The sequence below is a fragment of the Thamnophis sirtalis genome, unplaced genomic scaffold (assembly GCF_051295495.1).
Source record: "Thamnophis sirtalis isolate CommonGarterSnake01/CBP01778 unplaced genomic scaffold, rThaSir2_p1.2 scaffold_5, whole genome shotgun sequence".
NCBI classification, from domain to species: domain Eukaryota; kingdom Metazoa; phylum Chordata; class Lepidosauria; order Squamata; family Natricidae; genus Thamnophis; species Thamnophis sirtalis.
The window spans coordinates 48,474,739-48,618,917 of record NW_028261385.1 but is presented as its reverse complement, the minus strand read 5'-3'; positions in this window follow the sequence as shown (position 1 = coordinate 48,618,917).

Sequence of the window (144,179 nt, the reverse complement as noted above, 5' to 3'; positions counted from 1 at the left end):
ATTTTTCCCTTCCAGTTTCATTCAAAGTCTCTAGAAAAGTAGATTTTTGCAAATCTATCTAGTTTAGCTTTGATAAATGGACTGCTTTAGATCACCAATTGAGTTGTTTGATTATTTTAGTCTATATCATGTATGTATGTATGTATGTATGTATGTATGTATGTATGTATGTATGTATGTATGTATTTATTTATTCCTTGCTCTTCTGTTTCTGCTTCTGGTACACCTCTTTAAGTGATTCTACTCCTGAAATCTGCTGACAAGGCAAGGACTCAAAACTTTATGTTTTTGGGGGAAAAAGAAGGCTTATTTACATTCTTGTAGCTTACCCTTTATTTTTATGTCTTCCATCATAGATCTTTCAAAATGTCGTTTGCAATTTCCAAGTGGACAAATCAACACTGAAAATCAGTGAGCTGGATATTTACTGGTTAGCAATGGGTGGCATCCTAACAGACCAACAGAGTGGAAAGGGACATTGGAGGTCTTCTAGTCCTACCCCCTGCTCGAGCAGGAGACCATATATCATTTCAGACAAGTGGCTGCCCAGTCTCTTCTTAAAAGACTCTAGTGATGAAGTACCCACAACTTCTGAAGGCAAGTCATTCCTGAACAAGTTATGCACAGCAGGGCTCTTTGAGTGAACGGCTTTCACAACAGACCCTGTTCTTTTTTTGTGATAATTGAACAGAACATATATTTAGTAGTTTTAATTGAAACACATATAAAAATAGTACTTGGACAGACATTTATTGGTTTCCTAGGAAATTAACACAACAATTTTTCTGATACTTTCTGTTGAGGCAAACAACTTCTTTCTCCTCTACTAAATTAAAATATTAAATATTAAAATATTAAATCTGGCACCTAAACATGACTGCTTTCAGGGGAAGAGGGAAGAAAATGGAAGTAAACATTTTAAGCATATTTTTCTCACTTCCTTGGAATATTTTTCCAAGTTGCAATCTTTGTATCAAACATTTGGTCAATGTTGATATTAAACTAATGAGTCGCTTGCACATAAGAGACCTTGAAACAGCATAAGGATTTATACAACTTCAATCTTGGTTAAGGTGTCAGTAGTAGCAAACTAGCAAATTGTGATATGAAGTATTCCATATGCCAGATTTATTAAATAATTATAATTGAAAGCTTTAGATAAGTGGAGTTATTTTGTCTGGGCTTGACTGATGATGCTTAATATTCAATTAAGCATCGTGTACTTGGGCTCAGATGCTAATGTGGACCTGAATTGAAGCTTAATGTGTTTGACCCTAGTAACCCAGTGACTTTGATTTTATATGAGACAGATACCTAATGCATTTTATAGAACCAAGGGACTCACAACATCTCTTCATTACTGGGATGAAATGTCCAGTTCATTCTCTAAAAGCTTACTTAAGTGTCCCTAGTCTATTGATTTTTTTAAAAAAGCAAAAGAATCAAGCTTCAAGAACCTTTAACCTACATTAATTCTTTTTTATTTGCTAATCTAAACAGGAACTAATCACTGGTGCAAAGGATTAACAGACACCAGAGACCAGATGGTATAATTTAAGTTTTATTTTAGAGTCCTAGGGGAATCCTATGATGTGGAATTGGATTAACCTTTTTGACACTCTTTCTAATAACCCAAAGCTACAGTATAAGGCTTAATCTCTTGACACCTTGCATGAATCATCTTCAGAGTACATAGATTCTGAAAACGTGCATGGAAAGACATATACTTTATCAAAACAATATGATTAAATATTTTCTTGTACTATTACCACCAACTTGTAGCGCAGCATGATAATAAGTTATCTTAGTGATTTCCATCCAGTCTGATTATCTCTATGCTTCTTTCCTTTATGTAGAGTTGAATGTATAACAATTCTAAGAAACAATTCCCAGAATATGTGAAAACAACGTATTGTGTCAAACAACATTTTGAAAGATTTAGTTCAACAGATACATTATACCAGTTGAAGAGTTTACACACAAAAGGGTGATCCTGATCTCAATTATTTATAGATATCTCTCACTGACAAATGAGATTTATGTATGAGAAACCAGTGGTAAGATTGAAGCTGAAAGTCAATAGTTATTGATCTTGGTGCATAGTTTGCCAAATGATCTTTTAAAGATGACATTTATAATTGCATATATTATTTTTAAAGCATCTAATTGTGATAAGAAAAGGAAACCTAATTCCTCATTTATTATGATGCCTTTATTCTTTCCTGCTCCAATGTTGTAATTCCATGTAATGTTTAAGTAACCTTATTGCCATGGACAAAATATAACTAGGAGAATGTTTATTTCTCCTAAATTGAGGGTATGTGTTGTGGCCCAGCAGGAGCCATTGGAGCTGCCACAAGATTCCGACAGTGAGGGGCCCTATGAGTTGACCCTGGAGGATGTGGAGGACCCTGGACAGGGTTCTGACTCCAAGCAGGGCGCAGAGAGACTGGTTGGCCACAAGGTGGCGCCTGAGCCTTGGACCAGTGGGGAGGAGACAAGGGAGAGTGTTCCAGAAACCAGCAGTGAGTTGTTCCTGGATGCACGCCATCAAAGAGCTACTCGGTGTCAGGAACAATTACACAATTACAGGAGGTAATTGCGCTCAGCTGATGGTCATTAGGATCCTCTCCAGACTATAAAAAAGACTGCTTGTGACATGCCCTTCTTGCAGAAGTCAACGCTTTGACTAAAGAGAAACTAATTTGGCAGGCTGGCTTGCTGCCAAGGTTTGTCTGAGTTGCTGCCAAGGTCCTTATCTGTTTGTTTGTTTGTTTGGCTTTCAGCCACCGAAAATTCTGGTCTTGTTATTAAAGGACATTCCATTTAAGCTTGTCTCGGCTTTCGTTACTGGACAGAGGAGGTGGTCAGAACAGTATGCTTCTTAGGTTTTCAATTTTTTCATTTTCATCCAACTTAGTATAGTACACTTTTTCAATACATCTACACGTATCTTTAAATTAAAAACACAATTAATGTTGTATTACTACTGTAGCACATATAACTAATAGTGTTCCTTCTAGACTACTTTAAATTATCTCTAATATTAATAAACACAAAATTAAGGAGAAACAAGAAGTAAAAGGCTCGATTTATCAGTTGTAATTAGCAAAGTATAGTTTGCATGGCATATAAACTTTTTCAGATGTCTGATTTCAAACAACAGATAAATGACAGTGACTTTACTTTGCTAATTCAGTTAGATCATTTTATGGACCACTTCAAAATACTCTAATTTAAGTTAACTAGGAATAAAGAATTGTATCACATAACGGTGGTATAAGTTGAAGAATGATGAGTTTTACACATATACAGAAATGTAAATGCACAAGAGAGAGGACATTAAAAAACTGATTTGGATAGTTTAAGGATTGTGCTTCTGAGTGCAACTAAATGATACCAATTTTCTACATCCTGGAGCCATGCAGCTGTCACCAAGAGACAAGAGTAAGCAGCAGAAGAGAGGTCTGAATGTTTTCATTAACCAGATGGCTACAGAAAATGTGTCTGGTAGGTTGCAATAAAAATAGAATCTAATTTGTTGGAATTGAACTGATGCAACTGATACAAAAGAAATGGCATAGTATGGATGTTGCAAGTCATGGTTTAACCACAAATATTGCTAGTGATTGCTCAATAGGAGTAGGGGGGCTAAATTATTGCCACTTGTGATTAAAATAACCAGAGAGGGAACAGGTTGACATGACATGGTGGCTAGAAAATAGACTGCAGAAACTTCCTTCTTCTGACCTGCATTCTTAAGAGAAATTTCTATTGCTATTGTTTTGGGTACTTTATCTGAAGTTGAACAAAACATAATGTATGTATATTGCTTTGCTTCCCCTAGTACCTGCCTCCATGTTATAAGCATTTGATTATCAATTACTATTATTAAATAAATAACGTATTATTAAGATCTCTCATAAATGGGTATACCTAATTTTGTGCTCTCTTGACAATTCCTATGGGATTGCCTTGATCTCTTTCCTAATAGCATTTAATTTTTTGTGCTCTATTCACGAATATTTAGGAAGAAAGACATCAATTAAAGAATGAATACAACCCTTATCATCCTTCTTATCAGACCTTATTAGGTATCTTTCCACTTTGAGAAGTATCGTTAATTGGGACACAAGGTAGACACATTTCTTCTGTAGGCCCATATAATGTAATTTCTTTCCGTATGAAACCAAGATGCAATTGTCTTTCTCTTTTATAAAGAGGCAACAAGGACCCCGTGTTCTCAATCTGCCTTAATGTGTTATTACTCTATTTTAAAAGTAATTTTAAAATAAATGTTTATTGTCTTCTACATGTATTTTATAATGATCATATTGTTTTATAAAAGTATTTATTAGGTAATCACATAAGCTATTAGAATTTAATTTTCAAGAAATATTGAAGAATTGTGTCTAAAACAACATTTAAAATATTATTTTTAATTGGGTATTTAATACCTTTAGTTTGTTAACATCTCTAATATGTTTATTAGAGGTTAATTACACATAAGAATAAATTGCTGTAATTTTCATTTTAATTCCACGTAAGAATAAATTGTAATCTTCATATTTTTTCAATCGGCTACAGCATACCACATAACATTTATTTCTAGAACCACGACAGGAATATCACAAGGAATTTTAAGCCTCAAACAAAGCTGCTTTTAATGTCTATGGAGATTCTCACTTATCCAGGTCATGTTTGTTCCAAAGGTGCTTTTTCCAAAGGGCAACTGGACTTTGTTTTTCCTTGAACACATTTCGCTTCTCATCCAAGAAGCTTCTTCAGTTCTGAAGGAAAAACAAAGTCCAGTTGCCATATGAAAAAGCATCTTTGGGACAGAAGGAGATCTAATTTGGGGCCAAAATAAAGTACTTTAGTATAATACCAGACTTCCTTTTGAACCTTGCAGCTTCGTAATAGAGAGTGCTGAATAATTTTACAGATATTGAACATCCTAAACAATCTATTTATTGTAAAATATAATTTTGATCTCAGAACTGAAAAATGGCCAAAACAATAGTCCCTGATCATGATGATAATATATCAGTTGAACACATTTAATATTTTTATTTTTCTAAAATAAAGATGATTTGGGAATGATGTTGGGATAATTTGGATTCACACATATAGACTTTTGTTATTTGTTTTTACCTTTGTGCTATTACATTAATCAGTAATTTTAATTCAAATGAAGGTAAATATATGTGTCCCAGGACAATATTGCAGGATTCGATCCGAATGATCACTAGGACCAAAGGTTTATTCTTCTAAGGTTTTGGGTTCATGCTGGATTCCACCATCAGAAAACTATCAGGTAGTTAGAAGCCAAAAGTGCAGTGGCACAAGGAAACAACGATTAATGATTTAATAGCCATCAATATCATAATTAACAACTAAAAGCTACACACAACCAGTATTCATATAAATATAATGTGAGAAACAGCCCAGTGGACATATTCTGGAGAGAGAGAAATTGATGATAGGTTTCAGCATGATCCCAAAAGCTTAGAAGAATAAATCTTTGTTCCCAGTTACCTAATCAGATTGGATCCTGCTTTAGTTTTAATGCATTTAGTTTTTAATACATGTTTGGTGTTCTTTTTATTGAAGAGAGTACAAATAAAGTCAAACAGAATATACATATATATGCGCACACACACAATACACACAATACACACAATACACAAAACACACACACACACACACACACACACACATATAAATGCAACAGTAAAAAAATATTGGGTTTCTGTCTGGATGGTCTCTTGTGATGAGCCGAAGGACAGAGAATGGAAGTAGTGATCTTCCTCCCATATTTGGGCATACTAGGGGTTGTGACTTTATATATATATATCAGGGGTGGGTTTCTCGCCCCGTTCCAACCGGTTCGGTTGGAACGGGGCCGGCGGCATCCTCGTGCATGCGCGCCGTGCACGCATGCGTACTAGCGTCTGTGCGATGCTCCAGCTGCTCCTGGAGGATCGCGCAGGCGCTGTATGCGTCCTGCACATGCGTGAAAGTGCAGAACTCGTCAAAACCGGGTAAGGAGCACGGGCGTGCGGGTGGGCCCTTTGCCGTTCCCGGAAGTTACTTACTTCCGGGTTCGCCGATCAACTGGTTTGCGGGGACCACCGCGAACCGGTTGAAACCCACCCCTGATATATGTATGTATGTATGTATGTATGTATGTATGTATGTATGTATATCTTGTTGTGGATTGGTTTCCAAATGTTTTGTTACCAGGCTGGGTAACATCTTTTTTTTTTTTTTTAAAATACATTTTATTCATTTTCACATTCCATTTGCAATCACTTATATACAGGGTATTTACTATAAAAAAGAAAAAAAAAGAAATAAAACAAACAAAATAAAAAGGAACACAACTCATCATTCACAACCCCACCTAACACTTCCATCCTCCATACACCCCATCTACCTCCTCCAACTTTCCTTTCTCCCTCTAACACTCCCCTCCTACTTCCCTTTCCCCTCAAACCTTCCTTCTCCCCTTACTCCCCACACGCCCTCCTTACATTCCCCTTACTCCTTCCTTACTCCTCCCTCTTCTTTCCCTCTATCTCCCTCCTTGGTGTATGCCTTTATTCGAGTGTTGTTTAATCTGATAAAAGTAAAATAAACCAAGGGAAAAATATATATATATATAAAGAAAGAAAAAAGAGAGAAAGGAAAAAAGAAAAAAACCACCGTATATAAATACATTCTTGTTCTTATTGAGACTATTTTAACGCCCCCCCACCCCCCCCACAAATCCCCATCCCTAATCCTCCCGACTTCCCAGGGCCCACACCTGGCACTACCTTCTGTCTAAAATATCTTGTATACATATGGATTAAAAATAAAAGTAATATGTCAAAAGAAAGAAAAACAAGAAAAAAAAGAAAGAAAAGAAAAGAGAAAAGAAAGTAAAGAAAAAAAAAAGAAACCACTCTTTGTGTTGATCTCAGCCACCCATCTTTATCTATGCTTAAATAGTATAAGTCATTCTATCTATATTTTATTCTCGTCTCTTACTTCTTTGTTATTTACCCCAACCTTCTGTAGACTCTCCCGTTCCTCTTCCTAAACCTTATATTCAGGTAAACATTTATACAAATTTGTGTAGGCATCAATATACAGTCTAACCAAAATTGATCCCTTCCGATAAAATTTAAGCAACGTGGTTCATGCCACATATTCAAATATTACTTTACAGAAGAATAATCAAACTTTCCCTTCTAATAAAATTTAAACAGCGTAAATAATCTTTCTTAACCTCCTTTTCAAACAATAATTCAAAATAATGTAACCAAGCTTCCCCTTCTTAGTAAAGTTTAAGCAGCGTAGATCAAGTATTACTTTACACAAAAATCAGTTTCTATCTTAAGATAATCCCAACCGACTTTCTCTTCTAATAGGATTTAAATAACGTAAATCATTCCACATGCATTTTACCCTCATCCCTTGCTTGTCTGATATTTACCACTATCAAATTTATACAGACATTTGTTTAAGATCTAGCTCAAAGTAATTTCAACCAACTTTCCCTTCTAATAAGAATTAAATAGCATGGATCATTCCACATATTCAAATAATACTTTCAACAAAAGTCAGTTAACCTTCTGTTTTAAAGTAGTCCCTTCTAACAAAATTTAAACAACATAATTCATTCCGCATTCATTTTACATCTATCTTAAGATAATCCCAACCGGCTTTTCCTCTTCTAATAAGCTTTAAACAACGTAAATCATTCCGCATATATTTTACCCTCATCCCTTGCTTGTCTGATGTTTACCACTATCAAATTTATGCTGACATTAGTTTAAGATCTAGCTCAAAGTAATTTCACCCAACTTTCCCTTCTAATAAGAATTAATCCGCTTTTTCTACCGGAGAGAGGTCGCAAACCCCCATTCGGTCCACAACTTTGGCAAATATTTTAAAATGTCTAAATTCTCGATCTCCGTTTTTCTGCTTCTCCGAGGGAGGAAAGGCTACCCCCTCCATCTTGCAGCCACGCGGCCTGCCGCTTGCCTTCTCCTTCCGCTTGTCTCTCCTCTCTTCCAAGTGAGTCAGGAAGTCCCGCCTTCAAAGTCCTACGATAGAAATCTCGGGCCTCCGAAACAGAGTTAAGACGAAATCTTTGATTCTCAAATGTGACCGTAATGCCGGCAGGGGCCTCCCATCTGTATCGAATCTGTTGACTCCTAAGCTCTTTAGTTAAAAAGGCGTAGTCCCTTCTTGCTCTCAACATCTGGAAAGGAATATCTTTGAAGACAATCAGGTCCTGGTCATCAACTCGGAGACTGTTATTATGAAACTTTTGCACAATCGCATTTCTGGATTCTTTTGTGGAGAAATATATAATTATGTCCCTCGGGAGCTGTCGCTGTTCCGCTACCAATGAGTTCTGGCAATAGATTTTCCGAATCTGCCAATCAAAGTTAAGTCCCGGGCTTCCCACCGCATGGCTGATGGCTTCAGCAAAGGTCTGTTTCAGATTCTCTTGCTCCTTTTCACGGAATCCTCTAACTCTTATTGCAAATGCCTTCCTATTAAAATTTATCATCATGAGCTGTTCTTCAGTGTCTCTAATTTTTTGTTGTAATATTTGAATATTAGTAGTCAAATTAAAATTAGCCTTCTCCAAGCTTTCCAATTTATTCTCTATTTCAGTAGAATAATCTGACAGGGCAGACACGGCTGCGAACGTATTTGCCTTCATTTGGTTAATTTTAGACTTTAAATCATCATATAGTTCCAATACAAATTCCTTAATTTCTTGTTTAAAACCATTAAACATTTTAAAGAAATATTCCTGTGTTAAAAATTCTCCAGTAGAGGGCATAGGAGACAAAGGCTGTGGTTCCAATATAAATTCTTTAGATTCTTTAGGCACATTTGTAGCAAGACGCTTCTTTGATCTGGGTGCCATAATAAATAAACAGATAAGCAGCACTTTTGCTCCCCTCTGTTTCCAAAGAAAAAGAGTTTATTTTGTTAAGGAGCGGTCTGCAGGAAGGTAAAACCGGCTAAGTACATCCGCTATCAATCACCAACGGGGAGAAATCGCCATTTTGAAGTCCATTTAGACAAAGAAGTCTCTAAGACGAATGGTGCTGGTATTTAAGATAGTAATAAAAGCATAAATCTCACAGGAGTGGGACCCGCCCGTATTAACCTAGCTTGAAAAAAACTTTGCTTTGTCCTGGGGGGGGGGCTAGCCTGTCTGGGGCTGCCAAAAAAGGCAGCTGAGAAGAACTGGCTGGAGATAAAAGCTCCGCTCCCGCTGGATCTAATCTCTGTCCACAGCCAAAAAAAAGAAAAGGCTGTGGATTACGAATAGACCCTAGCATACAGAGCTACTCCCTGCCCCTTTCTTAGCCAAAAAGGGGTGATATCTATGATCTTATTTAGATATACAGACCAGATCCCTGAGAGGAGCTCGGTTGAGCCCTCCTCGGCAACAGGCCACGCCCCCAGGAAGTCCCGCTGGGTAACATCTTCAGTGCAATTTAAACAAACCCTACACCACCTATTCTCTAATACAATACTCACAAAGTTGACTCCGCCACAGAACACTATATGAAATCATCATGAAATTTCTGGATCTATGGATCCACACATACTTCAAGTTCAAAAGGAAAATCTACCCTACATTCCACTGTAGATGTTACCTATCTCAATCACAAAACATTTGGAAAGCAACTCACAAGCTCAGAGAATGAATAACCACTCTCATCTTACAACTGAGCTACAGATATTCGCCACCATATATGTTTATCTTAATTTTAAAAAACAACCTATACTCATTAGCACATCATTTCTGTAAGTTAGAGTCAATGCCTTTCTTATATATGGTTCTAAAGGTAAGGAATAATACAATTCTTTTAGAAGACCAACCTGTCCCTGCTTGAAAAAGACAGCTAAATAAATTTCCAATACCCTCTCATGCTGTCCTTTGAACTATCTGTAGTGATATTACTACGAACTACAACTCTAAACGACCTTGATACTTGCTCACCTAGTCAGGCTAAGTCAAGAGACTGAGATTCTCATGCTAGTGGATAAATCTACTGTACAACAATAATCTGATGGTAAAATCTGATCAATAATCAGGCTAAAGCCTGCTCAACAGCACCTACCACAAAGAGACACACACCAAATTTTATGGAACTGTTTAACTTGGGATTTAGCTTTGATTCTTGTTGATTTTCATTTTGATTGTTAAGTATCTAATGTTTTATTCTGTGATACCTTTTCTGCTTTCATTTATTTCAAACTGCTGTATACTGTTTTCAATCTCATACTGTAAATACGTATTTATGTACATATTTAAATAAAATATGTATAAGGTTTTTTTTAAAAAATGTGAATGAATTCCTTCTCAATCTTAAAGCTCAGTCAGCTCATTGACGTTTTCTGATCATCTTCTTGATGTAGATTGTTTCTTTTTTACAATTTGTCATATGAGAGCCCCCCTATTTTCTTTTCAGTAGAGAGTTTCAGTGGGAATTTTTGATATGCCCTGAGAGCAGCCAGATCTTTTTTAGTTCACTTTCCAGGCCAAAAGCAACTCTTTAAAGCCAAGATCTGAACTCCAGCTAAAAAAGCACAAACTGTTGGTCTCTGACAACACAGCTGACCTTCTATTGGTTCAGCACATCTGAATTCCTGTATAGATAGCTGAGACCAAAGATGATCCATGACCTTGTAGCTCCCAGATTTGCTGAGATGACCTTTAATTCTCAGATGAACCTGTAATATCTAATAATTTTTGACAGAAGCTACCTTTCAGGGAGTTTTCCTTCCATTGCTAGTGTGTTCTTTTCTCTTCACACCCACTATTTCCTTTTCAAGGGAAATACATTGGGTATATTAGTTGCTTGTTTGTACATTACATACATACATACATACATACATACATACATACATACATACATACAGTCATTTCTTCAGTGTTATTAAATACTATACATTTAATAAACCACTAGAGCAATACAATAAAATTTTAAATTTGGAACATCATTAAAACAACAGACATAAATTACTGTACTTTTGCACTGTAGCACATTTGCAGGAAATTTCAGGTAGTCCTTGTTTAATGGCCATTCATTCAGCAACTGTTCAAAATGATGATGGTCCCAAATGAAGGGACTTAAGATTTATGCGCTAAATTATAGCCATTGTAGTGCCCATGCAATTACATGATCAAAATTCAGGCACTTGGCAGTCCACCTGCACTTATGATCAACCATAGGAGTGGTGCAACTCTTTTGCCAACTTATCCCCCCTCCATCTATGCTCTTAAATGACCAGGAAGCTCCAATAGTGCAGCATAAGCCATCCACCACCCCATAAAGGGTTGAACACCTGAGAAGCCTCAAAGCAGATGCATCACGGAATACAAACACTCCAGAGCAGGGGTGTCCAACTTAATTTCATTGAGGGCCACATCAGGGCTGTGTTTGAGCTTGGAGAGTCAGGTGTGTGTGTGTGTGTCTGTCTGTCTGTCTGTCTGTCTGTCTGTCTGTCTGTCTGAGTTGGGTGTAATCATGGTGGCTATGGCCAGAGTGGACGTTTGACAGAGGCTCAAGATGCATTTTTCTCTTCTCTTCTTTCTTTTCAAGTTCTTTACTATAACCATTTTCCTACCTGTTCTACCAGGTATTACTGGCAAACATTTATTACTTATTCTTCATACTCCACTAAACTTTTTTTTTATTTCTAAATGTATACCCCATTGTTTAATAGTAAATTGCCTTCAAACTATTCCACTGGTTAATTATCCTCACTGTTAGGAAGTTTCTCCTTCATGCCAGGTTGCTGTTCTTCTTGATTAGTTTCCTTCCTTCCTTCCTTCCTTCCTTCCTTCCTTCCTTCCTTCCTTCCTTCCTTCCTTCCTTCCTTCCTTCCTAAATAATAACAATGTTAGAAACTAAGAGACAGAAAAACAAGAAAGAAAATAAAAAACAACATACAATTGTACTTTTCATCTTTCTTTCTGGTGAAGAATGGCTACCTTAGACTTTCTCCCAATCTTTTTGTCTGAGTTAAAATGTTTTCAAAATGTGATGGTGACTTTTGGGTTCTCAAAACTTGAGCTCCTGATATCTAAGGAATACCTTCTCCTATATCAATCTATCAGTGACACATAGACTAATTACCTCTAGTGTTGCAGAGGTCTTGGGATAGGGTTGTGCAATGTGACACACAATTAATTTTAGCTTTAAGCTTGATAGATAATAGGAAATCTGTTTTCAGGCCTCAGTGGAAAAGAGTCATGTTGACTGAGAATGCCTCAGAATGATAGGGAATCCGCAAGATTAGAAATGACTCTCTTTTTGCAAAAAGAAAAAAAAAGTCCACTAGCACCTTTTCCAAGTAACATTTTCATTAAATGATTTTGTGTATAGCAACAGCAGTAGACAGGACAGTTGATAGAAGTAGACAATTTATCGACAAGGGTTGATAAAACAGCAAGGCTGCAATTGATTATGAAAGATTCTTGGAGTTTAAGACTGGCTTCATACATCACATTATTTCTGCTTATTTAACCATGAATTGTAACCACACATGCTGGGTTAGCACATCTTGGTAAGGAAAAACTAAATAAATCACAGCATCGATTAAGTTGCTACATGAACCAAGTTTCCATTTCTAGCTTGTTTGCAAAGACCCTTAACTAAAGCCAGGTAGCTTACCTTTCTTTATGGACCTAAAATGAGAGAAATTCCAAACACCTTTGAAGCCTGTAATTTCAGTATGTGTATTTTGTGAGCCCTGCAATATTCTGCTATCTCTCATGGGTTTTCATGTCATTTGTTCCAATTGGACCAGGGATAGAAGAGAGGATATTTCTCTACACATTTTACCATCATGGACAGTACCAAATAACTCTCTTGTTCAGAGTGGTGAACTTAGGATTCCACTTGCATATTTGTCCCCTGAAAAAAACAAAAAACCTTTTCTATTTTTCTTTCCATTCCACTGAAGAACATTTGCAAGTCATCCCTTAATATATAATACAATATCAATCTCTTCTGTATTCTCATTTATTCACTGATAGATTTTTTGGATACCCTTTGCTGTCACTCTTGTTGTGAAAATGCTAGGGTTTCTTCAGTCTCATCACCAGCCATAAAAATGCAGCAATGCATTTCTTGGGATTGTACTTATCTTGGAAGCACTGGCTCAGATAAAGCTTTCAAAAATCAAAATGTCTTCCAAACATATGCAGAACTGGTTTGATTCAGATCATTTCAGCCTGTACATTTGAAGTTTGGGGATATTTTAAAAAATGGCACAGAAAACACGCCAATAGTGTTATTTGATGAGGTCTGGCAAATGTGATATAAAAGAAAAATGGTAGACTGCTCAGAATTATGAGCACCATAATTCATACTAGGACTCTTTAAAATACTGACAATGGTAAATATTTGCTATCAACCCAGTGTCGCTGAGAGTCAGGCAGCATATACATTTAATAAATCATTATTGTTGGTTGTAGTCAGCCAGATGTTAAGACTGAATTTGGCATTTTTATCAATCAAGTTCTTGCCAAAGATAGGCAGATGTTGATATTTAATAATATTAAAAGTATCACTGGTGGATGTAAGCTATTCCAAAAATAGAGGTCTTTTGCAATTAACTAATGATGATGTTGCCAATGTCATTGGTGTTCAAGTAGTGGTCCAGACATTTTTGAATTGCATCCAAGGTGCCTATTACTCTTGGTCCAGGTATTGGTATTGGCTTGAACCTTTACTATGAGAGAAATATAGCAATGTGGATATTTCTCTTTCTACAGTTTTGCAGATCCTGAGGTATACACTATTTATTTATTTTTAAAAAAAATCTCCTTGTTGATTGATGATTCTTGTATTTTTATACCACTTCTATGCCAAGTGATTTCCAGTCAACTATATTTAGTAGACAAAGCAGATTAAAAATAAAGATAATAATGCATTTAAGAATAATGAGTTCTTGTATAAAAGATGATTACATCATTTCCCAGATGATCTCGATCTCAGACTTAAGTAATTTCCAGAATATAAGCAGTGATGATGTTAGCCCAACCTTGAGAAAGAGATGATGCAAGGAGCCACGACTGAAAAATAATACTTAATATGTCTCTGCACCCTTTGCTTTCAGACCCATCAAAGGACTTCAGTGGGATATGTTTGTAGCTGACTTACAATAATAAGATTAAAAGGAAAGTTGAGCTGAGAAACAATGACTGGCCACCAATGAACTTTCTGTTCAAAATGGAAGCTTAATATGGGTGTCTTTAAGTCCAGGTCAGTACCTTAACTCTTACAATACACTGCCTTTGAGATTTGGTAGACTAATTCATTTGGATCATACCATAGTTCTTTTTCAGATGATCTTTCAGAGCTGCAGTAGCATGTGGTTAGAATGCAGTACTGCAGGATACTTCTGGTGACTGCCAGATGACTTCAATTTGTCAGTTCGAATCTCACCAGGTTCAGGGTTGACTCAGCCTTCCATCCTTCCAAGATGGGTAAAATGAGGACCCAGATTTTTGGGGGCAATATGCTGACTGTAAACTGCTTAGAGGGGGCTGTAAAAGCACTGTGAAGAGGTATAGAAGTCTAAGTGCTAATGATATTGCTATCTTCTCTTCATCTGAACCTAGGTAGAATTAGATGGGTACATTTTTTTTAAAAAAAGAAGTGATCAACAGACTGCAACCACAGCTTGAAAGCTTTCAATACTTTGATAAATCTGTTGTTCTATTTTCAGAAACTTTAGTGTACCTATATATGGATCTTGAGTTGTTTGGAGGTTCTACCAGGGGTTAAATTCAGCAGGTTCTGAAAGGTTCTGGAGAACCGGTAGTGAAAATTATATTTCGGAGAACCGGCAAATACCACTTCTTGCTGGCCCCAGAGTGAGGTGGGAATGGAGATTTTGCAATATCCTTCCCCCCCTGGGAAGGAAATTAGGATTTTGCAGTATCCTTCCCCTGGAGTGGGGTGGGAATGGAGATTTTGCAGTATACTTCCCCTGCCAAGCCCACTAAGCCACGCCCACAGAACCAGTAGTAAAAAAATAATAATTTCACCACTGGTTCCTGCCAGCTACTTTCCAGATGGTCTTCAACTTATGGCCATTCATTTAATGACTGTTCAAAGTTCCCATGGTATTGCAAAAAGGTGACTTACAAGAAGTCCCCATATTTACAATTATCACAGCATCACCACAGTCAAAATTTGAGCACTTGGGAACTGGCATGCATTTGCAATGGTCACAGTGTCCCAGGGTTATGTGATCAACGTTTGTGACCTTACTAGTTTCCAACAAACAGATTCTTGGGGAAAGCCAAATTTGCTTAACAACTGCAGTGATTTGCTTAAAAACTTTGGCAAAAGGGTTGTAAAACAGGGCATGGCTGACAGGAAATCCAGTCAGTTCAAATGAATATGAAGGTTTATTGAAAGCTTAAGCTCTCTACAAGAATCTGAACTACTAACCGTCAAAGCAAATTGATTGTAGATGAGTTGAAAATGGAATTCAAGGTGGGTTGGATTTAGATTTCTTGTTGGTGTGATGAGACTGATAATGTGTTTGAGCCCCCTGCTTGGGCTCAACCTGGTTGTCTCCTGCAATGACTCACTTAACAACCACATTACTTAGCAAAAAGAACTCTGGTCACAATTTTGGTCATAAACTGGGGACTACTTGTATAACCTTGACCAACGATCGATAACTCCTTCAATTTGAGAAAATCATCCTCTTACACTGAGTATGACACTTTAGGACAAAGTGTTGAGGAAGGAAAGGCTCACCTTCCTAGCCAGGCAGATCAGTTGAATGAACCCTGGCAATCAACAGGATAATAGATGATGCACCCAAACTCTATATGTGTATTCATAAGTAAAGAAAGAAGGGACATATCTAAATTCAAACCAAAATGTATCAGTTAACTGATTTAAAATGGAGTAGCTGATATTTTATGTGGCTGTTGTTCTATTACAGACAAAGTTGAACAAATCTATTTTACTTTTATATTTAATATTCCCTTATTTTAAAACTTCTTGTAAAAATGAAGTAAATTAATTTTTCACAAATTTATACTGGTCAAATTCATCCTGTCTGTCTGTCTGTCTGTCTGTCTGTCTGTCTGTCAGTCAGTCAGTCAGTCAGTCAGTCAGTCAGTCAGTCAGTCAGTCAGTCAGTCAGTCAGTCAGTCAGAGCTTTGCCTAGAGCAAGTAATATGCCTTTTATTAGAATCACAGAATTTCAAGTGCTACCTTATTCCCCTTCAGTCTTTCCCCATCTAAATGTGCAAATGTAATCTCAGTTTTTCTTAAAGGATTTAGTTTCTAATCCTTTGATCATCTTCATTTTCCTTCTCTGAATGTGTTGCAGCTTCTTCTTAATATGTTGCCTGTAGCCAATCGATAATGATCTTCTCTTCCAAGGTTTCTTGGAATGCTTATTCCAAGTCAGGCATCTCCTTCTGCTATGCATTCCTTTCCCCCAAATTCTACCCCTACTGACCTTTTGGAAACCATATAAACCTGGCGCTTTCAGCAGGCTCCTGGGGCAGGCTGATTTGAGATCTCGCTTTTGAGACAGATTGATCCTTTGTATTTATGGTTATAAGTTCCTTATTAAAGTTGCTACTGTTATTATTGATCATTATTCTTTCCTGCTTGGGTTTTAAAATGTATCTGCTATATATAGTGTTGCATGTGAACAAAAGGTGCTACAACCAATAAGGTAACTTCTCAATCAATCAACAAATTAAAAAAAACCTGTATCTGTAGATTTGATTTTTTTTATTTCCATAAGGAAGAATTTTTCATTTCTCTAAATCTTATTTCATTATATTAGCCAGCAACATGGATTGGACTTTTATTTTTGACTTTCGTTAGTTTTGTATTACATGCAACTCAGTCCACCACTTTATCCAAATCTTTAATAAAAATATAGAAGTGTAGGAATTTCATACTTTCTTCTGATTTAAAAAGGATTCATCAATGAATGCTGTCTCATCATGACTTTTGAGATAGCTAGATTACGATATATTTGCAAGCTATCCAGTCCACAGTTGGCTTGCTTATCAGAATCACAGGCACGCTTTGTTTAAATAGCAATAGCACTTATATACTTATAGAGTTATATACAGCTTCATAATGCTTTACAGCCTTCTCTAAGCAGTTTACAGAGTCAGCATATTGCCCCCAACACTTTGATTCTCATTTGACTGACTTCAGAACTATGGAAGGCTGAGTCAACTTTGAACCGGTCAGAATCAAACTCCTGTCAGCGAATAGTGAGTTACCCTGCAATACTGCATTCAAACCACTGTGCCACCATGACTCACTGATTTTTCTGATTTTCTCCAGTACCTTCATGCTTAATCATAAATATATTAAATCATGCATAATTATAAACATTCGCCCCTTTTTTTACAATATATTAAGGAGATTACCAGATTTTTAAAAAATGAGATAAGATTTGATCAGAAGAACTGCTCTTGGAAAATCAACATTGACTTCTTGTAATTACTCTATTGTTTTAAAAATGATTTCTCCATTGTATGCATGATGTCAGATGTAGTCATTCCCAGATCCTTCTTTCTCCCCTTTCTCTTACTTTTTAATGAAGCAATGTTTGGCCTCCTTGAGGTTTCTGGCATTTCACCAGTTTTCAAGGATTTCTCAGAGACCATTAGCAAGTACTTATTGTAGGATACAATCTGGCCTGGAGACTTAACTAAAATTGTATTCCTGGACTATATTACTAACTGCCTCAAGAGTCAAACCTTCCTTTCATTTTTCTTGTCACATTTTCATACTCCACTATTGGAGAAAAATGAATTAAATAGAAAGCCAATTCTAGTTTCTCAGAATAATTGATGATGGTCTAATGATTAAGGCAGCAGACTAGAAAGCAAGAAACCATGAATTCAAGTCCCACCTTAGCTAATAGCTATGGAATCCAGTTGAGTGATCTTGGGCCAGTCATTCTCTCTCAGCCCAACTCACTTCACAGACTTTTTATGGAAAAAATAAGAGAAGGAAAGTGTGCTGGATATGTTTGGCACCTTGACCCAAAGGTGCTTTCTCAAGAGGCAACTGGACTTTCTGGTTTTTCTTTGAAGATGTTTTGCTTCTCATCCAAGAAGCTTCTTCAGCTCTGAGTGGATGGTGAGGAATGGAAGGATTTATCCTCCTTTCAAACAGCTAGTCATTTGCATTCTTTTAGAGAGCCATTGAGGTCACCTGGAGGTTTATCTGTGTCATCAGGGTCATCTGAGTAGTGCAAATGGGCATGGATCCTTCTTGGAACTGTTGAAAGGACTGTGTTGTAGAATGGAGATATGTAATGTCATATCCCTCTGTTTAGAGAGGGCTGTGCAATTTTGACACAGATGACCTCTTTGACCCCTCTTTCAAACCAGCAGTCCTGCCTATCCAAGATGTGGATTTTGCTGCCTTTAAAAGAGTGGCCTTTCTCTTTTAAATGCAGCTGGACTGCTGAATCTTGTTCTGATGGGTTTCTTCTGCTATGTTGTGTCATTTATGAAGTAGTTGTTTTGATTCCCTGATGTACAGAACTGCACATGGCTCACTGCATTGTAGTGCACATACCACGTTGCTCAGTTTGTGTCTGGGTGTTTTATCCTTGGAGTGGACTAGCTTCTGCCTTAGTGTATTTTTGGGTGGTTTTTTAACAGTTTATTTATACATTTTTATTTAACATTCACAAGTGCTTTGTGAACAGTGTATTGTCAGAGTCAATCTGTTTACATGATAATATTTTCCAGCTTCTAATTTCTACCTCTATTATCCAACCATTGATAAAGCAAGTCCCATGTTAGAACATACTCTGTATCTTCTTTTTCCTTTATCTTTAATGTCAATCTGTCCATTTCTGCACATTTTAATATTTTTTTTAATTACATCTTCTCCTTGTGGTGTTTCCTCATTTTTCCAGTACTGTACAAATACAATTCTTTCTGCTATCAAGACATGTAGTGTTAAATACAAATTCCCTTTATCATACTTTTCTGGTACTATACCTAACAGAAATATTTCTGGATTATAATCTATATGAAGCTTTAACATTTTTTTCTAACCATGTATTTTTGTCCAGTATTTCTTTGCTTTCATACATGCCCACCACATGTGATAGTACATGCCCATGTATTCTTGGGTTTGAAGTGCACATATGTTGTCTTGGGTGAAGATCCTCCTGAGTTTTTTCTGATATTCCTGCAATGTATGGAATGACAATGTTGCTTTATATCTTCTTTAGAAAGAAATATATTATTTGGTAGGTTCTGTAATGCCAACAAATGGACATTCCCCCCTCCCCCCAATGCTAGTGATAATATATGGTTATGAAAAGTTGCAGTGTTCTACAAGATTTATTTTAATTTTCATTAAATCATGCAAATATATTTAATAGCTATCAGCTCTAACAGTTTTTAATAGAATGTTGTGGAGTCCTTGTTTCACTCATATGATGTTGGCACAGAGCCACATTTTAGAAAATATCTGTATTGTTCCCAGTAGTTGTTTTCCTGGAACTGGTTGTCATAGATGGGAAGCAATTCAGTCAACCTAGGATTCATTGGAGACAAGCAACTTTAAAAACTGTAGATAATTTAAATTTAATTTAATGCACCTGTGTTCTTCAAACTTTGCATAGTAGCCCTGATTTCTTACAATTATCTTAGCAAGCTACATGGAAATCTTTTACAGAAAGTTAGCAATTTAACTTATTTTTTCTCATAGTGGGGGTCTGAATATATTTTATAGACATTTAGCAGCCCCATCCTTACAGCTGTAGTCTCTCACAAAGTAATATTGGAAGAAATGATTCTTGGGCCAGATCAGTGCCTTGAATACTGAAACTGCATCTTTAATACGTTGTCTGCAATGTGTTTAAGTAGTGGGTTTGCAAGACTTTCATTCTTCAGCTGCTTTGAACATGTTGCGATATGGCATCGGGACAAATGCACATGGCCCAGCTGCTTAAGTGGAAAACTAAATGTATCAACTACTGCCAAAAATCATGTTGCCGTCTTAGAAAAAGACCATCAAAATACTATTAAAGTAATGAATGCTGATCAGAAAATAAAAGGAAAAGACAAAATAAAACACTGCCTTGCACATATTGTAACAATTCTATAGGTTTCAATCCTCAAGCATTCATTTTATTCCTGAAATGGGAATGTTTTTTATAGCAGTCATGTTTCCTGTAGAAAAGAATGGCCAGCAGATGTTCATCTTTAAATGTTCGTGTACAGAGAGTCTGAGACCACAGTTTTCTCATTTGTAACAAAGGACTAAAAATCAAAATTTAACAGCTCCCTCTCTCAACAGAGAGGGAGGGATATGACATCATCTATCTCCAGCCTAGAATACAGTTCTTTCAGTAGTTCAGTAGTTCCAAGAAAGTTCCACACCCATTTGCACTACTCAGGTGACCCTGTGGACCAGTGGTGGGTCCACAGGGACAGTACAACGGGGTCCAGCAGCCACCACATGAATGTGCGCAGTGCACGTGCGCACACGTGCAGCACACGGATGCATCCTTACTTCCTGCGATGCTCTGCAACACCTCCGCAATGCTCTAGCTGCTTGGTAGAGCATCGCAAATGCGCTGTACACTCCACGCGCGAAGAGCTTAAATATAGGTAAGGTTGGCGGCCGGCCGGGTAGGCTCTCCGAAGCACCATACCAGAACGGTACCCGGTGCTCCCGGCAGGCACTGGTACGCCCATACTGGGGCGTACTGCCTGCAATTCACCACAGCTGTAGACACAGATAAACCTCCACATGGTTTCAACGACTCCCTAAAAATGCAAATGATCAGCTATATGCAAGGAGTATAAATCTTTCATTCCCCCTCATCCACTCAAAGTTGAAGAAGCTTCTTGGATGAGAAGTGAAACATCCCAAAAAACAAGAAAGCCCAGTTGCCTCTTGAAAAAAAAGCACCTTTGTGACAACCATGACCTGGATGACTGAGAATCTGCATAGACAACTGGAATCAAACACAAAGAGTTTAATATCATTTCCACTGAAATCATTAAGAAAGTAGTATTTAAATCTCATTGATTTCAGTAGAAACTATATAATTCTAACTTTATTTAAATCCAGTGTTCGTATTTTGCAGAAACACATAGATGTAACAGCAATGTAATCACAGCAAACATAATTACCATGCAAAGTCATTCTTGATTATTCTCTTAGCCATAAATATGATATCATATTAAGAAAATTTATATGATTCACTCAGGTAACTCCTGATGACTTACAGAAGTAAAACCCCAATGCAAAACTCAATAATCCCTATTGACCCCTGACAACAACAACCAAACTATCTACTCCTGGGTTTTTATGCCCCTTTGTAAAAGCAGTTCTTCAAGGCCCTGCAAAAGAGTGTCAAGATGGGGGCCAATCTTATTCCTGCCTGAATAATGCTTCTCAGGGAAGGAGCCATCACAGAGAATATCCTTCTTCACAAGATGGCCCTTCTTAAAAGATGAGACCCATAACATGGCATGTTTCCTCATTCTGGTAGGTCAGATAGATATAATTGGGAAAAGATGGTCCTTAACATAATCAGGCCCCAAATATAACAATGCTTTATTTCTGAAAAGATAATACAAACAAAGTCATTAGGCAATTGAAAACAAATCTCAATGAAGTTATTCAAATGGTGGTAAGATGTAATAGATAGCAATAGCAATAGCAGTTAGATTTATATACCGCTTCATAGGGCTTTCATCCCTCTCTAAGAGGTTTACAGAGTCAGCATATTGCCCCCAACAACAATCCGGGTCCTCATTTTACCCACCTCGGAAGGATGGAGCCGGTGAGATTTGAACAGCCAAACTGCATAACTGCAGTCAGCTGAAGTAGCGTGAGATGCTGCATTTAACCACGGCGCCACCTTGCCACTCGAGTAAATACTATCGTTATGGTTTGACTGTGGTAAAGGTTATACTTCTGTAGATATATACATGTAGCTGCATGTAAATAAGTTCCAAACAGGTTGTAGCATTAAATCCATGCCTCTTTATTGCATCAATGTTTAATGCACAGACATAGAGACAAGGCTTTGATCATAATGCTAGGAGAAGTTTGTTGCTGTTTTGGCAAACTCTTTCCCCAAGCATGCTGCCAAATGTTCATGGAAGAGTAATAAAAGCACTAGCACTAGCACTAGCACTTAGACTTATATACTACTTCATAGTGCTTTATTATAAAAACTCTGTTTACAGAGTTAGCATATTGCCCCCCAAAACCTGGCTCCTCATTTTACTGACCTCTGAAGGATAGAAGACTGAGTCAAACTTGAGCCATTCAGGACTGAATTCCTGGTGTGGGCAGAGTTAGCCTGCAATACTGCATTGTAATCATTGCCTCACTGTGGATTGACTCTTATCGCCTTCCTTAATCTGAATGTTACCATGAATGTTTGACTTGTGGAGTCAGCTCAAACTTGAAGAAAATGGAAGATAATAAGAAAAAGAAGAGAAGAAAATTTTATATGATAACTTATTGATATTTTATATAGTTTGGAATATATATACAAGATATAATTGCATTATAGCTCATTATAATGGCTATTAGAGTAATAGAGATATTCTTGACTGTATATTGATCTCTTGTCTGTTAACCAATAAATGGAGATAAAATAATTTGGAAGTATTCCATAAGCTTACACTATAATGATTCATTAGTTTTGATATGTTAAAAATTGATACAATGTATTATTTATGCAAAGATGAGTTTTCAATCATATATGAAGTATACTCATGACAATGATCTTCCTGAGTTGCTTTCCTGGGTACTTAATTTAATCTTAATTAATTACACCAAGCGGAAAATGCTTTTCTTCTTTTTTGAAAGGTTGTACAGATGAACTAAAAAACAATTTTCTCATTGTAAAATTAAGAAAAATGTTAAACTGATAATGGCAAATGAAATTAGCACAGGAAACACACTGTAGATAGAAAAATACTTCAAAATGAATTGACACAAATGTGCTATTTTGTGATCAGAAACATAATTCCAATTTTAAAGAGCATATTTAAGCTTTCCTAAATAAAGCACTATAATCTCTATCTCTCTCTCTCTACATCCCTCCATCCCTCCCTCTCTATTTATATCCATATTTGTTTTATTTGTATTCACCCAAAGTTGTTGGTCAGGTGGCATATACATTTTTCTAATAGTATTTATTTATTTATTTATTTATTTATTTATTTATTTATTTATTTATTTATTTATACGATTTATAGACCGCCCAATCCCAGAGGACTCCAGGCGGCTTACACGAGGAAAAAAAGAAATAGTAAAAAATGAAATGAAACAGGTTAAAATCAACACACATCCATTCGTTTTGATCGGGGCTAGACCTCAACAATGAGTCAACAGTCCCAGGCCTGCAGGAATAGCCAGGTTTTAACAGCTTTTCTGAAGGCCATGAGAGTGGGTAAGGTCTGGATTTCTGGGGGTAGCTCATTCCAAAGGGTCGGAGCAGCCACAGAGAAGGCTCTCCTCCGGGGAGCTGCCAGCTGACATTGTCTGGCTGACGGCATCTGAAGGAGGCCCACCCTGTGGGATCTTACTGGCCGTTGGGAGGAACGTGGCAGTAGGCAGTCTCGCAGGTATGCTGGCCCTAAGCCATGTAGGGCTTTAAAGGTAATGACCAACACCTTGAATTGCGTCTGGAGACTAATAGGTAGCCAGTGCAGCTCACGGAGGATAGGTGTAACATGGGTGAACCTAGGTACACCCAATATTGCTTGCGCAGCTGCATTCTAAACTAGTTGCAGTCTCCGAACACTTTTCAAGGGTAGCCCCATGTAGAGCGCGTTGCAGTAATCCAGACTTGAGGTGACTAGGGCGTGAGTGACTGTTTGGAATGCCTCCCGATCCAAGTAGGGCCGCAATTGATGCACCAGGCGAATCTGGGCAAAGCCCCCCCCCCTGGTCACAGCCGACAAGTGGTGGTGTTCCAGTGTCAGCTGTGAATCCAGGAGGACCCCCAAATTGCGGGTGTAAGTTTTCACCCCCCAGGATCAAGGATGGACTGTCTGGACTGTCCTTTGGGGGCAACATCCACAGCCACTCAGTCTCAGTCTCAGCCACTAGTAATACATTAGTGTGTGTGTGTGTGTGTGTAAATGTTGTTGTTCTCATTGCCAATAATAATGCAATAATAATGTACATACAGTGAAAGTAAAGCACAAATATAAAAGCAACAGTTTCCATATTAAATGTATGCAATTGGCAGATGATCAAGATTGCATGATGTTTCTGCATATGCTGCAGAGCTGACTAGGCAAAATGTGTAAATCAGCAGAACATTTGGTTCATAATAGTCAATGAAATTATCATAATAGCCAATGAAACGTTCAAACCACTTCTTTGACCTTATGCTAATCAGGGGTGGGAGGCAAACAAGTTTGATAGCTATCCTAATGCATAAGAAAGCACAACCATTTATTTCAACGTGTGACCTTTCTTAGCCAGTCAGGTCACTGCTGATTTCAATGAGATAGAAGAAAAGGTGGGAGGTCTAAGAAATTCCATGTTTGGGGTTTGGAAATAATCTCAGAAGTTTTGTTAAACTTTTTTTAGAGATTAAAAAAACTCTTTTTTTTTGAGGGCACACTGTTTTTACTGAATCCCAGCATATCAGTTTTTGAATTTCAGAACAGACATAATCTGCATGTTGTCCCATTCTTCTTGAAATTGAATGACAATAAATAGTCATGTTTTGATCACAAAGTATCAGTGTTATAGAATTTTGTTCTGAGCAGCTTATAAAAAGCTGTATGCTGGTGATAAGTAGACCTAATCATTCAATACACCATTTCCTTTCTTTTCCTTTCCTCTCAAGTAATGCCCTCAAACAGACAATATTTTAGATCCTTTAAAATGAAATATAGTGATTGAAATCCATACAAGGGAAATTGTAATAAAGAAGGAGAGTTGGAAGATGATTACAGAAAGTCTTTTCTCACACAACACTGCTGACATCATTATCACTAAATAATAATCAGTATTATTCAAAATAGTTCAAATATCATGAAAGATTATTGATAATACACACAGCATCTGTCAGAACACACACACACAAGCACACAGTTACACAGGGACTCAGATATACGGGAGAGAGAGAAAGAGAGAGGGAAGGGAAGAGAGAGGGGGGAGAGAGGGTTTTTTAAAGTTGTTAAACTGGAAATGAAAGCAGTAGAGGTAGTTCTTAACTTCCAGCAGTTCATTTGTTCACCATTCAAAGTTATAATGGCACTGAAAAATGTGATTTTTGACAGTTTTAACAGTTATGACTTTTCCAACATCCCCTAAATCATGTGGTCAAAATTCAGATGCTTGGCAACTGTTTCATATTTATGACCATTGCTGTGTCCCGAGGTCATGGGATCACCTTTTGCAAACTTCTGACAAGCAAAGTCAGTGGGGAACTCTGATTCACTTATCAACTGCAGTCATTCACTTAACAACCGTGGCAAGAAAGGTTGCAAAATGGGACAAAACTCACTTAAGACATGTCTCACTTGACAACAGAAATTTTAGGCTCAATTGTGGTCATAAGTTAAGGACTGTCTGTATGTGAACAGATTTTTGGCCCTTTTGTTGAAATTCAAGATGCAGTTCTGACACCACTCTTGTATAATGCATCTTGTCATTTGTTTGCTCAAGTTGGATGCCAGATTTTGCTTAAGGGTCACCTAACAAACTTGTAGAAGGAAAAATTACAGGCAGTGGTGGTCCATCATGGGTTCACTGAAAACTTCTGACCTCCTCATGCATTCTGGAAAATATCTTTAAAATATTCAATGTCTTTCAGATGTTGGATCACTGGATGAAAGGGTGAGGCCATTCCAGGTTGACAATTGAATGGTTCTTTTCATTAGTAGCTATGGTATAGAACAAAAATTACACATTCACATAGCAAAAGAACTGGACGAACAACATGGAAGGAATGTCTATTAGAAAAACTGCTCTGAATATAAATATGAATCATTCAAGGAAAATTCAAGTCTGCTCATCTATGGTCTACTCTATCCTTTGGGGATTTATTCAATTTGAAACATGAAAAGGAAAACATCCTCTGAAAAACAAAATAGAAGAATGGAACATTTTGAGGTTAGAGAGATCCCTCCTGTTCAGGGGATGCTTCCCATTTACTTTGGTTTTCTTTTCTCTTGATCCACAGACATGCATTCTATTTTTTAATGCCATTATGAGTCTGAATGCATGCTTGCCAAAAAAAATCCCGATGTGCAAGAGGCACATGTGCTATATAATCACTTAGGGGACTTGGCACTGTCTTTATGAAAATATTCATGTCTCCTTCTTGTGGTAAAGTTGACCTGTTTTTGTTCTATTAATAATTGGCCCTTTTAATTTTTGAGGATTGGCTAATACAGACCAATAGCCTTTTTTTAAATGATGTGTTAAGTCTTCTCCATCCAGTTGTGAAAATAAAAGCTAAGAAATGGAGTATTGAAAATATTTCATGCTAATAGTTGTGACTGAAGACAGATATGCAACTCTGCAGCAATTGGAGCCATGGGAAAAAAGTCAAAGGGATAACACTACTGACCATAAACCAACATAAAGTTGTTTACCAACTAAAATTCTCTGAATCTTGAAAGAAATACATGCTGGCAAGCATATATTTATGATATTCAATAATCTTGAATTTCTAGGGCTGTACTTCCACTGTTTTATGAACAGTATGTGCTAAACTATTGTCAGTCCTATACTGTCTCATTAATGATATGGTTTTAGTTGATAAGAGCTGGGTTTTTTTAAATAGATGTATATAGAACAATATAAAGTGACCCTGAAATGATGTAGTGGTTTGGATTTTATTCATCCTTGTTTATTTTAAAACATAAAATAAACATTTATTTTGAATCATTCTAATTGTGCATTTTTTAATTGGGTACAATGGCTTTAGATCCTTTAAAAAGAAGGGCAGTATTTGGAAAAACAGTTGAGAATCTCTCTTCATCTCTTTTTCTCCAGAGATATGTACATTTCTTTTAGTTTCTGAAAAATAAAGTTAGGATATTAATCTAATGAACCAACAAACAAAGGTCACCAAATTAAAGAACTGAGACTGTGGTCACTGAAAATTCCTCATCAATAAGTAAAAAGGGTAAAGCGAATATACAGGAATGATTTTCTTGCCTGTTACTGTATTAAGATAGGCTGCCCCTGATCTTTTTCCTTTTAATGTGTTGAAAGAAATGTCCTTCTGGGTTCAGCTCCAAGTGGGGAAGAAGACACTGGAGACATGGAGGCTGCTTGGAAAGATGGTTTATTGTTGGACAGGGCCACATGGCTTGAGCCCTGAACAGAAAAGGAGATCACATGCTTCAATGTTGGTGGAGAAGAAGAGAGAAGGACTGAAGGAGGGGCTTGCTAGGCTTTTTATACCCTGTTTAGTCCCACCTCTCTGTTTCCTGTTCCTGTGTAAGAAATATATTCTGATTGGTTGTCAGACTCCCATGGTGCCATGCAGGGGGCTACTCTCTAGGCTGTTTTGAATCCAGGTATAGATGAGTTCTCAGATGCCACGTGGAGAGTTGAGTAATATCCCTTCCCCCTGCAGCTGCAGTGGAGAAGTCTTTATTATGTAAAGTCGGCTAGCCTGGTCTTCTCAATGGCCTATTGAAAAAGTGGGGATGGGCAGGAAGCTACAGGCAACCACTCTGTCCCCCAAAGCATGCCTCTTTCTTTTCACATCCAGAGAAATATTCTGCCTTTTCAATATTTCCTAGGATATTTCATTTTTCTGGGAGAGGGCTGGATGATAACTTCCCACAAATGCTTATGAAGAATTAGAATATGGCTGTACATTATATTCATAAATAGAAGATAAAACTGTAGCATCTTGTGGAAGTCCATAACTTGGGAGTTGCTAGGTCAGCTTTTTTCTTTGTTGCTTACTTATCTGTTATGTCTTTATCCCAAAGCAGTAACCTTTCAGTTTCATTAGGTTGAGAAATTAAATGTAACAGTGGAGATTACCAAAATTAAGAAAGTTACCATAAGCTTAAGCAGGGTAAAAATGGGGACATCCAGCTGCAAAAGATGTGAATAAAGAGGAAGAGAAAGCCAATATCTCCTGATTTGTATAGTTTATAAACTTTTCATTCTTTATTCATTAGTCTTCAGGAACACAGTTCCAGAATTTTTTAAAATAAAACCTAGTTAACATGCAGCAACACACAATGAGCCAATGAAATTTGTAACAATGTGTAAACTAGACTAAGCAACTTGGGGTTACAAATAATTGGGGATAAAGAATACGGTGACTAGCGTAGAATGTCCCTCTGCTATTCTTTGACTACTATGTAAAGGTAGTCAAGAATGCATTATTCCAGTTGTGTATCATCAGTTCATTAGTGATATTCTATTCCAAATTGACAGATAAGCTTTTCCCAGGGCGTTATATACTTTACTGTACATATTGACAAGTGGAAGGACTGGAATTGCAAAAGAAATAAAACTGCAAAAGAAATAGAATCAGAAACAGTGATGTGATATTTCAGGATTTTCTTTCTTTTAATAACTTTACATTTCTAAAATTTTGTTTTCACTTTGTCATTCTGGAGTACTGACTGTAGATTAACAACTGTAGAATCAGGCTGCAGCCTAATAAAATTGACAAAAATGAAGGGGGTCTGAATACTTTCTGAAGGCACTGTATGTCCCCTATTACTGTCATAAAAAAGCAAAGAAATATAAGTAGACCCAATGGAAAAGTATGCATTTTGTTAAAATTATATATGGAAATAAAGGTTGATATCATCGATACAGTGGCCTTAAGAGCTTATGGAAGATACTCATTGAATGTGATTAATGCATAACGTTGAAGTTATGACTGAAGTGAGTTATACTGCATTGTACAAAGCAAAAAATCAATATCAATATTTAGACATTTCATGGTTAGCTGAACTTTGCAAAGTCTGTGAAACTGGTGAATTAGAATATGCGTAGCTAAATTAAACATATATTTTGCAGGCATCTTCACAAATCAAAATTTATTTTTCTTCAGTTATCTGTCTCAGACTATTTATATCATCTTGCAAAACATTCTTCCTCTATCAGATGCTATTCAGATATGTGGAATTATAGTTTTTAGCCAACATATCTAGAGGTTAAGGCTAGCTGGGATATAAATATATTATTGAGATGATATATTGCATATTAATTTAGAAATATCAAAGCTGCTCAATTTTTTTCTGAGCATACAAAGCAGATTTAATATGTTAATGGGGTCTAGTTACATGTGTATATATCTTCATAGAATAAGTAAACTATAAATGACCTATATAACATTTCCTTATTGACAATTTGGTAATAGAATTGAAAGGTGATAATTACTGCTGTAGCTCTAGCTCATTCAGTGGATGAATAAGTACGAAACTAGTTTAATTCTAATTAAGATCACTTTTCAGCTGGCAACAGATATGATTCATGACATCAGGTTTACTTGAAAACACTTGCTTTAATGCAGTCATCTTAGAGTTAGAAAATAAATATAATTTCTTTTGTCCCTAATTTTCTTCCTTTGGAGTTTCAGCACAAGCAAACGAAAACAGATATCTTATTAAACAAAAACATAAAATCAGAATGCTTTGCCTCTGCTACGCGATTGTGCACATATTTAAATTCTGGTTCATATGACTAGAATACTATTATCACTTAAGTTAAAATACATTACTAGTAACAAAAAGGACACTGAAGCTTATATTTTGAAATACATAAATTCTAGTCAATTATTCACCCAGCCATGATTATAGAAAGTTGTGATGTAGAGCTTTTCTGTGGGTCTTTCTTACCGCTGCAGGACTGTCTATATTAAGGATTCAAGTAGAATTCTTCAAAAGTATTTAGAATCCAAAATTCCTATTTCAAGGGAAAAAGATGGTTAGCTCTAACTCTGACCCCACACACAGATCTTAGTCCCCATCAGGGTGTTAGAGCTCCATGAAGAGCAAAGGGAATAGATGACAGGGCAACGAGACCACAGTTTGTTCTTTAATCTTCTGGAATAATGCTAATTATGTAGAGAGAAGCAGATAATAACTGATCTCTATTTTCAAACCATTTGATATTTTTAACTTCTTTTAATTTGAGATTTAAGTAAACATTAAACATGGAGCTTACCAATAGCCCAACTGGAATATCTACGTTTGAACTGACATGAATACTCTTGTGAATGAAACCAGAAGCCACCAAATTCAATAAAAAACTACCGAAGGTAACATTTGGAAATACCACGAGAAATGAGGTTCTTAACATTTTAAAAAATAAAATCAGAAGCCACCAAATTCAATAAAAGTCTAGGTAACATTTGGAAATACCATGAAAAATGAGTTTCTTAACATTAAAAAAAAAGACATAGTAGAAGGTACAGCACCTTAGACATACTACCTCTAAATCATGCACAACTGATACAAAGAGTAAAAGTATATTTATTTATTTAGAAAAATTATATGGCTTATGTGATCATATTAGGTGGTTTACAATGACATTAAATAAAAATGCAATAAAATATGACCAAGTGAACTGACAACACCATATATCCCAGCCATAGTGCCACAGTATCCCACAACTCTATATTTGCATTTGCTGAACTCACTTTTATCCTATCCCAAAACCTGGCTAAAGAACTAAGTTTTCATAGCCCTCTGAAAGACTAATAGGATGAGAGCCCTCTGGACTTGGGGGATTATTAGTATGCTATTCTGGATATAAATAATCTTGTAAATAATAGAATGAGTCCATGTGTTTATTGCTGTATCAGCTACATGCATTTTCTATTGTAGCCCCTGCCTATGGAACTTCATTGCCCTGGAGATCTAACAGCTCCCACTCTTTCTGGAGAACATTTGAGACCTGGTATTGTCCCCAAATGCTGGCATAGAGTGAGCTCATAGTGGGAAGATGTTATATAAGACACTGTTCTTATTTAAAAATAAAACAACATTTTAAGGGTAGGCTGTGTTATATTAATTAAGGAAGCAAATACAGTACATGCTTTATCTGAACTACCTTTCTTTCAGTAGAGCTATTTCTTTTATATTTTTTTACCTTATCTCTTCATAAATTTGCTACAAATTCCCTTGTAGAACATGAAATGAGAAAGATTATAGCTTAGTCTTTACATGCTCACTTTTCTTTCAGTGCTCAGTTCTAATTATAGAGATTTCTCTTGCTTTGTTTTTGCTCATACTTTCTAGCTGATCATATGTTGTGTTAAGTGAGGTAAACCACACTGTTGATTTTATGTAGCACTTCTATAACCCTTGCATATTTTCTCAATGCATGGGAGGTATTCATTGATAATGTTTAGCTTTGGAGATACTCGGTGTTATGTCAGAGGTCTTTTTCAGCTTGCACTGCTGAGCCTTGCCTGGTGGAAAAGCTCCTTCTGATGATAAATAATTTGTTTGAAGGCTTAAAAAGAGCGTTCTAGAAAAAAAATAGAATTTTATAATACATAAATAACATTGGATGAACTGCAGCTGCTTTGGCGAGGTCTTCACATATGTCTTGCAGATCGGGTTTATGAATATTATAACAGATGCAGTGTTAAGATTTCAGAATGATGAAAAGCTGCCCAATTTTCGAATCCTGTAGAAAATTAGAGAAAATGCCAGTAATGTCTGTAGGAGATATCAACATTTGCAAGAGGGCAGGTTCAATGTCATGGTTGAGGCTCTGCTCATTTTACAGTATATATGTGGTGATGTCAAATGCATATAAAAATGGATTGGGCATCAATAGCTAAATTAGGTGCTCATCGTGGAGATTTGAGGGTAGTCATGAAATATTCTATTCTTTAATGGGAGGGTTTGAGTCCACACATTTCCAGAATGTGTGTTTTGAATTCATTAAGTTACTAACAGTAAACTTCATTTTAAGGAAAGCTATATAAGATCTATCCAGCTTATATATCTTTTATCAATATGGTCAGACTCCAGTCACAGTACTATATTAGTAGTATAACACTTAAATTTTTTTTGGTGGGGGGGGGGCATACCAAGGAATTATTTTTAATGTGTTATCCTGGAAATATGTTTCCCTGAAAAAAAAGGTTGTTTGTGTTGCTATCCTTCATTTATATTTGCGTATGAATGCTATTATTGGGTAGTTAGTGCCCTATTCTGAGTCAGATGTTTTAAATTAAGGCATGGAAATCTACTCACGTAATCACAGCCAGATTGGGCAGAATGTCACAGTACTTTTTGTCCCCTAAGAGAATGATGGAGAATTGCATCTTTTTTCATAATAACGATAGATGTTCATTTTTCTTTTCTGCTTGGCCTTCTCCATGTTGGTATCTTTCCCTTTCTGCCATATTACTCATTCAGGCAAGCCATAGAAAGCACAGACTGGAAGTATTCAAGGCCAGGCTTTTTCAGATGGCTTTCTCAGAGAGGGATCCATGCCTTCTTACTTTTCATTGAAAAGCAAACTATGATCAGCATTTGGCTCTGTGAACACTGAATTCTATATAACACAATGATCATATTGCTTGTCTACTACAGGACATAAGCCCCCTGGGCATCACACAATACAGACTGCAAAGCTGAACTTCTGAGCTATTATTAGGGGTGGGGTGGGGAATCCAGTTTTTGGCCACCTCTAGAAAAACAGTTCCTTTTTTTTCCTTGGCTTCAGGGCTGGCTGAAACATACATCTTTGTAGGCAGCATTTTGCTTAGGATGTTTCCCTGCCATTTTCCCTGCTCCTTGCTTCACATTTCATAGTATAGCCTGAGAAGTCTTCATGTAATGAATGTCTCAAAGAAAAAAAAAGTGTAATTAAGAACTGGGTATGATTTGAAAATCACATGGATAGTTGTGTAGCAGAGAATTAGCACCCCAGTATTCACACATATTACATACATTGACTTGCAAACAGTTACGTATAAAACCTATGAGCATTACTGGTTTTTAAAGTAACTTTTTAAGCAAATCTTTATTTTTTTGGCCCAGTATCTTTAAAGCTGATAGACACCATCCACACACAAAATATGTGTGTGTATTTGTGTCTTTGTGTACATACACAACAGGGATGAAATCTACTTACCTTTGCTACTGATTCGCAAAGGTGAGCGCGTGCATGTGCAGAGTGTCAAAAATGAGCATGATGACATCTGGGTGGGTAGGCAGAGCCTGCTACCAGGTGCAAGTGCGCCTGCAAAGGTAAGTAGAACAGTGATGGGGAGGGAATCTGCTGTGCGGAAATCCTGCTTGGGAGCCAATAAACTTGTGATTTATATTAGCTAGAAAAACTAATATAAATCACAAGTAACAGCTTATTGTGAGAAATACCGGTTCGCCCGAACTGATAGCAGTTTTTACTACTGGTTCAGGTGAACCAGTCCAAACCAGTAGCATTTCACCCCTGATACAAATATATACATATATACATACAGGAAAGAATGAAAGCATTCAGTGTAAGGATGACATACTCATATAGATTATTTCAAACAAAAATATGTGGAGCTGCTAATATTAATATTTTGTTAATATTTTGCTAATATGATGTCTTTTTAAAGACATCAACATTTTAAAAGGACAGCCCAGCCAATTTGCTGGAATGAACGAAGGATGCATGTCCTTTGTTCATTGCTTTCTTTCTATTATTTGGAAATATAAACAAAAAAAAAAAAAGAATGAATGTAGAAAAACATGCTTGGGCTACTCCACAGATATCCAGAAATGGCCTTCCCAAAATTGGTTTTGTACAGCAGTGTGCAAAATATCTCAATTTTACATTCTATAACAGCAAGTGAGTTTTTATGCTTCAGATTTTTTTCCTTCTATGGTGGAAGTTTTAGGATATTAGGTATATTACTAAAAGGAAGTGATGGGGTCTATTTTAGGGGGAAGGAAACAGACATTGGTAAAAATATTCTACACAACTGTAGCTCTTTGTACTGCATATTAACTCTAGAAGTCATATTTTTGACAGCTATATTACAAGAAGAAACATTTTATGAACATTTAATATTTACCAGATAATATGTATATATTACCAGATAATCATATCTATTCTAAGTTGATTATGAAGCTGAGATTACATAGGGGAGGGGTTGATTCCCTCATACCCGCATTTCTTTGCATTCTTTTTTCATTGCTCTTCTTGTTTGAGATGATTTCCTTTAACATACTCGACACAGATCAGCAGGGGACCTGGCTCTATTAAAGGAGATCTTTAAAAGAAAATCAACTGTGGAATGTTTTACAAATGTGGTTCAATAAACTCCACATAATTTCAAATGAAAATGATGCCAACAAGAGGGCCTTGGGAATGTGGTATAGAAAACAGTGTTTCTCTTAGACTCAAGCAAGAAGGACCTTTGGGAGAAAAGAACTATTTTCAAATAGCTTGATAGGGGAGAAAAAAAATCTTTAGCGGAGGTTCTAAAGAGCAACATTTGCATATTAATAGAAGATTAAAGTGCCCATCAAGTATTCTGTAGCAGTTCCCCCCCCCCTTTAGTTCTTCACAAAAACATTTTTCATAACAAAAAGAAACCTCTGTCTCTTCAACTATGGCAAGTGAGTCTCTGAGGTTTCTAGTGACAATGAGACCCAGTATCTTTGTGTTTGAACACTGCTGCATTATTTATTCACACACATACAGTCTGTATGCCAAAGGAACTTTAAACTACAAAAATTCAAGATGCTTCAGTAGAAGATCTTTCTTTCTTTCTTTCCTTCCTTCTTTCCTTCCTTCCTTCCTTCCTTCCTTCCTTCTTTCTTTCTTTCTTTCTTTCTTTCTCTCTCTCTCTCTCTCTTTCTTTCTCCTTCTCTCTCTCTACCCTCCCTCCCTCCCTTCCTTTCTTTCTTCCTTCCTTCCTTCCTTCCTTCCTTCCTTCCTTCCTTCCTTCCTTCCTTCCTTTCTTTCTTTCTTTCTTTCTTTCTTTCTTTCTCAGGCAAAGTTTTTCCTGGAGATAAATTTCATTTTAATGTTAATATATTTACTGTGGGTGGGAACATGAGATTAGATTACAAGTACAATGTAACCGGGAAGATGGGGCATGATGTTCAGTATTTACATGTAAAAGATTGGCAGAGCAATGCTTGGGCACCAATAGGGAGTAGTATTGTCTCTGAAATAAGGGAGAATTGGGGAGGATTTGCTATTTTAAAATATTCCTCTCTGGCAGAGTTCTCAAAGTAACAAGACAATGAAGCAAAATGATATTAAGATGTAGTAAAATGTTTTAAAATATCTGTTACAGTATGACAATATAACTGCAATGAGTAAAAATCAAGCTCCTTTATTAAAGTACCACCATATTCTAATGTAGGATATAGAAAGTATATTAAACCTATAATAAAAAAACTGGGTGATATATTCATGCATTAGGACCGAGAGAGGAATAATATACCATTATGTTGTTATCTAGCTTGACATAATTTATAATGTAGTCTATTTTATATGTAGCACATAGTCCATTTTTATTTTATGATTTTTCACATTTCAGAAAAGTTGGAACTTTCAGGGTTGCTTGAAAGTATTCTGAAATAACAACTTTTAAAAATATTACATAATCAGCATGGTGCAGAAATTCAGTAACACCAATATAACTCATGATTTCACCTTGGTACAAAATGTATCTGTCAAAATATTTCAAGCCAACTTATTTGTTAATATTATCCATATGCTTAAATTGCCTGAAGTCATCAGAGACATGTTGGAGAAAGTGTCAGTGCAATGAAATACAGTCCTTGCAAGCTTCATGTTGCAGCAAAAGTGAATCCAATGAAGTTATCAACCCTGTTCCTTTTCACCCCAATACTCTGCCCTAAAGCTATCACTCAATGGAAAGCAGGCAAGTTGTGTTCTGTTTATTTACATAGAGAGGGCATCATAGAAGAATAAACGGGGGAAATCAAACACTTGATTCAATATGTTCAAAATCTCAGAAGGCACTTGTACAAAAGTATATGATCACACATATGATATAAATTTTTCATACTATATTTTCCCCAAAATAATATATAATTAACAAAATTCAGGTATGAATATAGGTAAACTATGAAGTTTAATTGGATAGATCTATTGTGGTAGATTTTTTTATTAAAAAAAGTTTTGTCCATTGTCTATATGATGATGAATCCATATTTGATTTTATGCCACTCTATGGCATAATATGCTGAATTATATATGAGGCAACAGCCTAATTGAGAAGATCTACGAAAGATTTGTATAGCAGACAGGAAGTTCATCCATATAGTTGAATTTCCTTTGTTTCTATTTATTATTATTTTCTCTCTTAATATCTCATTTTCCCTCAAAATCTGATATACACTGAGTAAACAATCCAATTAAGAACTTCACGTTCTTTTTGTTAACAAAAAAATCATGTTATTGTTCTGAGCCCCGCACGTTCCACACCAAAGCACACTCCGAGCCAAAGATAAGTTATGTCATTTAATTAACAGACAGACAGGTCCTTGGCAGCAAACCGGACAAGCTTGGGCAGCAATAAACACAGATAAGACTCGGCAGCAATCCAGCCCGCCAAGCTCATAACAATGTTCTCCGACATTCGTTCCTGTGTTGACTTCTGCAAAAGGGGCGTGTGCACAAGTAGTCTTTTTATAGTCTGGAGAGGAGCCTAATGACCACCAGCTGAGTGCTATTACCTCCTGTAACTGTGCAACTGTTCCTGACACCTATTAGCTCTTCGGTGCGGTGCATCCAGGAATAACTCACTACTGGCATCTGGCTCACTCTCCCTTGTTTCCTCCCCACTGGTCCAAGGCTCATGTGCCTCCTGGTGGCCAACCAGCGTCTCTGCCCCCTGCTCAGAGTCAGAACCTTGTCCAGGGTCCTCCACATCCTCCAGAGCCGACTCATAGGGCCCCTCGCTGTTGGAGTCTGGTGGCAGCTCCAACGGCTCCTGCTGGGCCACAACAGTTATCTAGCATGTTCATTCTCACTGCAATCATCAAGTTGATATTTCTATAGCACTATTTGTTGACAATCCTTGTAAACTTTGTAAAATTCTTTGTAATCATTAATTCTGTGTCATTATCCATCTGGGTGAATAAGCAAAATGATTCCCCTTCCCATATGCCTTTTGACTCTTTACAACCTTTTCTTCAAATAAAGAACTATGTTTGATTTTACTTTTCATAATTTTCTTGTTACTGAAATAGATTTAAATATTTAAAACTAGAATGGAATGCAAAATAACATAGGTGTTAATAGATATTTGTGCACATTAGTACACACTTTTATAATAGTATAAAAAAACCACAGTAAGATGTTTTAAGTGCAAAACATCAACTCCCCTATATTAAAACTACATACGACCACTAATTGTAAAGAAGAACTCGGTTTCCATTATCAGTACCATCTGTCTATAATTCAAAGAAGTTCATTAAACAATTAGCTAATTAAGCAGGGATGGCATATAAAGAAAAACAGCATCACAAATTTCTCACAAGTTCTCTACTTTTTGCTTGAAATGACTGGTAATCAAGCATGATGCACTAGATAATTGTTCACTTTTTCAATTGGCAGTAAATGTCACAAAGAAAAATGCAAATGTAGTGAATACTTCTTGATCTCAAAACTTCTTCATTATTACTAAGATTTTCCACAAGTATGTAAGTGATATAGTGGCCAGGGTTGTTAGAATTGGCCAGGTAAGTGTAAAGGTCTATGCTACCAAAAATCTTAGGAATTTAAATGGTCATTATCACATCTCAGTCTAATCTACTTCAAAAGAGAGCTCTAAAAACAATAACCATAATAATAAATTATGTAATGGATTATGAACCAAGTGGTTATGATCAGTTTGGCCTGAGAATTACTGTGATCTTCTGATCAAGAAGCAGGTAAACTTTAATTATAGTCCTACTTTAGGGATGAAAACCATTTGAGTGGTCTTAGGCCAATCATTTCCACTCAGTCCTTCAGAGAAGGGCAAACTATTTCCAAAAATGCTGCCAGAAAGCAGCATAGACTTGTCCATGTAGTTTCCAAAAGTCTGAGTTGCTTTTTTTTTAAAGGCAAGGGGCTACAACTTTTGAAACACTATTGATTGTGATATACAGCCCAGGGAAAAAAATGATGGCTAGATAATGGATCAGATTCCACTCTGACACTTTCTAGTGTAAGTCACCTGGTAGTTAATATGCTATTGAGGAAATACAGGTATTAGGGGAAGAGGTAGCTAATGACTGTGGCAGCAGTGATCAGAGCTCAAGCAAACATTTGCATTATCTATGGCCCTCTTTCTCTCCCTATTCCATCATGTAAGTACTGATGTTTTATTTTCTAGTTACAGATACAAGACACAAGGGTGGGACATTTTGAATGGAATTCTAAATTAGACAGATATTTTCTGAAATAAATGTGTCAAGACTCATCCAGCATCTTCACCCTCACTTCCATAATAAACAATTGTAAGGCAACTGTAGAATAAGGAAATTGGAAAAGGCCATTTAGCCAAGTCCAGTTCCCTGTTCAATGCAGAAATCAAATTAAAGCATAGAATTTGAATGAAGGCTAATTTTGGCTTGAGTGCATCTAGCTAAGAGGACCTCACCGTGTCCCTTGGTGGTTGTTTCAACTGCTGAATTGTTCTTAACTATTAGGATTTCCTCCCCTAAAAATCTTCCTTCCTGTAATTTATTCTGCATTTTATAATGATAGAGAACAGATTGAAGCTTGCTTCCAGATGAGTCCCTTTTTCGGTATTTCAATAATAAGAAAATAAAAAAGAATGGAAGGGCACTAAGCTATCCTAAGCTCCTCAGAGGAAGGATGGTAGTCAAGTGTACTCATGTCATTATTTATAATAAATTGTATTTAATAAATAAGCATAGTTTCTATGCTTTGTTAAAAAAAAAGTATCCTAAAGGAAAAAAAATATGGGGAAAAGAAGACAATGTTGCATTTTCTATGGGAAATATTTTTAATGATTTATATTGTCTGTGATGATAGCTTGAGATGGTTAAAATCTCTGAGTAATCCAATAAGGAATGTATAGTCCTGTGCCTTTTTATGTTTCTTCCAGTAGCTGAATATGAAGCTCTTTATTTATGACTCAGGAAATGGGCTAAAAGCTTTTTTGGTTCATCTCTGTTTACAAAAGTTGTTTTTGCCATGGTGATGCGCCATTGCATTTTAATACTTAATATAGTAAATCGAAAGCAGTACATTGCTTTAAAATGCTTTCCATAATTATGGGGATGGTTTTCCTCCTGGATTTCTTCTGCTATGGTGCTTTCAGTTCACTGTGCTTTTCCTATTAGCAAAATATTAGGCTATGTTTGATTTCCTCTATTTCTTTTAATATAATCTTTTTTATATAAAAAGTATAAACTTTACTTCCAATAACGCATGCAACAACTGCATATAGACATTGTGGAAGTAAAGATGAAACTAGGAAGATGTTTATACCATCTTATTAAACTTGAACAATTTTTAAACAACTTTGCAATAATGGGAGATATTTTAAATCTAAAACCTATGCTTTTTTTAGGGACTTCTTCATGTAATCTTTTGAAAACACAAACTAGTGGAAATTCCAAACTCTAGTTGTGTTTACACTTCATATTGGTTTACATGCACAGAAACTGCAAATTAGAATATTGCTCTACAAGGTAGTACTTATTTTAGCATTTTTAGGAGTGAATGATGGACAGAATCCTGTCTTAAAGCTTGATAAATTTTGAGGTGAAATCACACCAGTTTAAGATGTTTGGCAAAAGTACCTTAAATTTGGAAACAAATTCTTGCATTTTGCATTTTTCCTATCCTTTTTTTCCTTCTGACTTCCATTTATATTACCTTTTAGCAATGTAATTTTTTTAATAAAATTATTTAAAAAATTATATTTGCAATATCTTGTTCTACTTTGAATATACTCTTTGCTACATTATAAAAAACTTTCTTGAATAATACTCCATTTCCTCGTGGCATTGCAAGCTATTATGAGAGAACAGAGACATTCTCCTGTTTTTCTGAACAAACAGGGCCTTTATAGTTGCAAATGCCATCCTATTTCAATGCATAACATAAGGATGTATGCTATTTTATACTGGTTGCATTCCGACAATATTTGACATAGATGAGATTCATTAGCAACATTTTATTTTTATGTTTTGAAAACTGTCAGTGGATATGATTTGTGTAAGCACACAGCATTTTATTTTATCTTTTCATTTAAAGTGTAGGAACATATGCAAAATATTTAGGTTTCTCATGGGAGAGATCACATAAAAAAAAGAAAAAAATATTCCAGAAGAACTAATAATTTTTGCTTAAAAGGCTAGGTTGATGGAAGAGGTGTGTAGGTGTGTGGAAGAAATAATAATTTTAAAAAAGGATTAGGCAAAAAATACCCATACAGAATCTAGTTTCCCATTTTGTTGTGATGCATAGCAACTTAAGTGTTTCTTTAATTACTTTAATTGTTAGTGTCCTAGATTTCAATTCCTTTTTCTTTCGTAGGTAGAAAAGTCCTTGAGTGTATCTAAAATTCCCTCTGCTAATTTATTCTATGTCATTATTTACTGAAAGTATTAGGCTTTGTTTAGTAAAAGTTCCCCAATGAATCAAATTATGGCACTGTTTCTGTTTGTGTAATCAGAAAGACAAGTACATTAGTGAAGAAATCACTCTGAACATTGGGGTAGATGTACAACTAATGATAAAGGTTTTAAAGGCAGACGCTCTGCTTGAACTAACTAGGAGCTACTTATACGGACCATCTCTGAATTCTAATCACTTAAAAGTGACAATAAAACTTTGGTACTGGGTATCCCAGGGCTATTAAAAAAACACTTTAATGGCTGTGCTGCTGTGCCCTATTTACCAATACAACTCTACCCATCACCAAGGAAGAATGACGCCGGTTTTCATCACAGTTTATGACTTTTAAGCCAATGAAAAGCCTTACTATACATACAGTATTAGCTTGAATTTCCTTGCAAATGCCTGGGGACCACAAATGAGTCTTCAGTATGCACTTCATTTCAAGAGCAGAGATCTGTCCTTAGGACATAAGGCTCATTCTCTATAGTAAAAAGTCTCCTGATATTTTTGTCCTTATTTATAAAAATGTTACTTAAGAACATAAAACAAAACCCACTTTCTATCTAGCCAAGCCATTGATGTCATCAGCACAAAACTTTGGGAAACAAGGTCAGAGATCCTAGCAAAATGAATAAGATACTCATGCCTGAATACATGTAATAATATAAATTGGGACCATGTCTGGACTTAATCCTGCCTTGGATAAGCTCAATAAAACCAATTGAATTTCAGTTGGTTACTTAAATTTATATTTTAAATTTGACTGAGTTAAGTGGCTAACAGCAATAGCAATAGCATTTATATACTGATTCATAGCGCTTTACAGCACTGTCTGAGTGGTTTACAATGTTAACATATTGACCCCAGCAATCTCGGTCCTCATTCAACTAATCTCGGAAATCAACCTTGAGCCCAATTGCAAACAAACTCTAGGGTGTGAGCAGAGTTAGCATGCAGTACTGCAATCTAACCACTGCAATCAGAACCCCACAAGAAGGTACAAGGATGAACATAAAGTTCTTATAAATAAAAATATTAAAATATAAATCTTAACTATAAATTCCTTATATATATACCTTTGTGGAATGAGGAATTTGCAGGTTGATTCTTGCAAATAATACAACATTATGATTTAAAGGAAACATTATTCCATTAGATGTTTCATTTATTTATTAAATTTCTATGGTGCCCATTTCACTGATTCAGGGATTCTAGGAGTTGTATCAATGAAATGATGAGAATCAGTGGGTGGGAACAAAATGAGATAGTACATAATAAGCAATGGAGCCATTCAGAAAATCAAAAAGCGTGCACTCAGTGAACTGGTTGCTAAACTAGTAGGATGTCATCCTGGTCAAGGGCCCTTCTTTGGGAAAAAGGATTTGGTGGAAAAAAATAAAGATGTAAGAGATGACTAGGCTGAGGCCGAGGGAGGAGTCAAATCTATTATCAGTAATGAATCCCTTTGCACCCACAAGATATCCAAGTCTAGCTCACCTTGAATTCCTTTCTATTCTTAACTCCTGGTAATTTCCTTTGACTGTTAGTAGTTCAGATTCTTGTAGAGAGCTTAAATTTACAACGAATCCTTATACACATTTGAACTTCCTTAATCTCCCATTTTCCCTGGTGCTGACAGTAGAGTGATAGTAAAATGTTTCCAGGAAGAGAAAGTATCGGTCACACATAAAAAAAGAATTATTAGAAGATACTTTATTGTCTCAACAATAAATCTAAAGTGAATGTGAATAAAAAGAATGTGCTAGGAACAAAATGGAAAAAACATATTTTGAAATGCTACAAAAATATCTGGAATAAAGCTAAGTACAGAAATTGATGATTGATAAAAAAATTGAAATGAAAGGCAGTGAATTTAAAAAAATGCTACTAAAAGAATGATTGCTACATAAACTAATATGGGAGGAGGATATTGTATACTATACATAAGGAGAAAAACATAGTTGCAATGAATGCAGTCAGATAGAAGGAAATAGTTAAGATTAAAGGAGAGAGAAAGAGAAACCACTGAGTAGTATAAGAAATATTTTGGAATTGGGTAAAGTGGTGTAAACAAGAAGACTCCAGCACAGTTAATAGTATTAGAAATAAAAGTGACAAAGTGATTGGAAACTGAAAAGCTGAAAGGAGCATTATAAAAATATGTGTGGGAGTGATAGTGATATATTGTAGAGTGGAATTGAAGCAAATGCTATACATATTAGTGCCCTCTCTCCCTTTCATGAAAATGAATTACAACACATTGAGAATATTAAAAAATATTCTCAATATTCTCAACACAGGAGTTGGTGTTACTGGCTAAAGAATGGAATATGAATGTAGTTTGCTTAAGTAGTAACTGTTCTACTTAGCATCAATTTCTAACATTTGGAAGAATACTTTAGCTACACAAAGGTGAAAGAGTGGATAAATGCAAACAACTATAGGCAAATTAGTTTTTAAGTGTGCCTAGGAAAATGTGTGGCAGAATTCTAATCTTAAAAAATATACAGTAAGCGATGACAGAGAACAAAATTTGAGAAATACAGTACAGATATGTGCCAGGCAGTTTTTTGCTTTTTATCACATAATAGAGGAATGTATGGATTTCTAAAAAGCTTCTGACAAAGTAAATAGAGTTGAATTATAGAATGCTTTGCATGAATGTGGAGTTGAAGGTTGATAGCTGAAAGCATTGAGTGGTGTGTAATGAAAGTAAGGCATGGATGGGAATGTTTATCAAATGATTCAACACTGATCAGGCAATAAGACAAGGATATGGTTGTTTAATGTTTGATACATAAATATATAAAAGAAACATAGTAACAGTAAAAACATGTTGGTTGGTGCTACTGATGTTATAAACACTTGTCACTTTGTAAGCATTCATTCAGCGACTGTTTGAAATTAAGATGGTTCTAAATAAAGGGATTTATGATCTGCACTTGAACTTTTGGCTGTTTCAGTACCCCATGGTCATGTGATCAAAATTTGGGCACTTTACAGCCTGCCCACACTTACAACCAAACACAATACTGCAACTCCCGCATCCACTTTTCTCCCCCTCCATCCTAGGAGATTGGCTTTGGTTTGGCTTCCTGTGGTTTTAACTTTCAGGAAGTCAAGCCCAAACCATTCCTTTTAGAATTGATATTGTTCTCTGCACCCTTTGGAGAGCTGTATTCTCTTCACACAGCCTTTGGAATGTGAGGGAGCTTTCCCTCTCTCTTTTTCCATTGGGAAGACAGTTCCAAGAAAAGTTGGCATGACAAAATGTAGGGTAGTGAGGGTGGCTGGACTGGGGCTTCCCAGGCTGGGTTTTTCTACATAGCATAAAAAATATGTAGCCAATATGTTTCCACAATAATGCAGTACTGGAGTAAAATTTCACCTGAGCAGCTTCTCCTCTTCTAATTTGGAAAGGATATTTTGCAAATACATTGGGAAGAGAATGTGAAAACCAGATTCTTTCAGTAGGGGATGTTGACAAGATCAAGATGGATGCTTTTTTCTGTCCTTGATAGTGAGCTACACTAGTATATTGTCAGAATTAAGATCTATAAAATGTGTGTAGTAGGTTCAGACAGTGATTAGAAAGTAAGTTCCAGACTGAATTTTGATAATGACTGCTTAGGAAGCGACAGAGATATGCATTTTAAAATAAATGAATCATATTTTAAAATATTAAAAGAAAAAATGTTGGCGTATTTATGATAAATTGGTTAACAAATTGTTAGCTTAAAAAACTGTCAGAGGAAATTATAACCATAGTTAAGAATGCAGGGCCATAAGGCCACTATGGAATATTGAAAAAAAGGGTAAGGCACTGAGACATTTATCAAGGGAAATTTGGACGTTAAAGAATTGAAACTGTCAAGAATTAAGAAATATAGTGAATCTGCCTTCCATGAGCTAGAAGCTAGAAGTACTAATTGGCTAATAATAGTGAACACTGTAGACCCCCAGGTCAGGAGAATGATGCAATGAGATAAAAAGGCCCCAAAGACTAACACAATTGAGATTACATGATTAAAGCTTCCACATTAATTGGGCAGCTCTAGAAATGTTTAATATTATAGAATTCATTACGGGCAATGTACTAGGCCTTAACATTCATTACAGGGAGCCATTTAATGTTTTCTCCCATGAAAATGGTTAGAATGTAAGTGATTGATGAGATAATGATGAGGGGATCTCTATTATTTTGAATGCCATTTAATGGTCCAGGTAGGCCAGTTAGCCTTCTAACAAAATCCAGTCTCAGGATTATAAAGCCAGTTCTAGCACAATGTTTAATTTGGATGGAAGGTTATCAGTAGTGTGAACTTCCTATCATTTGATATGTACATGCAGCAGTGCTCACTCATATAAATTCTCATTTTAGTTGATATTAATTAGTCATCATTCATATCAACTAAAATGAGAATTTAAATGAGTGAGCACGGCTTTATATATGTCTGAGTATTATTGATAACTCTGTTGATAACCTCTGAGTCTTGAGATGGGCAACATGTCCAAATATAGGTTAAATGATTTCCTGTTTGCACCCACAAGTCTTCTCCCAGTGTAAGATGACAATGAAAGGAAGATGGCATGCAGCAAAGAAAACTTAAGTCCCTGGCATTAAATCTTTGGATTTTAAACAATGCTTTAAAAAATAAATGAATAAAATAGTTAATAGTTGCAGTTCTTAGGAAGAACACTTTCTTCCTAAGACAGAGGTAAATTGGGATGACATCTTCTAAAAAAAGAGTTTTTTCTTCTTTCCAGGAAATGGATATTCTGAATATTTAATAAGTATAAACCTATTCCACAGCACTCGGGATCTCAGACTGGACTGAAATTCACTTCCCAACCTGACAACAATCCTAAGCACACAGCCAAGACAACACAACAGTGGCTTAGGGACAAATCGGTGAATATCCTAGAATGGACCAGTGAAAATGACTGTCCACTGATGCTTGCCATCTAACCTGACTGAGTTTGAGATGATTTGCAAAGAAGAACAGCAGAAAATTGTCCAATCCAGGTTTGCAAAGCTTGTTCCGTCATACCCAAAAAAGACCCAAAGCTGTAATTGTTGCCAAAGATGCTTGAACAAAGTACTGAGTGAAGAGTCTGAATTTATGCCAATGTGATATTTCAGGGTTTTGTTTCTTTTAAATAAATTTACAGACATTTCTAAAATTCTATTTTTGCTTTGTCATTATGGGGTACTGAATGTAGATTAATGAGAAGAAAAAAGAATTTCAATAACTGTATAATCAGGTTGCAGTATAACAAAATTGACAAAAGTGCAGTGGGTATGAATACTTCCTGAATGCACTGTACATATCACACAGGTATATTTGGGGAAGTTAATAAATACAAACAGAATCAGTTTTTTTTCCTTGCACTATTTGGTAGATTGGAGTTTTTGGAAAACGTTTTTTTTATTTTCTTTTAAACAGGCATTTGTACAGATTCACTGATGGATTATTTGAGATGAAAGAATTAAAAAAAAATATTTCAATTTTTTATTCTGAGTTTTGGCTTTTTAAAAAATGGTTGGATTAAGACGGAAATAAAATGGAAAGGAGTGGAAGGAACCCAGCTTTATCCTTAGCAATATTATCACTGGTTCTTAAATGCATTACTAGACTTCCTTAGAAAAAGCCTTTCGATTGAGCTTATTTGATTTTTGTCTAAGATGCTATTTTTGTGATTATTCTCACATACGTCATCATCATCATATTAAATCTGGCAGTCATTCATGTGTTGAAACATTTTTGATATTTTAACTAAAGAGTCTAAAATGCAGCCAGGTGGAACAGAAAGCAGTTAAGTTTTCTGCAATTGGAATCAGCCTCCCAAGTGTCCTTTCTTCCTAGTGGAGCCTGAAAGTTCCTGAGACTATTTTAAACTAGGTCCCTAATGCTTCTGCTGTTGTTTTTGCCTATCTTTTCCCCAGACATTCAAGGTGATGTATGTACTGCTTCTTCACATTTTCAACAGCTATCCTGAAAATTAGTGTGGGCCAAAATACTATGAATGAACCACAGTCACTGAGAAAGGTTACTGGCTGATGCTGGATCTAAAAATGGGTCTTCCTTGCCAATTTCCAACAACACAACTACTACATAGGGAACTAGGATTTAGTGTTATAATGTTTTTTATGGTGAAAACCAGTTTTTGCTCCAGATTATAGTCTGTTAAAACAAACCAATGTTAAACCACTGCTTTCTTAAGAAGTTATATGATAAGATTAAAAGCAAATAATGTTGATCACTTATTCTGATCCATCAAAGAGGAGGAAGAAGCACATATACTGAACACATGCAGGCTTGTACATGGAACAGAAGAAAATAGTAGTACACTCCACTAAAGTTCAGATTAATTTGTGTACCCATATTGAAATAATTAGCTTCTCAGCCATTTGGCCTATCTGAAAAAGTACAATAAAGAAATATTCATGGAGAAGTACAATGTACAGTATTTAAATTGTTTTAGGATGTTCTTAAACAAAAATAGTTTTTAATAACGTGATCAGAAAAAAAACAGATTTCCATTTTAATATTACACAAGTATTCATATTTATGGTTTAAATTAGTAATGTTGAAATATATAGTGTACAAATAAATTATAATTAAAACAATAATGTATCTTGGAGAAACAGATAAAAAATATATAAATATTGTTCCCTGGTCTTCTTTCTTAGTTGTTTGTGGGCTGTGGAGAGGAAGAGGGAGATAGAACTGAATATTCTGCCTCTCCCTCTTCTATGGCTGTAAATTACCATGAATGAAGGTACAACCTCATAATTACATCCTCTAGTTCCCCACTAAAATTCAAATACTATTCTGTTATCATAAACATGAATTAAAATTCTAGCTCTTCACATTAATCAGGACCAAATGATGAAATAAATTCATTAATATTGAATGTAATGGTATGAAATAAGATAACCGAGAGGAGGTTAAAGTTAGGAATTTATTCCTAAACCTCTTTAAAATCTGAGCCAGGACACTATGATAATTTGAGCATATACCTTTATGTCCAAATTGTTGCAGTAACAAGCATAGAATTTAAGGATGTGGCTTCATCTTTCTTACCTGAGGAAAGACAACATTTACCAACAACACAACCTTTCATCAGAAGAAAATGATGAAATGAAATGATCTAATAATGATATTAAATTATTGTGTAAATTATTGTGTATATCCACAATGAAAACCCTGTGAGGATTAAGCCTGGGACAGACTGATGTGACTTTAGGATTATAAACTGTCAGGATGAGTGATGTGGATTGTCCATGGAGTAAGAAACAGTAATAAAAGTCATGGTGATGACTGTGGCACAGAATCCCTGACTTTCTTCTACATGTCCATGCAGATATAAGAAATGATCATAGCCACTGTCATCCTAACCTTTATTTCTGAAAGAGAAACCTACTTTTGAGATCATGATGAATGTGCACAGAGCATCATGTTCTTTGAAGCCTAAAATAATGAATAATGTATGTTCTTTTGTGAAGTTAGACAGGACTTTTCTTTTTACAAGTATAGATGACCTTTCTACAAACATGTGATGGATATGTTGACAAACAAGACATCAGCCCCCTGTCTACCTAGTGTTTTGTGCTGCAAATTCAGAATGCCCAAAAGCATTGGAAATGGTGCACTCAACCAAATGCAGAAGAGGCGTCTCGGTTGGCAGTGATATAAAACCTAAGCAATGTATGTTGCAGATTGCTTTCATTAATCTCATTTTGATTGCTGGAATATTTATATGGGGAACTCAGCTGACTGTTTCATTCATGAGCCTTGGTAAGACTTTGATGGGCTATTAGTTAATAGCAAAGTCCCGAGGCAGTACATGACCTTACTTAATTAACTGTATTGTAAATTGTTTGTCTTTAATAACCGTTTTAATTACTGATAATGTAGGTTATGCATGCATCATAACTTTATATTTCGTAGACATGTCTTCAAAACTGCTGATAATGGAAAGACTTGAAAAAAACCTAACATCTGCTTGTTGAATATATATGTATTATTCCAGCCTATGGATGGCATGGAAAAACTGTCTACAAAAGCCCTGAAGAAACTCAAACATGATATCTAAGTAACCTATGAAATAATTTCAAGTTGCTTCTCAGTGACTTTTGGGTGAATGTGTATCATACTTGGTGATATATCAGCATTCCAAGTCATAGGAATATCCAGGTCTATGACCAGTAGGCAGTCATTTCTAACCATGATTATGCCCAGAATGTACACAATAATGTTACTAACTAAATCCTACCATTTTATACTTGCCTTACAATATTACATAAAGTGTGTGCAGGATCAAAGTTTACAGGATCCATTGTTGATTGATCACTGGGATCAGAGTTTTAGTCTTTCGAACTTTCGAGTTTGTGCCACAGTCAATCCTCAGTGAACTTCCCTGTCACCAGAATGTAAGAAAGTTTGTATTGCAACATACATTTTAAAAATTTGTCTCATGTTGGACTTAACACTAAAGATATATTATGATTATATTATATATAGCCACATCTCTCTCTTTTTAAAAAATAGTTAATTGCCTATGTATCCTTTTGTATATTTTGTATCTCTATTAGAATTGCAATGTGCAAGGAGATTTCTGTTTTCTTTTCCTCCAAAAAGAATAACATTAAAATTAGCTTCACCTCATCTTGTGATTAGAATTCCTGGGGAAAATGCCATTAATTTAGTGGAAACTTATTTATTATGAGCCACGGTGGTGCAGCGGTTAGAGTGCAGGCGACATCTGTTGATCTGCCAGCAGTTTGGCAGATTAAATCTCACCAGGCTCAAGGTAGACTCTGCATTCCATCTTTCCAAGGTGAGTAAAATGAGGACCCAGATTGTTGGGGGCAACATGCTGACTCTGTAAATTGCTTAGAGAGGGCTGTAAAGCACTATGAAACAGTATATAAGTCTAAGTGCTATTGCTATTGAGGACTGTAACTTTGAGAAAGGAGTGAGTTTAGTTCTGTTCATGCCCTTCCTAGTATGTTTATAATCAGTAAAAGTTAAAAAAAGAAAAGAAACAAGGGCTTAAATTCATATTCAGTATACAATGTTATCAGAAGATAGGTAGTTTGGGACATATTTCCCAGCATTCTAATTTCAAAATTCCAGAAATTATGTAAATACTATTTATATTCCTTCTGCTGCCAATGAATTCAGGAAGAATAGATCCTACATTTTCTTGAATTTCTGAAACCATTTAACTACTATATAAATCTAGCCATGGTGACTTTGAATGCCAAGCTAAGTTTTTAGGAGGAAAAAATAGGTTGGTTTCAGGATATTTGAAGAACTTCGGAAGTACTTGAGTAAATTGTACTCTATTACCATACTAATATTTCAGAATAAATAAATTGATATACCTCCTCCACATTTTATAGCCCAAACTGTTTTTAGGTTCATTGAAACTAGATTAATTTCCGATGGAAGTTTCACAGGATATGAAATACATTTTATATAATTTAAATTATTTATATAACTCATTTCCAATAATTATTTAATATAATGTAATAATATAATAAATATGATGTGTTATAATGATATGATATATATTTACATATATACATAGATATCGAGGTAAATAGATGCCAGAATAGCTAGTGTTATCTTTCATCTAAGAAGTAGAAAATTCTCTATTTATTTTAGCTTTACATCTGTAACTATCACTATTTGCCAAGCATTTTTCTTGCTACATTTAAGACATTAATGATTTCAATGCAAAAATGAACAGCTTAATGGAGTGCACATATTTAATGAAACCATTCTAATTGAAACTTTCTGAGAGGCTAAGCTATGCATCCATACCAGAAACCTCAATGGAATAAAATGACAGTAATGTGGGTGCTTTAAAAATAAAATTCCCTCAGCTTAATACAATAGTTATAGCTAATATGCATCTTTCTCTTTCTCCACATGAAAATAATTCTGATGTTCAATATAGACCTATTTATTCATGAAATTGCTGAGAGTGGGAGATGTATAGAGCTTCCCCCCACCCTTTCAGCTGTATTTCCTTATATGATTCTTAGAACATGAGCAACCTCTATAGCACAGAAATGGAGATATAGGAGTGATTAAAATGTAAACAAAACTGCCATTTTCCATAGTGAATAATACACCATTTTTATATATGTTAAAGAATGGAAGATAGGATTCTCTTTCTTTTTGCAGTTACTGCATTGTAAATATTAAGCGTGCTTTCATGTTTTAAAAAAAGGCCTTTTTGGTATAATGTTATTGCACTTTGAAGCATGAATAACAACACATTTAAGGGCTTGAGAAAATGCATCCAATTTTAAGCTAGGAAGAAAAAGATGGACCCATGTATGAATAATTTTTTCTGAAGGAAACTGAATAAAACAAAATCCACCACATTTTTTTTTGCCAGAATTGTTTTTCACTGTCTGTTGTAAATTTATCTTTTTTCCAACTGTCAGTAATCTTGGTGACAACTCAAAATTCAAGTGCCTACTGTAGTGTTCAAGTCTGGTGGATTATACTGAGTTGTAAATTATTTTTCAGAAGATCTATACCAACTATTGTCTCCTTATGAAATTTGATTCACATTATTTCACACTGACAAGAGGTGCAGAGAAGGTGTAAAAATACATCTCCCTGGCATTTCAAAGCACTGAATCTTGTTTTTCCACTTAAATCCTATTAAGAAAGGAGGGAGAGATGGAGAGAGAGAAAGAGCATAATGTCAGTATTTTGTAAATAAGAATGCCATTATCTTTCTTAGTAATCACCATTACTATGTGAATAGTTATCATTTTATCACACCTAAGAGCCTTTCACAGTAAATCAATACCATATAAGGAAAACTAGCCACAATAAGTAATTGTTAATAAATAGCTGTTTTTATCAGCATTCTATGCATTTTGTTTGAATACAACTGTTTGAAAGATAACTTTGAAAAAAGTTCAAATAAGCATTCTGTTGCAGTGCTGCAAAAACAGGTTACTAGGAAAATAGCCCTAACAATGTGTGTTCTCATTTACTATACAATCACTGACAACAGCAACAGCAATGGTAATGGCACTTGGATTTATATACTGCTTTACAGTGCTTTACAGCCCTCTCTTAGCAGTTTACAGAGTCAGTATATTGCCCCCAATAATCTGGGTTCTCATTTTATCCACCTTGGAAGGATGGAAGGCTGAGACAACCTTGAGCCTGATGAGATTCAAACTGCCAAATTGTAGGCAGCCGTCAGTTATAAGAGGTAGCCTGCAGTACTGCACTCTAACCACTGCACCACAGTGGTTCATCAACAATCTAAAGAATACTGTAAATGGAGACATGAATCCTGATTAGAACTTCCTTTCTTAATATAATCTGAAATAACACATTTTCATGAGCAATGATCATACAGTATTATTTGATTGCTAATATTGTTAAAAGGAAAAATATAATTGTCAGCTTGCTTCCGATATCAGTTAGTCTCATTTCTTCAATTACTTGTTTTGTTGCTCTACAGAGAATCATACTTATAGTTTTTGAACTTATTTCTTATCTTTTTCTGGATGATCATAATGCATAATATTAAATAAAAATAAAACTCAATAGTTTAAAATATAATCAAAACATTGTTAAAAGTTTATATAAAAAGAAGCAAATAGTATCCGTTCAGTTAAAGCTTAGCATATACAATTTTCAAAATACTATACTTTGGTCGAATAAATGGAATAAGTGGAATGAAGCAAAATTCCAGACTTTGAGTGAAGCCACTGGAAAATGTCTGTTTCACATATATGCCAAATGTTTCCCTAGTGATGCCTGGACTATAAAAAAAACTTGTCTCATGGAGCATAATCTAGCAGCCTCAAGACAGGAGGTCATATCAATGTTGGGATCTCTGCCCAGAAATGGATACTTGCAGGTGAAGTTATGATAGCATGCTACCTAGATTGTTTATTCATTCCCTAAAATAACCAGGATTATTTTTTAAAAAATGGCAGATGTGACTCTGAACTAAATTGCCTATAGAAATCAGACTGAAGTGAATCAAATATGTCCAAGTTCCAGTGAAAAAAGTAGAAGTGTATAGATAAACCAGTTAATTTGGATGAAATTGAAGTCTTAGATTGTCTCTTTCTGCTTGTTCTTTATAACATGGGTTTATATGGAGTTATAAATCCCAAATCAATTAAAAAAAAACATTCCACAGATGTTAATCAAAATTTCTGACAATATATAAATATGCATCAGCAATTTTTGCTTATAGTGAAGACACTTTTTAAAAGATATTAGTTTCATTTGTAAAAGTCCTTGGTATTCAACAATATTTAAGAATACGTAGCTTAATAAGTCTTTGGTCTCTAGATATATCTGGAGAAATACGGCTGCTCCCATGATCTCTATTATTTGGTCACTGTGGTATTATTGAAGACCAATTTCAGGAAAGATAATATTGCTGATTTAGTTTTGTAATGGATATTCTACTAAAATGTGTATAATCTTTTGTATAGCAAAAATGATAAGCAATTATGTTTGTGGATTATTGTGAAAATACATTTATGAGAATAGAGTTAGTCTATTGAAATAAATGGAAAATATATAAATATGAATTGAATATGACTGATTACAGCTTATGTGTGTGTATATAATTAGTATGTCTCAAGAAATGATTGATAGGTATATTCCCAACATAAATACAGTCATATTTCTGATTTTTCATCTAAAATGTAAATAACTGCTCAGACTTAACAAACATTCACAGCTTCTCCCATGTCTTCTGACAAGCCAGGAAGTCTCATAACTCACAGCTGCAGAAAAGATTTAACCTAATAATGGGAAAATACGATATTTAAATTGCCACCTTTAGTGGCAGCTAGAACTTATATAGAGTTTCAAGATTATTATACCCTTTCACCAGTTGTTTTGACAAAATGATTTCATGGCCTATGATTTACTTAGGGATTTTGCAAGGTAATGAGTCACTTAATAAATGCCTAAAAACTTTTCTGTGTGGTTTATCAAAGCCTTAGTCCAATGTATGAGACTATATTTTTTCTGCCATTGTGGTTTAAAAATGTTTTCCAAGCCATTAGACAAACTCTCCATTTTTCTATCAGTTTATACAAGCATTTGTTGAACTGATTTTTTTTCTTTCAGAGGAATAAAGATGAAAAAAATTATGTGGTTTCTAAGTCTAATTTTCTCCAGTTATTAAAAAACAATGAAGGTCAGTACTTGTTATTGTAGAGGGCTACAGTGAGAAAAAATATATCACCAACCATTGCCTTTCCCTAACTGCCCATCCAAGTTCTTCTGAAAAAGCAATAGCTTGAAAACCACAACAGTTCCAATGGACCTGCCTAAATCTATCCATGGCATCTTAACATTTTAAAGTATAGTTAGTTGAGAAAGCTAACATTGGGGAAACTGTGTTCTCCCAGATGTTGTTAAACTCCAACTTCCAGCTTGGCCACTTGTTGAGGGATGATGAAAATTATAGCCTTACAGCATCTAGAGGCCCACAAATCCTGTAGAATATTATGTGCCCCTTTATACATTTATTGTACTTAAATCTTGTTCTTCATTATACCACTGTAAGGCATCATTCACATGTTTATTCCTGCTCAATCTCAGCAAAATGGTTGCATCTTTATAGTCCTAAAATACTCAGACTATGCCCCAAGGATTGTTCTCTTATTCTTAAGCACAATAAATTGCATGCAGATGATTTTATGTAGCCTTGTTCCCTAATGGCTTTGTTCCAGGTAGTTTGCAGAATAAAAATATACTATCCACATTAAAAAACAATTAGCAAAATGGTGAATCTGACCAACAGCAACATACATACACTTAATGATATGCTGATAAATGTATAGCCACCAGCTCTGACCCATAATCACTGCTGTGGCACATTGCTAGTGGCCAAACAGCTGACTGGCACACTAGACATCCTGCTCTCAGCTCTGCCTTCAAGTTGGCTCAGTACATCACAGCATGCAACCTACCAGAGGCTTGATCCATCCCAGTCTAAAGTCTGAAAAAACAGGAAGCCCTTTAAGGACTTCCAGAATGCCATTAGGCTTGGAACTGCATGGATCTCATTTAGTTATTTCATTGAAAATATTTAAATGTAAGTTATTAATTCAAATCAGCTCCAGAAGACACATAAGAGGGTGCCTTTCAATGTATTACAAAATACTTGACTGTTTACGTGGCATGGCTTTTCATTTCTGAAATTGTAAGATATGTCAGTATAACCAGTTGTACTGATTGTGGACATCTCCACAGAATCCAAATGCCATTGTTTTGAAAAAGCTGGAAGATGGAAAACTGGAGATCCCAAATCAGATACTCTTACATTTCCTGGAACTCTTTAAAATGTTCAAGATCTAGTAGACAACATTGTTTCATGCCCCCACCCCCCATTTTATCTATTTCTGAATTCAGGAAGCTGACCAATGTTATTTTGTCCCAAGGTCCATAAAATCCAGACAATAATGCTGATTTGTACCTGCCACATTATCAGATGTTAAAAAGCATTTGAAGGAAAAAAAACTTTTTCCTGGAAGAAGAACAGGGAGATTTCTCTTTAGCCAAGGTTAAGAAAAGATTATGATGCTACAAATTGGAACTAAATAAGGAACTGATGTTGAGAAACTGGAATCTTGTTATCTAGAGCAATAATGAACCAAAGGGTCCCTAAAGGTGAGTCAGCTGGAGCATGAATACAAATGATTACACTATTATTAAGATGTCCATACATGAAACCAGGTTTGAAATACAGATTAGAATCTAAAGAGCTAAATTGAGGTGAATTTATCTTGAGGATGAGTTTAGCATTTATTTTTCAAACAAAAAATCCTAATGATATACATACAAATATCAAACTACTATACTTGTTTATTTATATAGACAATTATTTAGATCACAGTCAATAATTTTATCTTGTGTCTATGACACATAGTGTACACTGTACTATTTATGAATGTAACATAACAGAAAAATATTACATCATATCACTGCTATATCTGATATATATGTTGTCAGGCCTGCAATTATATTCCTTTTAGAATTTTGGCCTGCCATACTTTCTCTTATTTCATTATGCTGTTTCATAGTATAGTTGATGGGAGGGGGGAATAGAAAGGAGTAGGATTGTGGAATGTGTTGTTATCATTCTTTTCTAGAAGACAAAGGTCATCTTTTGTCTCTGCACTTTTACACCTGACTGGAAACAACTGGGTGGAGATGACAGCGTGGAAGAAGAAGATTGGACCATGTGATGGATTTGTGGGTGTGGGGACAAGTTCATGAACTTTTAACTGGGTGTAATCCCAAGAAGCTCTTTAGAATTGGGATTACACAGATGTGCTAAGATGTCTGATTTATTAAATTGGAACTTTAAGGATTGTTTTGCCTTGGACTCTGATTTAATTATACATGATACTTGGAACGCTGACATTTGTACTGTGAGATAAAGTTATCAAATGTAATCTAAAGGGATTTGTCTATATAAATAAACAAGTATAGTAGTTTTATATTGGTATGTATATTATTAGGATATTTTTAGTTTGAGAAATAAATGCTGTATTGATCCTCAAGATAAATTCACCTCAATTTAGCTGCTTTAAATTCTGATCTGTATTTAAAACTTGGGTCATGGATGGACATCTTAATAATAGTGTGATTGTTTGTATTCATGCTCCAGCTCATCCTGTGTCTTCCTTAATCTAAATTCCTCTACCAGACACAACACCCAAAGACTGTACACCAGTTGGAAAGGTTTTGGGTGGTATGGCAAGTATCAAAGCCACTGTCCTGAATGGAATGCACACACAGGAGTACAACAGTAAGATGGCACCCAAAGATGAACTGCTGAGTTCAAGCCTGGGGAGCAGCAGATATTGGTGGAAGATCAAGCAGAGAAAATACCATGACAACTCAAGTTATATTTACCAGCCTAACCTATGAGGTGGCATTTTCAGAGGACCCCAGAGAATGGCTTCCAGCAATCTTGATATAGGCCTTTCAATTTTTTAAAATTACATTTTATGCCTCGGAGCAAGATATATCTTTCTTTTCTTAGAGTCAGCCTCTTTCTTGCACTTCCATTGTGCTTTTATGTCAACAGCTGCAGATATATTATGTGAAATCAAGATTAAAAAATTGGATCATAGCTCATGAATACATTAAACTGCATGTTTTATCCAAAGTTCATTCTGTATTCAAAATAAGAATCATAAATGTTGGATAGAATTGAGATATATTAATTGTCCTAAAGGTCCAAGTTAGTTCTATAGTTGACTGGGATTTTAATTGAAAGCCATTCTGATTCCCATCTAAGCATTTTTACAGCTATGCTACAGAATTTTTAAAAAAATAATCAAGGAAAAAAAGGGAAAAAATCTTTGTGTGGAGTACTGCAGATATTTGAGAATTTGAGACATTTGAGAAGGTGAGATTGTTCCACATTTCATAAATTCATTCCTACTTTTTCAAACTAATTTACTTTTTTTCTTGTGGAACAATATAAAAGGTGAAACTTTGCCAATATCATTATTTATTATTTTTAATTGAGATTTATTGATAAACATGTTAAGATGGATAGAGTTTGGAAATTTACATATATGTATAGTGCAGGACTGCTGAGGTATGAATTTTCTACTTATACAATTGCAATGTTTTAATAATTTCACAATGCCACAGCCAGTTTTCTGATAAACTGACTAATTCAAACTTTCAAAATTCCATTTAGTGAAATTTTGTTTAAAGTTGAATCCAGGCAGTTTCTTCAAGACTTGTATTTTATGTATACTTTATCAGAGAAGTTCGTCACAATGTCATTAATAATCAACAAGATCTCTTTGGTGCTTATTTGTGAAAAATGCAAATTATATTTTAAAATACAACAAAATTTAAAATTCAGGACACATATCCATAAATATAAATTTCTCTTACATATCATTAAAACATTATTTTTAGCTGCACAGAAGGCACTGGTCACAATCCAAGGCTGAATGAATCATGCTTAGTTCATTGGTGTTGAAAGGCATCTATGCAACACATAATATTACTTCAGACCTAAATACTTTGCAGTTAATACCATTATTTTTAATATGTCTAAATTAAATTAAAATAAATTAAAATAAATATATAGATGGATTCTTGGCCTGAAATATATCTTTATACAAACGAAGGGCATTATAGTTTGTTTTGCAATTGTAATTTAATGTAACCCAGAGTCACTTTTGTGTGATCCATGGCATAAACAAGCAAGCAAGCAAACAATCAAACAAGACACACTAAGTTCAAATATCCTATTTATACTAGGATATCCTATTGAAATGGCATCTCATTGAAGTTAACTGGCAAGTATCCTTTTTTCCAATGTGAATTGTCCATTGGTGTCTGACAGGATATTTCTGATAACTGAATGCAAGTATAGATGAAATATCTTTTAGTATAGAATGGATGTCCCTCATCCTTCACTCAAGTAGAGGTCATCAGTTACAAAATATATTTGCATTGTTTATGCCTTTTGGGATAGAAGTTAGGAGGTTCATCATTTTTATTTTTAATTGAGATATTAGTGACTTATTTGCCCACTCCTTTAAACTTATCTGCATTTGAACCAATTTCTCCAAACTTGTTTCACTCCCATGATTAGAAAATTGCTTTCTGCTACCTTGCTCTTGGCACATGCATTCCCCCACCCCAGTGCCTTCTTTGCTAGCTTCCATTCTACAATTAGATGGCAGAAATTGCATCTGGAATAATTTGTGCTATTGAATATCTCAGATATAGGGAATTGGAGAATCTGGAGGAAAAATGTAGTAATGTAATCTTCCCGTTTAGCAGGATTGCTTCCATTCCAGATTTCAGCCAAAAGTTAAGGTTTCTTTCATAATTATCCTTTCTCCCACACCCCCATTTCCTTTGGACTAACAGTGAAATTCTATAATATGAGACAATCTTATTTTTCACTGGGCCATTTTTCCAGGAATTATGTGTGATGTATTCCCTCCTTCCTTTCACTGTTTCAATAACATTTTTCTTTTAAAAATAATTTTATATCAATTTCTCCATGAAGCAGGTGATACTCTCACTTATTTTTTTCTTGTTTTTGTTTTCTTTCTGCTGGGTCTCAGAAAAACGCAATGATTTACTTTCAGTAAACAAATTTAGAGAAAATCCTAAAAGTTTTTTTTAAAACTGACATAAAGCATTTATAGCACCCATAAAGAAATGTCGCCATTTTTAAATCCATAGATGCCCATATAGATTTCAAACACTCTACTACAGTTTCTTTCTGAAATTATAGTAAGAAGAATGACAGCCTTTGTGATCATATTATTTAATGGTATATGACACTCCTTATGTGAGATTTTCTGGCTTCTGATATTTTCTGTACTGAAGAAGCAAAACAATTTGAAGATCATGGCATAACCATGACAATATTTTAGTCCAATTGAATTTTGGGTGGCAATATACAGTTGGATGAGGAAACACACATACATTGTGTTAAGAATTCTCCAAAATCCATAAATATACCAATCAGTTTGCATCTGTCAAACTGCTTCTATTATTTTATGCTTCTTTCCCATCAGAACATAACGTGTTCATTTTTAGTTTGGAGAGTGTTGGGATTTAATTTGAAAAGGGAATGTCTGCAAATCGGTTTTGAGCTTTTGCCAGTCAAAGTGCTGTGGTAGCTAATCTTCTCTCCAAGCTTTGACTCCTAGTCATTTGCTTCACTAATTTTTTTGATATCATTTGACTGTAGCAGCCTTTGGATGGAATATATTTGCAAACTTTCAAAGTTTATTTTATACCAATACGATTGAAACAAATCATGCCTGGCCCAAATGTGATCCAACTCAAATAGGTCTCACACTGCATGGTCTTCTCTTGTGTTTGGAAACATAACAAATGAATTCATCCTGTTATATGAAAAAAATCCCCACTTCCTTCCAATAAATCTAGATGATGGTAGGTTTGTTAATAATATGCAAGAAAGGAAAAATGCCTTTTTGTTTCTAAAAGTGATTGGTTTCAGGTAAACGTTTTCACTGGCACTAGTTCCCAATATCCCTTTTCATGAGCTATCATCACAAGATCAGATCACATCTTCTATTTGGCTGCCTCTATTAAAGAGATTGTGCATGTGCATCATTCAGACCAGTTTCTGAAGATACTAACAGTCTGCAAGGTATTGATACAGAATCTAGCTTCTGAATAGTTCACTGTGCCAACCAAGATTGTTTTGGGAGTAATCTTATATTAAGCAAAGCAAACTATTTAGCATATTTACCAAAAAGCTTTACCCTTTTTGTTTCTCCATACAAGTTATTTAGAAGAGAATAACAGAGTTGGAAGGGAACTTAGAGGTCTTCTAGTCCAACCCCCTGCTAGACAGGAAACCATACACCACTTTAGAGAAATGATTATCCATCATCTTCTTAAAAAATCCAGTGTTGGAGCATTCACAACTTCTGGAGGCAAGTTGTTTCACTGGTTAATTGTTCTGTCAGAAAATTTCTCCTTAGTTCTAGGTTGCTTTTTGATTAGTTTTCATCCATTGCTTCTTGTCCTGCCCTCAGTTTCTTTGGAGAATAGCTTGACACCCTCTTCTTTGTGGCCGCCCCTGAGATATTGGAACACTGCTATCATGTTTCCCCTAATCCTTCTTTTCATTAAACTAGACATACCCAGCTCCTGCCACCATCCTTCATATGTTTTAGTCTCCAGTGCCCTAATCATCTTTGTTGCTCTTTTCTGCACTCTTTCTAGAGTTTCAACATACTTTTTTTTACACCATGACAACCAAAACTGAATGTAGTATTCCAAGTGTGCCCTTATAAAGTGGTATTAACACTTTACATAATCTTGGTTCTATCTCTCTGTTAATGCAGCCTAGAACTGTGTTAGCTTTTTTGACAGCTGCTTCACACTGCTGGCTCATATTTAAATGGTTGTCCACTAGGATACCAAGATCCCTCTCACAGTTACTACTATTGAGTGAGGTACCACATATACTTACCTTTACATTTTGTTTTTCTTGCCTAAATCCTTACTTTTTTCACCATTAAATTTCATTTTGTTAGATAGCGCCCAATGATCAAGTTTGTCAAGATCCTTCTGTATCTTAAGCCTATCTTCTGGAGTGTTGGATATTCCTGCCAGCTTGGTATCATTTGCCAATTTGATGAGTTCCCCATTTATCCCTTCATCCAAATCATTAATGAAGATGTTGGAGGACCTAAAACAGCCTTGGGTTACTCCACTGCATACTTCTCTCCATGTAGATGTAGTTCCATTGAGGACTACACATTGAGTGTGGTTGGTCAGCCAGTTATGAATCCATCTGGTGGTAATGCTGTCCAAGCCACATTCTTCTACTTTATCTAGTAGTAGATTATGGTCTACCTTATCAAATGTCTTACTGGAGTCCAAGTAAATTGTATAGACAGCATTCCTTTGGCCCACTAATTTTGTCACTTTGTCAAAGAATGCAATAAGATTAGTCTGGCATGATCTGCTTTTGACAAACCCATGTTGGGTTTTGGTTATTACTTTGTTTAGTTCTAGGTGTTCACTGATTCGTTGCTTGATTATCTTTTCCAGAATCTTCCCTAATATTGAAGTCAGACTGATAGGTCTGTGGTTTCTGGGATCCATTTTTTTCTTTTTTGAAAATGGGAACTACATCAGCTCTTTTCCAGTTCTCTGGCAGTTCCCCGGTGCTCCAGAATCTCTGAAAGATATAGTTCAGTGGTTCTGAGACCTCATCTGCCAATTCCTTCAGAACCATGGGGTGTAATCATGTGGTCCTTGTGATTTGAACTTGCCCATGGTACACAGGTGCTCACTTACCATTTTCTTCCCTATTTTAACTTGTGTTCGTAGTCAGTTTTTATGTTTTTATTTATGCTCCTTCAATTTTCTCCAAACAATCAGAAAATGTAACCATATTTCATCTTACAGTACATTTACCTGCACTGACAATTAAGCTGTATTTGACACTAGCAGGTTACTAAAAAGAATGGTCATGAGGCAGTTCCGTTTTCCAATTTCTTTCCATTGTCCCCTACCTAACATAGTAGAACACAGATGACATGGAAAGAAAGTTATACAATAGCTTTCTTTATGGTTCCTACACTCCAGTCTATGGGAATAAATAAACCCTAACTTTTGTTGCTAGCTATGGCTGTTCTTTTTCCATTCATTCCACAACCCTCCATCCCTTCCTCAAATTTACTAATTTACCTGACAAGGATAAACAGAGAATATCTAAACTATGGAGAGGCTAGGTATATTGCAACCTTATTGGCCAATGCAGATATTCATTGCTTAATAATGATAATTGGGAATTGTATCTCCAAGACCCGAAGCTGCCATTCAGGGGAGAAAACTGGGCCAGCTGCCAAGACTCAACAAATTTCCTTCCTCCACAAGCAGTCCAACTGAGACATCTACAAAGGTTGATAACTGACTGAAAACAATCCATGATTAATTGCCGGGTGGTTTTCATTCTGGGTCATGAGGTGATGGGTGTACATACGCATGGGGTGTGGTTTATCCTAATTACCAAGTAACTATAAAAGGTGGTGGGGAGCACAGGGTGGCAGTATTGACAATTTATTCATTGCTTTAGTGCTTTGTTGTCAGTTCGTGCCATTGGAAGATAAACTACATTTTCAAACTGTTTCTGGTTTAGCTGTTTTCATTAATCCATTGGATCCTGACAGTTTGTCAGAGCTCTCACCAGAGCTTACACCAGAGCTCACACCATGGCTGAAGGTACAGTGCTTTGGTTGGAGGCCGTGGGCTTGGAGGAGTCCACCGTGGCAACTGACACAACTGTGCTGGAGGCCGTGTCAGAGCCAGCAGGAAAGGTACCATTGAATGTAAGGTCTAAGGACCACTCGTTGGCTTGGAAGCCAACAGAAGAAGCTCTAGGGGCCAATGTGGGGTAGGCCCATGCAGGAATGACAAGGGATTGGTGTCTGGGCTCACCAGTGGCTCAGGACCATAGAGGCTTTCCACTCCATGCTTCCCCGCTCACCCCTTCTGGAACCCATTTTGCCCAATGGCATGAAAGGCACAGCTCAGATGATGATTGGAGTTACTCCACCACAGTGGGCAGCCAAACTCTACAGATGCTGCAGGAAATATTTGGGGCAGTGAGCTTCTGAGATAATGGATGTGACAGTGGTTGGAGAGATATTGTGGCAGGGTCCCTGGAACATGGTCCCAAATAGGCAGGGGTAGTCTCTGGACAGTCCAGGATAACTAATCCAGAATGAAATGGTCCCCAAGGGGCTGCAAGAGTAGGAGCTCAGCAGCCCAGACTAGGGCTACCCCAAGCTGCCCAGGCCACCTGCGGGAGATGAGTAGCACAAGAAAGTTATGCACATCACCCTCTCCTTACCCAAAGTGGATCTCCCACTGGTTATGGGCCTGGAGTGATGGGATGCTGGGACCCACTGGCAATACAGGCTACTTTTGATGGTAGCTCAGGATAAGTGGCCCTCTTGTTAGGCCAGGTGTTAAATCACATGGATTGTTATAGCCATATGTATATGTTCCAGTGGCACATGGTGATGGCTGTGACGGCAGTGATGGATGGAGAGGTGGCTGACTGGTTGGCTGATCTGTATGAGAATCATGCTGTGGAATTTGAGGACATTGTTCTGTTCCTGATGACACTGCAGGAGAGGTTTGAAGATACCACCAAGATACAGCAGGCAGAAGCAGAATTGGGCACGCGAGAAGCCAGTAGCCGAATACATCAGAGAGTTCTGGCATCTGACCGACAAAGTGAGGATGTGGCCAGAGAGGTTGGTGATGCATTACTTCAAGTCCAGTCTTAACCGAACACTATGCTGAGCCTGAGTCTACAGAGGGTTGCCATCTAGATTGACTGTATGGTTCCAGGCTGCCACAGAATTAGCTATAGAGTTCCGTGAGGATAAGCGAGGAAGGGAGTGGAGTACATGAGGACAAAGACTGCCACAGATGCATCCTATTGGATTTACCCCCCAAACCCCACAATCCACAGCAATCTCCATAGTGAAACCTCCATCCCTGATGGCAGCTGGACTGACAACACCCATCTGGCCACCCATAACATGTTTTCCAGGCAGGAGGCTAGGGCATAGAGCTGCAGTGTGCCATGAGACTGGTTCTACAGTGTCCATGAGCACACCAAGGAAAAAAAAGGGGATGGCCAGGAAGAGTGTGAGGGGTGGCCAACCACTTGACTCAAGCCCTTTGGATGATACTCTCAATACTGATGAAAGTGACAGGGAGGAGGTTTCCAACCGGATGATAACTAAGCCTATCAAACCGTTTGTGATACTGGTAGTGGTGGAAGCAGCCAGGCAATGACAATGTACAACCCTGATCGATTCAGGGTACAGTCATTGCTTAATGAATATGACAGTTGTTGATAGTCTGGGGATGGGCCTCAGGAAGTTGGTGAGACCAATTCGTTTTGAACAGATAGAAGGTCAGTATTGGGGGTCAAACCAGCTACACATGTAACTGATCAGGTGGTATTGCAGATAGGGCCCCATTGGGAGGTCTTGTGGTTTGTAGTGGTTACAAACATTAAGAGGAGATTGTACTAGGCCTGGCATGGTTGGAAAAATGGGGACACACAATATGGTGGGGTGGTGGTAATAGGCATCCCAGAATAGGCCTCGGTCCTGACCCCCTCCTCATGAGGTGCAAACCACAGCCCAGGGCCCAGTGGGATTGCAAGCTACAGGTACATACAGCTTGGGAGGAGCAATTCCCTCAGGTATATGCAGTCTTAAGAGATGAATGCAGCGAACAGGAATGTGATACTTTGTCCTCTCACCGCCCCACAGATTCTGCCCTGGAACTGCTCCCAAAGGCTAAACTGGCAAGGCCCCAGATGTATTCTATGCCCTGCAGGAGCTAGCAGAAATGAGAGCATATATAGAAAACAACTTAAAAAGGGGCTTTATTCAGCCAGCTAGATCAAGGGTAGCCGCCCCTGTTCTGTTCTGGGAGAAAAAGGATGGCGGTTTACACTTCTGTGTCAACTTCCTGTCTGTGTGAAACATCTGTACCTCTTCCTTTAATGAAGGACATACTGCCTAGGTTAGTGGAGGTATGCATATTCACAAAATTAGATCTCAGGGAGGTGTACTTTAGGGTACGTATTCGGGCTGGTGACGAATGGAAGACAGCCTTCAATTGTCCTTTGGGCAGTTACCAGTTCCAGGTTATGCCCTTTGGACTGCAAGGAGCCTCAGCAGTGTTCATGCAGCTAATTAACGAGGTGCTGCATGAGCATCTGTATCAAGGGGTAGTCGTCTTTTTGGGTGATATCTTTATATATACCAAGACCATGGAGGAACATGTAACTCTTGTACGTCAAGTGCTTAAAAAGCTGCAGGACGCACATTTATACATTAAATTGTCTAAATGTGAATTCCACAGGACGCAATTGAATTACCTTGGGTTCTGTATTTCACCTAAAAAGGTAGAGATGGAGCCCACAAAGATAAAGGCACTGTTGGACTGGCAGTCTCCTAAAACCCGCCAGCAGTTGCAGAGTTTTTTAGGATTTGCCAATTTCTATCGCCAGTTCATCCTGTTCTTTGCCCAAGTGGCCCTTCCACTAACCTACCTCTTACATACAAAACATCTCATGACAAACCCTCGACTGGGAAGTCCAGTTGTGTGGACAACAGTGTGTCAGCAAGCATTTGAGCGTCTGAAGTCCATATTTGCCCAAGAGCCAGTACTGAAACATCCAGAGCACACTAAACCATTTGTGGTTCAGGCAGTCGCCAGTGATGTGGTGGTGGCTGCAGTCCTCTTGTAAAAGAACAATGAAGGAGTCCTACAGCCATGTGCTTACACCTCGAAGAAGTTGACACGGACCAAACACAACTGGCCCATTTGGGAGAGGGATGTGTTTGCGGTCTGGTGGGCACTGTTAACATGGCAGCATTTTCTAGAAGGGGGTGGGATACCCTTCGAGGTCTGGATTGACCACAAGAATTTGGAGATCTCCAGACCCCATGAAGATTGTCTCCAAAACAAGTTAGATGGGCCTTATATTTTCGGCAATTCAACTTCCAATTAAAATATATACCTGGGGGAGGAGTTCTTAGCCGATGCCCCCTCCCGCAAACCACAGTATCATAATAAAAGGATCTAGTGCAGGCTATCATCCCGACTTCATAGCCTAGGATTTTACCCACTCAACAGGCCCCACCAGCACCAAACCATGTGGTATGGGTGGCCTTGCTGCAGCGTTGCCACAACGTTCATTCAGCTGTATTTAGTAAATCACCAGTTCTGGTTGTCCCACATGAAGAGAGACATAGAGGAATATGTAAAGAGTTGTGTTGTTTGCACTACCATAAAGGTTCAGCCTGGCCGGCCTCCTGGTCTTTTACAGCAGATGGCAGATCTGATTTGGCCATGGGAACACATAGTCATGGACTTCATTGTGAATTAACCTGAAAGCCAAGGGAACAAGGTCATTTGGATGATAATAGACCTGTTCTCCAAACAGGCTCATTTTGTAGCATGTACCGGCCTTCCATCTGCTAGGAAGCTGGCCAAACTGTTTATTGCCCATGTCCATAGCATCCCCAAAAGGATAATTTCAGACAGGGGAGTGCAATTCACTGCCCAGTTCTGGCACAGATTCGTGGCAATGGTGGGGTCTTCACAGGGACTTAGTACAGCCTTTCACCCCATGACCAATGGTGCTGCAGAGAGGGCAAGTGCGATGGTGGAGCACTACTTAAGGTGTTATGTCCAGTACCAACAGACCGATTGGGCTGAACTCCTCCCCTTTGCAGAAGTTGCATATAACAATGCAGTGCACAAAAGTACAGGTTTACCCCATTTTATGTGGCTACAGGGCAGGAGTTCATCCCAATTCCAGAGTGTCCTCAAGGGCGCCCAGATGACACGACCTTGCAGGAGTGGATAGCCCGGATGCAAAAAGTTTGGTGAGAGATGCATTATGTCATTCTTTGCCACATATAAAAAGAGTGCGATAAAAGAAGGAAGGCACAAGGACCTTTCCACATAAGCCAGAAGGTACATCTCTCCACTAAATATCTCACGCTGCCATTGCCATATAAGAAACCCAGGCCAAATTCATTGGGCCTTTCCCAATCGTGCAATTTATTAACTGGTTACAGTGCAGCTAAGACTTCCCCCTCTACTGGGGAAAACACATCCAGTCTTCTACTGCAGCCTGATCCGATCAATTCAGGCATCTGATATCAGAGGGGACTCACTATGGCCGCCAGCCCCGGTTACTATAGATGGGGAGCAGCACTATGTAGTGCAAGATATACTAGATACCAGGTGGCACAGGGGACAGTTACAATACTTGTTTTATGGAAAGGTTGTCCCCTGTCAGAGGCATCATGGGTTCATATCAAGGGCTGTAGGGCACCCCACCTGGTAGTGAGATTCCACCACAGACATCCCACAAAACCCAGACATCCTTTGACTCCTAACTGACTGTAATTTTTAGCTCCCCAGATGCTATCTCTGTGGTAGGGTGTCAGTTCCGGCCAGCCCAGAGTCCCAGAGCTGCCATTCAGGGGGGAAACTCGGCCAGCTGCCAAGACTCACCAGATTTCTCTGCTCCACAAGCAGTCCAGATGAGACATCTACAAAGCTCTTGATAACTGACTGAAAACAATCCATGATTAATTGTTGGGTGATTTTCGTTCTGGTCATAAGGTGATGGGTGTACACACGCATGGGGTATGGTTTATCCTAATTACCAAGTAACTATAAAAGTTGGTGGGAAGCACCGGGTGGCAGTATTGATAATTTATTCATTGCCTTAGTGCTTTGTTGGTCATTTCGTGCCATTGGAAGATAAACTACATTTCCAAACTGTTTCTGTGTTTGTTTCATTAACCCATTGGAACCTGACAAGGATAAACAGAGAAAATCTAAACTATGGACAGGCTAGGGATATTGCAACCTCAACAGCCAATGCAGATATTTCTTGCTTAATAATGATAATTGGGAATGGTACCTTCATGAAAAATGACACTGTCATAAAGTGTGACATTAACTGACTGTTCTGACCCCCTCCTCTGTCCAGTAACAAAAGCCAAGACAAGCTTAAATGGAATGTCCTTTAATAACAAGACCAGAATCTCGGTGGCTGAAAGCCAAACAAACAAACAGATAAGGACCTTGGCAGCAAGTCCGACAAACCTTGGCAGCAATCCAAATTAGTTTCTCTTTAGTCAACACGTTGACTTCTGCAAGAAGGGCGTGGCACAAGCAGTCTTTTTATAGTCTGGAGAGGAGTCTAATGACCATCAGCTGAGCGTAATTACCTCCTGTAATTACGTAATTTTTTTTGACGCTGAGTAGCTCTTTGATGGTGTGCATCCCATAACAACTCACTGTTAGTTTCTGGATCACTCTCCCTTGTCTCCGAACCCACTGATGCAAGGCTCAGGCACCATCTGGTGGCCAACCAGTCTCTCTGCGCCATGCTCGGAGTCAGAACCCTGTCCAGGGTCCACTTTATGATAGCAGTTGTGGCAGTCCCAATTGTTGTCATTAGACAAATCTTGCCTGGTTGTAGCATGCCACAGATCACCATTTGCAACTTTCCTCCATCTTCCCCATTGATTACGCTTGTCAGAAGCAGACAGTGAAGGTTGCAAATGATGATCATTAAACCGTGGGACATTGCAACATCATAATTGAGAGCTGGTTGGTAAGTGTTTGACTTGTGATCACATGACCACAGGGATGTTGTAACATCTTCAATTTAGAAGGACCTGATGTAAGTAGCATACCCACAAATGGTCACTGAATGCATGGTCATTCAATGGAGACTAGCTGTATAAAATTGAGGTGTTGCAAAAATCAAGTAGACACTAAACAATTTAGGGAATTTTGAAGTCACATCATTTCCAAACCTATTCATTTATAAAAGTCTTCTCTAACAGTGAGGCTTATTGGTTACATGATGAAGCTTGAAGCAGAGTGCCAGAAACAGAATTTAATGGAGAATAGGCAAATGCTGAAAAAGACATTTGTAATAATATTTATATAGCTGTGAAAAAACAAAGCAAATGCAAGTAGTATTCTTAAGCTATATAACCATTTTTCAATGGATGGTTTAGCATTCAAATCCTGGGTTGTTTTAATCATATGTTGAAAAAGTTAAACAAAATGATGTAATAAATAGTAGTTATATAATAAAAGCAGATGGACTCATATATCGCACAAAACCAAAATCAAGCAAACTCCATTATGGTCTTAGCTTAAAGGATGAATCCAGCCAATGCAATATTTAAAAATATACAGAAATATATTGAAAACACAAGACTTTTGCATGCAGGTATGAATTGCATTATCATCATTTACTCTTAAAATATACCATGAAATGATTTCCCTTCCTTATGGTTTTCAAGTTTTCAGCCTGAAACATATACATTTGGATCCCCAAAGATAGCATCTTCAGAAGCTTCCTGTGAATATCTTCTTAGATTTGTTTCCATATTCTTTTTTCAGTCTTTCTAAATTGCCAAACCAAAGGTGCTATTTCAAAAGGCAGCCAAACTTTCTTTGTTTTTGCTTGAAGACTGAACTGAAAAAAAAGCTTCTTGGATGAGAAGTGAAACATTTTCAAGCAAAAGGAAAGAAAGTACAGTTGCCTTTTGAAATGGCACCTTTTGGACAACTATGACCTGAATGACTGATGACCCCTGTAGATATATATTGCCGAACATTTATTGAGAATCACTTATTACATATTTCTTACTTTGATCAAGTCAATACTATTGCATTCTAAAATAAACCAGGCCATTAAAATGAAGGCAAATATTTAAAAAGTTCAAAATAATGATATTTTGGGGTAGGGACAGTATTTTAAGTTGAATTGGAAAAAGAGAGACAGAATTTTGTCTCTGGCAGTAGACACCCTTAATACTAAGATGTAGAATTTGACGTTCTAATAAAAATGATACAATTTGATCTCTTACAAAATAAAGCATGCTCATTCTTGTAAAGCAGTATCAAGAAAAATAACCCTGACACAAAACTGCAAATGCTAATATTGAAAACCAAGTTATTACTTCTTATGCTATGTTTTATCGAGAACAACAATGCATTACCTAAAGGTCAGAAAACATATCTGATGATTCTTCTTGACTGTCCTGAAAAATTGAAGTGAAGCTTTCCAGAAACCAATTCAAATGCAATGTAGTACTATTTAATCATAGGTATGTATGTAAGGCAACACAATGTACAATGGTGAGGCAAACATTTAGAATTAAATATTCATTAGCAGTTTAAATTAACAAAACTTCTTTGTTCATTTTTTTCAGTGGCTTTTTATTATCTTTTTGCCCTCTAGAAGAGGAAATCCCCCCTACTGATCTTTGTCTAAACAGGTGAAACAGCATTTTCTCATTAGCTCCATATAATTCACCGGAAGCCCTTTGTCCACGTATTTCCATCCTGCTAAAGGTAACACATAAGTCAAATTATTCACTGAAATGCTAACTAAAATAGATTTGCACAGCATCTCACAGCTGGAATTCTTGCATAAAGGAAAGAAATAAACAAAGACTAAGACAAAAGAATAGCTTACCTTTGTGCATGTGTTGTGCCTTAATTTGATACGATAGCATTAAAAAGACATGACTTAGAAATGACTTAAAATAACTTAAAAATTAAGTCAAGACTGGAATGAATTGGCAAATTGTAAACAGAATTGCATTCTGTCTGATGTTATCCAATTCTTGACTGTCTTTTGCCTTTTAATCAGAAAATAGATTGTGTAAGATAATGCAAGAAACGAGCTATTTGGCATCCATTGAAGGTGTTATCTACCCAGTTTGAACAAGTTTGTGAAACTGATGGTTATATTTTCATACACATTAAAGAAACTAACCTAAACTAAAAGTTATATCCCTTCTTGCCTAGGCACAGGATAAAGAAAGATATAGAATACAATTGAGAGTATTGGGCTTTAGATACAGAAGCAATGATATCTCAGTCATGATATTACACTTTGCATTTTCTTGTAGACAGTTTGTGCAGGCAGAACCCAAAATATGTGAATACTTAGTTTAGCTTCTCAAGGCTACTGAAAATATGGGAACTGAAACCTACAATAAAAATTATTCTTTTTTAAAACAATTTGTTGCACACAACTGAGGTTTATGAATGAAAGTTTTCCTCAATTTTTTAAGCTCGTGTATATTTATTTTAGGGACACGGTGGTTCAATGGTAAGATGCTAAGGTTGTCGATCAGAGGGTTGGCAGTTCAGTGGTTCGAATCCCTAGTGCCACATAATGGAGTGAGCTCCCATTACTTGCCCAAGGTTCTGCCAACCTAGCAGTTCAAAAGCACATAAAAATGCAAGTAGAAAAATAGGGACCACCTTTTGTGGGAAGGTAACAGTGTTCTATGTGCCTTTGGTGTTTAGTCATGCCGGCCACATGACCACAGAGACATCTTTGGACAGCAATGGCTCTTTGGCTTTGAAATGAAGATGAGCAGCGCTCCCTAGAGTCAGGAACAACGAGCACATATGTGCAAGGGGAACATTTACCTTTATCTCTATCTATTTTGTCAATAAGACTCTGGCTAAGAGATGCCAACTCAGTTTGATATAGAAGCATGATCATAAGGTTGGGATACAGCTAATAACTCAAAACTAGTACATCTATTAAACTTATTTTCATTACTTTCTTTGTATATGTTATTCTCAATTTGTGACCCTAATTGAACCTAGGGTTACAGTCATAAGTCATTGTAGTCCAAAACAAGGCATAAGATGACCGAATTTGAAGTTATGAACATTTTTACAATGATTATTAAGTTAATGCTGCTGTCACAAAAGAAATATATTTTGCCCAGTGAAAGTCTTTTTGCCAGAAACCAAAAAGAAATGCTGCAAATTTGACAAATTGTGATTGTTGGGTGCTGCAAATGGCCATAAAGGTGAACTGGTTCCCAAGTGGCCAAAATGCAATCCCATGATGGCAATGTGTGTAATGTGAGCATAACTCCAAAAGCAGGTTGTAAATAGCTCTGGGAAGATCCTCTGTAACTTCCAACAGTCATTATGCACCCAGTCGTAGGTTGAAATTACCTATAATCTTTCAGCAATCTTAAAAAGGAAACTGAAAATATTTAATAAGAAAAGCACTCTGTCTAAGCATTCAAACTTTCACAATCCATACTGAAGCTATTTTTCTGATGTTTTCAATTTTTTAAAGTAATTGAAGCAACCAGGATAAAATTTGCTATTCTTTTATTGTTAAGTAACCTCACTCAGATGAAAGGAATTCTTACATGGAATCAATTTTTCCCTCTGTTGGCCTATATTTCAAATCCACTGCATTTCTCCAGGGTTTTAATTTAACTTTAGCAAAGTTGTGCTATTTAAAGCAAATTCTTCAATTTATGATATCAAGGTGAGCTCTTTCAGGTTTTGTTAAAATTGTAGACTTTTTAAAGGAATATTGGCACATTCTGATTAACAAATTTGACATTACTCAATCTGAAAGGCTAATTGTTTATTTATGCTTAAATACCATTTCAATTCCACGTCATGATAACAGCATAAAATCAATTTACAGTAAAGAAAAAAATAAAAATTGTATTATTCACAATAAATTATAATAACCTGTTTAAAAATAATGTAATGTAATAAAACAAAATAAAAAGAACTGCACCTCTTATACAATGGAGTCTACCATTCTATCTGTTCCTGAAGATTTTGGAATAGGCTGGTCCTGGACAGATTTCTTAATATCTTTAACCCTAACCATAAGCCTTAATGCCCACAGAATAACTAAGTCTTGAATCATAAAAAGTTTAAAAAATGACAGTATGAATTGCACCCAAAAGCTCCCTTATAATCAGTGTAGTTTTTTTTGAAGTTGTGTTAATTTGCCACCCTGACCCCCACTGTCACCAACATCCTGATGTTGACGTCCTGTCCCCTGCTGATGCTCCCCTGTCCCGTTGATGCTGTCTCACTTCCATTGCCCCACCTCCACCACTGAAGCTGCTGATGCCACTGGCTGTACAGGACCAGCCAAAGGCCAGATAGATATGCAGGGCAACCCTGTGTAGAACAAGCTGCAATAGCTTGTTGAAAGTTGAAAGGTGGCTAAGAATGTCTGTAGCAGGGTTGCATTATTGTCAAACTACTTGTGGCCTAATTTAGCTAACACTTCTGATGACAGATTGCAATCCCTTCATACATATGCATTTTAAAAAAAAAAAAAGGTTAGACCCCTATAGCACTTCTACAATTTCTTTTAATATGCCTTTTTTTTGAGACTCAAGGACTGTGTGCTTTTGCATCAATAGTTTGAAAGTACTCAGCATAAATTGCAAACTGTATACAGTACACTTAGATTTTCTCATCTTCAAATCTCCTTTGTAACAAATTTGCTGCCCATAAAATGCAGCCTAAATTACAACAGAGGCCTGAAAGCAAAAGAGAAGTGACACTTGCTTATGAAAGTGCGTTATGGTATATATTGAAACCACTTGAAACTCTGCAGGGGATCTTAGTGTGATTGTAATGATTCAAAGCATAGAAGTTCAAGGAGTCTGTTCAAAAAAAGAGAAGAATACGACGAAGTCAGTATGTTGGTTTCAAAATGAAATTATATAGCATATTTCTACACTGGTACAAGAAAAACATCTGAAACCGAAGGAGCACTTCATTCCCATTTCAATGCAGGGGGGAAGCAAATACAATTTTTTTCTGATTGTTTTCCATTTCTTCCAATACACAAAATGTAGTGTTTCATGTTGGAAGTCTATGGGGTGTTTGTAAGAGTGAGAACCAGTGTTTTTCTACAAATAAATTGTGAGAAGTAGAATTTATTTTTGTCTACCATTTACTGACACCCATTAACAGCTTAAAGCTAGACCAAAAAGACTGGTGAGCTGCGAGCTTTCACCTTGATCACTTATGAAATTAATTAAAGTAGTTAAATGACTTCTGCAAATTTTGTATACCCAACAGTGTTCACAAATTGTCTGCAGAATAAATGGTCTTTGTAGTACACTTTTAATATTTTTGTTTATATTAATGAAATGCCAATCTCTTTTTCTTTATTAGAAATTTTCGATAGAAAACCTGAACTTACGTTTTCTGAAGACTAAACATATTTTGGAAATTTGTATTTATTTTATTTATTGGCAATGATATTCAGGAGTGCAAGTTTCAGTGACATCATATGAAAGGTGCTCTCATATTCTGTGAAGGGGATGTCTAATATCTTCTAAAGTTTTTCTTCTGGAGTCCAGCTCATTTAAATTAATAATTAAAAGAAACTATTCATCAAGAATCCAATTCTTGAGGCAATCTTCAAAAGAATTGGATTTATTACTTTATTTTCTCTAAGTAGACTATAATTATTGTTATAAGTTATATTATTTTAGTCATTCCTAGGTAATAACTAGTTCATATTCTTATATGACTAGATTTTAGCATAGTATTAAATTGTCTGGATCCCCCAGTGTCTGGACAGATCAACAAAGTACAAAGCTAATAGCTAAAAACTGGTGTATAAATTCAATGCTCTTCTCTTGTTCCTCAGGAAAATCCTTTCTGGCCCTGGTCAATTTTGACTTGCCTGTGAATTGGGAAATGTGGCTCTTTATGATCTTTGAAAGCTCTGGTTTGTTTGCCATCTAAATCCCATTATACTTATACAATGATCATTTCTTACAAAGAGCACATTTGGTGTCAAGTTGTCTTGGTATTATTGGAGCTCAAATCTTAAATGACACATGGTACCAAATAAGAAGATTCAATGTGGCAGTAGTTTGTATGCATACTTCAGAACAATGAAAATCTTTTATTGGGAAAATGTCATGTAATGCAGCTTTCTATGCTTGTTGTTTCTACCGTAATCTCATTTGTACTAACACTAGCAAGCACTAATGATGGAGATCATCTTCCTACCTTTTGTTAAACATAATATTGATTACAGCAGATCAAGGCTGACATGGGGACCTCGATGCTTTTAATGATAAGAATACAGAAAATAATTGGAATGGAATAAGCAAAGGGGCTGGGTGATTTTGTTGGTTTTATTTTGTTTGGCAACAGCAGCTTTCTGAAATTTTACTCTAGATAGAATGGGACCCCATGAAATGCATTGTATGTTTCTACATTACATTTAAGCTTTGAAAGATTTTGTTTCAGGACACTTATCATGATCTAACCTGCTTACTGGAGGATTTTATTTATTTATTTATAATGAGATGAATTGCTTTGAGTATTTAAATGTGAACTTTTTCATCTTCTAATTTCTTTCCTCATCAGCAACCTCTGTTCACAACATCACAGTTCATTATAGGACTGCAAATTGATTTCCTATGCCCTGCTGTTATTAATATGATTCATTTTCAAAATAATTTAATTTTATTAAGTTTTTTTTAAATTGGCCTTTAGAAAATTTGGGAGAAATGAAAGGTCAGCACAAACCCTTTTGGATAGAAATTTGACATGCAAACAAACTTTTCCAAGGAAGGCTGGTCTTACTCTTATCTTTGGATGTGATAAAAATATTTTGTTAACATCCATCACCACTGTAGACCTTTATTGAACCAACAGCTTATTTTTATTCCAAAGCTGTTTTAAGATAGAAAAATCTTTTCCAGGGAAAAATGGATTAAATCTAAATAACTTTTGCATCCAGAACTCCTAATGGCAGTTTTGGAAAAAATGTTGGTTGGATAAATGAGGAAAGCTTACAAACAAATGTTAAAAGTTTCAGTAGGATACCAGATTTCCCCAACCAAAAATTTAATTTTCTATTCAATGTGCACCATATGGATTCTATGCTAACTAGTATAAATGAATTTGTCTCTGGAATTACATCCCTATTGTTTTATGGGCAATTTCATTCATGCTCTATGCATTATGTCAAAAGTGGCTTAGCCACCATAAAATGATTCCTCCCCCCAGTCTTTTACACAGTAGTTCATGCACTACTGAGCTCAGAACTATGTCTGCATGGTGGTCGTATGATGTCATGAGCCATCCTCATGCTGTATGAATGTCAAAGACATTTATTATACAGCCAGTAATGATGTAAGACTGCAAGGTTATTGAATGAAAATGAATGTAAGAACAATAAATGTGAAAATGTCTCCACATTTTTCCCTTGCATCAGTGATATTAACAACCCTCTTTTGTAGCTTCTTGTTTAGGTATAAATTTGTATAGAAACTAAATCCATTTTTTTGAAAAAGCTAATGAAACTCCGATTTACGATTGAAATAAATTCATGGAGGCTGAGCCAAATGAGGTCAGATGATATAAAATCACTTGAGCTTTTAGAAGTGAAAAACATACACACCTTCTGTTCTTATTATGATTTGTTGATTCAGCATTTTGCAGTTGTAACTATAATATTTTAAGTTATGCTACAATGATCATATCTAAGGTGGAAGATACACAGTTCTTGTTTTATCACAAGTACGTATTTTAGTTGCTTCTTTGTTTGCTGAGAAAGCAAATCTAGCATTATGAACAGTCAAGCTGCACATTTGTTTTCCATCCTCCTCGGATCTTATTAGGTCCAGCTGGGAATGGCTTGTCTAATTGATTTAAAAAAACATAACTTTCTCCAATTTACTGCTGTCTACTGTACTTTGAGTCAGAATTCTAAGCTTCTCAAAACTGTACATTTATGAATAATCTGAGATGCTTTAAATTGTTGTTTTTTAACAAATCTCATCAAATTCAACCTCCTCTAGAAACTCTTGAAGAGTGTTAATGTCATTGGCATAGTTTTCTAATTCTGTTAATGTTATTTGCATTAAAATATGTATTTTTAATTTGATGAAAAAATTCAGATTTGATCAAAGATTCAGTTCAGCCCATATAATCACAACAATAATGATTTACGTTTATGGGAATTAATTTCAATAGTCTAAAGCAATATATAGCAATTATAGCAATCTTGGTGAGCTAGAGAATCTCATCTACGTACCTTGCAATGACTATATTTACTTTTTTAAATAAATAACTCAAAGTGGTGAAGATACCTAATATTCCTCCATCCTCCTATTTACCCCATAATAACAATCCTATAAGGTGAATTAGGGTGGAAGAGAATGACTAGCCCAAAGTCACCCATTTCATGGGTTTTAAGGCAGAACTAGAGCTTACTATCTTCTGGTCTCTAGCCTGCAGTGGTGGGATAAAATTGCTATGCCCTGGTACGGGCATACCAGTGCCTGCTGGGAGCGCCAGGTACTATTCTGGTATGGTGTTCTGGAGGGCCCACCCGCCTGCCCGCTGTCCCTACCTGTGTTTGAGCCAATCAGAGCTTTCTCACACGCACAGAGCGTATGGCGCCTGCGTGATACTCTGTTGAACAGCTGGAGCGTTGCGGGCGGTAAGTACACATGAGCATGCTGTGCGTGTGCTGCACGCATGCATGTGGTGGACACTGGCCCCGTTGCAGAATACTGGTATCTGGAACCCACTGCTAGCCTGGCACCTTAACCAACTAGCTCAAACTGATCTTATTCTGAAATTCTGTGATTTGAAGTCTTTACTTCAATCCAGAAGACAGTGAAGGAATAAATTGTAAATTGTATATGAAGTTTTAATATCCTCTTTCATCTAAACCAAGCAACAAATAGCAAAATATATATTAAAATCAGGTGAAACAAACTTACTCTTTCTTTTACACCCTACAGCATCTTCAATTTAACTCTTTTCCGTGATACAAATTTCAGATGTAGCCTGCATCAGTTATTAAAACAAGTATTGTTCAAAAGAAATAACATTAATCTTGAACAAAGAACTTTTTCCAAGAATGACAATTAGATTTTGTCACATCTTATCTTATCTCATCTCATCATCTCATCTCTTATCTGTCTAAGATTACAATTTTTCTGTCTCTATACATTCACTAATTCTAAATTGTCCATTAAAAAAAAGCTTTTGATAATTTACCTTGGATTACAAAGCAATTAAACCATTCAGTCCTAGAGGAGATCAATCCTAACTGCTCTTTAGAAGGCCAGATCCTGAAGATGAAACTCAAATACTTTGGCCACCTAATGAGAAGGAGGAAGTCACTGATGCTGGGAAAGATTGAGGGCAAAAGAAGAATGGGATGAGAGACAATAAGGTGGCTGGATGGAGTCACTGAAGCAGTGGGTATGAGCTTAAATTGACTCCAGAGGATGGTAGAGGACAGGAATGTTGTCCGTGGGGTCGCGATGGGTCGGGCATGACTTTGCAACTAACAACAAGGTATAATTTACCCTTGATGATTTAATATTTTTCTCTTTAATAGTTTTATCCAGTTTTGAAAAATCATTCCTTTCCAATCCTCCATCAAGTATCAATTTTCATAAGAAAGCTTATGAAACTCTTCCTAAATCATACAATAGATTTTCCAACAAGAAGCATGGAAATTTATCTAAGTGGTTAAAAATCTGGTTACACAGGTCTGTAACTGTGCAACATTAACATTGTAAATGTTAAATTGAATTGAGGAGTTTAACAATTAATGAATTAATTTAAATAGATAATTAAAAATAAATAATTGGAAAAGACAAAATCAGAAGCTGGCAGAAAGCATGGAGTTTGCAAGAAAATTAGAATTGGGGAGCACTAGCAAGGAGGGAAGGTAGTTTCAAAAAACAAAGCATTTTGTCCCGATATTCCTCATATTAATGGATACCAGTAGATGGAAAAGTATCATAGCCAAGAGGAGGGAGAGCAAAAGGAATTCAAGTGGAAAGTAGTGAAGATTGTCCAAGATCAATTAGCTACTCTACATGGAAAGAGAGACTGTTGCTCTACAGGAATGGGTGCCTTAGTCTTTTGCAGAGGCAACCGTAGGTATCTTTACATAGAGAAGAGGGAAAGAATGTACTGACTTTTCAAAATGTGCTTCTCCATTAAATAGCCTTTTTTCCTGTTGGGTAACAGAGAAGGAGGCTATTATTTCTGAACAAACCTTTCAGAATGCACAGAGGAATTAATTCTTAGATAGTTCAATAGTTGCTGTGGTTTAAAGTTATTTTTATACTTCTGCAATACTGCCTGTGAATCTGTACAATTATTGCTTTCTGCAAGGAAATGTTAATATAAAACTGTTGTTGGAATCTAAAATTGGAGAGTCCCTAGAGCTAATTGTTCAGGTACAATTTCCATTCCCCCAGTTATTGTTTGTTCATAATTAGTTTATATTTTTCTTATGGGATCCATAAAATATGACAGTAAATTGTCCTTTAGAGCCTATCTGTTTGGAAAATTAGCAGTGGGTTTCTTTAAAGTGGGATGGGATGGGATGGGATCCTATTGGGAGATATTCTGGAAAATCAGCTTTTGGAACTCAGGACTAGTTTCTGTTAAAAATGAACTACACATGATCTACATATGTCCAAAGATCTCAGGACAACCTTGAGTTTCATGATCTGCTCCTTAGATGTACTTCATTCACTAATGAAGAACCTCTGTCCCAAAGGTGCTTTTTCAAGAAGCAACTGGACTTACTGGCTTTTCTTTGAAGATGTTTCGCTTCTCATCCAAGAAGCTTCTTTAGCTCTTTCCAGTTGCCTCTTGAAAAAACACCTTTGGAACAACATGACCTGGATGACTGCGAATCTTCATAGACATAAACCTTCTTGTCCATGCCTAGTATTAATTTGTAATACATTTATATTTCAAGTTCAACTGGAAATATCAGATAACATATATAGCAGAACACTCTTCATTTCACTCCTCCCTCCCCATATGCACGTGGAATAGATGGGCTGCAAGACGGTGATTGTTTGGTGAGCTTCTATGGTTTGCAATACGGCTGTCTCACCCCAAGATCAACAGATTAATTATTTTTATAATATTAGAATAGCAATAATAGACTTATATACCACTTCATAATGCTTTCCAGCCCTTTCTAAGTGATTTTCAGAGTCAGCATATTGGCCCAACAATCTGGGTTCTCATTTTACTGACCTCGGAAGGATGGGAGGGGAGGGTTTGCTGAGTCAACCTTGAGCCAGTCAGGATCGAACTGCTTGCTGTGGGCAGAATTATCTTGCAATACTGTGTTATGCAATACTGCAACCACTGCTACCTAGTTATATAGTAACTTACAATAATCTAAATCAAATTAATTTAAAAAGAAATGTAATTATATTTTTCCTAAAATAAGAACAAAAGTAATATTAGCACGTATCATTTTCAAGTATCTGCCAGGGTTTCAAGGACTGCAATCCAATTTTAATCATTTTACTGTGATGGACTGTTTGCTTGGTCATGGGTCTAAAAGCACACTTCTGTAACCAGGAATGTCAGAGAAAAGGTTTTATCACTGGTTACTTTATAAAGATCCATTCAAATATGGGGCTAGTCTTATTTAGAATCCCATGTAAAACAGCAATAAATATTAACGATGATGATGGTGATTTTTTTTCACAGAAAGGAATCTTCACTATAGCTTACTTTCTATACATCAAATATTTGCCATTATAATAGCCATTTGTTTTATTTTATATAAAGAAACATTCCAGATAGATGCACTATTTATGTCTTCAAATTTAGACACACTATGTATTATGCCTTGCATTTAAAATAATCCTGACACCTGCAATCAAAAATGCCTTTTTTTAGAGGGGGGGAGGAGTGGGTAGAAAACAAGATAGCAGAGTCAGAGGCTTGAAGGGTGCTAGGACAAGATAAATGCTCCAGAAATCTGCAGGGGGATTAGAGTTTAATTATTTATGAACTTCTTCCATCAATGAAAGTAGAGAAATTGTTCCCATGGAACTGCAAATACCTGCAAATGCTTATCTGATTGAAAGATCAATGCTCAGCATGCTAAACCATGAGAACACCTGCAAATTGGTCCTTTGAAAACCTTGGCTGAAAAATGGTTTAGACCTGAAATGGCCTGTCAGTAATACTGCTTACGATTTTCATTTTCATATACTTTCAACTCATATACATTCTTTTATTTCTTTGTTGTCTGGCATCTTCTGATACCATTTAATAAGGTAGCTTCAGTTTAGGACTACTTCTTTATTTGCTCTTCCCGTCCTGAAGATTATGACTTCTCTTTAGTTTGAATTTCAAACATTCAATTTTACAAGATGCTACATTTGCAAGATGGTGATATACTTCAGCTTATTCCATGGTCAGTTTGGGCATTGCTTAACTTCCAACATTATTTTCATCACCCTTTACTAAAACAAACCTGTTTACCTGCTTCTTTGCTAAGCTCTCCATAATTGAATTCTTTTTCTTCCCTTTCCTGAATAATCATAAAATAGTCATTATTTTAATGACCTCCTAGAAAGCTAATATATCAATGCATTGTGGGTGTATTATCCACTTGGTTGTTCTGAACAACATGATACCAAATACCGCCTCAACAACATGGGCGTTATATCTCATTTTTAAATTCAGAACTAAACAGATGGAGACCAGCAGGTAGCCTGTACTTGTTTTCATTCCGTGGTGTATAATTTGCAAGAAAGCCACTATTATTTTCTGTTCATCTGCCCAACATTCCATTCTCATCATTTCACAAGTCCTGTATGCACAGAATGTTCTAACCTTAGTTTATCATTTCAGAGTGTTTCTTAATGATCCTTATTTGGCAAATATTGTTGTGGAAGATGACAAAAGCTTGGTCTAGTCTGCCCAGCATCAACTTTTCCTCAGTAGGCACCTGAGGACCTGTCATGGCAATTGATGCTTCTTGCACCAACTTAATTTTGTTTCATCAATTAATAGGTGTATGGTTGGCATTAGAGTAAAGCGTAGCATCTATGAAATATGAGGGAGCACGTCATGAAATAAAGTTATAGTCTACTTATTTTCAGAGCATTGAAATGTTATGCTAATTCTATGCATATCAATTGGTATATTAGTAGGCTAACAAAGCCATTTTTAGTAAAGCATGGGGATACTGTGTTAAAAATAAAGACTATGATTTTAATACTATGAATTATTATATTCCCACGTTTATCATTATTAATCTAATTTTACAGTGCCTAATTTTGGTTCTTTCATTTCTGTGTTCATGTATATATGTCATTTCATATATGTAAGTGAATGAAATAGACAGAATAATAAATAAAACCTTCCTAATAGTGTAAACTTCTGCAGGATTTTTTACTCAAAATATTTGGTTTTTAACAAAAATATTGTTGTGTGTTCCAAGTACATAAAAATCTAAACAATGCTTTAAAAAACAATAATCTGACTTTATCAAAGAAAAAAATGGTGAAAATTACATACAGAAGCATTTCTAATATAAATCTAAAACACTTTCCTTTTCTATCCTCTTGTCTTTTGATTAACTCTGTTAAAATTCACTTGTTAAATACAAATATCTAAACTGGCAGCTTTCAGATTTGCTTTTCATCAGGAGACCAATAGTGAAAATAGTGTGTGAGTTTTGCCAATCCAGCCTGGGGGTGCTTTGCCTTGCCATCTTTGTAATTTGAATAACCAATATTTAATTAGATTTCTGTGGATCACATTTCAGAACACTGTAACATTTAATCTTTTCCAGAGATATCTCAAAAAAGTTGAGAATGTGCCTTTCATTCCAATATTTTGAAAGAACTTATAGTAATAACTTATCTGGGTGAGCCTCACTTTGATGGTTAAAAGGAATTAAAATCTTCTTTTGGGAAAATCTGTTATCTTTGGGGTGAAACACAATGCAGTAATTAGAGTTGGAACACTGCACCACGATGTAAAAAAGATGTTGAGAAAAACAAAACAAAAAAGTTGAGAGAAAGTAACAAAGATGATTAGGGGACTGGACCTAAAACATATAAAGAATGTTTGCTGGGATTGGGTATGCCTAGTTTAATTATATTTAAGGGGCGTGGTGGCTCAGTGGCTTAAACATTGAGCTTGTCGATCAGAAAGGTCGACAGTTTGCTGGTTCAAATCCCTAACACTGTGTAACAGAGGGAGCTCCTATTACTTGTCACAGCTTCTGCCAACCGAGCAGTTCGAAAGCAGATAAAAATACAAGTAGAAAAATAAGAAGCACCTTTGGTGGGAAGGTAACAGTATTCCATGTGTCTTCGGTGTTTAGTCATGCCTGCCACATAATCACAGAGATGTCTTCAGATTGTGCTGGCTCTTTAGCTTTGAAATGGAGATGAGCCTCCTAGAGTCAGGAATGACTAGCACATATGTACAAGGGGAACCTTTACCTTTATCTTAGTTTAATGAAAAGAAGGACCAGGGGTAACATGACAGCAGTGTTCCAATATATCAGGGGCTGCTACAAAGAAAACTGAGACAAGCTATTCTACAAAGCACCCAAGGGCAGAACAAGAAGCAATGGATGGAAACTAATCAAGGAGAGAACCAACCTAGAACTAAGAAGTAATTTCCTGACAGAACAATTAACCAGTGGAGCAACTTGCCTCCAGAAGTTGCGACTTCTCTAACACTGGAAGTTTTAAAGAAGATATTGGACAACCATTTGTCTGAAATGGTATAGTTTCCTGCCTAAGCAGAGGGTTGGACTTGAAGACCTCCAAGGTCCCTTCCAACTCTGTCATTCTATTTTATATGCAAAAAAAAAAAAAAAAAAAAAGGGATCAGAGTGCTCAAATTTCTCTGAAACATTCCAAGTTGGATAATATCGATAGATGACATGTGGATATAGATATAGAAATAAAATATAGATATAGAAAATAAAATAAAAATAGATTATAAATATAGATAGATACGTATATACAAGATATTAATGATGAAGATATATAGATAGATATAGATCTGGATTATGTAGATATATAGTTTATATACGAAGGAACTAAGGTTTCTTTTTTTTTGCTGTAAACATTGATAAAATATTTTAGAAAATAAGTAAGTTCTAAACAAACTAATAAAAGACTGTCGTTTGCTCGGAACATATCTAATGAAAGCAGTGGTGGGATTCAAATAATTTAACAATCGGTTCTTTGCCCTAATGATTTTTTCCAACAACTAGTTCACCAAACTGCTCAGAAAGTTAATAACCGGTTCTCCTGAAGTTGTGCTGAATGAAAAGTGATATTATTCTGAATGAGCCTATTGACATGTATACAACAGATGTGTCAAGAAATGCAGGTATAAATGAAGTTCATATTTTTCTCTCTGTGTCATAAATTAATCTAGGCAAAAGAACAAAGGAAATCATCATTTGTGGGCTGGCATATCTCTGGTTATTCAACCAATCTTTTCTGAAATAACTACAATATAGGATTGTTCACAAATGTTCTTCAAATATTGCTCCTTTAAGTTCTTATCTAAATATAGCTGTAGTGATATATAACTACCTTTTTTTTTTTTTTTTGCAAAACTTAATTGTAAGTGGGAAAATAGCAGAAAAATATTAATTGACATGCTGCTCAGAATTGTAATTATCATTCTTTGGTTTTTTAATGCTAATGCAAAATATTTGGTACATATTTCATGGATCAAATTCCATGAAAAAGAAAAGGGAAAAATGAAAGGAATAAGCAATTTTTTAAAAAGAAAATCTAAAACAGAGATATCCAAGAATTTCTCTTAACTAGAATAGCTACTAGGAAAACTCTATCTTTCTGACAGTGAAGATGTATTACAGTACGATGTAATGAAGCAGTTCCATAAAATATTCTGAGCTTTCTGTTGAAGAAAATCTCAGGTTCCTGTCTAACAGCCTGCTCTTGGGAAAATAACACCATCTCTAGAAGCAGCTGTAGGAGGTCTTTTTCTAAGAAATTTATTTTAAAAATGACATATTTTCTATTGCCAGAAAATAATATGGATGTATTCATGTTGACAGCAATCTTGATTCAAGGAAGACATTACCCAGTAACTTAAATAATGTTATTCTTCTAACATTTTAATTAATAAATGTAAATAGGGATATCTTAATAACATACATGAATGGTTATGCATATGATAGAACAGAGTTGAATAAGAATAAAAGCTTTGTGACTTTTATGTTTTCTGTTTTTAAGTTTACCCTTTGTAGTGTACTTTTTTTTGAAAAAAATATTTACCACAAATACTGAATTAACATTACAAACTCGGAAAATGCAATAACCTAATGTTTTGCTTTATTTGTTTGCTTCATTTCAATGAGTAGTATTTTTTTTTACAGATTTGTTCAATAACTACTTACCATAATGTATTAAGTTGATTCTTAAACAAGGCTGCCTTGGTTTTAATGGAGCAGAGATTTATTAAAAGAGAATAATTTTCTGTATGCGAGTAATAATAGATAATAGGTGGGAAGCTGCATCTTGCGAGGTCAGGAAAATTGATCTCATTTACTATTTCAAGATTTTTAATTCCAAAGCCATTTACTCTTTTGCAATATTATTTATAATTTAAAATAAACTGCTTGGATTTCTGTTGCAGAAATGCAAATGGAATTCAGTTCTATAATCTTTATTCTTGAGGAAAAGAACAGAATACTCTTCCCTTTTTCCTTTTCCTCCTTCCTTTCTTCCCAGCTAAGGCCAGTCTTCATTTGAGTAGTTCATCGTTGTGTAATTACAGTCATTAATAAAGCACCCAGCTTTATACTGGAATGTGATTGATAACAATACAGTTCTTGGTAATGTTTTCTATTAACTGGGACTAATTGCTTTGTATCTGTTGTTCAACAACAGGAAAATGTAGCTTCTCTCCTCTTATATCAAGCTTCTGTGTAACTTAGTCATCTTTAAAAATCCTGATAACATTGAAGCAAAATAACAGGATACATTTTGTCCATCTGTACTGAGCTTCAGGATGGTTCTGGAAATATAACATGAGCTGCAATTTAGTTCAATCTATGCCAGTGACTAATAGAATGTGCTTACTGTTGTCATGAAGATAATTGCTCTTTGTTTAGATAATAATTTCTGCCTTTATTGCTTTTTCATTATGTTGCCTATAGCAAACGAGTACTTGTTGAATATCAGGAATGGCCTTGATGCTGAAGCAGTTTCATAATTATAAGGAAATGCTCTGTTCTGTTTCTCCTTCTTTTGTCTACGGAATCTCAACATAGAGAGGCAAGAAGTTTAGAAATAGGATGTCTTCCCCTGAGGGCAAATCTTCTCCCTGATCTAAGCAAAGAAAGGGTTTTCTTCTTTTTTCTTTTTAATCACTGGGATATTTTCATAAAAATACAACCTACAGCTTTAAACCAACAACGATAATGGTATGAAAGAGCATGTTTCATCAACTTAATTTGACTACTCCCAGGTTCAAATGTAAAATATCTGAATTCTATTCTTTGCAGTTATATGTGATAAATGGTAACAACCTTTTTGATAGGGGAAAAAATTGGTACAAAAAATTCTGAATTTATTGTCTCTTCTTGCATAATAAATAGGTTCTGCAATAAAATGAGTGCCTACTGATTTCTTTAATATTAAATATTAATTAGTGTTTAATACTGGGAAAAATCATGTTGAAAAAAGATCTATGAGAGGATGACATAATTGGAGAATACAAGTTAGCAAGTCCTCACTAACTATTGGATTTTTGGTATCTGCCTTAAACATAAACAGTACAACTACTGCCATAAAAATTAATATGTTTTCCTTCATTAGAAGAGGCTGGGTAAATCACCTGAGAGAAATACTCAAGTAAATCATTTAGTGTTGGATTAGATGATCAATGACATTATTTCCAAGCTTATGTTTCTATTATTCTATCTATATTTATGCAAAAGCCACCTCACAAAATTCTCAAGAATATGTTGCAAAGAATTGAGAATGGCCGTTAATCTCCAGGAACAAATACACTATATTGCCAAAAGTATTCGCTCACAACTGAGTCTGATTATTTGGATTGGTGAAATAATACTTTTGGCAATATTGTGTATTTGTGTTAAAAGATTTCAGCCTTCTGTACTAACTGAGTATTTCTTAAAGTCATTTATGCTCATCAGACAGCTTCAAAATGATATGTTCCAATTTTAAAATAAAAATGTGAACTCCTAAAATAAAAGCTGATGATATTTAGAGGGAAGAAATCTATTGATTTCAAATTGTGTTGCAAATTCAAAAAGTAGATGCTCTATATGCTATGTCCACAGTCAATAGTTTATTTGAAAATATAATGACAGCCTTATTTAAAGATAGCATACAATGCCTAAAATTAGGCTTTATCTCGGGACACCTTTGACCTGACTGCTGTGTGGGCATAAGCTGGTTGGCTTTAAATAGCTACTCTGAGTTGAGAATCAACTATTTTTGTTCTAATGAATCCATTCATTCAACATGCTTTCAGTCAGAGGATGATCTTTGCACTGATTTCCATCACAGAATTCATGTGCAAATGAGTATTATGAATGGGTTAGAGAAAGAACTTGTTTGCTGACAGTCCTAAGAATGGAAACTTGCAGTCTGTAGAATAACCATTTCTGGAATCATTGAAGGGCAATTTCTTAAGCAAAAAACACAGACAAATCTGGTCATGAGATAATGGGGGCCTAAATTATAAGTAAAAGGGAAGTAGTTTAAATTAATATGCATTAATAGATTAACTATTTATTGCACTTCCAGACTATCTATGCCTATAGTTTTCTGGACAATGAAAAAACCAATGAAACATATTAAAAAGGTAACAGAAACATGGAAAGGATTAAAATCATCCGAGACCAAATAATCAATATATGCATTAGAAGATTTGTAATAATACATAGGAACAAAAAAGTAGTGGCCCCTCATTAGCATTTGCTGAAAGTGTGCAGAACGAAAAGAATTTGTCTCTTCCTGTATGCAACTAAGTTTTCCATGTCATCTGGAACTCATATAATGCAAGCAGGGATTCTCTTCAGATTTTCTACCTAAACAGGTGAAGAATAAAGAAAGATGAAGTCATTCTCTTTTCACTTTGTGTTTCCATAAATTATGAAATAAATCTGAATAGGGTTAGTAAACTTCTAAAGCTGCTAAGCTAGTTAATGCTTGGGAAACTCAAAAGATTTTCACTCGGTGCCAGTGAAGTAAGTCAATCAGAGTAGTTTCAAAAACTGTTCCAGCTGTCTCCACAGGCTGTTTTCCTCACCGAGTATTGTGGTTCCTTTAACAGTATAAAGAACAGCCCATATCCCAGCATGTGTTGCAAAGGACTTATTTCAAAGACCTTGCAAGTTTACACCTTACGTAATCCAGAAATGTGAAACCGAAGGTGACTTGCATATACAAGCTCACGTTTCTCTCCTTGAAAAAACAAATCTCAAGGAAAACACTATTACTAACAAAGCCAGGGGTGTCAAACTTGATTTCATTGAGGGCTGTATCATGGTTATGTTTGACCTCGGGGGTGGGTGGGTGAGGGTGGACATGGAGGTAAGCATGGCCAGGGTGGGCATGGCCAGCTCGATGTCACTCATGTGGGGGGTGCCTGTGGTGGCCTGAACTCTCTGCCAGTGAAAATCGGCTCCTGAGCTCCATTTTCAGCTACCACAGCTTCCTGCAACCCTCTGCCATTGAAAATGGAGCTTGGGTGGACCAACTGAGCTCTGAGCCAGTCCTTTGCTATTTCCAAGATTGCCCCACAGACCAGATCTAAGCACCCTGGGCCTTGAGTTTATATATATATATATATATATATATATATATATATATATATATATATATATATATATATATATATATATATATATATATATATATATATATATATATATATATATATATATATATATATATATACATACATACATACATACATACATACATACATACATACATACATACATACATATATATATATATATATATATATATATATATATAAAGTCACAACCCCTGGTATGCCCAAATATGGGAGGAAGATCACACTTCCATTCTCTGTCCTTCGGGTCATCACAAGAGACCATCCAGACAGAAACCCAATATTTTTTACTGTTGCCTTTTTGTTACATTTGTTATATTTGTGCTGATAAATAAATAAAGGGAGACTAGTATAGATCTATTTCAAGCTATTTAGCTCTCATCAGCTAGCCATACCCTTGCTGGGAATCGAATCTGTGCTCTATTGCCTCTTAGGCAGATGTGTTAACCATTGAGCTACAGAACTTGACTCCTTATCAGCCAGGCCAGGGTGAAAGGTATATATTTAAAGTCACAACCCCTGGTATGCCCAAATATGGGAGAAAGTTCACTGCTTCCATTCTCTCTCTCTCTCTCTCTCTCTCTCTCTCTCTCTCTCTCTCTCTCTCTCTCTCTCTCTCTCTCTCTCTCTATCTCTATCTCTATCTCTATCTCTATCTCTATCTCTATCTATCTATCTATCTATCTATCTATCTATCTATCTATCTATCTATCTATATTGGAAGTAGTGATCTTCCTCCTATATTTGGGCATACCGGGGGTTTTGTATACATACATACATACATACATACATACATACATACATACATACATACATACATACATACATATATAAAATACTCTGCTCTGTTATCACAATCTCTTCTAGCGTCTCCTTCTCAATCCAGGGTATCTAATTCCTGTTTTTGAACATAAAAATACCCTACTCAATAAGATATGAGAATGTCATGGCCTCATTACAAAAGGACAACTTATCAAAGGATTCATTTTGTTTGTGTCTGGAAAATCCAGAAAGTAAGCAATCCTGGTAACACCTATGATAGTTTCCAGATTGTTTAGGACTGCCTAGAGAATGAATATCTGGCCAATGAAAGATCAACAGGAACAAGAAGACTTATTCTTGTGAAAAATAAAACATTGGAAGATATAAAGATTAAGCTCAAGATCAACATGTTCAAGGTGATGTGTGTGTGTGTGTGTGTGTGTGTGTGTGTGTGCATCTGTTTGTGTATTTCTCTATTCCTCTCAAGTGACAGAAAAATCAGGAGGTCCAGACAGTTCAAATGGGTATAAAGATTTATTGCAAGCTTAAGCTCTCTACAAGAATCTGAACTATTAATAGCCAAGGGAAATTAGCGGGAGATAAGAGTAGAAAGAATTCAAGGTGGGCTGGTCTTTTGTAGGTGTGAAAGGACTTGTGACTCATTGTGCATTTGACACCTTCATCTGTCTCAGTCTGGTCATTTCTTTCAATCCCTCAATGATCAGATGATGCATTCAGCACATGAGCAAATATTCACAAAGCATCAGTCCATTGTGAATGACGTGATTTAGGAAAGTTAACAAAACTTTGGTTTCTAAACCTGGAAACTAGTTCAGACAACTTGCTCAATGCTATCCAAACAAAGGTTGCTATAAAGATTATTATATCTTTAGCAAAATCAGTAAATGTCATGCATTATTTGGTTGTTGAAGTTATACTCTGCCTTTTACCTAGGAAACCAAATTAGTATTCCCTTGTTTTTTCCATCAGCAAATCTGGTGACAGGTCTGGCCTGAGAAAAACTGAATGGCCAAATGCACTCAATGAGAATTGCTATGGACAGCCCTCAACTTGGATCTCCCGTTATTCCATCCCAATTCAATCTAAGATGTAATAATGAATCCTGACATGCAGGATTCTTGTGATTTGCATGCCTCTTACAACACACTGTATATCCAAACTGTTGCTTTCCTTCTTGATTCTTATTAGGTTCAATTTCAGAATTTAGCTACTTTCTGCTGAACAATGAGCTTGAGAAAAGAAAACTTCATTGGATAGGCTGAGAAATCAGCCTGTCCAATGAAGAAGAAAAGCTTAGGAGAAATACACTGAAAAGCAAATGTTTTCCAAATATGGACTGAGGAAATAAGCTTATTTCTCCCTGTTGCAGGGCAGACAACCCCCCTCCCCCCAATTTTTATTGAAGCAGCACAAGATTGTATATATATCAGAGGCTATGGAAGATACTGCAGCAATTTTTTCCTTAGATGTAGTAAACCTTTAAAATATAAAGTTTACGTGCAAAATACTTTGGATGCAGATTTATATTATTAAAAAGGTTGCATTAAATATAAGTACTAGCTTCCATCTAGTCATTTCCTGAAAGTTGCTGCTCATTTTTTCCCCTTTGTCTCCCTCTATTATGCATCAGACAATCAGGCCAGAGCACTCAGTGATGATGTCAGACACTCTGTCTCTCAGACAACTGAACCATCTCATTTCACTCTTTCTAAAAGAGCAAGGAAAAATTGACACCAGTTCTCAGTTCCTGAAGGGCACAGTGACTGCTAGGAGGAATGATTAGATTCTTAGGGGTGGGAAGTGGGGTGGGTGGGAGGAGAGGACAATGGGTCAGTTGCTGTCATTAAATATTTGACCTTGCTGTACTTCAAATGAGAGCAGCTTTCTCACAAATGTGTCCTCTATATCACTACCTGTCCTTCGTACAAGTTATGTGAGAAAGAAAAAATATATATTAACCACTGAATACTAAATTGCATCCTGTTTAATAGTCTTAGGAAATCACTGTAAACAAATTTACATTGTGCGAAATATTTTGCAGGATTTTGTTGGATATGGCACCCACCAATCTATGTTATATACTGTATATACCTGTATCTGTATCTGCATCTGCATCTGCATCTGCATCTCTCTCTCTCTCTCTCTCTCTCTCTCTCTCTCTCTCTCTCTCTCTCTCTCTCTCTCTCTCTCTCTCTCTCTCTCTCTCTCTCTCTCTCTCATGTGATATCTAGATGGCTGTCTCCCATTCCCACTTAACCTATATTATACAAATAGCAGTTTCATTCAGTGTGTATCAGTGGTAGGTTTCAAAATTTTTTTTAGAACCTCTTCTGTAGGTGTGGTCTGCTTTGTGGGAGTGACTTGCTGGCCATGTGATTGGGTGGGAGTGGCTTGGCAGTCATGTGACTGGATAGGTGTGGCCAACTTGTAAAATGTGGTGAAACTCACTTAACAATGCTCTTGCTTAGCAACCAAAGTGTTGGCTCAAAACCTCTGGCATTTGAAGCACGCAAGTCTTAAAGCTGTCAAGTTACAAGACCCTTGCACCCGTAACCCTTTAGAAAAAAACCCCCAGAGGTGTTCAAACTTGACAGCTTTAACACTTGTGGACTTCAACTCCCAGAATTCCTCCTCTTGCTCTTCATCTTGATGATGTGTGGATAGGCTGGGGGAGGCAGCTGGAACCGGTTCTAAACGGCACTGTAGATTTGCATAACCTCTTCTATAGAAGAGGTAGGAACTGGCAGGAACTCACCCCTGGTGTATGTGTGTGTGCGTGCATGCATGTGCAGGAGGAGTGATCTAGATGGCTGTCTCCCATTCCCAGATTTCCTCTATTATACAAATAGCAGTTTCATTCTAACAGTCATAGGGCCAGAACTTGGTAGGTATCATTCATACTCTGTGGTGTAATGTGTGAAGATCTTCAGAACATCGTCGCCAAATACATTGTATATATCATCCTATGAAGATTGTCAGAGTGATGCATTATCAAGTAGTTGCAGAAATTGCTGTGGAAGCCAGTGACTTTCCTTATTCATGATGTATCCGTTAGAGAATCTCTTAGCGTGATACCTTAAAACAGTGGGCCAGCTGGAGTTTAGTAGCAATCCTGTAATTGCTTAAAGAGGAGAACATGAAAGTGAGCACATGAGGAAGGATCTAGGACAACTCGCTGCCACCACCTCACCATGACCGCGTTGCCGCTACCATGCCGCAGCCCTGGTTGGCTGGCTCCAGCCACCTTGCCCCGGCCAACTCACCATGCCACTGGACAATTCCTTTGATGATTTACATAAGTAATGTTGTGATGGTGAACCTATGGCACACGTGGCAGAGGTGGCATGCAGAGCCCTCTCTGTGGGCAAGTGCGCTGTCACCAGCTGCTTTTCCAGGTTCTGTCACGTGCATATGTGCCAAACAGCTTCTGGATTCTGGCATGCATGCATACTCTGGAACTCAGAAGATTAGCTGGCCGCTGCACACATGTGCACTGACCAGTTGCTCTCTTCCATGTTCCAGTGCTCTGGCACATGTGCACTCACACACTCCAGTTTTGGCACTTGGTACTTAAAAGGTTAACCATCACTGATGTAATGTAATGGAAGAATGCCAGAGGTGAGGGAAACCTCCTACTCTTCTCCCTTTGTAGCTCAAACGGGAAAAAAATCAGGGACAATAAAACGAGGAGGGGAAGAGGGACTTTATAACTCTCCCAATATCATTTGGGAGACAGTAACACACTTTTCGGTGGATGGGAGTTTCTGCCCCAGAGTTCAAAGGTTATTGGGGGGGAGATAAGTCAGATCAAGGAGGGAGGGAGGGAGACAGAGGGAGACAGAGGAGATGGCTTCAGGCTTTCTACCTAGTGCCTCAATCACTAGACCAAACTGCCTTTATGGACATAAAGCATAGATTCTAAGAACATGTTGGGGACATTCTAAAAAAAACAGTCTCTACGTGAGCACTTTCCCCTTTATAAAGTGTTTTCATAATAGTCTTCTAATTCCATACAGTTAAAAAAAAGCTTGAACTAAAGATAAGTGATTGCTCTTACCAAGAGGAAGTAAGAAAAAGAAATTTAATACTTTTATTTTATAACTTGTCAGAGAATGTACGAATTTACAATTTGATACTTGGTTCACAGCTGTACTTAACATATGTCTATCAAAATTTAAAAAATCGTGGCACCTTTTGGTTTGCATTCATTGTAAATGTTGTATATCTCTTTATTTTTTTTCCTTATTTCTTTTACTGTGATAAGTCTTAAATTTGTCATTCATCTGCTGAGATAAATCACAGTGAAACATGACACTGATGTAACTGACAGTAACATGTGAACTATGTAATAGAAATAGAAAATATTACTCAAAGCACATAATCTTTTGAAATGTCTTTCCTTAAAAGGAAAGTGTCTTTTTAATCACACCATTTTATGTGATGCATAAGACAGAACTGCTAAATGGATAAAGATATTTTAAATGATATATCAACTGGCTATTAATTAAGGATTTAATTGAAATAAACATTTAAATATAAAATTTCAAATCTCTAATATAATTATATTTTGGATGATATTAAGGAAGGGTCTATCTAAAATGGCAAACAGTTTACAATTAGGGGAAAAAAACCTGCTATAGACAACAGAACAAATGGACTGAAGAATTTAGAATATGATAAAATTATTATATCTAGGCAGAAAAAATCTGAATAGCTCCTATATGACAGTAAAGACAGTGGCCATTTATATTTTGTAGGTATTTGTATCCTTAAAATATAATTGATGTATAATTTATTCTCAAGTTTTTGATTCTTAACAGCCAGATATTGTAGATTTATTTCCTGGAATATACAGTCTTTATATTTGTTATATATTAAAGTTATATCAATGAGCAATGATAGTTATTGCATTCAAATATTCTGTATTTCATATTCACACTCTTCATAACTGATATCTTGAATTCATAATGCTACTAGGATGTACAAATTATATTTATAGCTCTGGACATAAACTAGAAAGAAAAATATCCAGGAGGGCAAAAATGGCCTCCCCCAGGCTCCATACGCCTTTTGGAGGCTGGAAACATGCTCCATTTTTGGCACCATGAGGCTTCAGGAAGGGCCTTCGGAGTCCAGGGGAGACTATTTTCACCTTCTCAGAGAGGCTAAAGGAAATCCTTCAGAGCCAGGGGAGGGCAAAAAACAGGGCTCATGGAAGGTCTGTAAGGTCAGAAATGAGCATGTTCCTGGCCTCTGGAGGGCCTCAGGAGCCCAGGGGAGGCCATTTTCGCCCTCCCAGATGCTCGAGGAAAGCCTGGTGAGGGCGAAAAATGGGACTTCCTAAAGTTCTTTTTTTTTCCCCTCCCAGGCTCAAGGAAAGCTTCTGGAAAGATGAAAATGGCTTTCCCCGGGCTCCAGAGGCCCTCTGGAGGCCAGAAACATACCCATTTCTGAACTTTCTGAAGTCCTGTTTTATTCTCCCCAGGCTTCTCTGGAGACTTTCCTCGAACCTCTGGGAGGGCAAAAATGGCCTCCACTGGGCTCTGGAGGCCCTTCTTAAAGTCCCCTGGTGCCAAAAATGCCGCGCAGGTCCCCCTGCATACGTGACAGACTTGAAAAATCAGTTGGCCAGTGAGAGGTGCATGCGTATGCATGGTGGAACTGTGCTGGGCGACAGCTCGCATGCCTGCACATAGGTTCACCATCATGGGTATAGGATCTCCTGCTTGAGCAAGAGGCTGGACTATAAGACCCTCAAGCTCCCTTCCAGCTCTATCCTGAATCTGTTTCTAATTGCAGCTTAGACATAAAGCCAAGCTAGGACAATTACTCTGTTTCAGACTAAGAAGGAGGCATTGACAAACCACTCAAAAATATTGCTAAGAAAACTGCAGGGATTAGTCTAGGCAATTGCCAGGAGTCAATACTGACTCACAGGTACCCAAACCCAACCCAACCCCAAAACAAAATCAAACCCCATAGTCTTGGAAAACTTTATAAAATAAATATTCCATTCATTACATATAAAATCTGGATAGAAATCTTTCCAAGTGTAAGGAAGTGGGATCCTTCCTGGAAAGGCAGGCTTTAATTCCAATGCTCAGGCATTCAGCGGAATACATAATTTATATTGGTGTGAGTAATTTGTGGGTTGTATGCAGTTTTCAATCCTTTACCCTCCAAGTTTGTGCCACTGGAGGAGACAAAACACTGAATTACATTATATCTACAGGGATCTTAAATAAAAATGACAAATAACTTTTTTTCTGTCTCTTATATTGTCCTTTATAAATTAAACTATTTTCTGAATCTATTTGACTCATGCCATGTACATACAAGCTAAGTTAAGAATATGGAATGATGGCATTCCATTACATTTGGAAGGTATTCATACTGGATTGGTTATTGCTTTACCCCAACCTCCCTGAATTAGTACTAGATACATTTTACACTATCTTCTAGAAATCCTAGCCACCATTACCTGGATTATGGCAATCATATTACAACATATAAAGAGCACTAAGATGTGATTGTGATTTCTAGCTTTTATATTATGGTCTTTTTCTGCATTAGATAAATCTGGCATCCTCTGTTCATAGAATATATGTAGTACCACTGAGTACCAGATTACCATCTGTTTCCTGAATGAAAAATGGATTTGAGGGTCTAAAAGCTGTGCTCTGGACTTTCAGCATAAGAAGCATGGTTACTAATATCTTAACAAGCACCATGTCGCCAATCTCAGATTTATTCCTATGGTAGCTAGAAAAGAAGTAGCTAAATTATGTGAATTATTGAGAACAGCTGCAACCTTGACTTCCCTTCATGTACTAAACCTGTAGCAGTTGTTAAGATTTCTGCATTAGTGCCACTTCACTTGCTGTCAGCATTGCCAAGATATAGCAGCACTAATATCTCTGGTCTGCGTGTCCAACTTTTCCTTTCCACAAAAAAGGAGTGATTTAATATGTATATAATTCAAATCTGTGACCAGTCCAAAAGACCAGTTAATCAAATCTGAGATCACTTCAAAAGACCATGGTTGGGATCATCTATTTTTAGTATCCTTTCCCCAAAGCATACTGTGAATTGTTATTACTGCTATAACTATCTTCAGTTTCATCAGTATAATATTATGTAGCAATAGCACTTAGACTTACATACTGCTTCATAGTGCTTTATAGCCCTGTCTAAGTAGTTTACAAGGGATGTGGTGTGTCAGTGGCTAAGACACTGAGCTTGTCAATCAGAAAGGTCAGCAGTTTAGTGGTTCGAATCCCTAGCACCACGTAAGAGAGTGCGCTCCTGTTACTTGTCACAGCTTCTGCCAACCTAGCAGTTTGAAAGCATGTAAAAATGCAAGTAGAAAAAATAGGAACCACCTTTGATGAGAAGGTGACAGCATTCCGTGTGCCTTTGGCACTTAGTCATGCTGGCCACATGACCACGGAGACATCTTCATACAGTGCTGGCTCTTCGATTTTGAAATGGAGCTGAGTATCGTCCCCTAGAGTCAGGAATGACAAGCACATATGTGCAAGGGGAACCTTTACCTTAAGTGGTTTACAAAGTGAGCATATTCCTTTTACTGACCTTAGAAGGATGGAAGGTTGAGCCAACCTTGAGCCAGTCAGGATTGAAGGCATTGGATTCCTGGTAGTGTGAACAGAGTTAGCCGGCAATACTGCATTCTAACCACTGTACCACCACGCCCCCTACGTGTGTGTGTGTGTGTGTGTGTGTGTGTGTGTGTGTAAACAGATAGGAACATGCATGTGCTGTACTGTACTGAAAAAAATTAAGACAATGTACTTTGTACTGGAGATGCAATTAAACTCACTAGTACATTTTTAAAATATATTCTCTGAGAATGAAATGTAATTCAGTTTATGCCAGGATGTGTCTTCATGTTATATTTTAAAGTTAGCTTTCCAACAGATGCTGGATTTGTCAGTCCTGTTTGCAAAGACCAGTTATAATCCTTGGAATCCTTTCCTTGCAGAAGAAATTGAATGTCAAGGATAACAAGATATAGAGAAGGGATTCAGCTTCATATAGTTCAAACAAGGCTGAGAGTACCGATAGTATTGTTAAATGCACTGTGAACAATTACTAACAAATACTAACAGCATTTGATTGAAATGTATGTGAAGTTATCCTAAATTGGTTGTGTGCAATTCTTAGCCCTGTACATATAGTTCCCATTTCCCAATCCCACACATGTATAACTTTGAGTCTATTCATACAATTGTTCTCATTGCCAAGTGATCTGTTAAATTCATCATTTACCATGGTGATTCTTAAGGAATTGACATACTTAAAATATTTCTATACTATCTTTTGTTAAGATTATTTTCAGAACAATTTTAATAATTAAAATACTATATTACAACAGTATAATGAAAGAAATAGAATAAGCGTCCCCACCAGCATTTTTGCCCTCCCAGACGTTAGAGGGAAAAAACCTAAAACTTAAGGCATCTGAGGAAATGCGATGGTTCCTGAAAGAAAGCTGATTGAATTTCTTTAAATATAAGAGTCTACAGTCTAATTCTGAACCTGTAAAGGTTTTCTGGATTTGTTGGGTACTTCACTTTTGATAAGATGCAGCAGAAATAATTAATTTATAATCTATAAAAGAAGGCAAGATGATTCACAAACTAAATGTACTTAAAGAATTAACTGTTTTGGTACAGTATGTATAGAATGTAACTTTGGGAAACAGTGAAGGGTCATAGCCAGGGGAACAGTTGGATAGCAGGCAGCTTAGGCCACAGAAGAAATGTGGGCATAGCAAACATGTCAGAAAGGAACCCCCTAATTTCTTGGGCTGTACAGGTGATGGGGGAGAAATATACTTTCAGAATTGCAAGATTCTGTTAATGTAACTTTACAATACAGTAGAATTAATTTGGTTGGGTGTGCTTTTTGTCAGGTCTACTTGGCAAAGTAGACATCTGCTTCCAAGTTATGTAGGGTTAAACAATCTGATGCTATCATCTTGAATGGACCAATGCAAAGTATATAGCAGATTTCCCATAAATGTACCTTGTGTTAACTACAGATTGCGAGGCATATCGATTTATTAGTAAACACTATGACAAATTTCACAAGTCAGATAACCAAGAGGTGCTTATATGATGCATATTTTTAATTTCAACTTCTAGAATTATTCCTTCAGGAAATAGAAAAAAAATGCAAATCCCAATTGCAACTTTGCTCAGGTTTGAAATTTTCTATAATCAGATCTCTACGTCTATTTCTTTTTTCAAGGATGGTTGTGTCTCATGTCTGATATTTGAGTCCCTTTGATTTTCTTACTATTAACTATGGTTCTTCTGCTTGACTTCTTCCATGACTCCCAAAGGGTTTATTTAATCTTTTGCTTGTCTCACGAGAAATATCTTTTACAGTTATGTCCCTTGAAAGATCTCCATTACCTAAGTTGTCAGTTTCCTGCTCCCTCTACAAACAGTACCTGCCATATCTAATTAGGCAGTCCAATGTCAGCTACATATAATTTAAATATATATCCTAGTAGCAATACCCATGAAAGCTTATGGTTTCTTTCAAAGGTAGCTCAATTTAAAATTAGCACAAGCAACTGGGAAATAATTAAAAGAATGAAACATTTTGAATTTGTCCTATTCAGCCTCTAGTAACAAACAAACATTCAAGGAATGTCCAAGTTGCTATCCTGATCCCACATGAATGGGCATTTTCTTTTAGAAAAGGTCAAATGACTTTTCTTTGATCTGAAACCAGCTTTTGATCCCACTTCAACTAAGCTTGATTTTATTGGTCATCTTTAAGTGTATTTCCTGTCTTGTACCTTAATTGTTACATTTTAAATGATACATATAGTAAAGACCTTATCCTGAATCACCAAACAATCTTGACCATCAGAGACCAAAATGGAAGTATATAATGGATGCCTATCTGCGAGACCACCTACTGCCAGACACCTCCCAATGGCCGATAAGATCCCACAGGGTGGGCCTCCTTCAGATACCGTCAGCCGGACAGTGTCGGCTGGTGGGCCTCTGGAGAAGAGCCTTCTCTGTGGCTGCTCTGACCCTGTGGAATCAGCTACCCCCAGAGGTCCGGACCTAACCCACTCATGGCCTTCAGGAAAGCCGTTAAAACCTGGCTGTTCCAGCAGCCCTGGGGCTGTTGACCTTAGTGCTAAGGTCCAGCCCCGATTAGAACGTATGTGTGTTGTGAATTTTAAACTATTTTTTTTACTTATTTTGCTCTTCTTTTTTCTTGAGTCCTCCGGGATTGGGCGGCCTATAAATTTAATAAATGAAATGAAATAATTGTATTATAGAATTGAATAGAATATTCCCAAGATAGTATTCTGCAACCAGATGGCAAAGCAAGAAACAATCGATGAAAACTAATCAAGGAGACAAGCAATGTGGAATTAAGGAAAAACTTCCTAACAGTGAGGACAATTAATCAGTGGAACAGCTTGCCTTCAGAAATTATGGATGCTTCATCACTGGAGGTTTTTAAGAAGAGACTGAACAGTCACTTGTCTGAAATAGAATAGGACCTCCTGCTTGAGCAGAGACCTGGACTAAAAGATCCCCAAGGTCCCTTCTGGCTCTATCCTGATTCTGATTCTAGTCCCACTTTAGACACAAAACCAAGCTAGGACAGTCACTCTGTTTCAGAATAAGAAAGAGGCATTGACAAACCACTGCAAAATCTTGCTAAGAAAACTGCAAGGATTAGTGTAGTTTGAACAAGGGGTTTGGTAAGGTCCCTTCCAGCTCTGTTCTGACTGATTGAAATTAAAATCAGATCATCACGTAACAATGTATTTTATTAGTATTTTACTGAAATCACAAGCAGTGATCTCAACTGGATTGGGAATGTCTGTTATCAGAATGGCACTAGGCAAAAATTTCAGTTCTAGGAAGGGACATCAAGAAAAGTCAGGAAGACAAATCTGACTTGGTTCTTAATGAGAACTCAGAATGATTTCATATTAAAATGTCTAGCTTCCCAAAAATATGGTACTATCTAATTCAGTGTTTCTTAACCATGCCAACTTTAAGATGTCCTGACTTCAACTCCCAAAGCTGACTGGGGAATTTTGAGAGTTGAAGTCCAGACATAATGCCAAAGCAAAAAAACAAAAAACAAAAATCCCACTAGTTTAGTTCACAAACAAACCTCAAACAGCTGAGTCAGAATCTGCTATAAAACTTGCTGAAAATGCAGGGCTGATGTATTGCTAATTTGCTATCCTATTCAAACTTGATGATAAACTCTTATTTATATTTGTTTAATATATTAAAAACATCTAGTTAATTTAATTGTTTTCAAAATTTTAGAAATTATGAACTTGAATAGTTTTTATATTATTGGAGAAAATTATGGAGAATGATTCTATAAACTCTCTGATTTCTTACCATTTGATAGTGACACAAAAACCTTTACTGAATTGTATGCAGGCAACCATCAAATTGCAGAGGTCTTCAGGGCAGGCCACTTTAATAGGTCCTTACTTATGCATAGGAAAATAGGTAGCATTAATAAGAATGCAACTCACCATGAAAATAAAATTAATGTAATACCTAATCTTATTTTGTTTTGAAAATATCAAAACATAAGATGTTTATTGGGGAAGATATGGTGGACAAGATGACTAAGAGCTGACAAGTAGATCAACTATTTGATAATTCCTTTATGGATAAGGAGATGTCTTGATATCAGGAGACATCAAAATAGTAGTGTTTGGCAGGATTAGAGCTTTTGGAGATGAGGGAATAGTTGACTGCTTTCCAGCTATTAGGAAATTTGGATTGACAAGGTTTACAGCACCGGGTCATTTTTTTTCAATCATCTTCTATTACTGTGTTGTTGCATTGCAATTGGGAATATACCTTAAATGGTTCTTTGAAGAGCTGGGCATTACTTCTTAATTCTGCTTTTCTAGTATGTGACCTTAGCCTGGTAGCCAGTGTTGTGAACCTTTGTGTTTTAGCAGACTCCAAGATGACTATTCTTCCTTAGATGGGAAAAATATCTGTAAAAAGAAGTTTTGTAACATTTGAATTTTGGGAACATCAAGGGTGCTTTCAGAAAATACTTATCACATGGAGGACCTTGCTATCACATAATAGCTGATAAGATGGGAACGTCTACCATTGAATGGGTATGCAATAAAAAATGGAGTGACAAAATTGTTCCTCATCGCTTTTCCTAGTCATCTCATATCCTCCAGGACTCAAAAAAAGGTGGAATCATGGAAGGTTCATAAACATTACTTTAAATGTAATACTAGAGGATAGAAATGTTCAGGTTTATATTCTTTTTTAAAATTAAAAAGAGTAAATGGTTATGAGCATTCACTAACAAATTATACAATAGAAATAGTAAAGCTGAGAACAGGTAGGAAAAATGGAAAGGATGTAATAACTCAATGGTTGACCTGATCTTGTTGAATGGACTTAATGAATATGTGTATGGAAATAAAGGTATAGGTGAGATTATGAATGAAAAACTAAAATGTATGACAGAAATTGTAATGTTGTGTCATTCATGTTGTAATGACTGAGTATGACTGTAGGAATACTTATGGCGAATATTATATTCCAGTAAAAGTTGATAATGGAAGAACAGCAAATGTGTAACTGAATTTAGCATTTCATTTTGTTATTTCATATTTTAAACTCTCAATTTCTTATTAGCTTTCTGCATTTACTTAATATTACTTAATCTTAAAGGGAACATCAAGATGGTTATCTATTTATGTAACACATTATGCCATATATTTTTTAAAATTCATATGGAAAAGAGAGTTATGGATTCTGATGGTTGTTTCTGGATGAAATCTCCTGTACTTCTATCATTAATTGAATTTGTGTGGCTGTTCCTCTAGTGTTAGACAGATTCCTCAGACACATAATAAATGCATCCGAGCCAAAAGTTTCTGAGAAGTCCATACCCAACTGAAAATATTCAATAAACTACCAAGTGCAGATTTAATATTCAGCGAAGAGCAATCTAATTGCAAAAGGCTTTGAAATGTCAAGGACCAATAAATAAAAATATGATGCTGAAATATAGAAAATGAAATAATTCAGAGCTTTTTAATATGGAGAACTCACATTAATTATAAATACACAGGACACAAATGACCCACTTAGTGAAACTATCAGGCTTTTAATGAAGGTCAGTGAATGCTATATATAACATTATTTTTATCTGTCTTCTCCCAACTTTAAACTGCGTGAACAATCTACCAGGAGTCCAACTTCACATTTATAATGACAGCATTCTTTCTCTGGAAACAGACTTATAGGAAATTTGAAGAGGTGGTGACACCCACTCTGTCTTGACAATGGTAGATGACAGGTATATTCTGCACTCTGTCAAAATCTATAGAAAGCTCTTGAGAAAAACTCACCCTGGAAGTTCGCTGGGAAATCTTCCCATATGTTAGATGTTTATGCTAAGAAGTAAAGCACATATAGGGACAAGTGAAAACCTTTATCCCCAAAGTACTAGGAAATGTTTGCCGATTCATATAAAAAAATGGCATCAAATGTTTGCTTCAGCAGTGATTAATGAACTTACTTGGACAGATTACTGGAATCAAGAAAAAGTGTGATAAATTGCTTTCCAATTGGATTTCACAGTGGCAATGCCTTCTAAATAAACAACAAAAAAATAGGAAAAAAAGGATTGAAAGGAGAAATGGGCAAAATTAAAGAGCAGATAGCTTGGTAGAAGGGATGAGTAGGAATGTGGAATCAATCATACTTACAGTTTGTTTCAAGAGACCCAATTTTCAATCACTTTTAGCTGGGTCCAAAAATAAAGTAAAGTAAAATAAGCCCCAATGATAAAATGTGCAATTGATCAGTAAAATTATTAGTAACTCAACTACATCACATTTACTTTGCAGGTATATGTGTATGTTATATGTGTAGCCCCATTTTAGAAACTTTTTTTCAAAAATGTTTTGAGATATTTTGTCATGAAAGAAAAAGGAATTTTCTATGAACAGACGTTAGGACCGGTAACAATGACAATGTTCAAAATGAGGACAGACAGAATTAAAAATTTTCGTAGTTTCAAATATCTTGGAGAAAGGTAAGCATATAATTCTAAAGTGGCTATTAGCCACTTTAATAATAATAATAATAATAATAATAATAATAATAATAATAATAATAATAATAATAGAACCGAGTTGGCAGTATCCATTTTGCAGTTGGATAACATCAAGCATAGAGAAGTAAAGGCTATTGTCAGGCGAGAGTACACCAACAGAGTTAGGAAAATTTTGAAATCTAAATTGAATGGTGGAAATACAATCAAGGCCATAAATACCTGGGCAATACCAGTTATAAGATACACAGCTGGTATAGTTAACTGGACACAAGCTGATTGGACATTCTGGACCGAAAAACCAGGAAACTAATGAAATGCACTACAGTTTACATCCAGGTGGTGATACTGATAGATTATACCTGCCCCGAAAATCAGGTGGCAGAGGATTATTACAAGTGAAGCAAACAGTTGAAGAAGAAAAACATGCACTGGTTGATTATTTAAAAGAAAGTCAAGAACATCTATTAATCGAAGTAAAGAACAAAAATCTACTGAAGGCCCAACAGACGAAACAAGAATACAGAAAAGATGTGATAAAATCAAGAATGGAGAGTTGGCAGAACAAAGCACTGCATGGCCAATTTCTGGAAAAAATAAAAGATAAAGTGGACAGTGAACAAACTTGGTTATGGTTAACAACAGGTACATTAAAGAAAGAAACAGAGTCACTAATCCTGGCTGTGCCAGAACAAGCTATCCACACAAATGCCATTAAGGCCAAAATCGAAAAATCCTCTGATGATGCCAAATGCAGACTTTGCAAAGAAGCTGATGAAACTGTTGATCACATACTCAGCTGCTGTAAAAAAAATCGTGCAGACTGATTATAAATTGTGGCACAATTCAGTAGCACAAATGATCCATTGGAATTTGTGCAAAAGTTACAATATTAAAACAGCAACAAACTGGTGGGAACATCAGCCTGAAAAAGTCAATGAAAATCAGATGGTCAGACATCACACTGGTTGAGAAAAATAAGGTCACAATCATAGACATTGCAATACCAGGTGATAGCAGGGTCACTGAGAAGGAACATGAAAAAATCGCAAAATACCAGCACTTAAAAATTGAAATTCAACGACTATGGCACAAACCAGGAGTGGTAATTCCAATGGTAATTGGCACACTGGGTGCTATTCCAAAAGCACTGGAATTACATTTAAAACAGTTACAAATTGACAAAATCACCATCAGTCAAATGCAAAAAGCCGCACTGCTTGGATCTTACGAAAATACATTACAACGTCCTAGGCCCCTGGGTGGGGCCCGACTAGTAAGCAATGCCAAATCCGGCGAAACAACTGGCCGCTGTGATACAATTGTATAATAATAATAAAGCTAACTTGGAACTGGTTAATATCAGGAGCACTGAAAAAAGAAACAGAAGGCTTTACTTTGGCAGCTCAAGAACAAGGCTTAGCCACAAACTACATGAAGGCAAAAATTCAACATGTTACCACCAACAGCAAATGTCGCCTCTGTAATGAGAAAGACGAGACAGATCAAAGGTGATTTATTATACGGAATAAAGTGTTTAGTGAAATTGAACTTGAGGAAATTCAGGCTAGTAATCAATGCCAAATCCAGTGAAACAACTGGCCGCTGTGATACAATTCTGTTGTTGCGAGAATAATACATCAAGCCATCTTAAAGACTCCAATTAAAAGAGAAAAAAAGATTAACATTTGTTTTTTTCATGAAGAGATTAAGAGTTTCAAATGTTTCCTCTAATGTTATTTTCAAATTATATCAATCCATGTATTTTAAATTTGTTTAGTAATTTCAAAAAAACTAATGTAGCAGGCATGTGTGTGTGTGTGTGTGTATGTATGTGTGTATGTGTGTATGTGTGTATGTATATATATATATTTAAAGTCACAACCCCTGGTATGCCCAAATATGGGAGGAAGTTCACTACTTCCATTCTCTGTCCATCGGTTCGTCACAAGAGACCCTCCAGACAGAAACCCAATATTTTTACTGTTGCCTTTTGTTACATTTGTGTTGTATTTGTGCTGATAAATAAATAAAGGGAGACTAGTATAGATCTATTTCAAGCTATTTAGCTCTCATCAGGGTATCGCTAGCTATTCATAGATTTTCACAGGTATAGGTAAGCTGGTCTTGTTGTATTCAGGTCTTTTCTCATGTAAAATTAAGATTGTCTTGGCAATGTCTCATTTGCGATCTTCAGGCTGGGTTTTGGGCTTAAAGCGTGGTTGGAGCTGCCGTCTTTCTATAAATCTTGGTGAATGGGTGGAGAGTGCTGGCTTTGTTTCAGTAGGTGGAATCATTGGTTGTGTAGTTGTATCATGATTGGTAGATTGGTGCTGATTGGTGCTAGCTTTGTATCCATTGTTGTTTCATGTTGGAACAGCCTGGGTGATGGGTGGGGCTCATTTGTTGACTAGGGCTGGTTTCCAGATGTCTGGTAGGCGGGAGGTATCGTCACGTTTATTCATGTTGTGGGGGTGTTTCTCTATTTCGATAGCTTCCATAATTATTCTATTGTTGAAATGTTCATCTGCCCTGCAACATACATGGGACAAACAAACAGGAGAATAAATGCACGCATCGCAGAACACAAGAACGCAGTAAGAAAAAAAGAACATTCTCCCACAGTTCAATTAATAAATTATGAAACAGAGTTGATTAGACCAGTGTACCAGTTTCAGTTTGCACAACATTCATACCTTTGTTATGTCCAATTAAAGTAACCCCATTACGTGAGTTGTTGAGTGGACTCCATCATTGAGGGGACTCTACTGTTGTTATATCTGCTATTCTCTCATTGCTTTTTTATTATAATAGTAATGGTTATCCTTAATATATAGCTTTTTATGCTACTATAATTAAGTTATAAACAGTAGTATAGTTTTTAGGTTTTTTTAATTGTCTGCTATACAGAGTCATGCTTGAGATGGACATGATAACACTTCTTGAAACCACTTTTCTGGTGTCTTGATTCTACATTTCTTACATAATGAGAGAATATATCAAGAGTTTGGTATTCTTCTAATGTAGATTTTCTAACAGCCAATACTGGAGAGCTGTCCCACTACTATTTTGAGGCTTGGGCTGAAGAATGAATGAAAAAGAGTTTTGATTACCTTACAAATAAATCTAGTTAACTGTTATATTAATTAAAATGTGTGGAATTGAGGCTATTCTGAACTATTTATATGAGATTTAATTCATATCAGCAGCTAATTTGTATTTAATGCAAACTAATGGGTTTTATGTAAATGGAGCATGTGGCAGACTATTTGAAAAACAAATTATCTCTAGTTTCATTTCAGTTGTTTTAATTAAATTTAGAGCACATGTTGTGGGGGAGGAATATGGGGTGCCTTATATATGAATGGCTGAGGTTAAATCCAATTTAAGTCTACCATATAAGAAACAAGTAAATCTCTACTTAGCAATGGTAATTCTTGTGCTAACCTTTGATAGTGCTAAACTGATAGCATGTTAAAATATAAATAATGAGACATGTGCCTGAGGCTCTACAGCTAGGTGTGATACAGCATGATTTTATTATAGAGGTATAGAAAGAATTTTTGCTTGGCTCTTACAAACATATCTTGTTACAAGGAGCTCAAAGATTGTTTGAGTACAAGGATACACAAACATCAAATTGAAGAACAAATAGGTAGAAAAGCTTAACAACAGCAATGCAAAAGACTTAGTATCAGATGAATGAAAACAACACAGAAACCAACCTGAGGACATCTGAGATGTCTCTCTTACTTGTTATATTTATTTAATTAATTGGTATAGCCACCCATTCCATTTAAGTGCCCTATACCACTTAATTCTGTATAAAGCCAATTAGGAGATGTTCCCAAATGACTTATTGGGAACATCTCCTAAACCTTAATTGGTGACTTGAATTAAGGCACTTATTATTATCAAAATTCATCTTTGATAATAAATTAAATCATAAGATCAAGAAAGATTTTAAGGTTCTAGATAGGTCTTTTTAAAGCAATTCTTTTTTTTATTGTCTCCAGTTTGGTGTCTTAATTATAAGACTTAATTTGTACTTAGCCTTAATAACCATTATTTGCTTACTATTTCTGCTATTTACCAGCAATACATGAAATAGATTCATCGAAAAAAACAAAATACTATTGAAAGCAAGGCTGAAGTTAATGCAGCTTGACCTTTCTATAATCCATAACTTTCTGTCTCCCTATATATGATACTAATTTATTTTGTAAGAGTGAAACAGCAATGATTTGTACTAACCACGGGCAAATTTTTCAAATGTTAGCATATTTGTCCAGAAATTCATGAAAAGTCTTTAGCCAAAAGATGAACTACTTCCTATGCACCAAATGTATAGATATTGAAATATCAGGTTACTGATTGACAATTCATTCATTCTCTTCCTTTATTCGGAAGAAATGTAACTCAAAGATTCTTTCAATGCCATCCATGTATGTGAAAGTCTACAACGAGGTATCATCACTGAAGGTCAATCCCTTTTGCATAAGCATTATAAAAGGGCTGTGGCTTCAACTGCAATATCACCTCCACTTTCTTACAGATTTTGACACCCTCCCTATGCAGACATCCATAGACCCAGTTCCATTCATTGCCAGTTCATTTGTGGAACATTCTTGACAATTAGATTATTTTTATGCAATATTATGCTCTAAAAAATAACAAAACCCTTTTAATCTAGGAATAATTCATTATTTACATATTGGACATCTATTTATGGGCAAAATCTGTCCAATATTTCAGCTTGAACCATTCCTCTTTATCTTGAAAAAGTAACATAGTTAGGACAAAGGTGATCACTGCAATAGGTTGGAGTTAATCCTTTCTTGGTTTCCCCCCACCTCCTGCTAGGGATTATTGGGTTTTTTATTTTTATTTTTTTGTGAAATTCAGGGTGGTAAATGTCTTTGATGGGCCTTTCGGAAATCCGGATTTGAGAAAAACCACAATTGGGAAATGAGTGAGTGACTGACTATGACCTTGTGTATACGATTTCATTCACTTCTACATGTAACCCTAACCCTGCTTTGGGATGTCTTGGCAGCACCATTGAATCCTTAAAAAAAACATTTTTTTAAAAATTAAAACTTTCAGATAGAACTTGTCTTGGTGTAATTTACTGTAGCCCAAAATATTTTAGCTAGGAATTCATTTTTTTTACATAACAGGTATATTACTTGATGGGGATTTATTCTGCATATATTTGATATTGTATATACTTTGATTTTAACTAACTCCTAAAGTGTAAGGTAAGCTGAAGCAAAATCCAAAATAAAATCATAGTTATAGACATAAGTGCATTCAGAAAGTACTCAGATCATCTTCACTTTTGTCAATTTTGTTATACTGCAGCCTGAGTCTACAATTGTTTAAATTCATTTTTCCTCATTAATTTAATGTACCCCATAATGACAAAGTGAAAACAGAATTTTTTAAATATCTGTAAATTTATTAAAAAGAAAAACTTCAAATGTCACGTTGACATAAGTATTCATATTCCGACCCTTCATTTAGTACTTTGTTGAAGCACCTTTGGCATCAATTACAGCCTTTTTGGGTATGATGTGACAAGCTTGGTGTTGTGTTCCACCAGACACAGCCAGCAGATGGCGCTGCATGAAGCGCCTCTGGTTGGCCAAGACGCGCCTGCCTGCCGGCGTGAAAAATACAAGCTTGCCATTGGTTCCCTGCCTGATAGCTACAAGTATAAATAGCTGTCAGACAGGTTTTGCCTGTTCTTTGCCTGTCAGTACTTGCGTTAATAAACCGTTCACTGTTCCTGCCGCCTCCTCAGTTATTGCCTCCTCAGATCATAAAACTTTGCACCCTTGGATTGGGGGATTTTTTGCCATTCTTCCTTGCAAATGCTTTCAAGCTCATTCAGGTTGGACGGCAATCATTGGTGGAAAGTCATTTTCATGTCCATCCAGAGATGGTCAATAGGATTCAAGTCAGGGCTCTGGCTGGGCCACACTAGGACATTCACAGAGTTGTCCCTAAGCTACTCCTATGTTGTCTTGGCTATGTGCCTGGTTTTCTCTGGACATAACATTTAGAATTCAGCCCAAACAGTTCAATCTTGATTTCATCAGACCAGACAATTCTCACAGTACATGAGAGTCCTTCAGGTACTTTTTTTGCAAACTTCAAGAGAATCATCAGCTCTGAAGCCATTTTTGGAGCATCTTCAGGGCTGCCACAGAGAATCGGGTTAGTGTCAGGGTTCCAAGTAATAACTCCAAAGCAATCAAAACTCTGAGGCCTAGAGTTTCCTTAAAGTATAATTTTATTTGAGATGTCGTATTGGCACAGCTGGTAAAAACCTGATTCTGAAGGACCCAGGGTTTTCCCCACCCAAATCAAAACCCAAAGTTCTTGCCCCCAGGTCACATGTCCATTACATGGTCCAGTCAGGTCACAGTCCCAACAAGAACTTTCATGTGTGCAATGAGGAAACTTTACTATCTAGCCACTCTACCATAAAGCCCTATCTCCACCCAGGATTCTGGAGCTCAGTCAGAGTGACTATCGGGTTCTTTGTCATCTCTCTTACTAAGGTCCTTCTCCCTCGATTGCTCAGTTTGATTTGGCAACAAGCTCTTGGAAGAGTCCTGACTGTGCCAAACTTCTTCCATTTGAGAATTAAGGCCACTGTACTCTTAGGAATCTTCAATGCAGCAGAAATTTTATTGCAGCCTTTCCCATAACTGTGTGTTTCAATAATTCTGTGCTTGAGTTCTGCAGGTAGTTCCTTTGTCCTCATGGTTTTGGCTCTGCTACAGTATGCATTGCCAGATGTGAGGCCTTCTATAGACGGGTGCATACTTTTGCAAATCATGTTCAATCAGTTTAATTTACCACAATCGAGGTGTAGAAACATGTCAGCAATGATCACAAGAAAAGGGAAGGCACCAGAGGTAAATTTCAAATATTGTTGCAAAGGGTCTGAATACTTATCCCAATATGATAGTTCAGTTTTTTATTTTTAATACATTTACAGACCTTTCTAAAATTCTGTTTTAATTTTGTCAATAGTGAGTGTAGATTAATGCAAAAAACATGAATAACTGTAGAATCAGGCTGTAGCACAACAAAATTGACAAAAGTGAAGGGGGTCTGAATTCTTTCTGAATGCACCATATATAGAATGCAACCTATAGATTAGTAAATGTTGCTCAGATTCATAGCTGTAGCTAGTCAACATTGGTTGACCACAAAATGCTAAGAAGCATCAGATCTGTTATTATCACCAGAAAATCCCAGCATTAGAAAAGTGGCTATTAAATGGCCAATGGATATTAAAGGAATGAGGGATAGCAAATACATTGTGTTTTTAATGTAAGTTGTTGACATTGAGAAATAGCTCAGTGGATTCTGTTGCTAGGAGCTTTAAACAAAAGATTTCCTTTGGCTCCTCTTACAAGTGAACAATGAGACTGAGATTATGAAAATATTTAAGCATGCTTGAAGGAAATCATTTCAGATTACTGGTTCACCTGACCCAATTTAGAAAAAGAAACTAAAGGGGTTAAGCTCTGCAAACATATTTATATTTCTGTGTTTCATATAACATTGATCATCATGAGACAATATGCAGTACATATGATCTAATAAATGCAAATTCAAAAAAAAGTTACTAGAAAATATTTTGGAAATGGGGTATTTTTATGCAGTGGCATTAAGGAAAATATCTGAATATTGACTGAAATTACAACATGGTAGAGCAAGTGATTTAAAATAATAATGATAACAATAGTAATAATTTTTAAAGTTTGGCTCTCAACAATTCTGTTCTTCAACTTTTGTTTAGGGTTTGTTGAGAACTGAGATTTACAATGAATTTGATCATGTAAAGTGGGCAAGCTTGGGATAATAAGGATCTTGGGTTTTTTTCTATTTTGAGAACATTCTCATTCTTCTTTTTAATTATGTTAAACCTATTTTATTAAATTATCTGACATTTAATTCTTTCCACTTTCTGCTAATAGACAGGTAGAAGTATTTGTACATCTCTATATAAAAAAGATCTAAGTAATCATACAGAACCATGATTATTTGAATCATGATACCTTCTGGTATTTAGCAACTGTTGTTATATCTTCATATACATATTTATAATACTATAGTATTATAAATATTATAAGTTCAGTCAGGCATATCAGACCAGGGTAGCAAAAATCCAAATGAAATACACTGAATTGGTGCATAGTGTTAGTTTTACCTTTGCAGCCATTTAATGGCTGTCAGGACTTTCAGAGTCTAGTTGTGGTATGCATAAACATCACCTTCCTGTACAGTGGACACTGTACAAGTCAAATCTGTATTTACAGGGTTAAATGAAAACAGTCAGTCAAACAAACGAACAGTCTCAGCCATATTCCAAAAAATAGCAAGAGCAAATAAAAAAAAACATAATGTCATTTTATATTAATTTGGTTTCAGATTAAACTATTTCAATTTCATTCCATTTATATTTCGTCCATCATATTTAATTAAAAGAAGATATCTCATTTAGGAAATTAATGGTTCACCATCTGCTTATTCAATTTGTTCTCATTCACATACATAAACTGCTCAGCCGCAGAACACAAAGGAGACCCCAAACCAAAGCCAATAACAATTGCCTCCTTCCTTCCTTTCTGAAGAAATGAGGCGATGGATGGTGATGAGTAAGGAGAAGCTGGATTGAGAAGCAGAGACTTCCATGAAAAGTGTCAAAATCTGCAAATACAACATTGTGACTGAAATCCTACATTTTTGTAAATATATTTTAAAAAGCATTGAGCTTTGGTTCCGATATTGCACATGCCATCTTGCAAATTTTGACATCTCCCATTTTACTAAGAAGAGGAGAAAGAGGAACCAAAGACAGGATGAGCAAACAAACAGTTGTCCTGCTTACACATTACAAAAAGATTAAATTCAGATGACATATCATATGTCCCAAGCTAAGGTTCATCTTGCAAATGTTCACAAAGGATACATTCTTTGTAGTAGAGATATCGGTGGTAAATTTCACTTTTTGCTTATCCTTTATTTACAACAGCTTCTTCTGTTTTTATTAGTCTAATGTGAGGCTGCCTACTCAATTTCCAAGTAAAATATTACACTGAAATTTCTCTTTTTTAACTAGGTCACAGTTAATGTGACTAGTAAAGAAAATAGTTACAGTCACAGAAATACAAGCTGAAAAACTGGCATTAGCAAAGTGTACAGAAATGCTAATGTTCTGTACTTCCTTTCTTCACTGGAAATTTTCTTGACATCAAAGTTTCTTTCTTCGGTTCATGATTTTTTTAAGGAAAAACCCTGCTAAAATTGGTTTTGGAGGTTGAATTGGTTATGTTACAAAAAGCAAAATCCAGTTTTCCTTGTCCAGCTTGATGCCAGCCCTAATTGTTTATTTGAGAAGACAGATTTTCTGGAGATCATGTATTATTTTACTTGGCAAACTTTCTTGTAAATCAATCTCTGGTTAGGTATTTTAAATAGTTTTGTGCTGTCTTTGTTGTACACGTTTTGAACTGATATTAAGTCATAGATGGGCAGGAATGTGTTATTTTCTTCCTTGATTATGTGGCTTGAGACCCTCTCAGAGTTTGTTGACAGGTTAGAACAAATTCTTACTTACTGAACTCCATAGAGAACTACAGGATTACTATGGTTTGTCTCCATGTCCATAACAGGATTCACATTTGTCAGAAGCTGAATATGACATTTGTTACATTGATTTAATCTGTCATATATTAGTTTGAAGAATGAATCAAAACTTTAAAAAAAAAATACTTCGAACTATAAACACATACTTGTTTATCCAGGAATAGGCTCTACTGAATTTAAGAAGATTAAGTTCTCAATACAATGCCTAGGATTGTACAGTTTGCTTCCATCTAATGGTTTGTTTCTTATATGTACGTGTAAAATGCTTTGCTTTAGATTATTTTCTTCTTGTTTCTTTTGTAGCATACTCTTTACTTAAAACAGGGATGTCCAGGGACCATATTGTTCATGGGGGGAAGGAGAAGCTGAGACGCTCAATGTATAGCCCAATGATACAGAATTATAGTCATACATCTGAGACTTTTGTGGGAGATGTGAGATATTTTTCCTTTCTTTAAAATTGTATGAAGTCCTTTGTGACTTGAGATTTTTGTGGTTTTCCTCTAAAACTATTGAGAAACTTCACGGTTTGATTGCAGAGGATTTTACAATCTGCAAAAATAAGGCTTGGTGATATTTCCAGTCCAGATAAATCTAAGTGGATGGGACAAATAGATATTAGAATAATTTCCAAAATGAGGTGTCATATTTCAAAATATTTAAAAAAACAATCTAGTTTTGCAAGTATAACTTATCTATGTTCTATAGATTTTTGATTGCAATGCCACCCACCACCTTAATATGATGTTGATTTGGGTGATATCAGACCAATTATCCTCTAAGGTCAGCTGCATCTACCTTACTAATGTTATAGGAATACAACAAGAAGAGTTTTGCACATATGCAACCTTGAAATGGAGTAAGAAAGCTGGGCTATAAGCACAACAATCAATAATCTTAGTAGAATACCCTCCAGTTATTCTACATAAAGAAATAAATTCTGGGTCACTATGTAAAACTTGAGCTACAACAATCTGTAAATTTTCAGAAATTGAAATATCTGATGAAATGAATCCATCTTAAGCCCTCTGGAGATATAAGCAGCAACAATAAAACCACTTGAGTACAGGCAAATTACTAAACACATTTATATGGCCCTCCAGCATGCAGAGAGAGAAGCAAAATGGATATGTTCTATAGCCATGCAAAGCATCTTCAATAAGAGAAGCGGTTTCAGGAAATCTAACTAATGATGGTGGCATTCTTAGTCATTTGAGTAACTTGATTTTCAGTAGAGATTGTTTCAATGAATTAGACTTCTGGCTAAATATAAGGTATAATTACATTATTTCTCATGATTATCATCATTATCTCAATTGCTTTTGAGGACAAGACTTCATAAGAATAATATACTGTTATATTTCAGGACCATTTCTTAAAGACATGGCTCATGAATCCTGTTGCTAATCCTTCTGTTCCCTCCGAGGAAAATTATAATGCAGTGCATCTAGCTAGCAGATCCATCACTGAGAGAACCTTGGCATCCTGAAAATGAGATTCAGGTGTCTAGATTGATTGGGTAGCACATTACTTTACAGGATTGAAGTAGTATATGATTTAATCTTGGCATGTTGCTTTTTGTGCAGGGTGGCCAGAAGACATGGATTAGATCTGACATGGAATTGCCCTAGCCAGGGGATCATAGTCACCCCAATGTGAAACTACTTACCGGGTAATTCACAGATTTATCTTTTTCAGTCAAAACCTTACAAACTGAGTGGAATGCTGCTATTACCAAACAAAACTATCTAAGGGTTGGTACAGATTTGTATGTTACTCAAATGGGAATGCACTGCTTTTTAAAATACATATAAATCAGTACATTCTGATATATCCTTTCATTTTCTTATGTGATTTATTCTTTCATTTCCTTTTGTGTTTATTTCTAATTATTTTGCACATACGATAATGAAACAAAGTGGCTAAAAAGGGAAATTTAACTTACTCTATCCTATGTAATGGTAAAGGTTCCCCTCACACATACAGTATGTGCTAGTTGTTCCCGACTCTAGGGGGTGGTGCTCATCTCTGTTTCAAAGCCGAAGAGCTAGCACTGTCCAAACACGTCACCGTGGTCATGTGGCCAGCATGACTAAACACCAAAGGTGCACAGAACGCTGTTACCTTCCCATCAAATATAGTTCCTATTTTTCTACTTGCATTTTTACATGCTTTCGAACTGCTAGGTTGGCAGAAGCTGGAACAAGTAATGGGAGTTCACTCAGTTACGTGGCGCTAGGGATTCAAACCACCAAACTGCCGACCTCAGCAGTTGACAATCTCAGCGTCTTAGCCACTGAGCCACTCTGTCCCCTATATCCAATGTACAGTGATTCTAATCCAGGACAGAATCCAAACCTGGATGCTGACTTTAATTTGAAATTAAAATCTCTTCAGACTTAGAAATAGTACATTTTGTAAAAGCCGATTATGTCATTTGAAACTCGGTATTTATGTTTCAGTCCAAAAAGTGCTTAAGCCATTTGAGCATAAAAGTTCTGAATATATCTTCTTCCTGCCCAGCAGAAATTAGTAAAATAATACTTTAAACTGGAAATAAATTGGGGAATCAGATCTTTTTTTCAAAGATCACTTTTTAAAAATATGTAGTCATATACGTATAGACTGTGCATATGTTGATATATTCTAATATTACTGGCTAGTACTGGTTGAGACACCATCATAAAAATTATCAACACCACATATTAGACTAGTCTAATATTAGCCCTTTCAATGAATAATTAGTGAACTAGTAATCCATTTTTTTCTATTATGTATTAAAAAGGTACATTATTTCTGAAACAAAGATGGAAGAATTCACATGCTTGCTTGTTTGAGAAATAAATTCAAGTGTTTCTTTGTCACAAATAAACAGGTTAAATATGCAGGTATGGTTACCCATATAAACTGATTGAAAGGTTCCATGTCATAATGATCATTATTTTTAACAGAATAAAATGAAGGAGATTCTTTTTATCACTTTTAGAGGAAAATTGTTTCATAAATATTTATATGCAAATATCACACACACACACACACACACACACACACACACACACACACACACACACACAGGTTATTTGGAAACTCTTTAAGACAAAATTAACAGTTAACTCACTCTCTCTCTCTTTCTCTCTGTCTCTCTGTCTCTCTGTCTCTCTGTCTCTTTGTCTCTGTCTCTGTGTGTGTCTGTCTTTCTGTCTGTCTGTCTGTCTGTCTGTCTGTCTGTCTGTCTGTCTGTCTCCCTTCTTGTTTAAAACAACATTATATACCCCTAAAAGGTGGACTTCAGAATAACAACAGATTCATTGTGTTTTTGTTTGTGCTTAGATTTGTAAATATTTTCACCCCAAATATATTCAAAAAAGAATGCTGAATGTTACTATTCTCAGACTCTGGAAGTGAGTTTTATTGTCTGCATTTGAAGCAGGGGAATGGAAATGTGATTAAAGGAGAGACACAACTGTGTACAATTACTCAGCACCTTTAGCTACCAAATTACCTGGCGTGTTTTTAGACTACTTGTTTTTTTTAAAAGCTCAACATTATGAAGAGAAATGCCACTGACTAGATCTCCCCACTTTTCATATATAGTAGAATATTACTCTTTAAAGTTCCAAACAGAACAATAAATAAATGGATCCTTTATTTAGGGAATGCTGGGAGTTGTCTGAGGCTTGCTGGCCATAATTTGCTCATCCTGGAACTATCATCTCTTCAGTGTTTGAGATACTGTGTCTGATCCACTATTTTCTCTCCCATGGTAGTATACTGCTTTGCATGAAAATAACTTTAGACCTTTTATGTGTTCAGTAAAACTCTCTATATTCATATGAGTTTCGAAGTTAAAGACAAGGGTAAAAAGAGAGAATAGAGTAAGTGCATATCTAAAATTAAAGCATGTTGTTTTAGGTATTCTTAGAAATGTTGTAGCAAAGTGCACAGAACCGGTTGAAATGGATATTGTTTAAATTTTAATTTCATGTTGAAGAATAATATTGTTTTAAAAGTTTAATGCAATTCCTTTTATTCCTACCCCCCTTAAACTTCCATTTTAAAGCTTTAAACAAAAGGGAAAAAGTCTCTGGCAAATTATTCATATTTCTGTTGAAAAGAAAAACATTTGGGGACCTTCAGTGATAAGTGATTCTCTATTTCTGACTGAATTCACTACTCTTTCTAAATCTTTGTTTCTTTATATAAAGTTAGGGGATACTAAAGTATTATCTTGTTTTCGGTTTTTACATTAACTTTTGGAAGACATTGTTGAAGTCATGTTGGTGTAAGTGAATTCTAAGTTTATCTGTAATTATCCATAACCTGGTAAATTAAATGCATTGTGAGGCATAGAAAAAATTTGTAATTTTTCTTAAAAAGCCTGCCATGTTTGACCATAGAAGTTCATTACAACAGACAGTTGAAAATGAAATATGTGCTGGAAGAATAATATTCCTAACATTGATAAGGCTTTAAAAAAGCATAATGGAACAAAAAAAAGTATTTGTTTATTCTAGGGGGAAAAAATCTTGAAATCTACCTGGTTAATTATTAATTAATATACATATGACGTTAATAATATTTAAAACCTCAATTTTAATTCCTAAAAAACCTCTACACTTGTAGAATCATTTTGGATTTGGACAGTACATTCATATAATCAAATTGAATCAACTTTGTTAATCCAAACCCTGAATAAATTTCATTTAATAATGCTTAAGTATTTGAAATGCCTACCTGTAAAATAGTTTAGGTTTTCTAGACTTTAGTGTTCAATTATAGTTTGATATAATATACTTGAAATAAGTTTTTTGAACATATTTGATCTTTTGAAGCAAAAGATCACTTTTTCTTCACTGGACTATACCTTTAGTAGTTCTATATCTGACTTCATTCCAAATTTCAGTGCTGAAAATAATTGAGTCTTCTCACTAGAATGGATCAACATTAATTTACACAACCAACATTCACCAGAGAAGCCCTAAATCTTTATAGCAGGTAATAAAATATGTCATCCTATTACAGGATATTTTTATATCCTAGAAAAATATGGCACCTCATAAAGTTGTATTTTTTCATTTATTACTTCATATATTATACCTATGTATTGAATGAAATCCCACCAAAATATAACAGTACTATCCTATATACATACCTGAAGTCTTAAATTTTAAAAAAGATGAATCATGTCAACATTAATAAATCTGAAGCAGACAATTAATGTCAAGCAAATTCTGAATATTTCAAAGATCAGTAGAAGCAAAAAAGAATAATTTTGGAGAAAGGGTGAAGACTTCCACAACTGAAGTACTTGGAAGTGCATGACTGATCAGTCAGATAGCATACACATTTTTATAATAAATAATTAATAAATAAAATGCTCATTGACATCTTGACCAAATTTGAATAAATGATAACATGTTGAATTTTGGCCGACATCACTCGCTCATTCACAAATACTTCCATGTTCTCCATATTCTGACATGTAGTAAGTTTTCTGCAGAAGCTTATTTGGGATAAAAAAGCTGAAACTGGAAGACAGAGATAGGAGAATCCACTGTAACTATTTTCCTTTAGAGCAACGCCCGCCAATCTTTTGGGCACCAGGGTCTGGTTCAAAGGTGCAATCAGCAGGTTCTGGCCAGTTCTGGAGAACTGATAGCAGAAATTGTGAGTAGTTTGGAGAACCGGTAAATACCACCTCTGACTGACCCCACCCCCATCTATTCTCTGTCTCCTGGGTCCCAGCTGATTGGGAGGAAATGGGGATTTTGCAGTAACCTTCCCTTCGAGGTGGGGAGGGAATGGAGATTTTACAGTATCCTTCTCCTGCCATGCCCACAAAGCCACGTCCACCAAGCCATGCTATGCCCACCATGCCACACCCACAGAACCAGTAGTAAAAAATTTTTGAATCCCACCACTGGTCTGGTTCCATGGAGAGAGGTTTTTCTGCAGACCAGAGAGGGAGTGGTTTCTTGTGCTGCCTGTATCCTGTGGATGGGACTTCATTTGCTTGCATGGTCTGGATTCTGGCATGCTGCAGACCGGTGCCAATCCGTGGACCGGGAGTTGGGGACCCCTGCTTTACGATTTAATTCTCTATATTAAAACCTATAGATATTAGATTTATTTTTTTAAAGGTTGATTAGTTTTATTTAGAGTGTAGAACTGCATGTTGCACATTATCACAAAATCCATTTTATTTTTTCCTGAATACACAACTCAGTACTTCATGGGTAATAAAATTTGTAGCATGGGTCTTAAAGGAAATAATGCCACTTAATTATCTGGCAAAGGCAGTAGCAACCAAAGTCTCCAGTTCCAAATTCCTCAGTTTGGGATTCTTATAAGATAGTTGGCTTGTAATGAAACTTCTATTCAGCTGCAGTTTTCACTGAACTAAGACATGAAAATAAGAAATAAACTTCAATGACAGGCTGATATTAATTGCAGAGCTAGGGGTTCCCAAGGTAATTTTCTTGTCTCCACATCCTACCAGAATTAGTGTGGCATAGCAATCTTTATTGCATTAAATAAGGGAGTTGTTGTTAGCATAGTATCACCAATTACAATAGATCAGTAGTTCTTAAACTGTTTGATCCAATTATCCCCTTTCTTGGTCTTGAATAATGCCATTATCTTCCTCAAAATAACAACAACTACAAAATAGTCTGTTGTTTTACATAAGTAGCTCAGCAGTAGCATTCACAAACTAGATCCTTGACTCACAAACAAGCAATTACAAATTGTTCTATTATCCCCAATATTTTCTTAAATACGCCCAGTTTAGGAACTAATGCAACAGACAGATTGACAGATGGAATGAATCAATAAATAGCAGATTCACTTACTTTGTGATCTGCCTTTACCCACAGTACCTATTGCATGCCATGAACCAATAGAAGATTCACACCTTTGATTTAAGATCTCTTTTACCGGTTCTATATTTCTATTCATAATTCATCTGAGAGTTTGTCTTCAGATAATGATTTGGAACAGGTATTGAACTACATGGTTGACTCAGTCTTGTATCCTTCCAAGCTTGGTAAAATGAGAACCCAGGTTGTTGAGGAAAATATTCTGATTTTGTAAACCTCTTAGAGAGGGCTGTAAAGCACTGTGAAGCAGTATATAAGTCTAAGTGCTATTGCTACAAATGTTTTTGGTTCTGTGATCTCCAGGCCAGGCTAGGGAAAGAGTACTTTAAAAAAATAAACAACTTTTCATGCCAGTGCTTCATAGCAATATCACTTAGACTTATATTCTGTTTCACAGTGCTTTACAGCCAGTGGTGGGTTCTGGATTCCATTCCAACTGGTATGGTTGGAATGGCGCCGGCATCACCCACATGCCTGCATGCAGCGCGCATACACACATGTGCAGCGTGTGCATGCGTTGTACTTAGCTGTGATTCTTCCTCAAGCCTCCGCGACACTCCAGCTGCTTGGCGGAGCATTGTGCAGGTGCCATATGTGCCATGCACGTGCACGTAAGCACCAAATGCTTAAGGCACAGGTAAGGAGTGAGGGCAGGTGGGTGGGCGCTCCGGAGCACTGTATTGGAACAGTTTCTGATGCTCCGGGCAGGCTCTGATACACCCGTACCAGGGCATACCGCATGCAACCCACCACTGCTTACAGCCCTCTTTAAGTGGTTTACAGGGTCAGCATATTGCCCACAACAATCCGGGTCCTCATTTTACCAGTTTGAAAAGATGGAAGGCTGAGTCAACCTTGAGCCATTCAGGATCAAACCCCTGGCTATGAACAGACTTAACCTGCAGTACTGCATTTTAACCACTAAATCACCACAGCTCATGCTGTAATCCAATTTAGCTATTTCTTTAACTTGCTGTTTTACAGTTTCTGCTGCTGATATTTATTCAGGACCTGATGCCCTAAAGTTTTGGTATGATGATAATTCTGAAAAAGTGCTCCAGATAGATCATATAAACATTTTAAGGACTTTAGACAGACTTACATTCAGAACATAACATGTAGGGTATGATATTCATTGAAGGAAAGTAAGTTGTACTTATAGATGTGGCAATATGAAATAATGGTAGAATAGCTGGAATATTATAAAATACTAAGCAACTGAAATACAGAGATTATTAAAAGTTGGATTTCCCCCCATACTTTTTGGATAAATAGGATGTTTAAGAATGTAATTGTCAAAACAGCTGAAAATTATTTGACCTCACAACTATGATTCTGGCCTCCATTCATATATTTTGACTGTTCTTCTCTTAAGAACATTTGAATATGCTGATTCCTCTAGCATGTACTAGGCATGAAAACAGTTTTCATTTGAATGACTGAAATATATAATATTACTTCAGTATATGATTAAGCTGTGGAATTTATTACCATGACATAAAGCAATGGTCAGTTACTTGGATGATTTTGAAAGGCAATTGGATAATTGCATGATGGCAGGCATGTCATGAGTTATTGATCTTGAAGTTTCAATATTACATCTGGTTTGGGGCAACATGGCTCAAAATACCAGTTAGAAAATGAAAGAAGGATACACTGAAATTTCCTTGTTTTCAGTACCCCAGAGGGACTATAGCTTCTATGCAAAACAAAATATGAGACTAACATGGGCTTTGGCCCTCTGAACTATTTTATGTTCTTACCAACCACTGGAATATTACAAAAATATTATAATCTGGTGGGTTTTCTGAGTGAATCATTGGGAATGTTTATCTAAATGACCATAAAAATGTCTATCTATGATCATATAAATTTATCTTTGAATGAAGATAAAATAGTAATCCATGTTACCATGAAAATTAAATGTCAGGGTTGCTTTTTTATTTTGAAGAGTTATATTAAGAATTGTCCTGCAATTTTTCCAAGTGAGGAATAATACAAACTCATTTGAATGAAGGGTGAAATATAATTTGGAATGCCTAGTACAAATTTGTATGCATAGTCCTCGAGTTACAATCACAAATGAGCCCAAAAATTTATGTTGCTAAGTGAAACATTTGTTAAGTGAGTTTTGCCCCATTTTATGACTTTTCTTGTCACAGTTGTTAAGTGAATCATTGCTTTGTTAAGTTAGTAACATGGTTGTTAAGTGAAATCGGATTCCTTATTGAGTTGCTTGTCAGAAGGTTGCAAAAACTAATCACATGAACCCAGGACATTGCAACCATCATAAATATGAATCAGTTGCAAACATCCGAAGTTTGATAATGTGACATGGGGAGGCTGCAATGGTCGTAAGTGTGTAAAACTTTGTAACTTTGAATGGTCATTAAATGAATTGTTGCAAGTTGAGGACTACCTGTACAAGTTCCTTTCAGCTTCAAATGCAACGAATTTGTCTCTCATATGAATTTTCTTCATCACTTTCAGCAATAAAAACAGTGTAAGTGACTTTGGATCAAGGATTTTCTCTCAGCCAAACCTATCTCATATTCTTCTATGATAAAATGAAGGAGAATCCGATTTCAAGCACCTCAGTTCCTTGGAAAGCAAATGATGTAGCAAGGATAGATGATCATCATCATCATCATCATCATCATCATCATCATCATCATCATCATCTGTACTATATTAAATTATATCACTTTTTCACCATGCTTTCCAATCGACCCTCAATTGTGTTTCTATATTTCTAACCATAACAAGGTGAAGAAGTTCCATAACACTATTTTAAATATTTATTGGGTTTTAATAAATATTTATTTATTTATTTTCAGTTATTATAATTTTTTAAATAAATGACTTAAGGCACCATATATACCTAATATACCTTCTTCCTCCTATTTTCCCCACATCAACAACCCTGTGAGGTGAGTGGGGCTGAGACAGCATGAGTGTCCCAAAGACCCCAGGCAGATTTCATGCTTAAGACAGTCTCTTGGTTTCTAGCCTGGTGCCTTAACCACTAGAGAAAACTGCCTGTCATATATTATATTGGATATTATCATACTGTGGTTTTTTTTTAAAGCCAGTACAGTTGAAATCATTTGTAAAAGAATAGAATAGAATAGAATAGAATAGAATTCTTTATTGGCCAAGTATGATTGCACACAAAGGAATTTGTCTTTGGTGCATATGCTCTCAGTGTATATAAAAAGACATGAAAAGATGCATTCATCAAGAATCATAAGGTACAACACTTAATGATAGTCATAGGATACAAATAAGCAATTAGGAAACAATCAATATCAATATAAATTGTAAGGATACCAGCAACAAAGCTACAGTCCTGCAGTTATATGTGGGAGGAGATGGATGTTAGGAACAATGAGAAGACTAATAGTAATAGTAATACAGCCTTACTGAATAGTTTGACAGTGGTGAATGAATTATTTGTTTAGCAGAGTGATGGTGTCTAAGAAAAAACAGTTGTTGTGTCTAGTTGTCTTGGTGTGTAGTGCTCTATAGCATCATTTTGAGGGTAGGAGTTGAAACAATTTATGTACGGGATGTGCGGGATCTGTAAATATTTTCATGGCCCTTTTTTGGACTTGTGCAGTACAGAGGTCCTCAATGGAAGGCAGGTTGGCCATAATAGTTTTTTCTGCAGTTCTGATTATCCTTTGAAGTCTGTGTCTGTCTCATTGGGTTGCAGAACCAAACCAGACAGTTCTTCAGGTGCAGATGACAGACTCAATAATTTCTCTGTAGAACTGTATCAGCAGCTCCTTGGGCAGTTTGAGCTTTCTGAGTTGGTGCAGAAAGAACATACTTTGTTGTGCTTTTTGGATAATATTTTTGATGTTAGGTCTCCATTTTAGGTCTTGAGATATGATAGAATCTTGAAATTTGAAGGTCTCTACTGTTGATACTGTGTTGTCTAGTATTGTAAGAGGTGGTAGTATGGGAGGGTTTCTCCTAAAGTTTACTACCATTTCTACGGTTTTGAGTGTTCAGTTCCCAATTGTTCTGCTCTTACCATGAGGCTAGTTGTTCATTCTCCCTTCTGTATGTGGTTTCATCATTGTCTCGAATGAGACCAATCTCATTCAATCTCATTCAAATAGGTTAGTCAAGATTTTAAAAAATGGAATAATAGATAGTTCACTTTAGATTGATTAAATGTTATTTAATAAAATAATTGAGGTTATTAGTGTACTTTTCCAATAGGGGATTTTTAAAAAGACATATTTCACAAAAAAATTAGCTAGATATGGCAGCATAATCAGTGAATTATATATCAACATTCAATCCCAGAAATTTATATTCTATACTTCCCAATGGTAATGCTGGGTCCCAGTATCCAGGAGCTCAGAAGTGAGTTCCTATTGGTTTGGACCAATTTGGTTGAGTAGGTAGTAACTTGGCTAGCCATGCCCCTGAATTAATTATATCAGTTTTTTTGCATCTGTGCATGCAGAGAAGCAATTTTTTACCTACTGCACATATGTGCATCATGCGCATCAAGTGCGTCCCTGAGTGAGCTGGCAGTAGAAGAAGCCAAAACCCACCCCTGCATGGAATCAATGTCCCTTGTTGTGCATGAAATGTCTTGTCAACTATCTTTCTATTCTGTCTATGAAAGAAAATATGTTACTTCAGATAATTAAGACATTTTTGTATATCAAGCTGCAGTTAAATTTTTAATTCTAGAAACATAGGATTCTATTGCTGATTTTATTTTAATTTTTCTTCTGTTCTAATGATCTAATGATGATAATCATCATTGTCATAATAATTATATTCCTGAAATCTAACATAGAGATACAAGAGTTAAAAAAAATGTTAAATAAAAATATTTATTAACCTCTACTGCTGGACCTTAAAATCATTTCCCCTTCATGTAATGGTAGTGCAGTATGGCCCATTACATTTGTAATATTTAGGCTTGTAGTAAAGTGGATCTTCTCCTTCATCATTTGGCAGGGATCTATATGAATTACCCAATCTAGATACAGTAAACAATAGCAATGGATGAAAGGTTGATAGTTGACTCTAAGTATTTTATAAATCCAAAAGTTGGAAGAAGTAGCTAGAATTTTGTTTTTCCCAGTCAGTATTAGCCGTAGATTCTGAGAACATCAAGAATTGTAGGAGACTATTCCCTATTTGTTGTTCTTTGTAGACCTTCTGAAAAAAAGTCTTGGAAAGATTATCATCAGTTAGGGAAATCTGGCAGGGAAAGCAAAATCAGCAGCAGTAGAGATGCTTTGTTTATATCTATGCTGCTTTGTCCAATTATGTAATTTTATCTTTGTCCATATTTTCCATCTATAACTCTGTGTCTATTTTGTGGATTAATTATTGTTATCATTTATAGGTTGTTGATTTTTTTTAAAAAAAATACATGTTTTTTATTTGCTGTTATTCCACTATTTATTCAGTTTTTGTTGGGGTTTTCCTGGAGTCTGCTTTGAGACTATTGTCCTGTTTAAAAGAAGAAACTGGAGCTCTTTGTCCAAAGAAAGATATCCAATTTTACCCCATTGAGATACCAGACAAACCACAGGAGGTATGGCATCTCCCCTTCATGAGCATGACTTAGTAGCTTAACTAGTTACCTTGGATGAAATTAAGTGTTTTTTCTGGTGAAACCAGTCTATCAGGACAACCTGGTCTAACCAAATATGGGACGGAGCATACTGCTTCCGCTTTCTTCCAAAATTCTCCCACCCAGAAACAGTTCACTCATAGACCCATAGGAACTCATATACAAGTTAAGGGAAATGGGAAGGTGGAAATCCAAGAAAATGGTATGTCAGATTTATGCAGGGTAATGATAGATTTAGTTATATGTACATTAATCTGAACAATTATTTCATATTAATATAGTTCATTTACCCCCTGCAGAAATTTGGGCTATTTTGGGGAGAAATCAACTGCAATACAAATTATATTATTGAACTATTCTTGGTTTGCTTTAACCACATCATTTCCTCTACATATTGAGAGACCTATACTGGTTAATAGCATCAGGTTTCTGCGGAGGTAATAGGAACTTAGTAGCTATGAAGAGATTTTTCATCACAGGAGAGAAGTAAAAGGGCTCCTAATATGTAATTTATCCTAATATTTTCCTTTCCGTGCCTGAATGCTCAGTATGTATAACAGTTATTACAAACCAAGCTGGGTCTATTTCTTCTATCCTGAACTATTATAGTGCTTTGAAAGGCCCTATTTGTATGTGCATGCACGTACGTGTGTGCTTGTGTGTGTGTATTAATCCCATTAATGAAGAATTTAATTTTAAGAATAATTTGGGATAGATAAGCAATAGTTCTGGAAAGATTTCATGAGGAATAAATGGTGTACCACTTTTGACATCAAGGGATACAGTTAAAGCAAAGTGCCCACCACCTGCAGTGAAATCTACATACCTCCTGAGAATGGCAGAGCTGTTTGGCAAGGTAAGCTGTCATTTTCAATGAGCATCAATAAATGACCCCACAGCATCAGCTAAATATTCTTTCTAAGGCTACAAAATTTCTGACAGGGAGCCATAATATAGATACCTCCCAACTGGCTTCCTGAGTTATTTGCAAATGTATCTCAGCGTTGAACATAGATACCAGATCTTTGAGGTAAGTTGCTCTGAAATGCTTGTGATCTCAAATAAAACAAAATTGCCCCCAAGTTTTAAACCAAAACCAATAAATGAAACAAACAAAAGTCTCATAGTCCATATTCTTAAATCAGATGCTACAACCATTCCTGTATTATTACTGATGACAGGCAAAATTGCTCAAGAAAACTAGCTATTTCCTGCCATCTTTAGTTAGCAATTGAAAGGAAATGCATCAAACTCCTGCTATAGTGTTTAGATTTGTTTTTGCTATCTGGGGGCACCTGTGTTTGCCTCAAAGGTCTTACTCCCGGGAAGAACAATAGTCAGCCAGAATGAAGAATCAGTATATATTGGTGACAGACCTTGTGGTCAGAAAGGAAAAAAGGAACTATGTATATTAATGCATAACATTTAAGAAGAACATATGAGATAAATTTTCATGGTGGCCATTTAAATTCAGCTCCAGCTATCCATGTCTTGCCTGATGCTACAGCTAAGTGGAGGTAATACTGCCTTGCACAGTGAATCTCTGAAATTATTGTTAGGAATATGTATCTAAAGGGCAGTTCACTTTTTCATGTTTACTACCCTTCCAGGATTTTTACTAAGCTACTCTCCTAACAACTTTTTTTCTAGCAAACTTTTATTGATAAATATTTTATTTGTTGCATTTACTGTATATCCTACCCTTTTCCTATGGGTTGGCATAAGCAGTATATCTTTCTCCAGCTTTATTCCTAAATAACAATTTTGTGATGTATATTGAACAAGAAATATTCCTGATCCAAAATCACCCAAGGAGATTGCATGTCTGAAAGGAAGCTTGGGCATGTGTTCATGTCTTAAATATCTTAAATTTTGATTAATTAATACTCAAATTTGTGGGATCAGCTTATGTTTGTGTAGTGCCTCAGATTTAGTTAAAAATAAGGTGCTTTATAAGGAATGCCCAGGCTTCCAAACATAAAACTGTTTGAAAATCTTTAAAATAGCAACATTTTTTTCTGGTGATCAAATGGTGTGGAGGCCAGTTGTACAATTCCTAGAAAAATGAATATCAGCTCTTGGAAAGTTGGAAGGGATTTCAAGACAGTAAACTGTTTACTATTCCACACATTGAAAGCTGTGTGCCAGCAGTGAGAGGGGGTCAGGCAAAGAAGAGATTTCCTACAAAAAGTTACTTGCTTTCTCTCACATCACAGAGCAAAGAGATGAGAGAGAAGGGGATTTAGGTAGAGTAAGCTGTTGGGTAGAATACCTGTAGCTCTCAGTTCCAGGCTGTTAGCATGATTGCATTTCTTTCAATGAGTACAGGTAAGCAAGCACTTGACCATTACACTAGCAATAGCTCTTAGACTTATATACTGCTTCAAAGTGCTTTACAGCCCTCTCTAAGCAGTGTCAGCATGTTGCCCCCAATAATCTGGGTCCTCATTTTACTGACCTCAGAAAGATGGAAGGCTGAGTCAACCTTGAGCTGGTGAGATTTGCAGCCAGCAGTCACCAGAAGTAGCCTGAAAAACTGCATTCTAACCACTATGCCACCATGGTTCTTTCATTACAATGAATAGTAGAGTGGTTAGAAAGCAAACCAAAGCTGAAGGTATGAAATTGAGTGGTATAGTATCTGTCCTGAGGGAAAACACAGGCACATCCAGGAAATGTATGACTTAGCAACTTTATTTAGAGATGGAGTTACTAGTCTCAATCAGGATTGTTAAATGAGGGCTACCTCTAATAATTATTTCTATAGAATATTTGTTTTTCCCCCTAAACTCTAGTTGTGCAAAAATGCCTCTCATTCCTATAGCGTTTGAGTCATTTTGGGGAGATTTGAAGCAGAGTTGGCCAAATATATAGAGATAACCATGTTTAGTGAATTTTCAACATACTGTAGCATGAATGTGTATGAAATATGGGAAAGCTGTTTGTTCCAGGCCATGATAAAAATTACATTATTGCACCAAAGGGCTGTTTTGATGAATGTGCTAGATTTACTCAGGATAAAGAGAGCCAGGATAAAGAGCCAAGGTGGCGCAGTGGTTAAAGAGCAGCACTGCAGGCTACTGCTAGATCAGCAGGTCAGCGGTTCAAATCTCACCGGCTCAGGGTTGACTCAGCCTTCCATCCTTCCGAGGTGGGTAAAATGAGGACCCAGATTGTTGGGGGCAATATGCTGACTCTCTGTAAACCGCTTAGAGAGGCCTGATAGGCCTATGAAGCGGTATATAAGTCTACTGCTATTGCTATTGCTAAATAAATCAAGGTTCCATTTTTGTATCATAGAACATGTAATAATTTAACATTCTGATTGCTTGCCCTTTTCACACCTTCTTTTTAAGCATCATAATACCAAATTGAAACCACAAGTTTCTCACTATTCTCAGTTTCTTTGGACAGCACTGACAAATGCCTGAAAACCTTTGCTTAAAATAGTCACTTTTATTGCCGAAAGAATGCTGCAGATAGTGGCTTGCACATAGTTCACAGAGAATGTGCATATAATCTGTTCATGAAGATAGGACTATGCCCAATTTGCTATCAATGTAACCTTAACAAAGTGGCATAAAACAAAGAGGTTTTAATGCAGTATTCTGCCTAATATACATGCATTCGAAAGAATCTGCATCACCTCCAGTTTAGAGTGGAAACATACACAATTTTGAAATTATTCTCCAGGAGAATTTGGTGGGTGATTCTCCTGAATTTCTCTATCAAAGGAGAAATTTTCTAATATTTTTCAAAAAGAATGCCTATTCATTGCAACCAGTAAAAGTGTTAGGGAAGTTAATATTTTTCTGCTCAACAATATGGTGAGACACAGCTTACTAATGGGGAAAAAATCTAGGCCCACAGATCAGGTAGCAGTTAACTATGGTAGCCATACCCTGTTTTCATAACACCTGAGCTATTTTTTGTGCAAGAATAAAGAGATGGGTAGCGAAGCTATATTGCAAAACATGCTATCCTCAATGCAGGATGCACATAACGTATGCTATGAGTTCATGTTATGGAATGATACAATATCTCTGTGACAGTGAGGATAGGTTCACAATCAACATGTCTGAAGACATTCCCTGGATGAAACTAGCTCAGCAAATTAAAAAAGATACTTGCATCAGAATCAAAGTTCAATTTCCACTCATCCCAGCACAATGGAAGTTGATGGTCTTATACTCCAACAGCTTCTGTCTTGGCTTCTTAAACTACATCTATTACTGAAACAGTAATGTCAGAATTATCCCTGAGCTATATTGAGGTAATATCTTGAAGTTATAGCCGACCCATAATGAGCTTACAATAATTAATCACAACAACCACCATTTTCAATGTAATGCTGCCAAGAAGAGATTATCCAGCAATTTTTACTGGTCATGCAATTTAAATGTAATTTCTATTATAACTATTTGCAGTCTCTTAAAAAAAAGAATCCCAGAAATTCTAGTAGACAGCTAAGCTGATGTAGCCCAATTTGCTAAGCAATAACTCTATCTTTTGGGAAATATTGGTATGCATTTAGTGTATAGATCTGTGCGCCTTTTTGGAAATGATTTCTGAAATAATGTCTGAGTTGTTCTTTTTTATCTCTGTGTTATATATGTACCCTAAAACAAAAAGTACAACTTTATTATTTCATAATATACTATGACCCTTTAAAGGAACATAGTGTATTATGGAAATTATTCTTGTTCATTGTTCCCGTAAAATTATTTTCTTCTCCTGTTTCCTAGCTCAAATGTGAAAAACTAAAAAATGATAAATAGCCATAAATTTGCACAGGAAGATGGAGAGAGAGAAAAAATAATAATTCTGTAAGGTATCTGTTCACATTCCATGTATTCAAGATCAAAAGGAAAAGAAAACAGAAAGGGCTTCAAGACAAGAATGTTTTAGAATGAAAGCAGAACCGTGACAAAATATCAAAAAAAAAGTTGCATATTATATTGTAAAGATAGTAGTGTATAATCAGTATCTTTTGCTCAAACAACTGGAAACATCAGACTGGGAAAAAGGATTCTGGGTAAACTATTATGATGCTGAATTAAAATTTATAATGTTAATAGTGTAAGGGACCAATGAGAATAAATATATATAAAATGTTGTTCAACAGTAATGCTTTCTTTATCAATCATTGTACTTTATTGCACTTTTGCAGAATAAAAACATTTTTCTAAAAAATGAAAAAGCAAACAAACAAATTTTTGTTTCTACCTCTCAGCTGGATTCTGATTCTACTTGTTTCTACCAGATTCTAGTCTCAGCTGGAAAGGATGATGGAATATATCTAATCACTCCCAGGCATTGAAATGACCTCAGGATGTACTTACAAACCAAGAAAGGGTGTGAAATCTAGGAGAATTGTAAGGAAGGAGGTGACAAATTTGGTTTTAAAGTCCCTTTCCTTTTTATCACTCCATCCAAAGCAATGTTAACAATTGGACATTATATTCATTTCTTTTACTTTTAAGAGTTTTAATTTTCAGTCCATTTAAATAATGTTATTGAATATTTTAGAATTTTTCTTTCATTTTTTCTTTGACACTTGTCATGAGATTCTTCAGAATTCTTCAAAATTTTGGAAAATCCAATACAGGAAAATTATCCAGGACATTTTCTTGATTTATCCATTTTAATTATTAAAATATGTCTGTGTGTATATACATATAAGCACATGCATACACATACAAACACACACACACACACACAGATGTGTCTTTTGACACTATTTATATTAGATTATGATCATATTTTTCAAAAATATCCTTCAATTTATCCAATATTAGCCTATTTTGCTCCATTCTGTAATGTGTCAAGTTTTTCATCTTTAATTTTAATCTTTGCTATCCACTATTGTTCAAGTTTTAAAATCTTTTTTAAATCAAAATTGAAGCATTAGGAACCATAGGAAATTTAACTCCAATGTCAAAACTCCTTGAGTTGAGCAGTAAGGTTTAGTTAACCTTATAAATAAAATCAAAATGGCTTCATGCAATATGTTAGTTTGCTTATTAAAATTACATCCTCCCATTACATTTTAATGTTGAGGGAATTCAACAAAATCACTTCTCCATAAATGTTATTTAAAAGTCTTTAGAAATCCTTTCCTTTGTTTGACAAGAACCAGAGGGATTTTTGTATGTAAATGTCATCAATTTTAAAGGTATGATTCAAAATTATACCATCTTGTGGTTACATGTTTAATGTCACACAATCATGGGAGACAAGATTAATATTTTATTAAGTATATATTTACAACTAAATCTACAGCTCCCTCAATTCTACCTATGATTTAATTTGGCCTTATGGGTCCAAAAACTCTAATGGTTTAATAGTTTATTCAACTTGTATGCCTCCCTATTCCCAAAGGGACTCAGGGCGGCTGACAATAAGAATACAGGTCGTCCTTGATTATTAACTACCTCATGTAGACACCATTCCAAGTTACAATTGTTAAATTGTAACCAGTGTTTCCATTTATGATCATCTCACCGTCCCACAGACATGTGGATACCATTGGATACCTCACAACCTGTTTATGACAAGCACAATTAATAGAAAAAATTGTAAGTAAAATTGTGTTCTGGTCCTGTGATGTTTTGCTTAACAACTGAATGGAACGTAAGGTCATAAGTCTATCATGGTCACGTGATTTTATGCTTAGTAACTTCAGCACTTAGTGTTTAGATTACCAGCAGTGATCCAATAATGGAACAATAATACAATAGTGATTACTAAGTGAGGACTATCTGTACATGTTTTCAGAGTATGATACTTTTGCATGGCTTTACCCATCCTATTATTTAATGCATTAATTTACTTCTCCTTAATATTCTTTAGATAAGTACTTGTTTTTAATATATTTAAATTCTTTAATATATTTAAACTTTTGTGTTGATAAATTTAATTATCGAGAATTCCATAAAAATATTGGAGAATCTCTATAGCTTTCAGAGTGCTAGACATCTGTATATTACCCTGAAGTAGTAGATAAGCAAAAATTGAATTTCTCAAACATCTTGAGCCACTTTAGCCAGACTTTTTTTTCTTGGTTCTTACAATAAAACTTTGCCAATGGGTGGGTGTTTAGGAATGGAAGAGTGTTCATGGTGTTTACTTTACTAGTTGTTGTTGCTGACTATAAGGGGTAGCGTTCATCTCCATTGGAAGTCCTTTGAAATGTCTTCGCTGTTCAAAGACACTTCCCCAATCATGTGGCCAACATGACATCATGAAGCACTGTTATTCCCAACAAAGTGATACCTATTTATTCATTCACATATGCATGCTTTCGAACTACTAGGTTGGCAGGAGCTGGAGCAAGGATGAAAGTTCATCCCATTGTGTGATGCTCTGGTCTTGAACCTGGGCTGCTGGTTTTCCAGCTTCTTAATCACTGAGCCACCACACATGCATGCACGTGCACCCCCCCCAATAACTCTTGGATACTTTTCTGCTGAATTATTTTTTTTAGCTTTGAGCTGCAATGTCAAAAATCTAGTTTGCTTGAAGTATATCTGAAGCATGGAAGCCTAAAATCTTCTTAATAGCACTTAGACTGATATACCACTTCACAGTTCTTTACAGCTCTCTCTAAGTGGTTTATAGAGACACCATATTGCCTCCAGTAATCTGGTCCTCATTTTACTGACCTCAGAAGGATGGAAGGCTGAGTCAACCTTGAGCCTGGTGAGATTTGAACTGCCAAATTGCAGGCAGCCGGCCGGCAGAAGTAGTAACCTGCAGTACTACATTCTAACCATGGTGCCACTGTGGCTAAAATCTTCTTAAACAAGTAAGTTCTTATATTCACTGTCATCTTCCTCATCCTTATCATCACCACTCAACAAATACAAGAGGAATTCAAACACCTGACTTTTAACAATTAAAGCTTGGATTAAACTTAGAATATGATTATTTAAAATATTTCTGTTTTACTCTGCAATATACCAATAAAAGATAAGAGGCTAACATTAACACTTATCACCTTATGCACAAACAGGTACTATTTTATGGAAGTAAGATTAGCACACTGTTAAAGTAATAGAAAAGAAACTTGCAAGGTTGCCCCTCCCTTTTAATCATTTATGACAGCTCACAAATCGTAAGTCCTATTAATAAGTTAGATAATATTTCTCAACATGTGTCCTAGCTACAAACTATATTATGTCAATAAACATAGCTAATCTGTTTAATGTGCTTTAGGCTGCAACTAGCACGGCATACAAATGTGAAGATAACGGGAAAAGCAGCTAGGCTTTTGTCCAGCTCCTGCTTCTTTTAGACATGGCTTATCTAAGCAGCCTTGCTTGACTATCCTGAGGATCAGATGATTACATAAAACTGCAATTTTCATAGAGGAGTGTAGCGATGCTATTTTAAGTTTTCTTTCCATTCAGACTTACTGAACTTTCCAGTCAAAGAATAGGACAAAAATAAGAACAAATGTAGCTTTACTCTCTGACATTTTTATAGCTAAAACAAATGAGGCTCATTTTTCCTTTTGCAATTCAGAATGGTTTTTAAAAGGAAAATCAGAAGGTGTCAGGTAATATCTTTCTAGACTGACTGTTGTAGCTCACAAAAGCTTTGTGCCTTTTAATAAAATTTGTTAATCTTAAAAGGTATTTATAAGACTCTGATTTTTTTTAGCTATTATAGATGAACATGGTTCTGCTACAATGTCTTGTCCATGGACAAATGCTATGTTTAACTTATAAATATGAAAGAAAAGAAGTGTTTGCATTATTACTTTAGAGACAGTGTTGCTTATCTGTACTATTGTTTGAGAATTGGTGAAACATATCAGCTAAAATTAATGAAAACTCAACTCTCCCATGATTTCAGTGGGAATATGCTTAATAATATCCTGATACTTATTTTTGTGTATTCAGAAACTGAGATCACACAGATGGATCTTACAGGTTTTTTTTAAAGATAACACAGAGAACACGAAGTAGAACTATAAGAAATGTGAGCAACATTGGTAAAGTCAGCTAATTCTGTAAGCTGTTTAGTCTACTGCAGTCTCTTAAGTAATATCATTTTTCATTTACTAGGAAAAATGGTGGTCGTCTACCATATTGGCTAACAATATCCCCAGACAAAAAAGTAGATCAGGATCTCTGTAAAATTATTGACTACCAGACAGATCATTAACTGTACCATTCTAGTGACTAGTTAAAGTTAACCTTCTACTTAAGCACCAACCATCTTTAGGAGGAGCAACTGAAGAATACATTTCTGTACCTGAAAAATCCATTAATTATTGCATCTTAATTTATTTTGTGGTAAACTGCTAGGACTCAAGATAGAATAGATAGAGGAAGTTCTGTCTGGCATATTTTGGGTTGTCTCATGAACTGGAACAAACCACATTAACAGGATAATTGGATCTGTCCCTTGTCTCAAATAGTGTTTTACTTTCTCCATTTCTAGGGAAAATGAATGTATCGGTGGAACATTCTGTACATTTTCTCTCTATTTTCTTTTCCTCCTTACTTCATATTTGGAACTTGGTGGTTTCCTGCTTGTTTCAAAAAATGCTTAAAGTCTCTTTATCTTGAAATTTGAGAAACACCCAATTTTAAAAACTAAAGCTTTCTGAAAACTCAGAAAAATATCACTAATCTTCTATCATTCCTTTAGAGAATTGGTGTTAAAAACAGACATTTCAATGTTTTAATATTATTTGAATGTTATTCTTTAAAATATGACTCCTCTATTTTCATGGAATCTTACACGTTTCTGCAACATAGCATTTAAGTTAATTTCTAATTAACGAAATCATCACCATAATTAACCTGTCATTCAACAAATGGGTAATCCTTTTATATAGTATCATTTTATTTTTTCTTGATATCTAAGAAATATAAGTGGATTAATAATTTATTTCTGCAAAACAAAATCATTAAAAAGTCAAATGAAGAAGGCAACCCAATTAATGTAAATTTTTATTTCATTGGAGATATATTCTTAACCAATTAAAAGTACTTTGAAAATCATTTTCAATCTTTTTTTTTGTATATTATTTTCTCTCTTATATTTTGGTTAATCTAAAATTACTGCTGCCTTGGCGAATAAACTGAATTGCAAATATAAAAATGAAATAAATATAGAACTGTGTGTGTGTGTGCGTATGTGTGTGTGTGTATGTAACAAATTCAGCCAGAAATTCATTTATTAACTCAGAATATTTATATTGTATTGTGTTTCTCTTGCATATTCCTTCTTTAGAAGTATATTTTTATATGAAAATCACTGAGACTATTGCAGCTAATGTTTTTTTGTTTCCTTTCTTTATGACTATACAGTATATAAACTGTACATTTACATAGTCATTTTTAATGCAATACTAAAAACTAGTGATAATCCAAATAGCTCTATTTTATGATCACAACAACAAATGCTGGAGTTTTCTCTTAAATGTATATTTACATTAGATATTCAGATTTTTAACATTTTACCCAATTATGAAAAGTATATAATTTTAATCTTTTGTACTCAAGTCTATCTACTCATAGAATCCCATGTAACAATTGCTGATGCTATCTTGCTGCTGCTTCCTATAGGAAAAATATTTCAATGCTGGAATAAACCCAAAAGTTGTTGAATCATAGAGAGTATACAAATGAGGCATGAAAATTCAAGGGAACTTTTATTTTCCAAAATGCATAAAAGATTATTTATGTCCTCAGGGCACAGCTCATTAATACGTGGACAAATTTCCCATTGGACTTAAGAGCAAGTCCTAGCTCATGCTGTGGGTATTCACATGAAACATGGGAACATACTAAAACAAGGATGACCAAATCAGTTCAGAAAGAGTTTGTTTCTGAAGAAGGAAGCTGGGACACCACTAATGCAAAGAAAATTGGGAGAATATTTTAATGGTACTAGAGTACAAAATGATGTACAGATAGCTTGACAACTTCTGTAAACTTATTTTTTAATCTGAGACTAATTTACTGAGTTACTGAGTTTATGCATACAGTACTTCATTACATGCATAAGTTCATCCATTTGAATCCTTATCATGCATGGGATTCCAATAGCTTCTACTGCAGCAAGGAACACAAATTGTCAACCTATATACATTTTAGTACTGAAGATGAGCTTACACATGGCAAATTTCTTATAGAGATAATAAAAAGTGGCACATCTCAGCAATGGGACCCCCATGTGTTTAGAGAAATCTGAGGTTCTATTTGTGAAGAGACATCAGAAGCAGATTAATCAGGGAAACAACATAACTATGCTCTGCAAGTTTAAACTAGTGTTCTGCGGGTTTAAACCTTGACCCCTCATGTCCAATAGTCTCTTATCACACTTGCTGACTAATTGCACAAGGAAGCCCACTAGTCTTCCAGGGATGGCCTTCTGGGGCAGTCACATTGCCAACAAGACTACTGCCCATATATTTTCCATGAATTAGTCCAACTCTTTTTTTTTAAAGCCAGATAAACAGATAGTCAGCTCCACATCTTAGAGTAGAAAAAGGCCCATGAGGAAATTTTATATGATGAATGTAATTTATTTATTTAAATATTATATAGCCATGTGTTGTGGCCCAGGAGGAGCCGTTGGAGCTGCCACAGACTCCAACAGTGAGGGGCCCTATGAGTTGGCTCTGGAAGATGTGTAGGACCCTGGACAGGGTTCCGACTCTGAGCAGGGCGCAGAGAGACTGGTTGGCCACCAGGAGACGCCCAAGGCCTGGAGCAGCGGGGAGAGCCAAAGGGAGCATGCTCCCGAAGTCAAGCCTTGGAGCAGTGGGGAGGAGACAAGGGAGTGTGATCCTGACATCATGCATTGGAGCAGTGGGAAGGAGACAAGGGAGTTGGTCCTGGATGCCCGGCAATGGAGGGCTAATAGGCGTAAAGAACAGTTATGCAGTTACAGGAGATAATTGAACTCAGCTGGTGGTAATTAGGCTCCTCTTAAGACTATAAAAGGAATGGCTTTCCACAAGCTCGTTGCAGGAATCAATGTATTTACTAGAGCTGGAGAAGCTATCGTGGCTATCTTGGCAGGCTGGATTGCTGCCAAGGTCTAGTTAGTGCTGGATTGCTGCCAAGGTCTAGTCGGTGCTGGATTGCTGCCAAGGTCTAGTCTGTGTGTTAATAAATCCTTGATCTTTGTCTTGGTGTGCTTTGGTAAATGAAGAGGAGGGTCAGAACAGCCAGCCATCTTAAAATAACTCTGGGCACCTTAACAATCAATCACATAAAAACAATATATAACCAACAGCAATAAAAATGATGCCACAGCCACACTTCTCTGATGTACCCACCCATCTCATCCTACCCTGATCTTTCCATTTCTGAGTGGTGGCGGGAAGGAGAAACCAGGTTTAAAATGCTCTTCAGAAGGATAGAGGAGTTAGTAGCCTCTGAGGTTTTAGTGGGAAAGGTGTTCTACAGTGCAGAAGCTGCAACAGAAAATGCACTTCTATTATTAAAGGTGTATAGATATGTTTACGATCTTAATACATTATTTATGTGGATATCTGAGCTAATCTTTAGGTTTTGCATCAGGGAATTTTCATTTGGATTTTCCAATTGTGCCCAAACATTGTTCAGCTTCTTTGACCCAAAACTTTGCTGTTTTCTCAGTTGGCGCACAGGCACACAGTTCCAAAGTTTGAGACTTTTGTATACTTCCTCTTAAAATAAATGAACAATCTGTAACACATGGATAGAACTAGATTGCCTTCATATTGTAAACTTGGATGTTTATCCATAAAGAAATGATACACAGCAGGTAAGAATGATTTAGAAGTTGCAAGATCTGGGTAGAATGGCCTTTCAAAAATATTCACTAAAGTTTTAGAAATAGAAAATGAATGGACAGCTACTCCAGACATTCACACACCTTCTTTGATTCCCTCTTAATTCAATAAATGCAAGGACAAGACATTCCAACCATGAGAATATCTCTGAACTCCCCCACCCCACCCTTAAAATACAGGCTGAATGAGAACAGTAGAAAAAAATAAGGATAATTTCTTTGGTTATCATTAAGGATGAAATCTCAAAAATAGTTTTTCCTGGTTTGAGGGACTTTCTTGGTGAAAGTAGAGATTTTAGTAAACTTTATGCCTGGATGTTTTCTGGGCACTACTGCAAACTTCCATCCTTGGAATAAAGTTTTCCAAATACTAAGTAAGTTTGATAAAAAGAGGTTGAGAGAGGGAAGACAAGTAGATGTTCTTAGTAATATGGATGGTCATAAAGCATCGTATCAATTTTAGGCTGTGCTTCTTAACAGAATTGCATTTGACAAACTAGTTTTAGTGAAATGGCTTTATCTTCTGAAACACTGAATGAAAAAAGATACATTTGGCCCTTACAGGCTGACACTTAGATCTTTCTGATAGCTCTAAATAAATACATCTGAAATATTCATAGCTGTTCTGACTTTTTTTTTACTACCACAAATGAATTGCTTCTAGGGTAAACACATGCGAACACACATGTTTATGGATTCAGTTTAATGGAGCATGATTGAGTTTAATAGAGAAAAATAATGCTTTTCTGTACTGATGCATCAATATATACTTTTCCACTCTTCATTTTATGCCATGTTTGGTAAAGTCCTGACATGTGACAAGTCACTCTTCATATTTTCTTATGAAGAACAAGTTCCTGTATGATTTCTTTTTCTTTTTTGGAGGGGAGGTTTACTATAGTTGAACTCATTAATATCTTTTTAAAGTGGCTCTCTAAGCTTTCGGATTAAGATGTCAAGCACATTCACAAATGCTTCTTTCTGGCTGACAGTTTCATTGTCAGTAAAATTACTGTTTGCCACTGCTTTCCAGAATGAGTGGCAAGGGTCAATTTAAAGAGCAGGATTCAAACTGCAAGAGTGGTAAAACAATTATTTCCTTAAAGGCTCATTATAATATCATCATAGAATCCATTTCTCATTTTTCATAAATTATGTAAATTTCATCTTTGACTTGTAAGATACTGATCAGCATCCCCTACCTTTCCTATTGTCTTCTCTAGGTAGCGGGAAAAGTAAGACATGCTAAATATATTTATGTATATAAGAAATTTCTCTGGCAGTAACCTTCTATTCATCAGAGAAACCTTTTTATATTTTATATGGCCCTGAATAATTGAATTATTTAGAACTTTGTGCAACTTGTTTGGAACTTTAATTAATAATATGGATAATATTCTTTGAGAATGAAATGAAGATAATAGGGTTAAATTATGGGTACTCTGAGAAAATGCGACATGTAAGATAAATTTAATTACCTTTTTCAAGGTAAAGTGAAATGTGGGGCCCTCCACATGGCATACATATTTCTAATTGGTCAACAAACAACATATAGCACTTGATTGGTAATCGGACATCTATGGCTATAAATAGGGAATGTTCTTTAAAATGAGTAATCAGTTCTAGGAACTTCTTGGAGAAAGAATGATGAGGGGGAAAAGATTTCCCTGATTCTATTCTTCTTTCCTTATTGGGGTATTATCCAATGTTAACATCTAAGATGCATGCATTTTAAACTTTTGCTAGAATTTGTGTTATCATGGGTGGATTTAAATGCACATTGGGTTTAATAATATAAGATTCAGTATGGTGGAAATCCAGTTTCAAATCCCATGCTTAATAAAAAGGATATACACAGTACATACAATGAACAAGGTCTTCACATGATGGTTCTTAGATTACAGAAGACTTTCACCTGAATGACTCTTTGGATTCCTCCTTCTGAAGCTGAGGTACACACAGAATATAATGCTGCTTTATTGAGTGGTAATTGAATGTTTGCTCTTCTTATTTAGTCTGATGTTTTTGAAAGTAGAGGTCATAGGGTTCCAAACCATTAGATGAATTCATCCATTGTCATGAAGAGAGAAATAATCAATATGTTGATGACACCAACTTTATATCTCTGCCCCTAGAAAATTACATGTTGATGTCCAGTCTCTGAATCTGGAAGACATTTGGATGGGTAAAAACAGGCTTCAGCTCAACTCTGGCGGGACTGGTTCCAGGAATTTACTATCTCTTGTTCTGGAAGGAAAGACACTACCCCAAACTAATCCTTTGCAAAATCTAGGAGTCTTTCTAGACTTGTAACTCCTGCTTGAAGAGTAGATGGCACCTGTGGCCATGAGAGCATTTGCACATCTGTGCATTTGCACCAGATACAGCCATTTCTGGATTAGGAGGTTTTGTTCTCAGCCAGTCTTGCCCTTGTGGCCTTCCATCTTGACTATTGCAATGGATATTATATGAAATTGTCCTTGAAAGCATTCAGAAGCTGCAGCTGATGCAAATGTGGCAATACAGTGTACACTCAAGCAATGTGTTATACCTCTGCTCTGTGAGCTGCATTGGAAACTAGTATGCTTCCATGTGAAATTCATGGTTCCTGGAATGACCCATAAGGCTGTGGCTTCGGGATGGCATGGGGATATTTGAGAACTGCATCTCTCCAATTGCATCTACACATCCTGTCATTGACAGCAAGATAGGCATGCTGAAGGGATGTCATTTTGTGGGACCCTGAAAGAGACTCTTTTTGTACTGTGACAGGCGTGGCACCCATCCTTTGGATCATTAATCCTCAAGAGCTTAGATAGGCCCTGACCCTTTTGGGTTATAGGAATGTCCTAAAGATATGGCTGGGCTTCCTCGCTTGGGAGTCCAATAGGAGTGATGAAATTTTGCAACAGTTATATTGAATTGTATGCATTGATTGTACTTAACTGTTGATTGTGATGATGGTCTGTGATAAACTGTGGTTTAAGTATATTTATGTTATTTTTATTGACATTTTTATTCTTCTTCCTATTTTTAATTGTTTAGAGTTGAACAGAGTCATATATGTAAAATAGTGACTATATAAATTGAATAAATCAAATAAATCAAATATTTGTTTTGAAGAATTACAACTATAGTCTAATCAGAGACTAAAAGGCAGCATAAATATATTTTACTAAATAAATATGCATCCAAATGACATTATTGTTCCTTATAGTAGAAATGGAGTAGAATAGATTTTTTAAAAAAAACCTTCAATCAAAAAGTCACAGAACCATAATTATTCATAAGGTGCTAGTTCTTTAAGAAATTAAGTTAATTATAAATTTTAAAAGCTATTAGAATTTTATGTTTCTTTGTTTTAAAAAAATGTCACAATGAAGGGAGAAATGTTAATAACCTTCCAGAAGTTAACACCCCACAGTAAACTGTACACTATTATATTCAAAGGTGGTATTTTACCTGTTTTGACTGGTTCACCCGAACTGGTAGTGGAAATCAGGGTGGCCACGCCTCCCACCCTGGTTTTATTGCATCCCATTTAGGCACTTTTTAAAGCCAAAAGTTCATGCATGGAAGGCTCACATTTGCGAACCAGTAGGAAAGGTAAATAAATACCACCCCTGATTATATTGGTATTGGTATTTCCTTTTTTTCCTCCATTTTTTTCTCCTTCGTTGTACCATTTTTCACAAAGAATTGCAAGGATTTCTACAGGTGACATTAATTCTTGCTTGTTGTCTACTTACCTTTCTATTTTATATCCTAAAGGATTTCCTTTCATAAATCCCAGTAGAAACCAGTATAAATGTAGATTCAGCTATCGGTGAAGAATCAGTGATCACTTCTGGTTGATTGACAGCCCTATAATACTAACATAAATCCTTAATACCGTAAACCAGTACGAGCTGGATAGCAATAATATGCATTTATTTATTTTGCATTCATATGCAACAACACATGTATAATTGCATCTATAATTTAAATTTTTAATACTGATTAACTGTTTAATTGCAATATTGGAAAACTTGTCATGATATCATTACAGTTGATTCATTTAATTTTCCTCTCTCATTCTTGCTTCTTCTTGGCATTTCTAATCCAGCCGTGAACACTTGTGTGTATATTCATGGTACATCTGGTACAGTGCTATTGACAGCAACATTACTCCACAGGGAATGAATTTGCCATCTGTATGACACTCAGTATCTAATGGTTTAAGAACCAGAGAGTCACAACTATCTGAGAAGCTAAGTTTTCCATGATGTTAAGCTGCTGGCTTGTGATCCATTTTTACTTGCTTAATATACATGATAAAGCATATCTGCAGCTGTGCATTTCATCCAGCATGTATCTAATGAGGATGAATAAAATATTTAGAATGTATTTGTTTGTTTGCTGAGGGCTCTTTTTATGACATCTATTAGCTGCCAGTCAAAAGTAAAAGAGAAAGTTTTCAGTTAGGAGCTAGATGGTACAAAATCCTTTGATAAAACACCAGTAATGAACATCTAAAAAAATGGCAAAAAGATGTTTAACACTGTTCTTAAATATTCAGCTTTCCCTTTAAACTAACATAATTAAGAGAACTAACTCGCCTTTGCACTATATAGAAAATGTCAAGTTGAAACTGGAACTATATTTTTACTTTCAATTACTAAGAATTACAGCAAGAGTTTAAAATATGCTTTAATTGGTTTTATAGTCAAATTTATGCTGATCAAATGCTGCAGAAATTTGTAAGCATAAGCCCAGAAATTATTTTAGAATTATTTATTTGGTAAGCCCCAAACTTGGTGTCATTATTTTTCTTTAGAAAACAGTCAGATTTTATTTATGATACAAAGCATAATGAATTTCATTGTATATATGATGAGTTGCCATATGGGCAAATTATCTGCAAAACAATATTAGGTGTAGCTTTTAATGCATTCACTAACTGATTCCAGTTGGACTTAATTGTTTCTATATTACTTTGGATTATACCCCTGATAAAGTAAATTTGTCTTTACTAAAACAAAATAAACATTAATTTAAAATATAGACATTATACCAGCACCTGTTTTTTCAAATATCTTGAGTAATTTGTCACAAAGATTTGTAAATATGAACAATGCAGACGGTATATAAATTCCAGTTATCATACCTCCTTTTTTTTTAATTTCTCTGAATGCAAGGAAATCAGTAATTTTTTAAAAAATAAATCCTGTAAAAAGATGCAGGGAAAAGAATTAACTCCTTGCATCCTGCATATGTTAGCCTCATCTGATCACTTTTCCCTTGAAATAGTAGAAAATAATAAAAACCTAAAATATTAAGAGGGCAGACATATTAAATTGAACCTCCCAATTCCCTCCCCTTTTCTTTTCCATAAAGTTTAATGGAAAGTTTATGTCAAGCTAAATATATTACAGTAACCTAAAAAAAGCATACAATATTTACAAGTCTTGATTCACTCACAGGCAAAATAATCGAGATTCTGAATAATCATTGGAAATTAAATCCTAGGAATTCCAACTAAATTATTATAAACCAAACTTAAAAGCAGTTTGTGTCTCTTCTGTTTTGAGATGTCAGGCACAGACAACCAGACCCACACATGAAGAATTCAGTTAGTAGCTTTATTGCTCAAGCCTATACATAGGAATCTTCTAGACTAGATAAATTTCAATGGCATTCAAGGAAATGGCCATACTTTGCCCTCTTGTGCCTATCTAGGGATTCCAGACTTATTCCCTATTTGACTTGTTCCCCTGGCTTAGCAGTCTCTCTCCTTTAGACCAACATAAATATAAGGTTTTATTCTTTAATAAAATAATAAATTCTATTTCAGCAATCTGTTCAGCAGCACTATCCACAGTCTGTTAATACCAGAACATCTTTCAGAAACCTGACAATAACTTTACAACATCATTAATAAAAGTGTTCATAATATAGATGCATTTTGAAATGCAACTACCCTGTTTCCCTGAAAATAAGACCTCCTGGATAATAAGCCCAATCAGGCTTTTGAGTTCATGCACTAAAATAAGCCCTTCCCTGTAAATAAGCCCTCCCC